Source organism: Maylandia zebra, linkage group LG11 (assembly GCF_041146795.1).
Source record: "Maylandia zebra isolate NMK-2024a linkage group LG11, Mzebra_GT3a, whole genome shotgun sequence".
Lineage (NCBI taxonomy): Eukaryota > Metazoa > Chordata > Actinopteri > Cichliformes > Cichlidae > Maylandia > Maylandia zebra.
Window position 1 is genome coordinate 11513711 of NC_135177.1, and position 121896 is coordinate 11635606.

General features: G+C 39.2%; 3 protein-coding genes, 1 long non-coding RNA gene and 1 other non-coding gene across 5 annotated transcripts; 3 read left to right on the plus strand and 2 right to left on the minus strand.

Annotated features, from left to right (window-relative positions):
- Positions 1-35446: 35446 nt before the first annotated feature.
- On the plus strand, positions 35447-87460 carry adamts16 (ADAM metallopeptidase with thrombospondin type 1 motif, 16). The gene is made up of 24 exons (XM_004565122.4): positions 35447-35780; positions 35889-35979; positions 39012-39370; positions 49584-49941; positions 52988-53190; positions 54608-54691; positions 55347-55506; positions 58340-58445; positions 58641-58778; positions 62564-62717; positions 64987-65082; positions 67499-67647; positions 69099-69271; positions 69374-69504; positions 69843-69966; positions 70186-70430; positions 70529-70670; positions 72804-72930; positions 83831-84035; positions 84990-85184; positions 85285-85341; positions 85551-85757; positions 85871-86018; positions 86101-87460. The coding sequence occupies exons 1-24, from the start codon at positions 35694-35696 to the stop codon at positions 86214-86216; spliced, it is 3855 nt and encodes a 1284-aa protein (XP_004565179.3). The 5' UTR covers positions 35447-35693; the 3' UTR covers positions 86217-87460.
- Positions 85751-90873, minus strand: LOC143421045 (uncharacterized). The gene is made up of 3 exons (XR_013100772.1): positions 90748-90873; positions 86136-86399; positions 85751-86006 (listed from the first exon to the last, which is right to left on the minus strand). It is a non-coding gene; the product is annotated as an uncharacterized LOC143421045 (long non-coding RNA).
- Positions 90874-94785: 3912 nt separating this feature from the next.
- On the minus strand, positions 94786-94857 carry trnae-cuc (transfer RNA glutamic acid (anticodon CUC)). Its single transcript has one exon. It is a non-coding gene; the product is annotated as a tRNA-Glu (tRNA).
- An 822-nt stretch (positions 94858-95679) lies between these two features.
- On the plus strand, positions 95680-107822 carry ice1 (KIAA0947-like (H. sapiens)). The gene is made up of 20 exons (XM_004565121.5): positions 95680-95922; positions 96108-96166; positions 97231-97342; positions 99155-99231; positions 99472-99509; positions 99596-99678; positions 99813-99889; positions 100051-100088; positions 100198-100280; positions 101373-101409; positions 101550-101606; positions 101725-101808; positions 101920-102269; positions 102661-105303; positions 105608-105770; positions 106040-106200; positions 106282-106472; positions 106632-106732; positions 106828-106926; positions 107153-107822. Exons 1-20 carry the CDS (start codon positions 95833-95835, stop codon positions 107332-107334), a joined length of 4725 nt encoding a protein of 1574 aa, XP_004565178.3. The 5' UTR covers positions 95680-95832; the 3' UTR covers positions 107335-107822.
- Positions 107823-108606: 784 nt separating this feature from the next.
- On the plus strand, positions 108607-116625 carry LOC101472871 (terminal nucleotidyltransferase 4B). Its single transcript, XM_004565119.5, has 12 exons — positions 108607-109523; positions 109632-109755; positions 112097-112143; positions 112882-113002; positions 113078-113185; positions 113294-113422; positions 113588-113801; positions 114116-114242; positions 114356-114480; positions 114601-114785; positions 114989-115117; positions 115253-116625. The coding sequence occupies exons 1-12, from the start codon at positions 108829-108831 to the stop codon at positions 115712-115714; spliced, it is 2466 nt and encodes an 821-aa protein (XP_004565176.3). The 5' UTR covers positions 108607-108828; the 3' UTR covers positions 115715-116625.
- Positions 116626-121896: the final 5271 nt, after the last annotated feature.

Genomic DNA, 121896 nt, shown 5'->3' on the forward strand with positions numbered 1-121896 from the left:
CAGAGATAATCTGCTATCAGTGAGCCTCACTGATCCCAGGGAAAAGAAATAGGGCTTAGAGAGCAAAGTGTCAACACCTTAGATGTCTGTACATACTTAGCCCTGGAATCAAAGCTATGGTGGCAGGGGCTGCTCACTACTTAGCCTCATATCTCTGCAATAGTGACATCTCTGCACTACAAACCAAAGTGTCTTTTGACTTTCCGCCCTGCCAAGGCAGTGAATATGATTTATGATTCAGAGGTGTTTTTGAGACAGACTGTATTCCCTTCAGTTCCCCACAAAAATCTGTTCCTTGTTTATGATTTGTTTTTTATTAATGCTTAGTGACTGTGACCACACTGACACTGTTGTACAGATGGACATTTTGCACTTAAATCTCGCTTGTAAAAACATAAATACATTCCATAACTGCTTTTTAATTATGCAGTGTTTGCTGAAGTGCCTCAAAACACCCAGAAAAAATAAATTAAAGCAAAATAGTTTGGCCATTTAACGCAAACATCTTCTGTTATGAAGTCTAGAGAGGTTCAAATTTTCTGCAGATCACATAGCTTTACATTTTATCTGAACATTTTTGGTAATCTGCCCAGAACATAGCATGCCTCTCAAGCTATTACAGCTAGGATAAGCGCTGAATTTTGAAGCCTCAAACTTGGAATTGGAGGGTAGAAGTGACCATACTTTTACAATATACCTTTTATCTGTGACTAAGATCATTAGTGTTGAGTAACATTCAAGTAAAATACCAGAATTTCATTCAACAAAAACTTGAGTACAAATGTTTTGGGCTGTATCGCACATCACTTCAGATCCAAAGGAGTGAGTTCCTACTTCCTCTCAACCATAAACACATTCTCACTATATAGTTACATAGAATACAGAAATAAAGACACTCAAGCCTTCACTTATACAATACATATGCCAAAAAGTTTTTGGTTTATGATTGTAATACACGTAATAACTCATGTACATTTTCCTACTCGCAGACAGCATAAATAAACTGCCACCTCTACACACATCCACCAATTCCAAATCACACCACAGCAGCTTGATCTTTAAAAGTCCTCTTAATCAAAGTGCAGTTGTGAGGCTAATCAAAGGGCTCTAAATAACTCCATCTCCCAACACAGGCCATAGGAGGATTAAAAAATCCACTAGCCAGAACTGGGTTTCTTCGATCTGGGGGCCGCTAACGCCTAATGAGAACTCCCCAAAGCCCCAGATCACAGCTGAGCTGCTGGGCGCTGCAAGTTAGGCCTCTCTTTAAATCCTAAAGAGATCCTATCAGGACAAGATGAAAATAGATACTGCCCTCTCTGGGTGTCAGATGATTAAAAGAATGGCAAAGGATTATAGAGTCCAGTTTGGATGTTAGTTCTGTGAGTGTAAAAAGGAAACTCAGAGTGTTCCTGTACTCGTGTGTGTCTTTTGCATGGCATTAAGGACCTAACAGAGAACAGTAGCGCAAGACCAAAGATGAATGTAAAGGCATCACTTCATTGTGCAGACTTAGAAGACCTACAGTTTCTTTACTTGGATCTTAAAGGGATTAGAGAACTGTTTGTTTTGACTCATTAAACGCCTGGGCATTCTGTCCTTGTATGAGGCTTGTTAACAGCTCAAGTATTCTCATCTTTATAGCACTGCTATCTTTACATGATAACAGTTTGCCCTACACATCTGATAACTGGGTTATCATACTGGTTTGCAATGGACTTTGTTATGATTTGTGGATGATGCTTGATTTTGTTAAATGTGTGCTTAAAAATGTTTAAAAATTGAAAAGTAAGCCAACAGTGGTGGCGATGCCTTTTTCACAAAAATGGTAAAATAATAAAACAGATTCAGATGACCTCTGTTTTCTATTCGTCAGATATAGATGAATCTAAATGATGAACCTCATTCACATTTATTTTCTTATTGATAAATACTGTCAACATCGTATATGTACTTGCATTGTAAATAAATGTTTCAGATCCTTAAAGAAAGATCTTACCTACATGTATCCATGCATGCCCACATTTTGCATTACTAGAAAACACAATTAGTCAGCCTTTTCCTTCTCTGTACAGTGAAACACATACCAGCAATCCATCCACCTGTCTGTCTTTTTAGAGTAGAGGATCTTTATGCTCTAACTAGACAAACACAGATCTGACAAGGTTGTGTGCACCTGTCATGTCCCTCTCTCTTATAACTTTAACATGTTCATGTCTGGGCATGGCAGGTCATTATAATAAATGAGGTGGGCTCAGTGGACAGCCTTGGCTCGTTCCTTTTCCCTAATGGGAGTGGAGAAATCTGCAAACCAGTACTTTACATTGACTGATGCTGAAATCTCAAAGAAATTCGTTAAAGTGGACAATTACGGGGAGGGGAGGGCGGGGGGGTAGGGGTATGTCTCCTTGCCCAATCACATGAAATGTCCCTTGTTATTTTAATAATTCAGACAGCAGCTAATTTCTACAGCCCAACTGTGTCAAGGTAATGTGCAGCTCACATGTCCTAGATGTGTCACTTTGAACTTGGTCACTGCAGCTTCTTAAGTACGCCAGACAGGTTCCTAGTAGGGGGAATGGCGTGTGTTTTCAATTAAATCAAGTATGGGGGACAACATTTAGAGAGAAGCAATGTGAGGGGAAGATCTCAAACCTTTTTTATGGTGTGGTATAACATCTGTGATGGTGCTTTTCTGTCTGCATTGTATATGCAAAGAGGTTTGTATCGCTTTCTCGATTTGACAGCAACCGTATTCTGTGCTCAGCACTGCGGCTGCCATTCACTGACAGTATGTTGAATTGAACACAGAGAAGGCATAACTTGTATGAAAATTTCTCCCCCCTTCTGGGGCACATTCTGCCCTCAGTGCTTACATAGCTCAACAACAGACCTACACACATACCTTGATGCTCAAGTCTAAGGCTGTTAGACCCTCCACTCACATCTGAAGTGGCTTAGCACAAGTGCAAATCTCTCCAAACCAGACCCCGAGGACTCTATTTCATACTCCTAGCCCTTTTCTGCCTCTTCCTCTCCAATATGCCTGACCTAGACGTCTGCGCTCCTTTCATCCACATTCCCATGGAAACTCATTTAGCCTAGCTAGAGGGAGAAGGCAGCCCAGGGTTCAATTGGCTGGATTTACACTTGAGATATTATTCATTACATTAGCTGCCATGCTGATCTCTTGCTCGGTTGTTCTCTCTCTGCCTCTCTCTCACTTTCTATCTCTCTCTCATTGTCTGGTGCCAGGCTCCTCAATATATTCCCTGTCTTAAAATTCATGGACTTCTCCTCAATACATACCTGTATTCAGTTTTCTTCTATTGTTACCCACCCTGTCTCATTGCCACATGGAAATTGCATTCTTGAATGTCAAGAGCAATATTTTCAAGGACAAATTAAAGCGATGGCACCAAACTGCTGCATAACAAAGTAAACTTGTCTTAGATTTATCAGAAACGATGCCAGCGATTGTAACAATATGCAAATGCAGAGATAGCGCCTCCTGTTTCAAAAAAAAAAAAGAAAAGAAAAAAACAAATAAATAATCAAATAAGAATAACTGAATTGTCTATGCTTGTTAAAACAATTCAACATGGTGTCTAGACAATGTAACAGTAAGAGATTTTTTTTATCATCAAAAGCCAGTGTGTGGCTATCAGTACCGAGGGATGTAATGGCTAATTGTCCTTGCTGCTGGAGATTTTATGGTCCTTAAGCTTATTATATAATTGCTTGCCAGAGCCTCTTTCCTGCAGTGAACGGAACGATAATGAGTGTGCATGTGTGTTTGCATATCAAAGGTATGTATGAGTCTTCTAATTCACATTTGTACTTAATCCTTATCTACCATCCTTTCCTCTGTCTCTGTTAGCAGTATATTTAATTATATTCTGAGTCTGTTGTTTGTCACCTGTAAGGATGTGGTGTTGTAGCAAATTAATACACATTTTAAAGCTGGAAGCAAGCCCATTATTTCAAAATAAACATTAATATCTTGAGTTGCAAACAGCATTACTACCAGTGACAAATAATCAGGCTCTGGCTCTTTGAGTTGCAGTTGGCTTCATGTATCTTGGACTACCTGTCTGTCTTTGTTTGTAGATTGTGAATGTGGCTGTACATGGCAATAAGGGAGCATTTGATGCCTAAAAATGAACTGGTCTTTTGTACACATAGGGCACATTTCACTGCATCCTGGGCACAGTAAACATGGTGTTTCCTCAGCTTCATCACTCCTGGCAAAGTAACCCACCAAGTACAATATGTGCAAGCGACACCTACAAGAACACTTTTCTACTTCGTCTTTCTTTTCGGCTTGTGAAAGTCGTAGCGTGCTCACTCAGGTCCTCTTGCAGGACTCTTTTAGGACAAAAACACTTTTACTTGTGTGCTTGAGGATTGGAGAAAGTTCCTTATTATAGAAAGCTTTGTGTCTATTATGTGTACTTTTGTTTACTTGTGCAAATAATTATGTGTATCATTTGTTTGTTATTTTATTCTTTTTGTTAAGTTTTACACTTATTTTTATTGTGTGTGTTGTCTTTTGTTATGATCATCTATAATTTTTTTAAAGTGATGTAATACACAACTATTTGATTTCACTCATTATCTGATTATTTTCTACTTTAATCTATATTTTCAATGTCTGTGTGTAAAACTACACCTTACGTGCGTATACTTCTCTGTGGGTGTGTCAGTGTACTGTATCCATATTTTTGTTTTATCTGAGGTTATTGTGTTGAAAACCCTACTTCGAAACCGACTCTCAAGCATTCAGGTGAACCTGCTTTTGCTGGTTTTATGTGTTTTATATGGGCTCGTGTGTGAGAGTGCACATTCATACACCGTGTACGCACACACACACACGCTCTGTGAAAGAGAGGGGGGTGTATCCATCTTTTCCCAGTCCATCTTTTGGAGATAATGACGACCATTTCTTCTTCTTCAGTGACTGATGACAGGCAGAACTAACCACTAATGGCGTGCCAGTGGTGGAGCGCGCCACTTATGTTATTTTTCCTGACAAGGCTCAGGGGAAGACTTCATTTTTTTGACACTTGACCATGCAAATTCACTCCTGCTACATTATTCCACATTTACATCCATCTCTCACCCCCCCACCTCCTCATCTGTCTACATCCAACCAACCCCACCCATCGCTTTCCTTCAGAATTGGCTAGTGGTTGCAGACAGCAAAAGCAAATAAAGTGCCATGAATAAAACGACTTAAAAAGCTACACAAATGGAATTTTGAATAAAAATGCCAGACTCTCTTCTATTCTGGATATTTCGACTATAGATGTTTTACAAAGCAAATGAAGTGGTCAAATGAGGAAACTGGTAAAGAAATGTGGTAAATATGAGCTGTGCTAAGTGCAGCGAATATGAATACAGGAGCCAACAAATATTTCATTGATATGGGAAATTCTTTGTGTACTTCTTTATTTTGTGAGGGGGGGTCTTAAAGTTATTACAAAGCCCATGTTGTAAAAAACGATTTTACAATCTAGATCTCAGACAATTTCAAAGATTACGCTTAAAGATTTCAGAAAGGGCTTAATGATGAAGACACCTCGCTTGAAGGAACTTGCCATTGGGCAATTAGATTCAAAAGATTACATGTAAGTAAAAATAATCATATGTGTACGTACATATTGACAGGCAGAAGCAGAGAAAACTTATAGAGAATTCTTTTCTTAATTATTTTTTCTTCCCATTTTTCTTTTCTAAAAGTGACTTAAAACCAGTTAAGGTTATTATTAAGATTATTATTTGTTTGTTCACAAACATGAGCTCCGTCCAGACATTCATGAGTAAGCTGCTCCTTGGTTTTAATGATATTAGGCTCCCTGATGAAAACAACAACTTCAGTTCCTTTCAGTTGATTTCAAGAGTTATTTTTTCTCAAAGGCGGTATTAGTTTGTGTGTATGTGTTTGTGTGTGTACAACCATTTCCATATAGGTCCGTTATACGGTATACGGTGAGACATTTTGTGTTTCTTTGTGCTGCCCAAGCTGAAATGTGAGTCTGTGCGTGTGGGTGTGTGTGGGTGCGAGAGAGAGAAAGAGTGTGAGGGATGCAGGGGGTTGATGGTGGGTCAGCACACCTGCTGCGGCTACAAGCACTCTGGGACAGCTAATGTTCTCTGAGCTGACAGGAATCTCCCCCACCACTCCGATGCCCAGCCCTCCTCCTCTCTCCTTCCCCTTTAGCTTAGGCTTAGAGAGATTGCCCTTGTAAAAGAGGCTAATAATGTGCCACAGAAGGCTTTTTAATGGGAGGACTTTGATAGGTTTTCCAGGACACAGGAAAAAGCCACACCAAGGAAGACGTATGCATGGCATGTGCGCGACGGCAAGAATGGACACACACATCGATGCACACGTGCATGCCTGTGAACTCGCAAACTTAAACAAATGTGTATGTGCACACACATCAATGCGCACACCCACACGCTATCTACCTGTCGGCTTGTTCTACCACATTATTATGGCTGGCAGGGGGTCTCTGGCCCTCTGCTGTTCTCCAAAGGCAGCCTGTAATGTGTCAAGAGAGAGAAAATGAGGGAGGAGGGGAAAGAGGAAGGAAAAGAAAGAGGAAAAGGAGGTGGAGGTAGACTGCCAGCTGACAATGAAATAAAGCCCATTAGAAAGAAGTAAAACAACACAGGGAAGGAAGTGACAGCAGGCCTGTTACACATACAGCTTTACTGTCTTTAACTACTGTCAGCCCCACTAGGTGACAGCAGCTGCCATCTCTCACACACATAAAAGAGGCATATACACATGCACAAAGGCATAAAAACACAAGCACACACACAAATATAGGCTTGCAACCACACATTCCCTACTTGTAATCATGGGCATGCAGGCCCAACAAAAAAAGGGGGCGTGGGGGAGGCAAACAAACATATATTTTAGGTATAGGAACAGCATGTACATCAGCGACAGCACAGGAATGCACTCTGCATGTCATGCCATATTTAAAAGACCTGTTTTCAGAATTTTAAAAGTGGAATTTATTTGACTTTTTTTTACATTGTCAGCGTGTCCCCAGCTCAAGAAAATGACATGACTTTCGACATCGTCTATTTGGCTGTTCAATAACCTCCACGGATTCAATCACGGTACATTTTGGGGTCACTGCTTAATGCAGATGCTTAATTTTTTTGGGCGAATTCAAAACAAAGAGGATTGATCCACATAAAATATTTCATTAATATTTTTTAATGAGGTCTACTTAGATTTACTTTACAAGAACCACCTGTTGTCAGCAATCATCCACATTAATGAAGAAAAAAAAGGAAGAACTGGATTACGGGGTAACAAGTGATCCCTTTCTTCCCATTTAATTTAATAGTCTAACTATAATAGCCTGAAAGATTGCTGCTTGTAGACCCGATGACACGTACTGTCATTCTTGTATAGTTGTTATATTAACAGTAAAAGTTAAAATTTTATAAAGGTTTGCCGTAATGCAAACCCAAAATTACAATATTTGCTCTCCACATTTGCACAGCTAACAATTGGATTGGAAAACAAATACTACACCCACTAAAACCATTAGTCTAAGTAGATATTTCCCTTTTGATGTGTTGAATTTCTCTAAATAGAAGCAAAGTAAGTGTCTGGGCTACTATTTAAATCTCTAAAGTAATATTAGGAGGGCATAAAGCAGATGTCATCTAAAGGCAGATTTCAGATCAGTAAAAATGGACTTTAAATGGTATAGACAGGAGACTTGTAAAGCCAGGTCTCACTAATATTTTAAAATATTAATGTGTATCTCCATCAATACATGAATGAGGGATATTCTAATAGATGCTCCATTATTCATATCCATAAATAAAACCTGCTTACCTATTAGGCCTTAAAACCCCTAGCATGACAGTTCATGAGGACAGTCTGATAATGATGAATGTATGCATGGTTTTTTGATGTGCAGCTGTACCTGCACAATAGGTCCATCCCACATTCTGAGACAGATAGCTGTCACCACTAAACCCGTGGCCATCATTAGCTCAGCTACCTTGTAAAATGCCCTATATATACTGAATATAGGGGAAAGGTGACTTGTCAGACTGTTAAATCAAAGGTATAGCATCACGCATGTAGAAGTTTGCAAGCACTGTAATGACAATATTCTCTATCCATTTTTTGTACAGTGAATATTAGTAGTGTTTAATGCAACAGCCAGTAGCAAAGATCATGAAATTAATATTTACTGCTCTAGGTTCAAATGCGCACAATAAGTTAATATAATAATATGTGAAAAGTGCTATGGACAGGTCATATAAGGGTGATATAAACTAAAACTATTCATATCTAAATTCCCTTGATTAAATGAACAATAAAGACCATCTCTTGTAGAAATAACGTTGAACTATGTACATGAGGAAGTGATCCGTGCAGAAAATTATAACCTTGTTTCAACAACCACTTATTTTTCTCTCTTTTTTTTTTATTAATATTATTATTTTTTATTTGTATTTTTGGCTGTGTTATATTCTGCAGATCTCTGAGACCACTTGTGAGAGACAATTAACTGCTAATCAGTTTTAGTTGCAGGCTGTTAATATTTAATTGAATAAATAAACAGACACAAACAACTTAATAGGGAGTGTTATAATAATGTTTTGCATATTGCCTTACTTAAAATTCTGTCATGAAAAAATGTCACAGTTTGATGAGAATCCCATCATAATTATGCAGTGACAGAAGGAACGAGTTGTGGAAGTGGGGTAAACATAACTAAAGTTATTCTATAAGCGTTTGCAGATTTAAGTATATTTAAGGACGCGGTTAAATTGCCGTCTTCAACAACAATGGTCTTTTTTGTTTGTTTGTTTTGGGATTTTTTAACCAGGGAAAAATGTGCAGCAATAAAATGATAATATCTTACAATCGAGATTACAAATGAGTACAGAAACACTGCTGCAGTCTTTTTATTTGCTTCGAAATAAACAGAATGATACGGTTCCCTACCTTTTCTGGATTATGCACGCATGCAGTTTTAAGGCCACATATATATAGAAAACATTAATTTTCTAATGAAGTGTCTTCATGTGACAGCATCAATGCACATGCACTGATGGCAGCACCGGGCAGTCAATTAAACTGGATGCTCTAATGATCCGTGATCACTAAGAAAGAAAACAGCATTATTGAATAAGTGGTGAGTGGTTAAAGACTCCTGATGAGACGAGCCCAGTAAGCCTGTGGAGAGTCTGAGAGGCAGGCTACACAGATAATGAAGTCTTCAGCCGTGAATGTGTGTGTGTGTGTGTGTGTGTGTGTGTGTGTGTGTGTGTGTGTGTGTGTGTGTGTGTGTGTGTGTGTGTGTGCACATATGCGTGCAGACATGTGTGCATCTCTGAATAACAATCCCAAATTGTGTAATTAATTATAAACACATCTAATTGAGGAGAGATTTCAACAAAGGCTTGAGATACATGCTGAATGAGAGGGAGAGAAGGAGAAAAGAGAAAGATATACAGATCATTCCTCCTTTTGAGCCGTTTCCATCTTAATAAAGCAGAAGAGTAGAGATGAGCCTGCTGTGCCCTCCTGTGGCCACTATAGTGAAATATTGCCTGTCCCAGTTCTCTGCCTACGACTAATTGCAGTCACTCTGAATTCTATTATCCTGCCACAGTAGTGCACCATGGAGTGTGGATTTAATTACAATTTGAAAAGAGAAGCTCTTTTTATGTCAGCGTAAAGGTGGATTAAAAACAAGAAGGAGAATCTCCAACAGGTCTGTAGGAAATGAAGCGTTATTTCATCAAGCATTTGGATTATAATGTAACATTTGGCAGGATGAAAAATGACTAATGTATATTGTAACTCTTATTTTATGATGAATGATTGCTTACCAGCTGTTTAAATAACAGGTAAAAGTAAAATAAAGTATATAAGATGCTCAATAGACATTTTGTACTGAAAAAAAATTTATATTTATTTACAGTGCATAATTCAGCTATATTGTATATACTGTATTCTGCAGATACAAGGCAAAAAATCCCACTGGGCATTGCTGAATAAACAGGAACTCATTTAGGAAAGGATATATCCTTGTTTTTTCAAGTTAACCTAATTATTTTACCCATCATTAAAAAGAAATAATGCAGCTGCGGTTTATAAATCATTACCAGTGTTCAGCCTGCCTTTTTAAATGCACTTAAGTAATAACTAGTAACTACTCAGATCATTTGCTGTTGCCTTTCCTGTTTTGTTTGGTTATTAGCAAGCACGCAAGCCACCTACCAAGTCAGTTTTAGAGTTTGAGAGGCAATCAACCACCAGTCTAGCCAGACAGTTGGTCTAAAAGCAAACAAGCATCTCAGCAGTCAGTCAGCCCAGAGTGACAGTCAGTCCACGAACAAGTCAGTCAGACGGTCAGCTAATCCTTTACTCAGTCAGCTATCCAGTCAGTCTGCCACTCATCAGGTTAGCCACTCAAACATGCCGGCACGTCTACCAGTCATTTAATTTGCTCCCACACAGCCACCAAACCGGCAGCCAGCACAAGGTTAAAAAACCTAGTCAGTCACTCAGTCTGCCAGACAGGGAACCAGTTAACCTCTGACAATGAGTCAACTACTCCATCAGTATAACCAATACCCTGCCTTTCAGTTTAGCACTGTATATATTAAGCAGGGCTAGAGAGCACACATGACCTTTCTTGCTTCCTGTTTGAGGAGCCAAATCATTAAAATTACTATGGTAACCACAGGCAAGAGGCACAAAGTTGGGACACATAAAGACTGGACCATTTAAGGATGACCTTCTCGCACAAACATGTGCATATACATAAGGACAAACACACACAGACACACAATACATGACATGTGCCCATCTCCTCTGTTCTGCCCTTGGAGAATCTAAATGCTAAATGTATGTGCATATTTTTTCATAGCAAGAGACATATTAGAATTTTTCCAGCGACCCCACTACCCCCCATCCACATCAGCCATCTCCCATACGGAGGACATGAAAGAGTCTGAAGCGCATAATGCTGGAGGAATTAAGGGATTCCTTGGTGGCCCTGAGTACCAGGGGCCACCATAATGACGAGAAGGCTTAAGCGCTTTGTATCCTCCCTTTTACCCCACTCTGTCTCTGCCTCTATTGCAGGTTTCATTTTTCATATTTTTGAGGGCGTATCATTAAATATTCATCATGAGGTAAAGTAATGATGATCTGCTTTTATTGAAAGAGGCACATATATTAGAGCACAGAGGCGATAGATTTGTTCTCTTGTTTGGAAAAGGAAGAGACAAAGCAAAGAAAGGAGGAGGAAAATGTCCTTGTCTGCGGCCATGCATGTGCTTACTGTATGTGTTTGTACATTTTCAGCTAAAGAACATCCCCTGAAATAGAATGAAAATGAGTTTTGGGTTTGTTTTATATTTAAAATAAAATCAACTGCCATATGCAAAAAAAAAAAAAGGCAACTGTCAAAACACACATTTTCCCCTGTGAGTTGAAATGATCTCACTCTTCTCTTTTATCTCTTTTTTCTCCAAAGATGGCTATTGATCTGGGTCAAAGGGAGCAGAGACAAATTGATTGAGAAATTCTAGCATGGCCAAAGAGGAAAGATTCCCACTAGACCTTCTGATTGCTGCTTTCCTCATATAGATCTCTCTCTCCATGAGGGGCCACTTACTGTCTCACCACCACTGTCAAACATTATATTTGAAACAGACGGATGCTCTTGCTCTCATTTCTGAGCAATGTGAGGCCATCGATTTAGCTATTTAAACTTAAATAAGTAACTGCGACAAAGGAGATGTCATAGATTTTCAAGTGTTTGGGCGTTTGACTGGTGATGTTTGCAAGTTATTTTGTGAAGTTCATGGTAAAAAAAAAAAAAAAGTTGTGAAATTATCTGAAATTCAGTTTGAAATCAGTTCTTTTAATCAGGAACTCTTGTCAGTAAGATCCATGAAAGATGTTCACTGATATTTGTTGCTGATGATCTTTGATAGTCTTTGATGATTTGTAGAAGTTGTTGTTGTAAAGCCATTAATAACAAATATCCACTAGAGGGAGACATTTGGCTCGTTACAGTATACGGCCACAAGTGCACAAGTAGGCTAGTATGGCAAACTCCGTCAGTCAGTTAACTTGATGCAAGAAATGCAGTTTTTATGAGTTTCATTAACTGGTAACAGGGTTTTCACCCTCAAGACACAATTTCACTCACTGGTCATTTAATTAGGTGCATATTTTCAACTTGTCATCTGCGCATTTAGTCATAATATCAAGGTGATTTGTTGAAGTTGAAACTAAGCATTAGAAACGGAAAGAAGGGCAACAGTAAGTCAAATAAAAACTTGTTACAATCAAGGCATGCAGAAAAGCATCTCTGAATGCACAATATATCAAACTTTGAAGTGGATCGGTTAGATGTCCGCTACAAGGAGGAAACTGAGGCTCACCAAAACTGGATGGCAAAAAAATGGAAAAATGTTGACTGGTCTCAATTTCTGCTATGACATTCAGATTCCATCCTATCTTGTATTAATGGTTCAGGCTGGTGGTGGTGATGTAATATTGTATGGGATATTTTTTGGGCACACTTTGAACTCCTTAATACCCAATATACAAGATTTTAAACCCCACAGGCAATCTGAGCGTTGTTGCTGACTATATCTATGACCACAGTGTGCCCATCCATTGATGGCTGCTTTCAGCAGTTAAAGAAACCCCACAAAGCTTAACTCATCATTTCATGGGAGATTTGCATCATGGATGTGCATCTGATAAATCTGCAGCAGGTGTGTGATGCTGTCATGTCAATAGAGACCAAAATCTCAGAGGAATGTTTCCAGCACATTGGTGAATTTGTGCCATGAAGAGTCCTCATAAAGTAATGCATGCAAACCCCATGTAGTTGAACTAGTTTTTTATATGTGGTCTGTTTGAATTTGATTTGAGTAGCACAAAAACAATGTGACAGATTTGATTTTCAGTCATGCGTAAATAAATTCTCAGTATTCTCTGAATCTTTTAATGATATAATTTATAATATAATATATTTTATTTATAATATATTTTAATATATACTAGATATTTTTTTAGATCACTACCGTGGGAAACATTCTGAAATTGTTGGACTATTAGAGAATGCATTGCTACATGTGATTTTAAAGAGCTTCACAGTTTCCAACCATGCACACGACTAGTTACCAGTGATAACAAGTAGACTTACTGCAGTGTAGCCCCACACAGTAAAAGTCGGTGTAAAAACAAGAGTGTATACAAAAAGACAGACACAAACATTATGCAAACTAAGCTATAGACAACACAGTTACCACATGCAAGACAACCACACACTGTTACAGTATCTGCTTCTTAAGCCTGACGTCATTTGCAAAACTCGTTTTCAGTTCCCAAACTCAAACAAACACTATGGCACCACTGAGAGTTAAAACAGTTTGAATTATTATTCATCTTCAATAATGTGTGGCTCCCAGGTTTCACAATGAAAGCTTAACATCGAGGCATCCATGAAAAAAAAGGTTTACAATGTTTAACAGGTTTAGGAATTAGCAGGAAGTTAGCTCGCTAGTTTCCATCTAAAGATGATATACCATGTTTTAATTGAGAGACTGCCAAAAACTAAACTGTACAGTTCACTAACACATAAGTGAAGACAGAAAAGCAATGTTTGTCAGGTTTTTGAATTCAGGCTAGCTGACATATAATTGGTGCTACCCACAGAGCTATGGTTCAGATGACTCACAATGAAAAATTCCTGATGCTAAGTTTCATGTATCCACTGAAATCTTAGTTAGCCTCATATATGTGGTGTCTGACAGTCCTTGGAGAGTAGTTGCATCATAAGGTTTTAAAACCTGAGCTTTAAAATGTGCCGCACATGAATAGTGTTTATAAAAAGCCAGAGAGGCTGACAATGACCACTCAATACTTTTAGGTGCTTGTTCATATTAAAAAGACAAAAAAAGGACGACAGCCTTAATGACCGTAGTAGGAGCTTGGATCCAGAAGAAGGCTTGATGTGTCATCAAGTAACACACACTTGTGAAAATACACATTCATGATTCATGAATATAATTGTAGGTGGGAGTAGGATGGGTGAGAGACCTAAATAAATACCTTTTTGGAGTGGAAAAAAGAAAGGAAAACTGGGGGGAAGCCTCTCCTAAGAATGTTAATCCTTTTTGTTGTTATCAGTGTTAATTGAAAGAAGGCGCTCTATGATACGGTCCCCAGCTGGGCGATTACTAAACAAAGAATATGCACCAACAGAGAGAGTGAGAAAATGGGAGAAAACAGAGAAAAGAGAGGAAACAACGAGACTTACCTCTTTCTAGGATTGACCCGTACTGTTATTGGCTTCAAGGTCAAGTAGAGTTCAGTGAAAGTTCAGTGCCAGGTGACCCTTAAAGTCCTCTCTGTAATTTCTTTAGTCCTAAGATCTTCTCAAGTCTAGTGAGAAACATGGCACTCCATCAAGAGCAATGCAAGCACAGCAGTAAGTCCAACACATGCTTGATTTGCACAAGTGTGTGTGTGTTTGTGTATCTGTGTGTGTGTCTGCATCTTCCTGAGTATTAGTCTAAAGGTTAAAATGCTTCAATCAGAGAAAATAAAACATATTTTGCAGTAAACTTTGGTTTTTAAAGTGCACCAGAAAAATAGAACTTGCAATTTAACAATGTATGGGCCCTCTGGTAAAATTATGATTATTTCCATCAGCACTTACAAGTTTTTGAATTCCAAACCCATTTGCCACATCACAGACTCTCATTCTTCTTTACACGAGTCATCCTAGCATGTGATAATTGCACAAAGATGGCAGCGCAATTGTCTGCATAGTTTAACTTTAATGACCTACACTGATATCCGTACTAAGGCTTGTATTTCTGTGGGTGCAGCTTAATGCACATCCGCATGGATACTTATTTGGCTCTGGGGGGCTCTCAGTGTAAGAGCAGCTCTGACCAGCTGTTCACAGGTTCTGCAGCAGAAATGGAAGGCATCTTCTGCTGCAATTTTCACCTCATGGGCCAACCAAGTGTCACATATAGGGAAACTGGCACAGGGATTTTCCGCCCATTAAGCTTATATTGTTTTCACAATTTCCTGTGTGCGTGTGCATGTGTATCACATGTCAAACTACCCTCAAGTAATATCAAGTTAAATGTTTTTTTTTTATTTGTTTGTGTGGGGTGTTTTTTTGTAAAAAATGTAACAGCAAATGTTAAAGCTTATCGCTTGAATAAACCATTCTCAGCATTATCTGTAGTGTTTACTCCCTCTTGTGGTCAGAGGGTGTACAGTTTGAGGGCTGCAATGATTCTCAAGCCATCACCGATAAACACACATAAACACATGGTATATTACGTGCAGACGGAAACTGCTAATGTATGCCTGATGATCAGCAGTCAGTGGCAGGTCTCGACTTGCCGTTTGGCTCAGATATCAAAACCTCATCAATTTCTGCATGTTCAACATTTAAATGCCAAAGGGGAAATATTTTAAGTGATAAGTTTACACCGAGGACACGTATCATGCATTATCACTAATCGCTAAATTGCACGCGCAAATACTACGCGCACATTGTGCAAGCATGCATAACATCTAAGCAGGTGCCTGTCATTCATCTTGTCAGCCTTTTTTGAGTACAGCAGCTCTAATTATACTACAATCACAGAATAATATTTTCTCCTTTGAAAACAAAATTACAGCCTCTGTTATTCACTCAGTGAGGAATGTGGCCTTAGCTCTAAGTGTGTGTGCATCTACGTGCACGCATGAATATTTGTGCATGGAAGCTGGTATGCATGTATTAGTGCCTTATGCTGTAAAACCAAGCACAGAGAGAAAGCCTGTCAGTCTTCAAACATTTGGCACAGACCCTAGATGTGTTTGCATCCTAATTAGGTTGATTGAAAAGCAGTCTTGGATTATCACGTAAAGGTTTCCACTCATTAGACAGAGGTTGTTTGTCACAGAATAAAAAGAATGAATTCAGTTCTGTTATGTCTAATTATCATTTGAAGCAGGCGAAGTACTTACGTTTTCATGAAAAACAGAGGCACAGGTGTATTTTTACTAGATGATGATCTACTCAAAATACCTGATAATATAATTTATTTATTGTATAGTTCCAAAAGATTTGTTTGAACAATTCGATCAGTGCAATAAGCATGCATTCGTGTAAAACAGAATTTTCTACTTGTTAGAATGAATGTTAGAGTTAGAGTGTAAACAAACTCTCACCACTACATAGAAAACAGATTATAGATTGAAACCACTAAACTCATTTTTAGCCACTGCAAACTGCTGTCAGTTGGCATTACTTTTTTTTTTTTTTATAATTCAAGTATTTATTAGATTTTGCATTTTATAACAGCAAATACAAAGATGCAGCAACCAAAAGCAAGAAGCAAACAAACAAAAACAAACAAACAAAAAACAAAACAAAAACAAAACAAGAAAAAACAAAAACAAAAACAGTGAGGTTTTAACATATGTTGTATTAAGCTCAAATGTCCCAGTCAGGTAGATATGTAGGTACAAAAATTGTCCCACTGTTCCACCGCAGCTTCCGTCACATGATGTATTTTTCCCAGCATCTTTTTCCACGCAACATTCCCAATCATTCTTTCTTTCCACATTTTAAGCGTTGGAATATGGGAGTCCTTCCAGTGTTCCAAAATGACACGGGCACATGTTACCAATGCAGTACTTAACACTCTAAACTGGTGTTTATTTAATTGCGGCACCTCTCCTTTGTCTTCTAGTAGACATAATTTAGGTGATCTGGGTAGGTTACAAAGTGTCCACCCCTGCAAATAATTCAGTACAGTGTTCCAAACAGGAAAAACCAGCGGGCATTCCTAGAGGGCATGTATCAGAGTACCTTTGGCTTGTTGGCATTTCCAACACAAGTCATCTCTACCAATCCCCATTCTATACAGCCTTGAAGGAGTATAATAGTATCTGTTAAGAATTTTGTATTGAATAAATTTCCCCCTGGCTTCCCAAATGTATAATCCATTGTTCGACAATATAGAATCCCATGTACCTTCATCCATTGTATGCCCTAGATCCCTTTCCCATACTTTTTTCAGGCTCTTATTTATATTATTTTAATCCATGGGCAAATATTATACCATTTCGCAGCTGTGCACAAAAATGGGGGTAGCATAAAATTCTCTATTGGGTTACTTTCACGTGTTATTGTAAGTCCTCCTTTTAAACAGTTTCTTATTTGCAAATACTTCCAGAAATGACTGTTACCCTCTAAACGAAACTTATTTTTAATATCCTCATACAACATGAAAACACCCCCTTCAAATAGGTCACTAACAGTTCTGATACCTCTTCTCAGCCATTGTGTCCAGTAAACTGTCTGCTTACCTATTTTAATTTTAGAATTATACCACAAAGGGGGAATATTTCTGTACATATGGCACAAGTTTATATTTCTTATGCACCTCCAACCATACCATTTTCGAAAATTTCAAAATAGGGTTTTGCGTCTTACCGTGATTATTCACTTTTTGTGATAAAATATCAATTGGTGTAAATGGATATGCAAGCTCTTGTTCTATTAAAATCCAATCTATATTGTTTTTCCCTGCCCAATGTTTGCCTAATCTAGCCATTTCAAAAGAGATGCTATAATACTGTATATTGGGCAGGGCTAGCCCCCCTTCTTTCTTAGGTTGGGACAGTCGATTTATGTTAATACGGGGTTTACCACCCTTCCAAAGAAAATCTTTTATCTGGTGAGGAGGATGCAACCTATGAATTCAGACACCCCTTAAAACACACTTACTGTACCTAGCATCTTTTGGTTCCTGCAACTGGTCCGTTGGGTTATTGTCTCCCCAGAAACACTTCCCTTGTGCTTTTGGAAATCTGTTTTTTCCTATTTCAGTTTTCGTTTTTCCTATTTCTGTTTTCTTTTTTCCTATTTCCGTTTGTTTTTCCTATTTCCGTTGTGTTTTGTGTGCTTTTGCAGCGTTTTTCATATTGCTGGTGTCCGTTGCTGTCCGTTTGGCCTCTCAGGGCCGCCCTACTAAACATAATATCAGGAATCATTTTTATATTTTTCCATGTGATCTGACTTCAGATCAGAGGCTTGATGTGACGATGAAGAGGATGAGATTTTATCCATATTATCCACACGATTATGCATTACAGCAATGTCCAACCTGCCCATTGAATTCTAGATAATGGAGCAAAATGGTGGTTCCCACAAACTGGCTTCTGCTACTTTAACTTTTAATGGATTACGTCTAAGTTTGTGATTATGCATCGATTTGCTGGAAAATGTAATTGTAGACAAATCAATTTTTAGGAGAACAATATTTTTTTTCCTCATTAAATAAGAAAATTTTGACTGAACCACTGTGAGTAATCCATTGTGACATTCCTCTGTGCAATAACTGTGCAATAACTATACTGACAACACCTTGAATATAGGATATATTGAGACAAAGGATTTCACCATGGAGAGTGTCTGAGTCTGAAGTAGACTTTTGCTCAATTTTATTCAGACATTCGTTTTAATCATTTGTAATCGGCTTAGTTTAACAATGTTTTCAATCTAACAACTAAAGACATAGCAGCTCTTGATGTCACTGATTGATGTGTCTGAGGGGGTAGCTCTTGAAGAATGTAAGGCTGATTGGCAAGATCTTTGAATAATGTTTGAGTGAAGTTGGCTTTCAGAATGTATTCCCTATTCCCATTCTCTCCCTCTAGGTCATTAAATAACTTTTCATGGGGTTCTCAGCTACTGACTGACAATGCTGACAGCTTTTCAATCCGTGCTTGGTTTTACAACATAAGGCATTAGTTAAAACATGCATAATTTTCACACAACACCCCTTTCTACTCATAAAGGAGCTATTAACACCAAATCACACACACAGTTACACACACACACGCACACATACATATATATATATATATATATATATATATATATATATATATATATATATATATATATATATACATATATATAGTTTTCATATATATATATATATATATATATATATATATATACATTACTTCCAGTCTCATATCCACATGGCATATCCTAGCAACAAAGGTGGACCCAAATGCAGGACTGTAAATAAAGGTTGCCAGGTTCATTTACAACAGATGTGTTTGCAGGTACAGAGCAAAAGGTTGGCTTTGTGAGGTCCAAAGCCAAGCGAACAGGTAATTCCATAGAATTTCCTGTCCACAGAATTCTTTCCCAGCTATCTCTACAGGTTTTCCACCCCACGACTTTTGCACAGAACAAAAAAAAGGTGAGTACAAAGTAAGCAGGCACACACAGAGCACACAAAGTGCATGAAAACTAAGGTGGTTAGTTCAGCGATCAGGCATTAACCAGAGGAATTCCTTAATCTAAAATAGCAAATGGTGACGAATGACTGCAGACGAGTGAGCTCATAATCTCCAGGTGCACAGACCTGGAAAGGTCCCGCCCCTGAAACATAAGAACTGAGGTTAACTTACACCCGCACACACATCAACAGATAAGAGAGGGAGAGAGAATTAACTAGAGGACAAGAAAGATAAAAAATTATTAGCCAGCACAGGAGGACTAAAGGGAGCAAGACAGGGAGAAAGTAATTTGTTACACTACTCGTTACATTACTCTCTTCTCGTTACATTACATTTGCATTATTCTATAGCATGAACTAAAATACACTGTCACATAATTGCTAGATAATAATATAAACTTCAGGCTACAGCCTCACACATGACAGACATTACAATCCTAATGAGGACACACTATAATATAAGTGTTTAAGTATAAACACAAAACCGGCAACACAAAGCAAAGATGAAAAACAGTCCAAAACTATCAACACAGTGATTCTACTACAGAGAATGTACAGGTAGAAATGTTTTATATTTATTTTTCCTTTCTATTCATTTGGCTTGCAGGTAATTCAAGAGCCTGCGTGTAACTTTAATGTGATTACTGAGTTTAGAGCAGTAAGATGTTACATTATTGTGTCACTTAAAAAATGTAATGTGATTACAGTAACACGTTACCTATGTGTTTTTGTGATAAGTGACACACACGTTTCAATAAAGGAACCTAAATCTGAGAGTGAGCACACTACCAGGACTTAGATGTGTTGGCTTTCATCCCATCTAGGACTGAACTGGTAATCTGGCATACTAGGCATCTGACCACTGGGCAATGCACTTTTGGCCCTTTTTTTTTCTTTGTTGATATAATTATACAGGCTACGGGCCAGCTTAAAGGGACCTGCAGACTGGAAATACACGCACTGACAGCAGCCCATTTGTTCATTTTATTTACTGACACAATCAAATCGCTTAACGCCACTGGCCCTTACCCTACCTGCCCTGTGTGATCATACACCTTGTTGAATAGACATTAGCCTGGAAGAAGGGGTTGATAAATGTGGAGCTAAAAAGCTAAGAGGGAAGAAGAAACTAGGATTAGATGCAGCAAAATGTTTAAGTGAACCAACAAGCTAGCTATCGGGGCTGCTGCTGCACTATCGACAATAGTACCAATAACAACTATTACAATTAGTGAAACTATTCCTAATAATGCATGTTTTTAACAGAGAGTAACTATGTGACCAATTATTTTGCATGCACTACTCAGCTTTACAATTGCTTTGGGGAAGTGCACAAATACAGTATCTGCACATGTTTAACTAGACCATCAGTGCTGTTTTGACTGATCCTGGTGAGCCACCTGGACCCAAAATGTCAGGGAAAATTATTGCCCATCTGCCCCAGTCCAGATCCCATCTGCTTCACACACAGCTGGAAACCTACAAACTGTTCCAGTGTAAGCTGAAGGCTGATGAAACCAACAAAACCCCATCATCTGCAAAAAATCTGAGATAAAATCCTACGACCAATCACGCCAACACTGTCCACTACATGGCTGCACCTAGACATTCTGTCCGTTGCTGGCAACATGAACCAAGCTATTGCTACAGTTATACCATAAAGCATGCCACAACAAGCCAGAAGGAACGACGGATACTCTGAACTACCACTCCATGCCTCCTCACCTGGAGGTATGGAGTAACAGCCATCTTGTCAACTGGGAAATACCCCAACATTCAGGCACCAACCTTGTTGTATATAAATATTCCCACCCCAGCCACCCGTCTCTCACTGAGGGCATATCTAGAATGAAATACAGTCCAGCCTCCCTCCAGGAGACTGGTTCCAGAAGCCAAGCTGTGCATTGAGGCAAGCTCAACTACATCTAACCCACATCTCTGGGCCTTACACACCAGCTCAGGCTCATTCCCCACCAGAGAGGTGACATTCCATCGGCAGCTGTTACCAGAGAAGGCTAGTTTCTAAGAGAGGTTAGTAAAAGCCAGCTGTAATTCAAAAGAATGAGAGACATGAAAGCAAAATGACATACGCACACATAAAAATGCAGATACTCATAACATCACGCACGCTGGTACCATGAAACAAGAGCACAGTTTTCCATGAGGCAGCATTCAATAACACTTGGATTTTTTTCCCTCACTACAGAAAAGTGTTGTAGTGTCCAGTGTGAATTAACAGTTTTTGTTCAGTTATTCATTCAAAATCATTCACTGTGGCTAAATTCTGAGATATTATGTGATAAAATTGCAGCAACCAGTCATTTAAATGAACAATGCGCCTATAGAGTCCACAGTGCACTCGAGAATTTTGCCATTTTTCCGATTTAAAGACAAGACACATTTATTCTCAGGGTCTTATTTCCCCTCCCAAAGAGCTCTTTTTATGAACGATGTTAAAGGTCTCATTTTCCCCCGTTCTGAATCTGCATACTTCCTTTTCACAGGATCTGTGGTGAAAGGCTTTTGCCAGGAGACTAATGGTCTGCCATTACAGATAAAGGGCTTTTAGTTTTCTCTGTAATATGGAGAAAGTGACAATGTGGGAATGCCCACACAAAAAATACATTGCTTTTCACACAAGGACAGTTTTGTGGAAGAGCAAAGGGATTAAAAGTGGTTAAAATGACTGGTTCTCTCTGTGTTGTCGCTTTAATTACTGTTATTGATATTTACTCTGTGTTACTGTGTTATAAATAGATTGTAGCAGCAGTAATCTACTGAGCACAGGCCTGATTTTTGAATCTTGATGAAATGATGAAGACTGTTGTTCATACAAGGCTTGACAAGAGTAAAAATGATAATAATACTATTAAGAAGAAGAAGAATGTTTTTGTTTTTGTTAAAGCATAACAAAAAAGACCCCACAACTGAATTAAGGGCTTGAACAGAAAGATTAAAGAAATCAGTGAAAACAGCTTGTTAAACTTAGTTGATTAAAAAAAGATGTCTTACATCACATACGTTGGCCAAGTGGTTAGTAATAGAAAACTTATGCTAAGATAATAATTCAAAAAAGTTCATTTACTTGCTAATTTTACCTCCGTTTCCACAAAAAGCGCAGATGTTCTGAAAGCCCTGAAACACAGCCAGTTGCAGCTTGTCTGACATGCTTATCTCCCATCTTCATCCCATCCAAGACCAGTAGCTTATCCAAAATGCACATTAACAAATAACCAGCAGAAGCTGATGGCGTCACAGCTTGACAAGCTGAAGTCTTTGTAAACAGGACACAGACAAGCCCATCAAAACTGGAGATGTCATAGATTTGAGTGGATTCTGGGGCAATTAGAATTAAACCTGTTCCCAGAGCAGCCACAAGATGGCAGAACGTTTGAATGATGGTGCAAACAGGCAATGAGAGAAGTCTATGAGACAGAAGGCCATTTGAGATGTATAAATTGTTTTCACTTTGGTTTTATTTGATGTCTATTTTCAGATTTCACTGAACAAGCAGTGCTTGCCTTGCTTACTCTGGTGGGACTCCACTGACATACCACCATTATAATAAGTCAGTTTGGGGAATTTCTTTCCTTCTACATAATCCATGATCAACTGTAAGTAATATTACTACAAACTGGTAGCAATAAGGAACTACAAAAACAGAAAGACCACACAAAGTTACAAAGTGGGGTCATGAAGTCGTGTGTCACGTACTGCATAAAAGTTGCTCTCCTGACCCAACAACTGATGGCCCACAGCTTCTCTGGTATTAACATCAGCAGAAAAACTGTGCAGAGGAAGCTTCATGGCTGGTTTCCATGGCTGAGCAGCTCCTGTAGAGGTGATGTGTATCGAGCATAGTTCAGTTCTTGGTCCAGGTCTTGGAGGCACCATTCTAAGCAGAGACACTAAGATCTCCTTCTTCCCTGCTACCAACTCTTGTGACAGAGGTGGCCAAGGCTTTCCTAAAGTACTTAAGAAACATAATCTTTACATCGTGTCCTGGGTCTACCCTGAGGTCTTTTTCCAGTTGGACATGTACAAACCAACTCACCTAGAAGGCCACCAGGAAGCATTTTGTCATCTATATGTATACAGTTTCATTTTTTCAGGCACTACCTCTACAGTAATTCTGCATTATTTTTTAGCATGACTGCTATTTTTAGATCTCTCGGTCAACGTCCCTTTCTGTTTCATTTAATATATACATTTGCACTGAATCAGCTTCTATGTGTCAAAGGAAATCCTTCAGCTTGAATGGACAAATTGGTATGGAGGCAAATCTAATAAGTGGAGCAAATAGTGAGCAAAGACTGTGTTCTGGTAGCTCCAATAGAACACTTCCATGGACCATAGTTCAGATGGCTTCCCTGACTTTTCTCTTAGATGGTTTAGGATGTCACAGTATTTTATTCATTTATTTATTTATAAAGCACATTTAATAACAACAGAGAGTTGACCAAAGTGCTGTACAAAGTAATAATTGAACAATGACATTAAAATCAACAACAGGTAAGAAAATTTAAAAAAAATTTAGGATAAAACTCTCATGCAGTATTGAAAGCCAAAAAAAATATGTTTTAAGATGGGATTTAAAAAGAGTGACAGTTGGGGCCTTTCTAATGTGGAGAGGTAGATCGTTCCACATTTCCGGCGCCACAACCACAAACGCCCGATCCCCTCTATGAACCGTCCTAGACTTGTGTAAGGTAAGGAGTAAATGATCACTTGATCAAAGGGCTCTAGAGGGCTTATAAAGCTGTAAAAAGGTCAGACAAATAGTCTGGTGCCTGGCCATTTAGCACTTTATAAGTCAAAAGTAATCAGAATATCACAATACTAATCCCGAAGGAAATTATACTTATATTATTATATAAGTAAGATTTTAAATTTAATTCTAAAACGCATTGGAAGCCAATGAAGGGAAGCAAGCACCGGAGTAATATGTTGGTGTCTCGTCACACGAGTCAAAAGGCGGGCTGCAGCATTCTGTACAAGTTGGAGCCGTGCCAAGCTGGACTGGCTGACACCAACGTATAGTGAATTACAGTAATCCAGTTGAGTTAAGACGAATGCATGGATTACTCGTTCCAAGTTTTTAAAGGATAAAAATTATCTCACCTTGGATAGGAGCCTTAATTTAAACTTAACCCGATTTATGTTAAAGAGAAAAATCTAATCAAAGTCGAAACCTAATCTAATCAAACTTCTGTTTTCTGCACAAGGTCCAATGTGAAAATGTAGGATGCACAGTGTGAGTGAAAACCACGGAGTGATCCAAAAGTCACACCAGGGCTGAATTCTTGCAGACTGTTTGTTTTAAAATCCAGCGTGGTAATATACAGAAGTAGGTGCAATCATGTCTTTGTCCGACAAATAATGAACCTAACTGTCTGTAGAGAGTTATACAAATATTGTACTGTTTTAAATGCCTATAAAAATTTCAACATTGGCTAATTATGCTGTTGACAAACAGCAACATTGTGGAAACCATATGAAATGTTCCACTTGTATAAAATCGTATACAATCGTAAACATATATACTATACATCCATTTTCTCCCACTCAATCTGGACCCCATCCAGTAGACAGATCGCCAATCTGTCGCAGTGCTAACACAAAGAGACCAACAACCACTAGCCCTCCCATTCACACCCATAGGTAATTTAGATTCACCAATTAACCTAACCTACTAAGTTCATGGGGGAGGAAGCCTGAGTACGCGGAGAGAACCCACACAAAAACAAGGAGAACACGCAAACTCCACACAAAAAAGGGCCCAGCCAGATGGTGAAGTCGGACTCAGAACTTTCTTGCTGTGAGGCAGCAGTGCTAACCACTGCACCACTCTGTTGCCCCATATACATATATATATGGAATATATTTATAAAAGATTCCCTGCCATTGAATATTAGCATTATGATCGTATTGTTTTAAACAAAAAAGGAAATGTTGTATATGTAAGTGTTGTCATCTTTAATCTGTGGATTTTAGTGTGCCTAAAATAGTTGGTGACAGATTCTTACCTTAATTTTCATCAGTTTCAGTGGCTTCACTCCACATGAGGATTTGATGGTGTTATTTTAAAAAAGACGGCACAGCTGTAGTTAACAACACAGGTTAAAACAGTTTCCAACTCTTCTAGTGCCACTGCTTGTCTCCTTTAATCTCCTCCATGCTCTTGAGACTGTACTAGGAAGCACAGTGAACCTTCTGCCAAAGTTATGTATTGATTTGCCTGTGCAACCTCTGAAGGATCCAGGTTTTTGCCTCATGCTCTCTCTTGCTGACACTGAGCCTAGCCAAATGTAAAGCTAAAACAGAAATGAGTTTTGTTTTGTCTTGTTTTTTTTACACAATACATATTTTAAAAAGGCGAGGCTCTTAATTTTGCAAACAGCCACAGCAGATTGTTCTTAGTGCGATCAGATTTACATTGACAGACTAAGAAAGCCATGTATGCAAATGATAACTGTTATCACTCAATGAAATCAACAGCCATCTTTATCAATGTGTTTGGGTGTTCCACGCAGAGACTGTTGGGAAATGAAAAGAATGTTTGATGATTAAAATTGACAAAAAGTTCTAATATTTACAAAGGGCCAGATTAAGTAGGAACAGATCATAAGTCAGTGTGATAGCTTACTTGACATCTGTATGCGATCATGTCTGGTTACATTTTATTGTAATTTTATTTTACTTATTTGTATTTTTGTCTCAGCCTTCCAAAACACAAGAACAAAAAAATTCTCTAAATGTCAGTCTCGCTTGCCAGCATCAAACCTCTGACGTCTTTCATCTTTGACCCAGATCAAAGGTAGGAATGTGGTTTTCACTAGCAAAGACATGGATATGTAAACTCCCTCCACTATGGGGTCAGGGGGCACACCACATTCCAAAGGAGGCCCTTTTTTGAAAGTCACAACAGTGACAGCAGAATTAGACAGTTTATGGACGATGGTTTTATCAGCCATTGTCACAAAACCCAGCAAATCAAACACTTGGAGAAGGAATTGGAGGGGGATTTTTTGTTATTCTTCTTAAAGAGATAGAAACATGCATATGATGAACTGTCGAATCAATGTAGAATGTGGTGTCAAAGACTGAGATCAAGTGTAAATGATTCAGGTGCTTCCATTGTTTCATACATTTTTACGGCCATGGGTCTCTATCAGTGTTTGATGTTTCTAAAAACAGACATTTTCAGGTTCACTGAAGTAGCTACTAAGTCAGCCATGACAGCTTGAGCTTACATCTAAGGACCTTTGAACATAAACACCAACACAGTGCTTTATTTCTGCTATGGACGGTCATCTGTTCACCTAACTGATGATGTGGGACACATGCTAACGAAAGTGATGACCTGACTGTCTGTTCCTTGGAGAGGAGTGCATCTTATTTAGATGTGTATATTTGTAATTTCAGGGAAGATGATTATTATTACTGTTATTTATTAGTAGTAGTATCATCATTACTAGCACTTGTAGCAATAATAATAGACTTGTCAAGCACCAAAACAAAACAAAAGATCCTCAAAATTTCTTTTTTCATGGCCATGTATTCATGGATGTATTAGTTCTTCTCTCTGAGTAAACCATAACTCGAATGGCCATTAGTATGATACATCTTTTTAGCTTGTCTGCACTTTCAACATATTAAGCTAATACTAATGGAACAAAGCAGGCCTTCATAGTGGAAGGTAAAGGGTTTCTGCAACCGCACACGATGTTCTATTCACCATGAGTGAAATCTGTTGTGGATGGGAGTCATGGCAGGAGAGTTCAAAGATACAAGTGTTATTATCCAGGTGGAGAGTAATTTCTTTGTTAAGTTACGCTACTGTGCCACCTGGCAAAACGTTTTTACCTACACAGTGCATCTTAGTAATAGTGAGATGATATTTCAGCGTTGAGCTTTTGCAAATTTCACAGGACTTTGTGGGAAAAAAAACTTCAGTGACTTCTGAACAGCACACATGCACGCGTCTGTGTATTCCTGGGTGGTCTGAACTTTCCACAGTTTGGTTATCATCGGGGGTGGGAGTGTCGGGCTTTGGTTTGGTGACTGGTAGTGAATTGGAATTTGCTGGCACTTTGTGCCAACAAGGGAACTTCTAATCCATACCATCTAATTCACACAATGTGGGTTTGACTAGCACTTTGGTGTAACTGATTTGTTTGAATTTATGGTGCAAAAGCACTTTAATTGAAAGCATGTGACTAACAGGTCTGCATGCAATGATCCATTTAACATTTTAAATGTAACTGACTCATCAAATTCAGAACTAGTATCAGTAAACTAACATCTGCAAGATCCGAGCAGCTACACTTACTCCAACTAATAAAAAAGGCTAAGTATTTTCTTTTGGAGTCTTTCAAACTAATTTTGTGTCTCAAAAAAGAGCATCATTCCAAACATTATCCTGACTAAGCTATTTCATCTAATTCAGTTAAAAACTTCAGTTTGGTTGACTTACACTGGTACCTGGAAACTCCTGAGGTTTAATGAATGGTGCTATGGTAGCAACTAAATAAGCTGACACAGGCTGTATCTCGGTAGGAGCAAGATATTTAGCACGCTCTGTAAAAATGAAGAGTGAAGTAGTCGTGTCTGTCAAGACAGTAAGAATACTTATCTGAAAGTCTATGTTATACCCATTAAAATAGAAACGCTGGACCTCTTCATTGCATGATCTACAACATAAAAACAGCTATATTGGCAGGTTTTGTGAATTCTGCTCCACTCTGTAAGCATTTCACACACATGAAGTTTGAGCTAAATGAAGACATTTGTTCTTTTTCTCATCTTCTTGCCAGCAGGTCAAGTTCCACACCACTCTGGACACTGGCGAGGTTGTGTGGCACAGAAACTCTTGCCCAGACATCAGTTCCCACAGGATGAAACCCCGCCACTAGTTTGCAGACATGCAAATGTTTGAGTGAGAGAGACACTTTCCTTTGGGTCTGGCACTGTAAAATGGAGCTACTGTAGTGCAGTGCCGAAGGTGAGACTCACTGTGTGCTCCTGAAACAGGCATCGCATTTATTTTGCATTTTATGCAAGAATCGAGCAATTCAGAGAATAATGGCTTTCAATGGAAATGGCTAAGGCTAGTATATTACTCCTTTTGTACACATGCATAGCATCACCTCTGATAGAGCCCTGCAAACAGGCTAGCTTTCATCTGCCATTGCTGATAGTAAGTGTAGAAATCTTTTTTTCATCCCAGCATGAAAGCAGTTTCATAGAGCAGGGGTGCTTACACAACACAGAGGTGATGAACCTTAGCAGGCTCTCACCCCTGCAGAGTGTCATAAGACTGGCTACTTTGTTTTTATGTTTCACCCTTCCAGAGATGCTCTTTCTGCCCCACTGATCACATACAGCATACTACCAATAATTAGTGCAATTCATTGGCCCTTCATTTTTATCTTGGACTCTTAATACCAGTGAGAGAAACAGGAGGATGTAGGTGACCGACATGAAGTTTCCCTTTTTTTTTTTTGAAAATATGAACTAAAAAAATATCAGCAAGAGGTAATATAGCTCAAGAAGCACCTTTTAAAAAGAGTTGAGGTCTTTAAAAAAAAGGTCTGTGCATGCTGTAAGTTGCTGCTGTGCACCTCAGATGTTTATCTTGTTTATGCCCAGCAGTTGTCTTCATTACTTACATACTAGAGTGGGAAACTGTGACTCCAACCATTAACTCTGCTAGTGGTGTAATTAAAGTGCTCAGAGCATAACCATTATTTTAATAGGACACTTGTTGCAGATGAAAATGTGCAGCTGATTGGATTAATAACCTACGCTACTCCTTGATAGCAATAGATCAACATGATGATTGCTACTATAAATCTGATTAATCAAGAACATGTCAGCTCCGTCCAGGATCATGATCCGGCGTGAACTGTAGCTGCTCACATGATCAAACATGGTCAGAGCAGGACCTCCCATGCTGCAAAACTTCTAGGGCCAACTGATGTAAAGCAATGACAGCACAATAACTACACTAATCAGTGGTTATTATGAAGACTAATTCCTGAGTCACTCAGCCATGTCCCATACATTATCTAGTTCAGTGGAAGCTTTTGAAGAGGGTAAGAGGTTGGAAAAGTACATTAACATATCCCAAGTGCAACTTTCCACCGGAGTGCTGCTGAGTCTAATAGTGCTGCACGGCACTTTAAACGAATGCTGCTGTTGCAAACATAAAATATGGAGAAATGTGCATGGACTGTTTTTAGTCTATTTTTTATAGTGAGTAATACTGTTGTAAAGAAGTATGGCAAAACATGTTGCTTTCCTAAAATAGTGCAGAGGACGGCACACACTGTATACTGCCGCTGATGTGAAAACAGATATTTTATCATGGTATGATTTTTAAACGGTTTTAAACGGTTTATAAGTAGTTAAATTCAAGAGAAAGCATATGGGGCTATCATTGCAGCTGAATGTTGGAATCTAATGTGTTGATAAATTACATTGCACAGCATTATTTAAAGAACTTGTAAGATTCAGTATGACTGAAACAACCGTAAGACAAAACTGTGGCATGAAAATGTACCTCACATGTCTGCACAACGTAGCCAAACTGGCATTTCGTCTTAATTGAACTCCTCAAAAAAATTAGGGGAACATTTTTCAATCAGAGTACAGCATCTAGTTAGTTAAACTTCTCAGATATTATCTGGTCAGTTAAGTAGCAGAGGGGGGTTCAATCTACTTCAGCTGTTTTGGTGTTCATGAAATTAACAACAGGAGCACTAGAGGGGCAACAATGAGAAACAGGAATGGTTTTACAGGTGGAGGCCACTGACATTTTTTCCCCAACCTCATCTTTTCTGACTGTTTTTTCACTAGGTTTGCATTTGGGTAGGGTGAGTGACACTACTAGCACATACCTGGACTCTCGAGAGGTTACAAAGGTACTCCAACTCTTCCAGGACAGTACATCAATACGTGCCATTGCCGGAAGGTTTGCTGTGTTTGGTCTCTCTTAAGCATGGAGGAGAATCAGAGAGGTGGCAGTTACTCTAGGAGAGCTAGACAGGGTCATAGAAGTTCCTTAATCCATCAGCAGTACCAGCATCTGCTCCTTTTTGCAAGCAGGAACAGGAAAAACACTGCCAGATCTACAAAATAACCTCCAGCAGGCCACTGGTGTGAGTGTCTCTGACCAAGCAATCAGAAAGAGACTTCATAAGAGTGGCCTGAGGAGTCGGCATCCTCTAGTGAGCCAAGTGCTCACTGCCCGGCACCGTGGAGCCCGGGTGGCATTTTCCAGAATTGGCAGGCCCACCACGGGCGCCCTGTGTTTTTCACAGAGGATGGTACGTTCACCCCGAGTGACAAACAGGAAAGGGTCTGGAGAAGCTGTGGAGAACGTTATCAAATCAAATCAAATCAAATCAAATCACTTTTATTGTCACATCACATGTGCAGGCACACTGGCACAGCACGTGCGAGTGAAATTCTTGTGTGCGAGCCCCACAAGCAACAGAGATGTGCAAACACAACAACACAAACGAGCAAAATACAAGAATGGCCAACCTGAAACTAATAAATATATGTACAATATATAATAGTGTATGTTGCCTGTAACATCATTCACTGATCTACCACCAACATTGGTGAATCAGTGATGGTCTGAAGAGGCATATCTATAGAGGGACACCAGACCTCTAGGGGCTAGTCAGCATTTAGACAACCTTTTGCACTCACATTTACACTCATGTGTAATTTAGAATCACCAGTTTACCTTAGCCCTCTAACTGCATGTCTTTGGGAGGAAGCTAGGGTACCCAGAAAGAACCCACGCAAGCACAGGAAGAACACACAGAAAGCCCCCAGCCTGACGGGGGAGTCAAACTCAGGACTGTGCTGCCGAGCTGTTAGTCCAGAACAAAAAAAGTAGCAAACCTATGATTACCAGGCTCGATACAGAATTTTCTTTGTATTTTTGCCCTTGATGGGTTGAACCACAACAAATAGCAATAGCATACATGTGGTGTGTGTATGCTTTTATGACCCCAGTGATTTTCCTGTCAGTTGAAGTCTTGTGTGATCTTGTTTTGTGAGTCGAAGCAACTAACCACTCATGCTAGATTGTATCACGTCATCTCAACAACAATAAATTAACTTGTTGAATTTCATGCATTGATATTGAGAATGACTGTTTTTCTAGGTGAAATCTGATGGGTTTTGTAGTGTTGCTTTATGTTTTTAAGCAGTGTATATTATTCTCACTTCTTATAAAAGGTGTAGTTTAAAAAAAAGAACTATTTTTGCTTTTAAAATATACAAAAAGAAGATCGGTGAGGTTCAGCAGTGAATCCAAAACCAAAAACAGGCTGTAGTATCCATCTGCAAATATTTAGGGGAAACAGTGTTTCACACTGAGGTGATACATCCAAGGTGTTTGGATTGTACTAGACAATGTCAGGACAATAGCAGTAAAGACGTCGGTATTCTTCGACAGCGGTGCAGAGTTTTTGCAAATTCTGACTAACCCTTCAATCATCTACACTGCCTGGCAACCACCGTCTCCCATTGCTCCGCTCCACCTTCATCTCCGTTTCCCACCTCCCTTTACTCTTGCTCCGTGTCAGTTGCCATCAGTCTACCCCTCTGTGATGCGCTGAGAGGAATTCTACAGCTGCTGTCAGCTTATTGTGCACGCAAACACACAAAGACCCAAACACATAAGTACATCCATACATGCGTGAACAGACTCACACTAACGTACAAAGACACATATGCACATAAATCACACGAGAGCATGCACACAAAATCACATATGCTTACCACAAGCGTAGTCTGCTCTCACCAGACACGCACGCAGACCTTGATGACAGCTAATTATAGGCAGCTGCTATCTGCTTTAGCTGTTGAAATGATCGATCCTTAGGAGGAGAGTAGGTGTTTAGTTATTTTGGGGTGTTTTTGGTTTACTTTTGATGATGTGCTAATCCTACCTGGCATGATTGTCTGCCAGTGATATTTTTTCCAAGTAGGAAGTAGACAAACAAATGAGAGGAACTGATGGCTGATGCTCAGTGGTCTCAGACATCTTCTGGAAATTCTATTCATTCTGTGTTGCTGAAGCAGTAAAGATGCTCTTTGGGATTGTTAAAAATTAATTTTCGTACATATTTTAAGCAGTTAATGTCTTCTTTTCGGGCTCTTTCGGTGTCCCTTGTTCACATATAACCTTCAAAGAAGTCTAAAACAAGCTGTGCATCTGGAATGCGGCTGTTGTTTGATCAGCATCTTTCTGCAATTTGACTTTCTTCTGTATTCAGCCTCACCAAGTTCAGAAAACTTTGGAGAAAGTTTGTCCATCTTGCAATTCAAATATTTTTCCTCTTTGTATCTAGATGCACTTACACAGGTAAACAAGTGTGACTAGACCTCAGATACTAAAATTACGTGTCACAACATAAGCACGACATAAAAAAAAGGTTGCCTTTGGTCTCACTGAACAACTTTGATCACAATTTAGATCATCTGTCGAAGGCCAAGGTATTTCAAATGGCCGGGTTTTTGCTACAGGCAAACTTTAGATTTCCTCTAATTTTCTCTTTTGGACAGCAAAGACTTTTTCCTGGCAAACATCCCACACGGGGCAAATTTTTAAAATCTTTTTCTAACTGTACATGCATGCACTTTGATGCTAACACTTGTAAGATTGTTAAAAATCCTGTAATGAAATTTGGGGTGGGGGAGTCTGGAGACTTCTTGTGGGTTCTAAGCCACCTACTGCTAGACTGAAGCTTTAATCACTGGCATTTAATCTGGATTAAATCGTGGATTTGAAGGCATTGTATGTATGTGAAAGTATTCTTATATTTAACCTGTGATTAACCTGTTTTTCTTTACTTCAATAATGTGCAAAATGTTAATTTCCAACAATAACCATGATTGATGTTCTTGTTTTTCACTGCACTGTATATTTTAGACTATGTGCTGGAGTGAGTTCCCTTTATGTGTCAGTTCTCTGCCTTTGTACATCCACAGATGTTATTGAAGACAGACAGTAGGGCTTTAAGCCAAGCTGATTGAGACAGGAAGACAGAAGAACAAGCACTCAGACGTGCAGGCAGACTGAGAGGCCTACAGGAGCTCACAGGTTCGGGGGTCAAAACACTCACAGCACTTGGTGTATGTACAGGAGCTTTCTTTTTTCAGTTCCTTCAAACAATACAAACAACAAACAATTATTTCTCAGTCTACCAGTTTGATCTGCCCACCCGCGCATCCCACAGTGAAGCATCCTGCCGTACATCCCAACAAAAGGCTGTCAGACGCCTTCGGGGGCCAAAGGTGTGGCAACTTTCCAGTCAGCTGTGAAGATCTGCACTTGCTGAACAAATATCAATCATTTGCTCACACAGATGTATAAGAGCAGCACATTTTCCATACATTCACATGATGCCAGACACACAGATGCAGAGTGAGTATTGGATTGCTGCGAGTGCACACATGTGTCTGAGCAAGGGGTCTGTGTAATAATGTAGAAGGGGGAGGAGGAGGACGAGGAGGGGTGCTTGCAGTGTCAGCTGCTGTTGTAAAGCACAGATTTCCTGAACCTCCAAACATATGGTAAGAATTGTATTCATGACGGCATTTTATCACTGATTAAACCCAGGATTGGCAAACAGAGGCAGAAATCTGGAAGTGGGTACTGTATATGTATCGGTTTTATAGGCTTATAACATATTACTCTCAGAATGAAAATGTTCTTGCATTTGCTTATCCTGCTTCCTATCTGTAGGGGACTATGGTTCAGGAGAAAGTTAGTTGTTGGTCACTGATTTCTAACTCACTGATTAACGTTCTGACGTTCAGAACAAATTAATCTGTCATACATGACAGCTATCACTAATGCAACATGACACAGGCCATCTGGAAGATTCATCAAACACTTTGCATTCCAGAGGGAAACAAATCCACAAGACCTGGTGTCATAGAGAGCTGAGTTCACTATTGGGTTAGCTTCTGTTCTTCTCTTCCTACCAATTTACCAAAGTAAACTTTCTAGTGTGCTCTGCACCTGAACATCAAATCTATATGAGCTTTTAGATGCCAGTGTTTCTGTTACGAAAACCCATGCTATATGTAGTTAAATGCTTCTAAATATAAAGTCATCAAAATATGCCACCGTCTGATCTTTCTGCTTTGTAGAAATTAGAAACCATATGCAAAAATACATTTCATCCTCTGTGGACTCTATAAACCCTCTGGCTTGAAGATCACCTTTAATGACTTTCACTCTGATTCAGATGTTTTTTGACTCGGTGCCACAAAGATCACTCTGTAAACACCACACATTTATTTCCCCTGCCGTACAGCAGAGATCTCATCTGTTTTTTCTTTTAGGATGATAAAATACTTCAGAATATGAAACAAGTGCTCCCGATGCGTTGGCTCCCACACTCCTGAGCACTTCTATGAATGACTGCAGGGAGTTCAGAAATGTTGGCACGCTGCCTATCAGTGCAGCTGTGGAATATTGGAGAGATGGGAGAACGGCAAGCGGATTAAACGGGGTCAGTGGTTAAATTTCAGACTGTAAACCATCACAAATTACTGATTACCTGCTCCGGGGTGTAATCTCTGAATCGCGTTTGGACCACTAGATCCACATGACTGGATTCATATATTCGAACCTGACCTTATGGGGGACATAAAGAAAACCATTTTTTTTGTGTGTTTGTTAAATATCATAGCGACCATGTAAGCTGAGAAGTAGAACATCTCTCAAAGCAGGTGCCAAATGTGATTGGCTACAGGCTGTAGCCTGCTTAGGGTAAGCCCCCCTACACCAGAAAACACTCACACAGAGTATTGTGCGCAGAGCTCCCTCGTCGGGCTCCCAAGAGAAACATATTCGGACTCTGTGCGATTTTTACAGGAGTCTGCCATTGCCAAGATGAGATGCGGCCTATTTAAGACAATCACATAATTTCGTTGGGAGTCAAAAGGATCCGTGGTGGTCACTGGGTAGAGAGAGAGGGGGAGAGAGCGGCCGAGTGAGCGTAGCTATGAGGGAGGGAGGGAGAGAGAGGGGGGGGGGGGGAGGTTGTAGGGCTGTCTGAGTGGAAAGAAAGAAAATGACTTGCCGGGAGAGAGGACTGGAGTTCAAGCAGTTTACCGCGATTGGAACTCCGCATGGAAATAAATGGAGACCAAAGTGGTTAAACTGAAGCCTGCATGCGAATCTCTTTGATGCTTCATTCATCTAAAGCAGAAGTGCTGCCTCTGCTGCTGCTGTTGAATTGTTTTATTTAAGATATCGATACTGCTGGGAGGTGTGTTAAAAGTGATCCACGGACATGAATTTCTTGCGTTTGTCTTGCGCAGCGTGCAGAAACTGGAGACCGTCGTTTTTCCACCTGCTGTGGTTTCTCACCCTGGGCAACGTAAGTCTGCGTGCATGCTGCTCATAAAGTTTTCAGGAACTCAAATAAGCAAGTGCTTTCTGCATAATTACTCAAACAAGTTCATTTGCACTTCTTCTTCTCGCGCAGAGCGTTCTTATGAATGCTGGTGCTGACAGTGCCGAATGTGATCAAGGCGCATCTATTCTGCTACGGTCTCTCAATTTACCTCAAAACACAGGTAGGCTTTAAACAAGAAAAACAGAGGGGGGAAGTGTTGATGTGTTTTTGCCACTGTAATGATGTTTTTGTGGGTTGCTGGTCTGTTTTATGCTTTTCAGCTGAATTAAGACAATAAATACTTCTCGCTCGCTCACCCATAAAGCGGTCAGCAGCATCAAACGGCGCTCACCTGCGTTGTGCGTTACCGCCATTCACCGCTGGGGGGCAACCTGTACCCTGACTCGGAGTCACTAGTTGGTGCATGCTGCAGAGGATCTCAAACTGTGGTCTACAGCAAAATAAGGAATTCTTTCATTCTGTAAAAGTCGTTTCACTTATTTCACGTTACATGAAAGGAATTATTTATTAACGTGTCAAGTCAACACACGTGTCAAGAACAAGAAGGGGGGGGTGACAAAAAAACACACACACACAATAAAAATGGCTCCCAGAGCAATCTAGCTGGGACAGTGACCAAACTCTTCCTTGAGGATGCAGTGATGCCTGCTTTGTCAATTATTAGTGCCAGCAGTTAAGAGCGAGGCTTTCATCTGTTCTTGTTTTTGTGGATCTAACCCCATGTGGTGTGATGACTCAGCAACTTCTTTGCAGTTCTCTACCAGATCTTTTGTTGTTGTTGTTGTTGTTACCATGAAAGTGCATAAATATGTCTGCATAAATGAACTCTCTGTGAGCACATGTGCGGATGATCTGAAACAGAAAGGAATGGGAAAGCCCTCGCTTGTGTTTTGAGTTAGTGTCATAGGCAGCGCTTCAACAATTACTTCTCCTTGTTAATGTGTCAACATTCATATGTTAGAACGAGTTCATATGCAGAATTCATATTTTCATTCCTTTATCATCTTTAAGCCAAGGTGCCCACTGGCTGAAGACTTCATCAGTGCTAATGGCACTCAGGAGCCACTAAACCAACAAACCAACAACTGCAGGATCTTGTCTCAGCCTTGTCTGTCTCTCTCTTTCTGTGTGCATGTGTGTGTGTCTGTGCGTGTGTGTGTATGTGTACTCTGTTCTCGCGGACTCTTTGTTTGTATACTGTCAGACATGGGTCGCCGCAGCTGTTTTTTGTGTGAGGGTGGGACAAGCAGTTAACTGGAAGCAACTGTGTGTCTATGCATTCGGGGGATGTGGACAGAGGCAAAGACAGAGAGGACCATTTTCTGGGTTTGCTTAAGAGCTTTGCTTTCCGCATAGAAAATGCTTGAGACTTGGGGCATGTGTTTGCTCTTTGCAGTCCTGTAACTCTGAGATAGATAAGACTGGTGACATGTCAAGGCTTTGCTTCCTGCCTTGGCTGCCCATGCTAAAACTTATGCAGTCGTAGCAAATCAACGTGCTTTAAATAATTCACCCGCTGCTGAGGACAGGGTGCTGTGTGTAGATACACTGAATGACCAAGATGCACCAAAAAGCAGGCATTGGCACAGGCAGGGATGACACACAGTCTGCCACCCTGCATGTTTTTCCCACTGCCAGAACCTGTCTGTCTCAGTGCTATATATACTCATTGTTAGGTCTTGCTAAAGCAGGTCAGCCTGTACGGTAACTGGGACATGCCCTTATTGACTGTCCAATGTTGTTGTTATTTCTGTGCACTTTAACCTGAAAAAAGTGACACCGTATCACTTTTGCATGGCTAAACACATTTACAGTGGCCATTCCAGTACTGTGCCAAAATCAGCCATGATGCTCTTATGTCTGTTTGCTGCCAGATTACTCTTAAAGCATCAACTGTAAAATGTTTTAAGCTGTGTGACTTAAAACACGACAGCATCGAGTGTCCCTTTTAACTAAGTTCCCAGGACAGTAACAAAAGTTATGGTAAAAATGAATAAATAAATAAATAATTTAAAATGAGAGCAATCATGCACATTTAACACAGAGCAGTGCATTGGTTAGTGCAGTCACTTCACAGAAAGCAAGTCCTCTGTTTGAATCCAGTGTGTGTGGAGTTTGCATGTTCTCCTCGTGTCTGCGTAGGTTCCCGTAAGTTCAACTTCCTGCCACAATCCAAAAGTAATCTTAATTGTCCTTTCTTAACTGGTTATATCTGTGAATATCCATGTGAATGGTTGTCTGTCTCTGTGTGTCAGCCCTGTGACAGAGTGGTGACCTGTCCAGGATGTACCCTGTATGGATGGATGGATGGATGGATAGATGGCTGGCCATCATGCACCTTTTCTATATATATTTCAAGTATATGCAAGAGTGAATATGTTCATTTCTTATAAAAGATGTCCCTTAGTCTGTTCTGCCATTCTTACTCCTCAGATGACCTTAAGCAATATTCTCTGTCACATGATTTTTCCTCAAAATGAAACTTGGACCAAGGCAGGGAGTCAGTATAAAATCAGCTACTTTTGATTTGACCTTTTGAGGAAAGCCCGTTAATTCTTATGATCACAGCATGATTAGACTTTTAACTGGACTACAACACAAGGGCTGACAATGACATTCAACCATCTCCCTTTATGACTTGCTGTTATCCAGTTTGAGCTATATAAAAGAAATAAAGTACTTGGTCAAACATGATTCACTCTCTACTAAAAGGCCTGGAATTGTCTAGAAAGCTTCCTTTTCTCGTAATCCTCTTTTGACCCCGTCAGCAAAAGTAAATGAGGCAGGCAGAGGAGAGCTAACAAAGAAAAGCAAAAAGCTGTAGTTTTAGACCGTGTTGTAACCAAGGCAGCAGCTGACACAATGTGCAGCAATTCACAATTAATTATGTTGACACAACAAATTAGTATAGATTTACCATGAGGCTAAACATTTATTTTTTGTATCTGTAAAAATATAGTCTTCTCTCATCACAGTTAAAACCTCTCAGCAGGCTTTCAGTTGCATAGTTCCAAGTTAAGAAATGTCTTTATATTTAATATGTCCACATTAAAAGACTAGATATAGTTGCTTTTTGTGGCTGCCTTTTTTGTGGGTGTTGTGATTGCAATTTTCACTCAGTGTTTCATTTGTCTTTTCACATTTCCTGTCCCTTTCCTTGCCTCTTCTTCCTTCAACATCCTTTATCTCCAGAATATGAGATTGTATCTCCATATGAGGTCGACCACCAAGGCGCTTATGTCTCTCATGAAATTGCCCACCACCAGCGCAAAAGGCGGCGCAGATCCCTCGCTTCAGACGCAGACTCATCTGTCGCTGAAAGCATCAGCGAAACAGTCCACTTCCGACTCAGAGGCTTGGGGCAGGACTTCCACATGGAGCTGAGGGACGCCTCGGAAAGCCTGATTGCACCTGGCTTCACCATCCAGGTCCTGGGAAAGAATGGCACCAAGAGCCTGAGGGCCTACCATCAGGATGACCTCTGCTTTTACCAAGGGTCACTGAGGTCAAGGGTCAACTCCTCTGTGGCACTATCCACATGCATGGGGATGGTGAGTCAAAACAAAGATGGGCTGCAGGATGGGTTCTGAAGATAAGAAAGGAAAGTCAGTAAATAGTTCAGATAAAGGGTGTGTGTGCATCTGTATCAGTCAAAAAGACTTCACGGTAAATTCATCATAAAAGTGCATCTCAGGGACATTTTTATATTGCTTAAGTTTTGGCAGCATGTAGGTTTAGCAGTGAGTTCTCTAATTGCACTCAATGACCGAGAAAAAAAAACGAGCTTGGGAGCCAAAGAAATTTGGCTCATCCTAGGACCGCTGATACTATAAACACTGAGTGTCAGAGTTCTTGTCATGGCAAAACCGGGGAGGCAGAAAGAGAGAGGTTATTGACCTTTTTTGGATTTCAACACAAAGTTTGGAATATAGTAACTTAACACCCCGAGACAAAAGACAGACAGTAAATTCAATTCAATTGCAATTCTTTCATTGTGAGACGCCATACTTTTTGATGAAACATTATGACTCTCGACAGTATGCTTCTATGGCTGTCTTTCACACAGTTCTTGAGTCAGTCCATTGTCTGTCTGATGTGCAGAGAAAATTGACTTAAATTGACTTAAAAACCCACCGAATAAGTTGGCAAAACATACACAGGAGGTTCTCGTTCCAGCGTGTCATGCATTATTAGTTGTAAGTCGGCTAATGAATAACTAATGGATGGAAAAGCTAAGCTTCATGTTCACATCATGTCTGCTACAAGCCAGGAAAATTCTAAAAATACACATGGGCCAAATATGCCATGACAATGTTTTGATGGTATTTTATCTTTACGTTTAGCACATGGCGTTTACTACACGGATATAAAAATATTTTGAATATTCCTCCAACAACGAGAAGCACCTTTGCATCATCTTGAAGGCCGCAACATTTGCAGCTGTCACTGCTTAAAGAGGATTGAAATGGGTGCAAATCCAATCCAGGTGAAATTAAACTCTGAGCACTCTAAAAGCTACACAGACAGTAAGCGGATATCCACATGCGAACCTGAGCAGATTTATTGGTGTTTAAATGATCAGCTGTATTTGTGTGTTTGGTCAGAGTGAAGCTCGGTATCTGCTCTAGCAGTGTTTGGAAGCAATTTTATTTTTCTTTCTACTCGTTAATGTATAATAAGTCCATCTTTTTTAGGCATAAAAGTCATTATTATGCAGTTTGGGCTAAAAATGCTGACTGAATCAATCTGAATTAAATCCTCTGGACTAGTTTACATTCTGTTTAGATTTACTGGCTAAATTCCAGTTCTCGCCTTGGTGGTCCTCCTGTGCTGCATGAACATAAAGAAGAAATTACTGTAATAAGCTCAAGTGAGGTAGTGCCACGCTAAGACCCCAAGTGTTATATTAACCCTCTTAGCAGTCTGGACTAGAGAACAAAGGACTTAATTAATACAAAAACTTACCTACACACTTATTCGTTTTGAAGTCAGCATGTTCTTTACGCTGGCTGCCAGTAGAGTTTAAAATGACCGTATGTACACACACAGAGCACTAAATCACCAGGCTCGAGATTATTTCTTACAAAATACACTGCTGCTTGCAGTCTTCGTTCACAGGCTCAGCATGTGTTAGTTGTTTCACACATTTGACTGTAGACTAGTGGAGACAGAGCCTTTCAGCCTGTGGCACTTGTGGCACAAGGCATTGGAACGGTCTACCACTACAGCTATGTTTAGTTGACTCAAACCTTTTTTGTTCAACCAGACTTTCTGTTGAGAATTTTATTGATTTGTTTGGTCTTATTGTTTCTTTTTATTTGCTATTATGCCACTTAATTTCATTATACATTCTACTCTTTTTCTGTTGTACAGCTGAAGCTTGGTAAAAAGAAGAGAAGTTCTCAAGTGTTCCTCATTTTGTTCTTCAACATCAGCTTCATTTGTCAGTTGACATCCGTTAGTGAATGCATTCAGGCCAGTGGGATATAAGCTTTCATCTGAAAAAGAAATATTGTTTGAACTTGTTTCTTTTCACAGTTTTACCAAAAGCAAATTCCCCTAAAAACCAGTTTGACCACATTTCACTTAAGCATGGCTTTTAGTGTTTTTAATTAGGCTAAAATAAATTCCATGTTGGTTTGCTGTTTATATTTCATTGTAAGGGACCACTGCTGTGTCTGAGAATTGCCCTCTAAAACTACAGGCAGAGAATGGCACATCTCCAGGGATGCTTCTCTTCTTCTGTGTGTGTGTGTGTTTGTGTGTGTGTGTGTGTGTGTGTGTGTCTACATTTCAGAGCAGATCCCAATAAAAGATCCAGCCAAAAGGTCCAGGGTTGCAGAGACTGTAAATGTTGTTCTCACGGCTGAGGCGGGCTAGGACAGACTGGGTCAGGGCATCATTGGGAATTTGGCTTTTTCTGATGTGAAGTTGGGAAGTGCAAAGCAATATCAGCAGGCAAAAGTATTTAGATTCTAGGGAAAAGATCAAGCTGGTTACTGATTTTCAAAAAAAGGGAAGAATGCATTTTATTAAGCGCTAAACTGCATATAAGAATTTTTCTGCATACGTTTTAATATTTAACTTCACCACTGTCACACAGTCAGTGTTGATACATAAGATGAGTTTTTGCACTAAAGACCTACATACCTATAGGGTTAAACTGGCTGTGCATAGTGCCAGTCTTTTAGGGACTTAAGCCATTTACATTGTTACGTTGTGGTGTCAACATACATGATACCTCAACGGATTTTAAAATGAAGATGTTTAGATTGATTTAACGTTAATATAAGCTTTGGTTAAGGTTCAAAGTTCTTGGACAAGTGTTCAAGTCCAGCCAGTTAATCTAAGTGTGTGTGCGTGCTACAGATGTTGCATACAACTGGTCAAAACGTCATAACAGAGTTCACTGTACTTGAAAGCATATGGGAGACCTTGCACTTTGGCCAGTTTGCTTTAGCAAGGAACAGGTAAATACTGACCGGAGCAGCACTGCATCTGGACTCCAAATGCGCAGTGATACAACTTAGATTAGACTCTTTCATCACATTTGTTTGCGCTGTCATTCTTAAAAAAAAAAAAAAAAATTAACACCATCCATCTGTGTTTAGAGTAAGCTGCAGGGTTAGGGTTTCTCACGCTGGCTAATCGACGCCAACAGAAGGATAATGAAAGATCAGAGTGAAAAGGAGTGACATTGACGAAGAATATAAGGGTCGTTGCTCCCTCCCTGGAAGTTTGAAGTGCTAAAATTCTTCTTGCAGGCAGTGTAACATTGTTAAAGCCTATTTATAATTTGCCTTTTTAACTCTCATCTTCTGGCAGCCCATGCAGTTGATGACAGGAGGGTGATCAGCCGTAAAAATCTCTGACTTACAAGCAATGAATTGATGGAATAAAAGTTTCAGGCCAATCCCACTGATCACCTGCCAAAGGGTTTCTTACACCAGCACACACACATGGAACAGCCCATCATAAAACAGTTCCTTCTCTGTGTCGACTTTATGCTGCAGCATGATATGCTTTAGTCCTGCTTTTATGGATATGAGGCTATTGAGGAGTGATATGCAGAAATTGTTCCAATCTGGTAACTTTCTTTTCATCCCTATGCCTACATATGGCATCTTGTGCAATTTTTGGTCCAAACAAAGGGGAAAAAAGATGTTATTCCTGAGATCTTGAAACAGAAGACAACTGGAGTTCTTTAGGTTTGTGATGACATTTTACCTCTCATCCAAGGTTTCACAGGGATTTCATCCTTAACCCACAGGTGATGGTAATGACCCATGCCTTATTTCACACCTTGAGATAACTCACATGATCAATAGTAGGTCAGTGACCTCAAGACCACTTTCAAAGGGGACAACCCCTTACTAGGGGTAAATAGCCATTTTAGACCTGTAAAAGCATCCTGGATAAGAGGTGAAACATCTTCATACACCTAAAGAACTCCAGTTGCCTTCTTTTTCAAGCTTTGTTGAAAAACCTACTCAGACACAAGATGTTTAGCATGCCGAACTAATATGTTGAACATCGTTATTGTCATCCAGCCTACCTAACAGCAGCTAGTTGACATTGTGAACTCACCAGCATGGTGGCAAAACGTAAAAGAATGTTGTAAGCCTCACAGAGCTGCAAGCATGATTTTTATCTGTAAATATGTTAACTTTGAGACCTGGCTGTCTGCAAACCCCATGCTGGAACCTGCTAGCTTAAATTATTGAGTTATTATGATTCATTTTCTCAAATATTTTTCTGTATGCAGCATAGCAGCAGCACTGTACTACCAAAGTAACAATTTGGTCTTATTGTGCCTTTTTGTATGCTATTTAATCTCCTGCTAATTTGCATCCATGAACATTACACAAAGGTATGCATAATAACCTTTTTTCAACTAGTAACTACTAATAAGCAACTGCTTACTCTCTATACAGTATGTCCTTTTTTCACATCTGTACTTTAGCCCTGTGCTTCACCTACATCTGTATCAGTTTGGCTAATTTTACTCAGACTTGTAAAGCACACCTTCCTTTTGTATCAAAGGGAAATTCTTAATGTCCTGCCACTACAAATCACTTGGAAGGTATGTGTTTTCCACTTGTAAAAGGATGGGTGTGTTTCTTGCCTCGGGGCACGCAATCATGGTAATAATAGAATGCTGCACATTTCTTCCACCTCTGGGATTTCCAAGCGAATATGAGGGATGGGTCTACTGATGTTAGTGAAGCTTTGAAAAGCACATAGTGTGGTCTTGGCAGGTTGCTATCACCATTTCTCAGTAGATACTGTGCACCCAATGATGTGAGAACAGTTTTATCAAGGCTTCATCATTCATGGTTTCCTCCACCATACCACGGAGATTAAGTAATGAGGACCTCCAGTTTGTGTAATCCGTGCTGGATATTTTGGATACAGTGGTAATCTCTAATTCGTAAAGAAATGCGCATTAAACTAAAATATGACCCGAGAGAGCAATTCACAGTTGTTCAGTTAACTCTGTCAACGCAAAGCTCACAATCTGAATCCTTGTCTTCGGCTGCTGGAAGTGTAGCCATCGTGGAATCAGTGTGGATGACAAATAAAGCATTGCAGCATCATCTCTTGAAGCACTTTGTTCTGTCAAAAGACGGATTGTTTGGAAATGTGAAGCCTTGTGTTTGAGATGCCAAAGTTGCCACGTATTTTTGTCGAGGACAGCGAGGAGGGGTAGAGATAAATAACGACAGAAACATATACAGCCTACAGTCAGGTGCATCTTGTAATGCACTGAGCGCTTCCCCGCCTCATTTCCGCTTTCCTTCTGTTTCTTGCCCGCCTACTCCCCCCCCCCGTTCTTGTTGCTGCTTGTCTGGATGAGTCTGACACAGAGTCCAGCTGTCTGCGCCCTCCCAAGTAGTATTTCAGCATTTTATGACTGCTATTTGCACTTCATACTGTGTACTGTGTAATCCGATGACTTTGGCTATTTAGGAAAGGGACCAGTGTGACCTAATCTCTTAACATAGCAGCCTGCACACACACGCTCACGTACGTATTAAATTAAAGAAAGTGCATGTATGTTGTTTGTGCTCAACTCAAAAACTGCATAAAAAAGATAATCTGTTTTTGTCTGTTGGCTGTTAGCTGAGTAACGACATCCTTTAGCTTTGTTTAAATTCATTGCACACACAGTACAACACCTCTGCGTGTCTAGTTTTCTGTCACTGAAACTTGATGTATTCAGTAATAGAACACTTAAAATGAAATCAGCATATTTTAGAAGAGCTCACAGCCAACAGTTAAATACTGTGGTATCAACATCTGGATTGGATATCTGAAGCACAGGACAAAATACATTGACAGCATTTGTAAAACAATTAGATGCATTGATCTATCCTTCCAGAGAAACAGTCCTTTCAGTCTATGTGACAAAATGCAGATGAGAGGAAACAGGATAATATGTGGAGGAGTGACTCATGGTCCTTTTTATGATGGAGCTCCAGACACAAGCATATTAGCTGCTCATCCCTAACTTGGCTTTGCGATGCTTTTGAAAGAGCTTTTCATGCGCTCATTTAAAATATTAAAGCGACACTGATGATTTGACCCAAGGAAAAAAGTGAAGTTGCATAGAAAAAATATTGAAATGCCATGACATGGCAGTAAGCTACCATGGTCAGCTCCAAAAATCACTTCGTATATGTGTAGACAGATATCTGGGAACTGCTGTGTTACAGCAATGCTGAAAAGACAAAGCAGCCAGTATACACAAACTGTAAGATACTTTAGTAAAAGAGTAAAAGAGTGAACACTGTCACTTTGAAATGTGGCCATAGCTATCTTGTTGTTCATGCTTGCTGACATGTCTCCAGTGGAAAGCCTTTGGCTTCGGTTGAAATGGCGAACCACTTGCTCTTGAACTGTTTGCTTCATGTATTGTACTGTAAATGCTGTTACAGCAAAGTATCATATGCAAATGTAAACAAAAGTGGAAATTAAAGGTTTTTTCTAACCACATGACTTATAAAGTTGGCAACATACAGCTGCAAATAAGTCAAATTTAAATAGTGCAGCTCTGAAAATATCTTCTCTGTAGATACAGTTCTTTTTGAGACTGAATGTCAGCCAGATTTCCCTGCACTGTCTAAACTACTGCTATTAGCTATCAAAAGATGTCTGTTTCTATAACAACCGCAAGCTAAACAGTCAGTACACATGCTGCAGGTTTAAATCCTATGGTTGATGTTCTCTCACTCAATAGGTTTCCTTTCTTGACTGTCTTGTTCATTGCAATGGATTGACTAAAAATAACCACATACAACAACAAAAAAAATGATGAAAAGGGATTTTTTTTAAATGTTCTTGGCAGTCTTTCCCCTGTAGAGCTGCTTTACCATATCACCACACTAATGCCCCAGTGTTCAATCCCTGAACCACCCACACAGAAAAAATAAATACTTAGCATGTGAAGTTCTGATGGTTGGCGGCAGCACAGTTCAGGTCAGAGGCCTCATCGTGACTTGGAACCAATTGTTGACAATTGTCTGTGATTACACAGCGCCGGGGCGGGTGCCATGTGGAATCACGCACCGGTTGTCACATGTGATATAAGCAACAATCCTGGCTGGGGTATTTCTTGACCGTTGGCGGGCCAGCAATGGTGGAAGGTGGTAACGTTTTAGTAAGCCTCTTTCTCACTTCTTTCTTTCCCTCAATAACTGATCACGCACCCTCATCTTTCTGGCATGGAATGTTTTGCTGATGTTAATGCCAGAGAAGGTTTGCAACTTTGCAGTTATTGAGTCACCAGAGCGTTGGCGACCGTTGCGCATTTTCCGCTTCAGCATTCGACAACTTTACGTGGTCTGGCTCTTTGCGGCTGTTGCTGTGGTTCCTAAACGCTTCCACTTTGCAAAAATACCACTTAAAGTTGATTGTGGAATATCTAGAAAGGAAGACGTTTTACAGACTGACTTTTTGCAATGGTGGCTTCCTATTATAGTACCATGCTCGAATTCAGTGAGCTCTTTAAAACGAGCCACAATTTTTTTGCAAAAGCAGATTGCATGGTTAAGTGCTTGACTTTTACACTCGTGGCAATGGGACTGAAAACAGCTGAATTCAAAGACTAAGCAGTCTAGGCCTACATTTGTGTCCATATAGTGTTGCTGTTTGTAGGTAGCTTTCATCTGTGAAACACCAGTTACTGTATAGTGGGAAATGATCATTATCTGAATATGGGACATCTGTAAATAACAACTGCTCTCCTCTGGCTTGAGCATACAACTTGACAGTAGGATTTGAAAAGTACCCCAGCAGCCTGCCCCTCCACCCCATTTTACCATTAATGTCACACTCTAGGAATCATGTGGTCAGTTGGATATATAATTCTTTCATTTACCTGTGTTAATATTCATAATTTGATAATATTGCAAGGAATACGCCATTCTGACAGCTGTAGAACCAATCATGCTAATTACTTCATAAATGCACAGTACTGACAATAACTTTTTTTACTACAGTATGTGATTAAAGCTGTAAACTGCATGGTCATTGTGGTCATAGCTGACACATCTGTATCGACCTCATAGTTTTCACATGCAAAGCTCAACGCGGTACTTTCCATAGACTCTGCTTCGCTAGTTCTCTGACCTGTATGAAGGGTAAACGGCCCAGGTTGATGAGTGATGATGAAAAAATTGGTTCTGAAGACCTTGTCAGCATGAAAGACATCACTGTTTGAAATTTGCTCCTGCGAGTCTAACTTATTGCTACCAGAGATTCCCCTACTTAGAGATATGGAAACATCTGCAGACATCCACACATGCAGACTTTTGAGTTTCACATTTATGAGCCCTGATTTTCCAGCTGTCTCTCCCACTGTTTTGTCTCACACACAAACTTCCACTTTGTACTGTGTAAGGACTGACTTATGCACATACACACACAAAGACACATTAATACACACTCACTACCTCACCACTGCAACTGTGTCACTGTGTCTCTGTTAGCCAGCATCTGACTGCAGGGATGAAGGGCCTCATACTCCACTCACAGTGAAACAAAATGAAAGAAAAAAAGCAGTGGCGACTGTAGTTATTTAAACATATTTTAGGGAAATGGTTGTAACTGCCAAGTGCAGTTAAAGTACAAACACTACATGCCAACTGACTGTCATCACAAATGTGGTGCATGTTTAGAGAGACTGAGAGTGAAAAAGAGAAGAAGAGAGCAAGGGAAACCATCTCCAACTGTCTGAATCTGTTGTGTTGATAGAAGTTTATTGAAAAGCTGAATATGAAAGCTGAAATGTCTCTTTGACACAGACAGGGATAGAGGGAAAAATAAAGCGAGAATAACGTCAGCTTAAAAAAATATTGTGAATAATTGTCACTGTAAAATGTAGAGATTCAAAAAGGCTTTTGACTCAGTTTATCCACTGAGATTAATAACAACATGCCACTGCTACAATTCAGACTGACCCAGTTAGAACATTTATAAATGAAAATTGCTGTGTCCTTAAATATGTGCAGATATATTGACAGTCATGTGAAAAATAAGCATTTCACAAGATTCTATGCAATTCTTGAAGAACTAAGTACACCCCATTATTAAGTAGCGTGCATAATGACCTTTGGCAGCGTTAACCTGAAGTAATTCTTTAAGACTTTTGTGGAGGAAATTTGGCCCTCTTCTTTACAACTTTATGGGCATTCATTTATCCGCAGCTTTCTTAAGGTCCTGCCAAAGGATTTAAAACCTTGTTGGGGTCTGGACTTTAACTGTACAACTGCAACACCTTGATTCTTTTCTTTTTTAACCACTCTGTTGCAGATTTCCTGCTATGCTTGGGATCTTTACCCTGTTGCATCACCCATTTTGACCTGACCTCCAGGTCAGGAAAGTGCCAGCAATTCAGATTAATTAATTTAATTAGTAGCCCCTAACAGCTGGTACTGTACTTACTTTGTACCCACACTTTCTTTCAAAACTTTCTTTTTCAAGTGGCCATATTAATTGGCCTTTTACAAAAGCAACCTGTAACTGAATGTCTAAGTTATGCTGTGGCACCAAAAAAGCACACATTGATCTTCATATATAGTAAAAGGAAATTGTTGCTGCTGAAGATGTTCATGTCGCCCATTCTCGTATTCCATGTTGTATTAAAGATATCACAGGATAAACAGAGCTGGAAATGGGCTCTTAAGAGCTTCTCTTACATACATGCTATACAGCATATATCATGTTTATGCCACCAGCCCATTGGGTTTAAAATCATTCTGTCTGACCAAGTTTGGTTTAAATTTAGGTGAGATAACGGTTGACCCTGAACAGTAAAACAGATGTTAAACATGATGAAACGTGGCCAGTGACCTAAAGAGGTTTAAGGGAGGCGGGTTCAGAGCGACTAAGGGTCAAACCTTGACTAATTGCTAAAAGAGGCAGACTGGGTAGCTAAATGAAAAGCTGGCGAGAGTAATTATCGTAACGTTATCATTAAAATATATGACTGCAGCCCTTTGGGCCTTTTTCAGTGGAAAAGAATTTGTGAACTTTTGAGGTTTTAGCAAACAATATTTCATTATTGGGTCACGTTTAAATATTTTTTCACAAAAAAGTTGGGAAGAGACCCTCTTTTTTCAAGATTGTTTGGCCTGAGAAAGATTTTTTTGAGGGTTTTCCACATGGCTTGAGTGTAGACAACATGGGTGCAACAGTAGATTAGTGCAGCCTAGGTAACAGGTTGTGCTGTAAAGCTAATCAAACTCTCTATTTTGCCTCTAGTCAGGTTTGATCCAAACACAGGATGCAGAATATTTCTTGAGACCCGTGTCACACGGCTTGGCGCAGATGGAGAACTTCACAGCGCCCTTCGGTCATCAGCCACACATCCTCTATAAGAGAGAAAGGGACTCCCAAACACAGCGGCAACATGTGCTTCAAAAGAGATCCGCTGACAACACAGTGTTTGAACATCAATACAAGGGACTGCAAAAACAGCATGACAACAATAACAGCAACACTCAAGCTGACCTGATAAAACATCATGGAAGTGGCCAACAGCACAATGACCATCGCCATGACAGCGACTACAGACATGGGGAGAAGCAGAAGCAACACTTCTGTGGGAGAAGGAAGAAATGTATGTAAGGGCAATTTCTCCTTCTAATGCTAATGTAACATTGTAGTATTCCTCTTAAGATTTACATACATTATTGATTCCTGCACCTTCCTATTTGCTTGTTATAATACTTTTAAACCTCTAATAATTTGGTTTACATAGTGTTTATTAAAATCAATTTCACCTTAACCCGGAAACTTGCAAAAGAATTTGCAAGCACTGCTAACCTAACAATGTCTCTTGACTATAGGGGTCATAGATCATTATGTGTCAACTAGCCAAATCTCACTGGTATTTGGGTTTTCACGGTCAAACAGAAAGTAACAGCACCACTAAACTTTCATTTTAAGTGCTTAATCTGGCCGGCTAGGTAAAGTTTTTAACAACGAGGTGGCTCTTATTGCCAACTAAAGTCAGCCTCATAAATCCTCTTCTTCATGGATGGCTAGGCACTGCTAGATTGTAATAGATAGAGTAACAGCTGTACCAAACAAACTACTGAAGGGGTTTTTTGTTTGGTTCGGGTTATTTTTAACTCTCCTTTGTTGCTTTGTCTTAGTTTTTTGGCAAGAAGAAGAATTTGGACTGGAAATATCAAGAATTTGAATTGGTAATTCAAGATTCTGCTTTTAAAGCAATTATCAATCTTGGTAATTGCTTTAAAAGCAGTATTAAATAACGAAGAATGCAAAGAACATTTAGATTAGTAAAATGGGAAAAAATAATATACAAAATTTTTCTGGATTGGTGACATCCTAAGTGTTTAAGAACCAAACAATGTTATTTTATTTTGAGGTCAGCCTTACTCACATATTCTCCGATTTAGGGTGGATTTGATATTGGATCACTTTTTACTAATTTAATTATAAAAAAAAAGCCATGAAGTCATTTTTGCCCTTTTCAGATTTTCATATGAAAACACTTAACACTTACTAAATAACCTTCTTATCCTTCGATAATATTACATGTGTTTACATTTGTGGTTTACTCTGTTTGTAACAGCTTCACGAGGGTGGCTGGTGGAAGCATCAAATTGCTATTTAATGATGGTAATATCATCATATTTGTGCAGCAAACATTCACAAATACTTGTGAAAATTGGACAGCAGCTGTGTCTCATTTTAAATTGTAACACAAGATTAAAGACAACACATTCTATGTTGACTTGGGTTTCACATATTGTTAAGACATTAGCTCCTTTTTATGTAAAGGAGACAATCAGCAGTGTGTTGTCACTTACACAACATGGGGATTGTAAATGTTGTAAAGCAGATTGTCTTAGACTGAAAATCTTTAAACACAATAACACTCATTCATGATTAGCTGATTCCTCGAACAATCATCATTTTCATGTATTTATTTAGACATTTGTGGTTGATTTTATAAGTAAAGGTTAATTCTTATAATTTCTGTTTACTTTGCACTATGACAAATGTTTGCTCTCAAGAAATTACCACAAGATCCGTTAACATTGCTTGCATCACGGGGGTCTTTCAAACGAGAGCAGCTGTATGTCCCTATGAAAACACAATGATGTTTGCATTTTTATAAGATGATATCACCGAACACCTGCGTTGTGTGTTCGTCGAAGGGCACTTTGGTCATTCACCTGCTTTCCGCCTGTATAAGCAAACTTTCTAGCCTTTATAGATTATCTAATCTAATTATCCCATGCAGCAGACTGTGACAGCACTGAGCAGCTCCTTCAGTGGGAGACTGCGGCACCCACGGTGTGGGACGGAGAGATTTCGCAGGTCTTTCCTCCCCACTGCTGTCAGACTCCACAACAAAGACTTTAACTGAACAAACACACACATCCACACATGTGCAATAACACTAAGTGCAATAATCTTTTCTGGCATCGTTGTATTTTTACTCAGTTGTATATAGCATTCGTATTCTATTTTTATCTTATTGTATATTTTTATTCTATTTTATTCTACTGTATATAGTATATTATTTTATTCTATTCTGTACAGCTGTGTACTGTATTTATTCTTATTGTATTCTAATTTTTGCGTCATAACTTTTGCACTGTCCACTTCCTGCTGTGACAAAACAAATTTCCCACGTGTGGGACTAATAAAGGTTATCTTATCTTATCTTATCTTATCTAAGCCAGCGATGAGCAGGTCAAAATTTTGATAACCTATCAAAACACTGAAAATAAGACTTAAGAAGATAACGTTACAAGATACTATGGTTGCATGCTGTGCTTTTGCACTAACAGGTGTTCTACTTTATGTCATAGTTCAAATCTGAATGTTCGAAGGTGCTTTTACTCCCAGATTCACATAGCAAGCTTCAATTCATCAAAAGTTACAAAATATTTTTCATAATACAGCCTTTCATTAGTACTAAATAAACAAATAAACAAAAAAAACATCATTTTGGGACAAAAATACACTATATTTATGTTACATGTCTATAGAATATGAAACAGCTCTGGAAGCACATACATTTCAGATGAATGTGTGTGCTTTCCACATGTAAATATTTCATATAGTTGATTGTTTTAAATATTGTTACTTTATGTAACTGTAGCTACTGCAAGGCAGAACACATACTAGGATTTCACACTTAATGGTAGCATAACATTGAGACTGCCAGAGTCAACAACAGTAAAAAAAAAAAAAAAAAAGCACAGTTGGCAGTTTATCCATGACATCAGGTCACAAAAGTAAGAGCACGGTTAATCATCCAGAGCTGTTGCCAGCTATTTGCCAGAATCGCTGGTTAGCACACATAAGCAAAGGTAAACATTTGGCCAGTGGCTACAAATGTATTTCAAATCACTTGCAAATGTAATCAGCAATGGAAAGGAAGGCTTGCATTTGTCATGGACATTATGGCTGCAATTAAGGCGCTATTATATGCGCTATTGTTTGGGCTTTCATCAGTCACTCGGAAGCTTCCATACAGTAGTTCATCATGTTAACTGTGCAGCCATAGATCACTGAGTAATGCTCCATTCAGGTTGTTCAGCTGTTACTACATCATTTTGCTTCAGACCAGTTTATTACTTAATGAATTCTTACTCTATATCTTTTTCCATCTGTTTTCACAGACATGCCGAAACCTCCAGAAGAGGATATTTTTATCCTTCCAGATGAATACAAGTTTATCCCCAGGAATAAAAGGGCAGTGCTGATGAAGAACAAGGCCAACCAGGGACTCAATGTGGAGACACTTGTGGTGGTGGACAGAAAGATGATGGACAACCATGGCCATGAGAACATAACTACATATGTTCTTACTGTGCTTAACATGGTGAGACAAATTTAGTCTTTACCACTGTGTTTGATGTGCACTCTGCCTATAGGCTAGCATGGGCGCAGCACACATTCAAGACAGGAGTTACATAAATCAACCTTAAGGCTGACTCGTTTTTTTAAGAATACCAAATATGATGTCTTGTAACTTTATGGGAAAGTTGTCTTGTATTTTTACAAGTGGCTTTAACAGCAGAACCACAAAGCCTGGTGTAACTTTGCAGTCACATCATCAAATGAAGTTTTAGGATGCTGTGCTTTTTTTGCTATTATACACCATAACATCAGCTGATGAAAGAGGAAGCCATGCAATTTATTTGAAGTAAGGATTTAGTTACTTGACAATCCTGTCTGCTAGACTAACTTATCAGAGATCTTAAAACAGGAAACTGATATCTGGGTGAGATCATCTCCACAACGCTTGCAGTGTCCCCCTCCATTCCTCTCAGCTTATCTGTAAGCGAATACCGTCACACTTGTTTTGCTACTTAATGACTGACTGACAAATCCAAAGATAATCCATCTATTTTGAAAACATAGTTCCCTGTAGTAAAAACAAAGTCAGAGCAGTCACCGGCCTCATAGGAGTCACCTAAATACTATATGGGGTTTCACAGAAAATACCCAACGCTTCACACCACCTGCCAGCCCTCATGGGGCTTACAAAAGTCATTTAATATTTGTTGGAAAGGAAATCTAATAAGCTCTTTAGCTTTGTATAGAATTATGCTTTCACAGTGACAGTGGAAAGACAAAAAAAATCATAGTTACTTATTTAAAAAAACATGCAGTGCACTATGCATCACAAAACACTACAGATCTGTGGAAACAGGTGTGATACATTATTCCTATATGTAAAAACATATAGGGATTCATTGCTCTAATCAATTCAGAAATCTGACAGCCTGCCAAACACTCAGCTTTCAGCATAGCTTAGTTTAAGTGAGCTCTTTGATGACCTCCCTGACCTTTCTGCAACAAACCACGGCCATGTGTCTTCCTGTGAGTCAGCGCAAAGCAGGACGAAAAGAGGGAAATGAATGAGTTTTCCTAAAGATGTATTCGCGAGGTCTTAGAGAAAGGCATACAGCGAACCCTCATAGTCATATTATGGGAGTGGTGCATAAATATAAGTTAAGGACATTTTAACACATCAGCCTAGATTGTACTAATCAGATCCTCTTCGAGTACCAGTAACAGTTTTTAATGACAGATCCTGCATTTGTATAAACAGGCGAGTACTTCAGATGTCACTTTGATGGTCACGTTCAAGCCACTTTAAACTTTGTAAAATTACTCATGCACATGTAGTTTATGTCTCAAATTACATGAGTTTGAAACATTACTTGAGATGGATTAGACAAATGCCAGATGCTCTAGTAATACGTCATAATGATTGTCTGTTTGCCTTTTAGGTCTCAAGTCTGTTCAAAGATGGCACAATAGGGGGAAATATCAACATAGTGATTGTGGGTCTCGTCCTCCTGGATGAAGAACAGGTGAGCGTGTCAGTTTTTAGTCAGAATCATCATTCACCCAGACAACTCAACCCTATACACTAACAATATGTTACCATGTTCTTTAGCTGTACATACCAAGGGGCAAAAAAAAAATGCAAAAAAGGATCATTTGTATGTTTATTTGTTTGTTTTGCCTGAGGTTCCAGATCTTTTTGGTCCTTCCAAAATCTTCCTGGGGCTGTTGTAACAACTAGGGGCTTTTACAGTTTAAATAGAGCATGTATTTCCCTGGATCTGTGCCACAGGGGAAATTCTCATGGAGTCTAGGAGTAAATGAGCGACACAGACAGAGAGAGACAAACTGTTGGGGTACAGTTGGGAAAAGTAAAGCAGCTTGAGAACAATGGCTTAGACTTGCCAGCCACTTCATAGATTTTAAAATTAAGTATTTATAAGCAGGAGGAATGGTGAAAATACAAAAATGTTCACAGACGTTTTCCTTTGTACACAAAAGAAAATCTGTAAGCCTTTATGTTGTTATCAACATGCATGCTATCTGTCTAAGGGATCTTGGTTATTGATTATAAAGACCCAGAGAGAATCTGTAAGTTGGCAGTAAATATATGGATAATAATGCTTTACCTCAATGAAGTTAATACTGTCATCATATCTTTTTATGTGTTTTATGTCACAGAATGGCTTAGTAATCAACCACCATGCAGACCACACACTGAACAGCTTTTGCCACTGGCAGTCCACCCTGGGAGGTAGAGAGGGCCGGCACCATGACCACGCCATCCTCCTCACGGGACTCGACATCTGCTCTTGGAAGAATGAACCCTGTGATACTCTTGGTATGACTTTAAAAACCTCTTTGTTGCTCTATTGCTTGTAAATCACAAAAGAGCAGATTCTGCAACAACCAAATGCCAGAAGGCCTCATTTGAGGCAATAAACAATCCTGTCAATACACCGATCCATCATATTTGCTCAGCGTACCTTAACCTGGAAAGAAAAATCTATCATCTTCTTTATTTTTATGTTTAGTTTTTAACTTTATGTTGAATCCAGATTTATTATAAATGTATTACCAGTTATCAGTATCCGATCAAAAAACAATAACAACAATTTTAGGCTGTTTGGGGTACTTTGTATTTCTGGTGATTTGGTACCATGTTTTCATTACTGATCAAATATTGTTGGTAAGGTACGCTGCCATTGTTTCTGTCTACTTTTAGACTTCTCACAGCTTTAATTAGGGACTTTACAAGAAACAAATAATTGCGAAATCCTCTTAAATTAATAAATAAACACTGTTATACAGGCACAAGTGATTTTGCCGCCTAGCTCCAATAATAGCCATAGCTGCTAGCTGCTACCTTAATGATCATTAAGAGACAGCTAATGCGGCTATAAGTTAAATGTGTGTGCTGGCCAGGCTGACATTTGTGCTACCTGTTTAGAGCTTAATTATTGTTGAAAAAAGGGGCTTTACTCACCTCTTGAAATTGTTCATAAAGTGTTGTTCACTGCTGTGGCGCTATTTTTGTGCCACTATTCTGAGCGCAGGTGCAGGTGCAAGTGTTGCATTTTGAGGAGAAATTTATTTTGAGCGAAGAAAAGCTAAATTTGAGTGAACAAAATTCATGCAAATATGTGATGTCTTGATAAATCGAGCAGATATTTGAAGTTCACACAGCACCATTCTCGCATGAAAATATCTTAAAAGTTTATTTTGTGACCCAGAGTAATATTTCAAACTCCGCCACTCTGTGTTCCTCCGCCACTGCCTCGTTTGAGTTCTGGACGAAATGGATTCTGGGATATTGCATTTCGTCATTTCGAGCTGATTGGAGACCAAAACAGCCAGTCAGATTTTTTTGCATCCAAGTCTGTGATTGGCTGGTTTTGTGGCACAAATATAACGGTGTAGAGAAAGAGTTGAGTGCGCACGGGTAGAAATGTTGAGAGCGCAGCAACACATTGCGTGCAAGCGCAAATGCAAAAACTGAGCGAGAGGGGCTGCTATTGTGTGTGTGTGTGTGTGTGTGTATGGATAATAACAAACACTGAAATACATTTTTTGCACGCAGCAACGAATTTTGTTCACTCAAATTTAGCTTTTCTTCGCTCAAAATAAATTTCTCCTCAAAATGCAACACTTGCACCTGCATTTTTTTTTACGTGCGCTCAGAATAGTGGCACAAAAATAACGCCATATTCAGCTGCTAGTAAAGCAGCAACATGCCTTCAGCATGTTGTGTGAAGTTGTGTGTTAGCTAGGTGAAACAAAGATAACACTGTTGATATCAGTGCTATATCATGCCGCAGTTCATCTGATGCAATAGTAATTAAGTATTTAGTGATAATTAGTATCCGAATATTTATTTTTTTTACTTTTTTTTTTTTTTGCCAACCGTATTTAACAGAGATAAGAGAAAAACCAGATAGAAATTCAGAAAGTGGACACATTATCAGGTTTTCATTTAGTTTAGAGTGCTTAGTGTTTTTCTACATAGACTAAGCTGGCTTGAGCATTCAGACACACGCTGTCTCTGTGAGTGTGCATCACCTAGCACAATAACAGAAGCTTATTTGGGGTAATGACCGTGCAAACACATTCTTATCTTCCACACTGTGAGAAAAAAACTCCCCTTTTTTGCACCAGAAAAACACAAGAGTGTAACTTCCCCAGACCTAAGATTTTACAATAAAGTGTCGAAACAGGCACTAACCTCATCCATACAGCTGTGCAAGCTTAGATAAAAGGTGTGTGTGTGTGTGTGTGTGTGTGTGTGTGTGTGTGTGTGTGTGTGTGTGTGTGTGTGTTTGTGTGTGTGTGTGTGTGTGTGTGTGTTTGTGTGTCTGTCCAGTCAAAATAAGAATCAGTGCTTTCTAATTCCCAGAAGTACGATGTAAAATAGGCATTAGCACAACCATTCACTGTTTATTTGGATTACTATTAGAGCCCTATTCTTCAATGTTTTTATTCATATTTCAAAACTGTCATATAATATCAATGACCTACCTCTTTCCTAACACAAAAAAGAAATAAATGGTAGTTCTCACAGTTAATCTCCCTTGTTATATTTAATATCATTGCTCACATTAGTTATATACATGAGCCACTCTGTGGCAAAGACTTAGAGATGTAAATCAAACAACATTTAAGGCCAAATTCGCCATGAAACTCTAAGGAAAAAACGTTAAGGGAGGCTCTCGTGTGGATTAGCCTTTTTGATTCAGAGCCAGAGGTTGCTGTAAATGTGAGAGACAGGAGGAGAGAGGACAGAGAGAGGCATAAAGGGAGCTGAATACTATAAAAGAGTTTAACTGAGAATGAGAGATATGAGAAATATGTGAAGATAGGGAAAGAATGTTTTAAAGTGAAGTAAAAGGTAGCATATGTGACTATATAGAGCACCATATGTTATCATATGGAAGGATTTGAATTCACTGATGTTGTTTGATATTTCCGACATGTGCCCTCCACAAATTCACACCAGTGCGTATCGTTTGAGAAATTTCTCTTGCAATGTAGAGTTAAAAAGCTGAGAAGAAGCAACTTGACAGCAGTTATTTTAACTAACCAATTACAGTTATTTTTGGAATGGCTTTTTTAAACTAATAAAGAATAAAACTTGTATTAAAGATTGCAAAAACAAAAATCTATCACTGCTTTTGCAGGGTTTGCGCCAATTAGCGGGATGTGTAGCAAATACCGCAGCTGTACCATTAATGAGGACACTGGCCTGGGTTTGGCATTCACCATCGCCCATGAATCAGGACACAAGTAAGGGTTTCCAAAGTACATTCAGCCTCGTTCAACCTTGTTCGACAATGAAATGAAAAATGTACCAAAATTTGTTTTAATTCATGTAAAAATAAATAATCTATTAGAATGACAACTTCTGCATTTGTTACATGTGAAGTAGATGATTATGTCACCTGAATTTGTAGATAAAAATCTCTTTTTTTAACTCTCCAGTTTTGGAATGGTCCATGATGGTGAAGGGAATGTTTGTAAAAAGTCAGAAGGCAACATCATGTCTCCCACATTAGCTGGTCACAACGGTGTCTTCTCCTGGTCTGCTTGCAGCCGTCAGTACCTCAGCCGCTTCCTCAAGTAAGCAATTGGGGTTTTTTTTTTACTTTCATTGTGTTGACTAAAAGAAATTAAACTAGTGTTTTTAAGAATTTTCATGTCTGCCTTTTTGTTAGAGTTCACACAACAAACACAACAACTACGTTTTTCAAACTGGCCACTTAATTAATTCATGCATTCATTGTGTTTTTTATTTTTAATGTGTCAAGTGAAAAATTGTACTTTTACCTATATAAAACCTGTAAAAGATTTTATATTTCAAAAGCAATTTTAAAGCTTTGAATGAACAAGAGGCTACATGCAATTAAGTAAAGAATGTAGTTACCATAGCAGCTAATTTAAGTGAAATATGGTCCTACATTTCTCTTAGTGCTCTTTTACAAAATGCACTTTTATTGTGCATCAAGATGCATGCTTGTAAAAGCCGTAAGTTTGCATGGCAGTTGGTTTGTGCACTGTTCTGCTTATAGCCTGCTCTCCCAAGCGGGAAAACAGCCATCACAGACAACGCGCCCATGTGTCTGGACATGTTTCTATTTGTCTGTGGATGTAGGTGTGTGTGTCTGTGTGCGTGTATACTTGAAACTAGATAGCTCAGAGTCAGTGCCCACCACTAAATTTACCCGTGTGTTAGCTGAACTGTCAGGTCTCCCCTCTCAGAGTGGCGGAGACAGACAGTGTATTTCCTCGCTGAGTTATTAGAGCTGGGATGACCTCAACCTCGTTAGAGCTGTCAGTTTTATATTAAACTCCCATCACCTCTTGAGGTCACATGGAGGAGAGCGCTGAAACATTAAACCATCAAGGAGTCGTCATCTTGCATTATTACTGAATGATATTATTGCTGAAATGTTGTATGTTTTCCTAGCTGCAATCATGAGACTCCACAGTGTCTCCTTCATCTGCTATGGAGAGAAGCGTTATGTCAGCCAGCAGAGTTTATATTACACTCACTCTAGATCTACTTCTCTTCAGTCAGCCATGACAGACAGGCCGGACTGTACGCATGGTCAGATGCTTTATCCCTCCATGCCTAACATGGATGGATAATCTTCACGTCAGTGAAAGCAAATTCCTTAAAAGCCAGTTGAAGTTGTTTTTGTTGTTGAAGCTGGTGAAACCAACCAGAAAGCTTCAAGATCCCCTTCTCTCTCAGACTCCTCTGAGAAATGTGCTTATTTAGCTCCTTGCTGAGAGTTTAAGGAAGGAGTGAAGCATTTGTAGCAACTGATTAGGCAGAGAAATCAAGCTGGAAAGGATGTGTAGCAGGTCTAAAGAGTACTTTGAGGAGCTGAGGAGTGAAGAAAATGAGAGGGCAGGAATGGATGGATGGAGCACAGGTGCAGTAGGGACTAAGTGAGGGAAGCTATGAAGAGGATGAAGAGCACAAGGAGAGGTAGTCCAAATGGCATACCTGTTGAGGTATAGAGATGTTTAGGAGAAAGGGCTTTGGAGTTTTTAACCACATTGTTTAGCACAAGCCTGGGGAGTGAGAGGATGTGTAAGGAATCGAGAAGAAGTGTACTGTGCCAGTTTGCAGGAACAAGGGTGATGTGCAAAGCTGTAGTAGGTCCAGTGGGATAAAGCTGATAAGGCATACCATGAAGCTCTAGGAAAGAGTTGTTGAAGCTAGGCTGAGAAGAGAGGTGATGATTAGTGAGCAGCAGCATGGCAGAGAAGTGCACTACAGATGTGATGTTTGCTTTGAGAGTGTTGATGGAAAAGTTGAGTTGCACTGTCTTTGTAGATCTAGAGAAACCATATGATACAATGCCAAGAGAGGAGTTGTGGTATTATACGAGGATGTTGGGAGTAGCAGTGAAGTATGTGAGGGTGATGCAGGACATGTACTGAAGGTGGACGAGTCAGCCATCTAAAGCATCGGACAGTGCACAAGAGAGGTGAAGAATAGAGTGCAGGCAGGGTGTAGTGGCTGGAGTATCAGGGGTGATTTTCGACAGAAGGATAATAGCAAAAGTGTAAGGACAAGTTTATAAGACGGTAGTGAGACCTGCTATGATGTCTGGTTTGGAGACAGTAGCACAAAAAAAGACGAGAAGCCAACCAGAAGTGGTAGAGTTGAACATGCTAATATTTTCACTAGGAGTGACGAGGATGGACCAGATTAGAAATGAGTATATTAGATGGACTGCTCAGGATTTGCAGTTTGGAAAGAAAGTTTTAGAGTGGAAGGCTGAAATGGTTTGGGCATGTGCAAAGAAGAGAAACTTGGTACATTAAACAGGGGGAGCTGAATATGGACTTGCCATGCAGGAGGGAAAGAGGAAGAGCACAGGAAAGATTTCTGGACAAAGAGAGGACATGCAGAGGAGACAGAGGACAGAGGAGGATACTAAAGATAGGGTGAGATGCAAGCCACTGCAGCAACCCCTAATGGGAGCAGCTGAATGAAGAAGAAGCTCCATCAGAGTTGCAGAAAAAGTCTCTACATGGTTTGCAGATTGTGACCATTTCTAGTTAGCTTATCTTAATTTAGCATAGCATATCTCAGCCTAAAAACTAGGACAGGGAAACTGCTTGGCCGGCTATGCTAAAGTAATAAAACCAATCATTTCCATCTGTAAAACAGATATACTACATTATATCTTGTCAGTCATAATAATCAAATGACAAACAGCATGCAAAATGTTTCCGTTTTAGAAATGCAGTTAGTGAGACTTTGTTACTTACGGACTTAATTTAAAATTAAGCTAATAGGAAGTTTGCAAGCAGCGAACATACTGTAAACATAAAATGTGTTTACAGTATGTTTGTTGGACGCTGGTTTGTTTGATATGTTTGGTTGACACTCAGCAATGTTAATCAAAAAGTCTTGCAGATAAATGTTCTTCAGCTATGAGTCTGCTTGTGACCAGTCTTATCTAAACCTTTTATGATTTTTTTTTCAGCAGTTTGCTGTCTGTGTTTTATGTGCCAACAAAAAAATAGATAGATATAAATAGCCCTCGGTCTGGATGGGGTGAGCCTGTAGATCCTGAGGGAATCATGGAAAAGAAAGGATGCTTTTTTATCTTTAGCTGATGAGAATCTTGTGTACATTTTTTAGGGAGGGGGTAAATTTTGTCTTAAGCCTCTTGCCCTCAAGAGATCCTACAAATCATTTTGTAATTTTACTTGTGAATTACATTAAGTCCTCCCAATCTTTACTTGAGTCCTTGCTGATATGTGTGATTACACAGTACTGTAAATGTAATGTATTTTTCAGAAACCATATTATGTGAATAATGTAGAATACCAGAATATTGCACTTGTAGAACAGACATTGTTCTCTTTAGACACACAGGGCCCATAAAGCAATGGAAGATCTCACATATACACACACAGACACTCATACACTCTGCTAAAGCAATCAGGACCACTCACTAACACAATGAACCATTCCAGCATATTTTGCCTTTTCATGCTCTTTCCACCATATTCTTGTAATATATTCCCCGACTGCAGCGTTTAAGCTGTAAAACATCGCTGTATAGTAACCAGTGATATCAGTTAACATTGGAAACCCCCTGCTGGTGTTAGGATATGAGCGATATGGGCAAGGACTTTTTATGTCTGTCATAATTGAGTGTCTGATGCATTAAAACATTACCCACAGGTTTTGAGTTTGCCAACTTGTTATGTTACCATAGCTACACTTTACAGTTGTCACTGTGCTGGGAACAATGGAACACGTGGAGTGATGCTCGCTTTTGGAATTTCTATGTGCACAGCAGGCAGTCTCATATGCCAGCTACTTAACTCTTTTTTGTGCTTTTCCTTTGCTATCTCCCTATCAAATTCCCCAGTTCTGCCCAGGCTTTGTGCCTATCAGATGAACCAAGAGCAATCACAGAGTATCAATACCCTGAGAAGCTGCCTGGCGAGCTGTACGATGCAGACACACAATGCAAATGGCAGTTTGGGGAGAAGGCCAAACTCTGCACCCTTGATTTTAAGAAGGTAATAAAACTGATTTGGACTCTCTTATGCCATCTAATGCTAATTTAAAAACAGGTTTATAATCCCAGTCAGGGATTTTATCACCACATCTACTGGAACGTGAGCATTTGATACGTTTTTTTAACAATCATGTGTTGCTAGTTAGGGGGAAAAAAGTCAAAGAATGCAAGAGTGGGATGGGATGAATGAGGTAGAGGAAAAATCAAATAAAAAGAGGAAGGAAAAGAGAAACTGATCCGGGTTACATGCCCTTGTGCATGTACACACATATGCATCCACACACAAAGACTGAGACTCGAAGACTGCCCATGATATACTGTACTCACTGGGATAGATGACTAAATATATACTGGAGCATTGCCAGTGGGAATCTCTGCTCGTTGCTCTCCCATTGTCTCATTGCTGCTGATCTTACTGTTAGAAATACTCTCCCAGATAATCCGAATAGGGCTTTAAATACTTGTTAAATGTAATCAGTCTTAAAATATAGTATCCCACCTGAACCTCAGTTGAGCCAAAGCTGCACCTGTATTGTTTGAACCATTCAGGCAAGGATGTTCTCAGTGTTTAGATGAAATACAAAGCTCTCTGAAGAAACAAACAAGGTTAAACCATCCATCTACCCCACAGACCCTTAGCAGCCAATAGTTCATTTTTGTCACAGACCCTCTAACAGATTATTGTGACCTTTTTTGTATACTACAATGGCGCACATATTTGCAGCACCATAGCATTTAGTCACACACAGGATAAAGGTTTCTATTTGTTGCAGTCAAGTGGACCAGTATAAAAATCTGATAATATATGTACTGCAATTTTGTGCTTTGTATTCATTTATTTTAACATTTTATTTTAACCTGTCTTGTTCCTTTATCATTTTCTGTGTAGCAAATTTTCTTCATCTGGAAGATATCATTACCAAAAATGATCAACGATAAAGCAAGATGGATATTTAATGCTTTGTAATAAAGTTACTGCAGTATGTATCAAATATGTTATGTCTGGAGTATGGGACTTGAAGCAAGTGACTTTTTTAATTTATGCTCTAAGAAATGCCAGTGCCAGTAGTAGCTGGCTTTGAATCCTAGGTCTTCTGCACATGCTGTCCTTCTTTGTGTGCTTATATAAACGTCTGAATATCCGTGGATTATTACATTTATAACATACGCTTGTGCACCTGGTAGCAGCAAGGTGCTCTGGACTGATAAATCTCCAAGCAGCCATTACACTCACTGTCTTTCTGAGCACTTGTTACTCATAAAAAATAAAACAGCCCACAAGAATCGGCCTCAGCGGCGCAGTTCATGGTGTAATGAATTCTTTTTTCACTAAACTTTTTGGCAGCTGTTGTCAAGATAAGGTACCACTGGAGGGAACAAATGATACTCTCTGCGGTTAGATAGGGATGGGCTATTCTATAGGAAAAATTGAATAATGTTAATGGGCGTTTTTCTTTCTTTCTCAGCCTCTGACACACTGTCCATCATTTCTCTCTGTCTCTCCTCCCATCGCTAACCGCTCTCTGCCATTATTTTACTGCTACAAACGGCCCGAGCAAGCGAAACAGATGGACAAATAGTCCTTGGGATGAATTCCATGGTGGCTTTTGGCAGCAGCAAGCTGAGGCTGAGGTGTCTGTCAGCATCTGCACTGAGTTGTCAAAATCTGATATAGTCATTCAAATAGCAACAGAGTAGACATGTTAAAAAGCAGCAGGCTGTGTTTCTCAGGCAATGCGAGCAGGGAAACAGGCCGGTGCTCCCAGCTGAATCTTTAATGACTGAGTAACACAGCCATTACATCATGTAAGTTTGGTAAAACAGTTGTGCCCTGTTAATACTTTGTCCTAATCTTCATGTTCTGTGTTACTTCTTCACTTTGGTGTTTCACTTCCTCAAAGCTGAAGATCGCTACGTCGATCCGCAACAGAGATGATGTTGGAACCACTTAGACCAGATTTTATGTATCGATGCTGATGTCTTTACCGTAGCTACTGAAGCATAAATATTTTGGAGATTCACATTTGCTGCACACGGGAAGCTCTCCAGAAAATAATTATTCAGACAGTTGCAGATTCAGCAAGATTCCTTCAACATGTTTTATTAGCTCTCAAGAGGCAAAATCAAAATGCTATTACAAGTGATCATTTTTCCCCACTGCAAGCTTTGTTTACAGCTATTGTGAGGAGGATCGTGATGATCCAGTTTCTGGAATCTGGAGCAAGAAGTAAGTTAAGGTTTCCATGTTTCTCTCTCTTATGTTGTTCCAGGATATCTGCAAGGCTCTGTGGTGCCACCGTGTTGGGAGGAAGTGTGAGACCAAATTCATGCCAGCTGCTGAGGGCTCTGCTTGCGGCCCCGATATGGTGACTTAACACATGATGTAGTGCGTGTGTGCGCATGTGTGGGTATGGCGATGTGTTTGGTTAAAGGGGTTGACACTCACAGGCTTTTTTACCTCAAGAGTGGCATCACATGAGTGGCATGGGAGCCGCTGACTTCTACTGGAATCTTTTATCCATTTCCTTAGAGGCATTTGAAGCGGAAGACAGTTCCAACCGCTAGCAGGAAAATGAAGATACCTTCTTCAAAATGTCATTTGTACACTGGAAAAAAAGTCCACAATCTATTCAGGGCATAGAGTTAGCTTTTAGTCATATCACCAATAAGATAACCTTTGTTTCTTGATAGCCAAAGGAGCCAAAATGTTCCTCCAATTGATATGGCATTTAGCAAACATTGCCTTTATTCTTTAGGACAGCCTAAACAAGAGCCCCACACACATTTCCTCTCAGTTTTGGTGAGAAAAATACCATCCAACAGAGTAACACAACTCAGTAAGAGAGTTTTACTCTGTTATGTGTGCTAACTTAAGAAAAGTGGATTTAAACACGTCTATTGAAAAATGACTTCACTCTCAGGGCAAATTCTCCTTCCTGCATATCAGTTGCCCTAGCAGTGTTTTGGCAGTGTGCTTCTTTACATTACCAAGCGTGTAAAAGTATAAGCGGGGGAAAGCTTGTAAAAATGGGAAACACATTCTTTGACTTAGGGATACCACAGACCTTTAAGTCAGTAAGCTGCAAAGGACAATAAGCCATAGCTATGAATACACTGAAAAGGCAACAATGATGTGCATAGCCTTATAAAAGTAACATTTATTGAGTGTTTTATTGTTATGTAGTGTTAAGTCCAGCTATTTGAAAGCAAATGGCTTGAACTGAGTGATACTACACTTCTTTTAACTGCTTTTTGCTTACATAGCAATGGCCTCATATCCCAGCACAGACTATTTAAGTTATTTTCAAGCCAAATCAGCAACTTTACTTTGATTTAGTACATTTGAGGGTAGTGTAAATGAAAACTCCTTTTTTTTCTTTTGCTCTAGGTACCACTCTGTCCTTCCTTCTTTTACCTCAGGGAGCAGCTGCAGTTCGTTTGTTGCTGATGTGGCAGAAATATGCAATTGGCTTGGATCCAAAAAGCAATCTGCGCTCTTTATTTATTCTTTGTTTTCTTTTTCATTCTTCTTTTCAAGATGATTCCCCCCCGAGGCTTGCTCTTTCTCTTACCCTCACTCCCCTGACAGCTTCTCATCAACGTTTGCATCTCAATATATTAAACTTGATGGTTTAATCTCGCGCTCCCCCTCCACGGGAAAATTAACCGAGCACAAACACTGACTGCCTCACATAGGAATCTGCGGCACTCAGCCGCAGGGGGAAAACTGAGGGGAAATCAGCTGTTCTAGTTCTTAGTCAAGGACCATGAGATTAGTTGGTAAGGTGTGCATGAGTCTGCATATGCTGGCGTGTGGGTCTGTGGTCTCTTGTGTAGTTATTGTTCACATAGTGAGAACAAGAACAGTTGCATATGTTCGATGTATGGACATAGCACAGCTTATGCAATACCAGTGTGTGTGGAATTCTGGGAGAAGAAGTACACTGAAGCTGATTAATGATTCGGCCTTTGATGTATGTACTCGATTGTGGCTTTGAGTTTTCCCTGTACGATAACCATCATTGCATGCAGTCCAAAGAAGTGCAGAAACATATTTAAAGATTTTTATTTTTTTTTATCCACTATCGTGTAATCTTCGGTTTTGCCTGCTGCCTTAAGGGACACATTTGGCAGTGTTCACTGCTCGAAAGCTGCTTGGTCAGAAGCAGCTAGTAACACTATATGCACATGGCTTTTCAGTCCACCAGAGATCAGAATGAAAGAGAAATTGGTCTTTGAAAATTGAAAGAGCATGAGATGACCTTGAAAAGGTTTTACTGGTAGACTGTGAACATGTAACCAGGACTGGGCCACAGTTAAAAAAAAACACAAAACAAAACAGTACAGTAAGCACAGTAAGTCATGTCTTGACGTGGCAGAGGTGAACATAATAAGGCACATTTGCAGTGCAATCAAATCAAGTATTAAACAGATTTTAACCTCACTGCTCTTCTCTACAAAATCTCTGTTAAGTCCAGTCCCACAGACTTGCACGGATGTTAGAATAGCACTTGCCAGTGAGTTTGCAGCCAGCATGTTCAGTGATCCTATTAATGACCACAGCACACTCTACCTAGAACAGAGCGTTCCCCATAATGAGAAATGCATGCCACATGCTACATATGAGAAACGGTAAAGATGGACGATGCTGCAGTCTGATTGTGTGTGAGTTCACTCGTGATTAAGATAAAAACGGGTCTAGTTTTGACAGTTTCTATTTGAACACCCATTCTGCTGCATCTTTCTCTTTCCCATATATCAATGCTCTTTTGTTCCCTTCAGTGGTGTCGTCGGGGCCAGTGTGTGAAACAGGGTGATGAGGGTCCAAGGCCTCAGCATGGCCACTGGTCAGAGTGGTCCACCTGGTCTACATGCTCTAGAAGCTGTGAGAGCGGCGTTACATATCGTGAGAGGCAATGCAACAACCCCAGGTAGGGAAAGACAAAGCAATGGCCTCTGACATTATATTTACATAGAATCTTACATAGCATTAGAAAAACATAAATGTACAAGTGACTACAAACTTTACTCAAAACCTCTTCTGTCTGTATTGCTAGCTGACAGTTAACACAAAAACTGAAGCGGCACCTAGTTTTCTCTATATTTAAAAGTCCTCACATCCACTTGTCCTTAGTATCCTTTTAAAAACTTTTAATGATTTTTAAGCCAGACTAAAATAATTTTTGGATTTTAAATTAACTTAGGAGCGTCCTGGAATGGGAGTCTTATCATTGATATTGTTTTAAGTATCACAAATAAGTGTTTGTGTTCTAATTAAACAATTAAGATAAGAATTAAGAATAATGATATACTGAATGATTATTGAGCTTTAGATGTGTTTCTAGACCGACTCAGGACAAACCTTGTTAGCTGTTAATCCTCGTATCCAGTCTTTATGCTAAGCTATATGCTAACTATCATACTGCTGCCAGATAATACCACACTAACACATGTCCTCACAGCAAGTGTTACTTTGAACTACTACTGAATACACTACGAACAGTTCTACTAAATGGTGTTAAAAGTCTACTAAAAGTCATCATCTGTCAAAGTATAGTTTTCTAGTTGTATAATTTCTTACTATAACATGCAGAAGACTTGGATGGCCTGTGGTACCTCTGATTGTTTGACTAAGGGCCAACAGTATATTAAGAATTGTGATTAAGTCACACAAGTCTGTCACTTATCTGCTAATTTAGCCCCCAACTCATCAGTCACTCATGATTATTGCCACTGTCAGTCAGTCAGGGGCCCCTATTCCAAATGCTGGGACTTCCTTTTTATCATGTCATGCCAAGATCCTGACAAGTGGTGGGCTAAATTAGACAGAGAGTGAGGAGGAGAAAGAAAGACAAGGAAAGGAAAGCTGGTGGTGAAGGGTTAGAAGGACAAAGACAGGCAAGTGGAATAAAGTGGGAGGAGGAGGGGGGGATGACAGAAAAGGGATTAAAAAGGTGAAAGATGAAATGCAGAGATATCAAACGAAAGAACACAACACAGAGAGAGTGGTTGGAGAGTTTGCAGCTGTTTTTGTCCCATCCAAGAGATTTTTAGGAACATAACCCGAGGATATACACCTGTGATTTCACAAGCCTTCACAAAGGCACACTTATACACACATATGGAGTGAAACATGCTCATGGATCAACACAATCAGAATTTCACAGACTCTACAGATAAAAACTATCTTAAATGTTTTATTACCATTAACATTATTTCAATACTTTGCACTCTACTGTCACCCATGTTTGGGGTTTCAACACGAACATACAGTCACAGATAGAAGATGAAGAAAGAAGATCCATAAAATACTGGAAGCATGTTATTATGTGTTTCGTGCAGAAAAACCTTGAATTCTACACGTTTAAATCCATCTCTTTAGACCGGCATACGGAGGGAAGTTCTGCGAGGGTTCCTCCAGGTCATACAAACTTTGCAATACTGAAGACTGTCCCAGGAACACCATTGACTATAGAGCACAACAGTGTGCTGAGTTCAACGGCAAACAGTTCAGAGGCTGGTACTACACTTGGAGACCATACACTAGAGTGGATGGTGAGAAAGCTTTCCTCTTAAATTTAAAAAAAAACTCGTAACTAAAGATTATTTGAAATGATAAAAGAGGCCTTTTTTATGGCCATTTTCTTTTTCTTCCAGATCAAGATCTATGCAAGCTCTACTGCTTTGCTGAAGGTTATGATTTCTTTTTTGCCTTGGCCAGCAAAGTTAAGGATGGGACACTCTGCTCACCAGACAGCTCTAATGTCTGCATTGATGGACTGTGTGAGGTAATGTTAAATGTTAAGTTGGAAAGTAACATGATGTGACCAAACATTGATGTCAAAGTGCTACATTTATGTATATGGCGTGTGAGGTCTTTCAAAGTGGCTTCATGAAGTTTGACAATGGATGTAAGCAGTAAAGAACATCAACAGACTCTTTTATTTCTCCTGCTGTCTGCTACTTTAGATGTAATGAATAGTAAAATATTGACCTGTCACCACGTACATAATAAATGTTGGAATTTTGTAAATGTTGTAATCGAATGCGTACTGTGACGCAGTCTTGTGTTTTTATGTGTGTGAGCTACACTGTCATCAAAAGCGCTGATGGTTTTCTTCCACAGAGAGTTGGCTGTGACCGTGTTTTAGGCTCCACAGCTGTGCCCGATGCTTGTGGGGTGTGTAAAGGAGACAACTCCACCTGCAAGATTTACAAAGGACAGTACACAAAACAGCATTTTACTAACCGTACGTCACAAATGAATTATTCACTTCATTGGTTTTTAGCGATTTTATTGGAAATGTTTTAAAACCTCATATTTGTTTTCATGTCCCACAAACTTTGTATGGTGCAGTCCTCACCATAAAATCTGTGTAGCCTAATATCATATTATTAACATTTTGTTTTGTTTGCTGGAGTTTTATGTCACTTTTAATGCTTATTTAAGATCTTCTAATATTTCTCAGAGTACTATGCAGTGATAACCGTCCCAGCTGGAGCTCGGAGCATCCGTGTGATTGAACTGAATTCCTCCACCTCCTACTTGGCTGTCAGGGACACACATAGACGCTACTACCTTAATGGCCACTGGACCGTGGACTGGCCTGGCCGACACCCCGTTGCTGGAGCAATTTTCGAGTACAAAAGACCATATAACAGACCAGAGAGTCTCATATCAGCCGGTCCCACCAATGAGACTCTAGTAATAGAGGTAGTAGGTCATTGGTCTCAGTAAAATGATTAAGACCTACTTTCCTTCTCCTTTTTCTTTGTGACTTACTTGCCTGTTTATTACCTTTTTTCCTTTAGGTGCTGTTGCAGGGCTGGAATCCTGGTGTGCATTGGGAATATACTCTAAAGAAAGCTGATGAGAAACTGATGAAGAACCGCATCAAGCACAATTATACATGGGCTATCATACGCTCCCAGTGCTCAGCCACTTGTGCTGGAGGTACGAGCAAACATTTAAAAAATGCAATGTCTTTGTTTTTAATTTTTATTTTTTTGGATTTATGTTTGTTTTTTCATAGATGCAACTTTTTAAGAAGCAATTTAAAATCTGTTGCACTGATGAAAAAGCACGCATCACCTCCAGAGATGGGCAGTAACGCGTTACTTGTAACGCGTTACTGTAATCTGATTACTTTTTTCAAGTAACGAGTAAAGTAAGGGATTACTATTGCAAAATCGGTAATTAGATTACCGTTACTTTCCCGTAGGAACGCTGCGTTACTGCGTTACTAAAACCGTGATTTTTTTTGTGAGAATGTCTCATGACAGTGACGTAAACAAGTGCGACGTTGGTGACAGCAGCTGTGTGCAGATCAACAATGGATAATATATCGAGTGCGGGAGAGAGTATGAGCGTGCAGCGTTTAAAGTGTGGAAGTACTGACCTTACTTTGAGTTTGATTCCATAAAAAGTGACAAAAACATTAGCGTCCATCGTGCGTGGGAAGAAAACTTCTTTTTACAGCGAAAAAACCCCTAAACTTCCGAGCAAGCACCGAGTAGCTACGACGTGATGGGAAACTCACAGAGACACTCGCGCGGATTCTTCCACTGACCGCAGCACACCTTCACCAGGGTAACCCTCCGCCTACCCTGCTCCTGCTTTACAGGTGAAAATAGAGCAAAAGGACCGCTGAGTCTTTGACTTTATTTATTTTCTGCTGTGTTTTACTTGCATCTGTTTGAAAGAGTGAGTGAAAACACAAAAAATATTTTATTTTATGTGCTGGAATGTGTAGAAAATAGGTTTAAATGTTAAACTAATTTATTCAAGTCAGAGAATGTTGCATATAATTAAATGTTTTGCTTGATGCATAAAGTTAAAAGATTAAAACTGATAAAACAAGTTAAAAAAAGAGACTTTTCCATTTGATTACATTTTGTATGATGGATTATGTAGAAAAAGTAGAATTGGGCTGAAAGATCTATCACTTTATCACCAATTCAGGTTGTAAATCGTGTTTTTAAAAAGTAACTAAGTAACTAAGTAACTAAGTAATTAATTACTTTTGAAAATAAGTAATCAGTAAAGTAACGGGATTACTTTTTTGGGGGAGTAATCAGTAATTAGTTACTGATTACTTTTTTCAAGTAACTTGACCAACACTGATCACCTCTAATCTTGATCTAAAACCGTAAATGGGGAGGACAATTTGTAGATCAGTAGACTAAGCCTAAAGCTTAGTTCTTGCCTCTCTGACCTTTAATCAGTCTTTTAGCTCCAGGTTAAATGGAGACGAGCGTGTTCCCATCATTACTGAGGGGACATTAGAGGCTCTTGGTTCAAACTGGTGGGACCTCTCCTTATTCAGCTGGAGACTTGCTATTACAAACACACACACACATTGCAAGCACACACATGCCTGCCTGCGACCAGTGGCCTTTGTCCCCTGGGCAGGTAATTTGTGGCCAGAGGTTGAGGAACAAGGGTGCATTGTGTAGGCATGGCTATATTTGTGCATGTGCGCTTGCTTAGCGTCATCACTGTGAACAAAGCTCTTAGTGTAGAATTCCTATTGATTGACCCTTGAGGTTAAAGTTGTCCACCCCGGTCTGCTGCAGTACCCCCTAGCCACCTCCACCTCAGTGAATACTGATTGCAGGTTGTGATGAGTTGAGAGTCTTTTGCTTTATTAAAGAGTGTGACTGACTAAGTGACCTATATTAGCTCAGATGTACTGACTGACTCTGCCTAAGTTAAAATAATAATCAAAGTAGTCTTAAAACCTGATTTAAGGTTTACTTAGATTAATCAACACAATATGCAATTGTGCAAGAAGTCACTGATGCTAAAGCCACTTCAGTCAAACATGAATATTAGTTTAAGTTTATTAAAGATGAAAGGACAATCTGGTGATAAACTAGTAAAGTTAATTGAATCAAATTAAGTTTTTTGCACACATGTGAGACAAAAACATTTATTTGAATAACATATGTAGAAGTGGTGAGCGTGTGGTTCCATCTCCCATCATGCAGTTTTGTTGATTTTATAGTAGTTAAATAGCAGATTGACGCAAAATGACAACTGTATTCTTTAAACATTTCTATGTTTACTGATCTATACCCTATGCAGGCCAAATGAACACCAAGTCAGCATGCTACAAAGACTTGAAAGTGCAGGTGAATGTGTCGTACTGCAATCCCAGATCAAGACCAGCTACTGGATTGATGCCCTGCAACACCCAACCGTGTCCTCCCAGGTCAGACCCTCAGCATTTTCATGTGTATTTGTTATGTTTGCTGATCATCCCCACTAGTCATCATGTATTATAAATTGTGTTAATTAATTTGAGTAGGTTTTCTAACATGTATAGTTTTTTTTTTCTCGTTTGGCTAACTGCATATCTGTTGGTCTACCGGTCCAACGTTGATTGATTGATTGATTGATTGATTGATTGATTGATTGATTGATTGAATCTTTATTTTGAACATGTTGAAAAAGTATAAAAAAAATAGAATTAAAAGAGACAAATGAACAAAGCAAACAAAAGGAAAACGAGCAACCACAACTCCAAATAACGTCCATGTTCAAAAAGGAGCAGGAAGAAGCATAAGCTTATTTAATCCCACCCCTTTTCCACTATCTAGTATCAATAGACTACAGAAATACCTCCTTGCAATTACATTATATGTTATGTGTAAAAAAAAATTTTTTTAATATATACACATATATGTTTCTATCTATCCATACATACGTATATACACACATACGCACATATACACATTTTCAATAACCCCATTAACACCTCAAGGATACACAACCTACAATTATATATATATATATATATATATATATATATATATATATATATATATATATACCCATACCAACAAACCCGTGCATGCGCACACACATGAAAATATTAGACAAGAACACCCTATCAAATCTCTACCTTTTCCCTGTACCCTGTAAAAACCATATCCTTAAACCGCTTTTTAAACTGTGCCATGCTCGGTTTTCATCTAAAATAAAAAATCTGTGTTACGACTGGATGGGGCGGTTAAATGGTCCATTGGTCGTCACTGTCATGTCACAGCAAGAAGGGTGTGGTTGTACTGGTGTGACTGGGGCATAAATTTTAAGTTAACTGGCAAAATATTCTAAATTGGACATAAGTGTGAGTGTGATTGACCGTTTTTTTTCTCTGTTTTAGCTCATATCTCGTAGAAATCAGCTTGGTTCATCTCCTTTCTGATTTCATGTTCACCCATATATCACAGGTAGCCATGCAACTCTGTACAGACAGTCACTGCATCCAGGAAATAAATCCCAGTGACTTCTGATTGTCATTAAATGGGTTACAGACATTCATGTTTAAATGCAGTCGCTTTCTTATTTTCCTAACTTTCCATCTGGCACCACCATTAGATTGAGACAAAACTATGGTCATATGCAGACTTCTGTTGTTAAGATGACTTTATGTAGTTACAACATCACAACTCATGCAAGTCAAACGAAATAATTTGTGACTTTTAAAAAAAATTGTGAATGACCTCATCAATATATCGGCGCTCTGGTTTTAGATGGCTCTCAGTCTGGACATTATTAAAAATGGTATTTGAATTGTGCAGACCTTTCCTCATATTTTCCAGATACATATTTTGGATGGAAAACAGCACAATGTTTGGCCCTTCAAGACTTCAGGCTTTGTCAATTATTCAGTTGTTCAGTTGACATATCCTGGAAGGGCCAGCGTCTACTTCTGGCTACGGGACAAAATGTGTTCAGTTGTAAATGGTGAACATTTTCTACATGCGTGCAATTCATGTTTGCACCTTAGGTAGCTAGAGGATCAGCTTTAGGGCCTCCAGCCAAGTATACTCACATCTAGTTATTGAAGGTAAAAACATGGCAGCGAATAGTATTCTGTCTACTTTGTTCTGGTGTTCTTACTCTCTCCCATCCTGCTATCTTCCTAGCTTCTCTCCTTTTCACCTTCTCTCTCCTTCACTCTTTCTCACTGCCACGTGTTGCTGGTCTGCAACACCTACACATCTGTTCTGCAATTTCTGTCAGAAGAGCTGTTTATTACTTGAGTAATTTCTTCCAAAGTTCCCACACTATCTCCTCATAGTAAAGCCAATGAAGAGTGTCAGGCAGGACTGACTATATGTTTTACCCTTTTCCAACCCGTTAAAGCACCTGCTTTGTGATGATGACATTATCCTCACTTCAAAATGAAAAATAACTTACATTTTGGCCAGAACATGCGTGTGAGACACAGGGAAGAAGGAGAAGTTCCACTGGATATTCTGTTCATGTCTTTATCCAATTCAGCATGAAAACCCCACCAACTGTCAGGAATGGTTAGCTTCTGTGTTTGTTTAATGCAGCAGGCCAAGAACTTGTAAACCTATTCACATGGATCATCACTTTGGGACCTAAGCTCTTTGGCCATATCAGGATCCACCTAGAACTTTTTTTCTTTTAGATGTCCAGCGCATTGGGGTATGCAAAATGCACTGCCAGTTTCTTTGGTGGGACATGCTGGTTCACTTCCAAACTCTGCTGATCAGAGCATATTTTTCCCACAAGGCTATACCAGGATGCTGGCCCAAGACTAATTGGGAAGTAGGAAATGTTATCATAAGCTGAGATGCACTTCCAGATTGCTGTGGTTAAGCAGGCTTTCCCAGTTGTTGTAAAATGTCAGCGGGGTCACCTTGAGTGGCACAAACATATTGAGGGAAAGTGGGAGTGAGACCCACTCCTGATTTTGTGGTTTTAGGGTGTAGTTCTGTAGGATCTTGGCTACGTTTAGGTGGTTTGGTCACTGTCTGTATCCCTGATGCTAAGAGCCAACAAAGAGGAACAAAGATCAGTCAACATGGCCTGATGCTGTGGACATCATCGGAAGTGGTTCACCCGTTGACAGGCAAGATATATATGAACACACACAGGGGAAATGTCCCTCCCTTGTCTGCACTGCTCTGGTCAGTGTCATGTTGTGTAAAGTCCTGGCCAGAAGATGTGTGAGTGTAAGGCATTCTTAGGACAGCAGTGGTTTCAAATAACAGGAGAATTTGCGATTGCGTTGATGGTTTAAAATGGTTTCGAATATATAGATGTGTTTTTTTAAGACTGGATATTTACATACAGGGTGGGGCAAAGCATTTAAATATCACTAAATATCACCAAATGTCACTAAAACTGCAGGGACCAACTGATTATATTATTTCCAGTGCTCATTGTGAAAAGCATTGTCAGACTTTAATGAGGTCTGCAAAAAATAAATAAATAAGATAGTAAAAACTTTATTTTCGATTAAAAGCAGACAGGCTTTCCGTGCCTAAATGTTGTTTCTATTAAGGCAGAATGCTGAACTTTGTTACACTGTATCATGCAAACTGAAAACTGGCACTCAAACCTTTTGTGAATGAAAAGATCATTTTAGCTAGCAGAGATAAAAGCATGTCTGTCTTAAAATCAATACCGAAAGAATTTACCTAGAGGCTTTGTTAGGCTTTTGCTGAGGCATCCATTTCTCTGTGCCCCTATTGTGAGCATTTCCATGAACACTCTTAGCTCTTGAAATATCAGCCAAGTTCTTGCAAACGAAGGGGACGCTGCTGACAAGCTGTGCATTGATTCATGAGCAGAGAGGGATTTAGCTGGGACACTGACCTCATCTTGGTCAGGGTTGCATGTGCACGTGCAGCAAAATTCTCTTGTTGTATGTGCAATTGTGACTTTGTCCGCCACATTTATAAAAATGTCATGCAGTAGCCAAACCAAACCATCAAAAAAAACCTTACGAGAACTCTCCATAAAGTTCTTGAACTAGAAGAACTAGAAGGTCAGTTGGGCACAATAAGGCCTTGTTGCAGTCATGCTTGCTTTCTGTAATAATATTTAGTATTTCTATGAAATGTAATATAATGTGACAGGAGCCTCAAAGTTAATACATTTCATAGAAAGTTTTAAAAGCAAAGTCAACAAAATTGTCGTGGTGCTGCCGCTAATGCATTGCCTGCAATGTGTTTCTCAAGGGGCGGTGTGTCTGCGCTTGTGTGCCTAAAATGTGATGCAACATATACAGCAACATCTTGCATGCAATCATGCTGCATGATGCTGTTGTTGTTTTTGCCAAAAGCAGAATGAGTGGCCATCAGCTGCTGCCTGGCTTGCTTGCACAGAAGACATGGCAGGGCAGCAGAAGGTGGTGACTTCAGTTACTTCTGAAGCTCTTTTCCACCCACACTTTCTCACCCTCTCATTAAGACAAATTTCAGTGTCCCTACTCCAACCCCACCTCAAAATCAGAGCCGCCAGCAGTCTTAAACTGCAGCAGTCTGTTAGCTCATATTCTTTCTACTAGCCCCATCTCCCGTCTTCTCAGTGCTTTTCACTGGAACCCGTCTTGCTTGTGAAGTCATCACTCTCATTCTGCATTTTCACGGGCGTTTACCAAGTATGCTTAAAAAATTATCAAGGCAGAAGAAAATGTGGATACAGTATTAAACAGCGCATCGATATTATGTAATCCACTCTGAAATCATGGAATCCCAATTATGTTAGCGTTTATCTCGTGTTTTATAGTAACCAGCAGCTGTTCAAAAGGGGATTTTTCCTCTGCATAGCTCTGTCATTGCCTGAATATTTTCCTCTCGCTCAGCTTGTATTTGTCTCCATTTTGGAACAGGTAACCTGGGAAAATGCTACAAGATGACCACAAAACTGTCTCATATTCACTCGCATAAAGCAGTGATGGCGCTGACAATATGTATAAGTCTTCAGAAAAGGAACACATGTCCCCCCAGAGCTTTGTTATTTCAGCCTTTTTTAGTATCTTTGTGGTTTATTGTATCATCGTGTGTAGTAATGTGCTGTATTTTATTTAGTCATTTTTACTTTGTTTTCACTATTCAAGGGAAAAAATGGTGCTATGATGACAGCACACCGCTGCCAGCTGTGCAGACGATTCCCAGCCAGGATAAAAAATGTCTTTACTCATAGACACGCGGGGCGTTTTAAATAAAGGTTTACCAAAATTTAAGATAGGAGGGCCACCTCTGTACTCCACCTGGAGTTTTCTGTCATTACTGTTACCGAGTATTTTTTTAATGCCTGACAAATGTGTTTTTGTTATTTAATTATGTGCATTTTAAGCTCAGCATGGTAAGAAAAACAGTCTCAACGAGGTCAAGCTTGGTTAGTCTTTAAAGCATTTAACCACATCTTACGGCCTCCATTAAAGAGGGAGAGCCACATTTTCGTGGGGATGGTTTATTCGTTGTTGTGTGAAAGCAGTCAAAATCTTAAAACTGTGACATGCTTGACAATTTAAATGCAACACAGATGGCGGTACCAAAACTGTCTTTATGCTTTTGCGCTGTTTATAAATGATTCACTTCATATGCATTGAACAGGCCTAGCTGACAACAGACACGATGACCTCTCAGTTAGGTGGAACCAATAACATTTTTAATGCTGCATTGAATTGCATTACATAGTAGGTTGAAGCCATTATTAATGTTCCTCAGCTCCAGCTCATGTCTGCTCGGAAAGAAAGGTCTGTGAAGTGCATTCATGGCTTTACTGTTCGTGGAGGGTTTGAATCCACGTGGGACCATAGTAATGTCTAAAGCCACTTTCCTATGCTACACGGCTTTGACTCTTTGATCTTGTCACCTCATTGCTGTCTGCCAGAGCCTTCAACATCCTTCATCTCTTAGATTTGTCATTGTTTAGCACCGACACTAGTATCTGAAAGCCATGTGCCACCAATCATTTCTTTTGATTATTCTTCCAAGGAGCCAAACATTGTTGTAATTTTTTAAAGTAGTCTTGAGCCATAGTTCTCCCTGCTTTTTGTTGGTCTTTCACATTTTTTTAGCTGCTTTTTCACTTATTTTTCTTGCAGGCCTCAAGTCACTTAACACTGACCTGTGAACGACTCAAGCATAAAAAAGGCCCCTAACTCAAAGGATAAAGTGGTGTTGTATCTACACATAACAGACAACATAGCAAAGAACAATTTTAAATTGTATCTTTAGATACTTGGTTAGTAGCAGCCTGTCACAAAAACACATAATCATTTAGTTGATTCTATTAGAAAATGTCAAAGATAACACAGATTGACAGGAATAAGGTAGTTCTTGCACCAACAAGGCGATTCCCAAAGAGCAATCAGCCAACAACTGGCATATCTCAGCATGGTGAGCAGTGTGTCCTCATAAAATCTGAGGAAACTGGACAAGTAGAGGACAAAAGAAGGAAGTATCAGGTCTAAAAAGCATCTACACCAGATGAACAGCATCTCAAAGTTATGTCTTTAAGAAACAGGGGGGAAAAATCCATCAAAGAAAAGAGCGATGCATCTTGCGCTTCAGATGATCCATTGCTGTTTACTGAAGCCTCATAAGAAATGGTCTCAGTGGAGGGATGGCTGTCAAGAAGCCATTTTTAGGGAAGGCTGAGATATGCCAAATTACACAAGAACTGGACTGAAAATCAGTGGCAACATGTCTTGCAGAGTATTAATCCAAACTTTGAAATTTGGATGTGAAAATGATAGGTATCAGCATGCGATACCATCTGGAAAGCGTCTCGTTGGCAACAGCTTCATTTTTCAGCATAACAATGATCACACATTGTCAAAAATGATACCTGCACAGAAACACACAAAGGAACACTATCAGTCATGGAAACGACTCCTTTTTGTGAAGTAGCTTAAACATAAGACCTTGCAAGTTGTTCTGGGTCACCTTTCCAAATGCATCCCGCTGTGTCTGCGAGCTCATTGTATATCAGATTGCAGACACACAACACTACAGCAAGCTTTCAAACAGTACTTTAAGCAGTTTTTTTTAAAGGAAAAAGGAAACAAAAAGTACTTCAACATTAATTTGTTAGGTTTATATTTAGTACACACAACTGAAACCAATAACAAACGTGCTAAAAAGAAACATGCCTCTTTTTCAATACAAAATTTTCAATCAAAGTGGACGTGTTGGTTTGATAAATATACAATCAATTTACAACCCAAAGCACAACATATGTGGAATCCACTGTGAAATGGCAACAATCTATGTAAAACTTTGGGGACTGTAGAAATTGATGAATATATGGAATATTTGCTATAACAATGTTATGCCAAGCTTGACTAATTCATTTATTTCTAGTTTATATTGATACAATAATCACTGAGTGGTCTAAATTACGTTCCCCAATGATTTCCTGTATTCCCTTTGCACAGAAATAACACAACTGAAATGGAAGTATTTCTGATAACTGTATAGACATGATGGAAATCCAGGTAGGGTATTATGTTTCTATACCATACTTAAAGTGGAAAATCTAATTATATTTCTCTTGGTAAATAGGTCATAATGGCATCACGAAACTAGATGTTTCTGGAAAGAGGGGGAAATAAATCCCTTTTGAGACCTCTCTTCCACTTCTAATGCATCCACATACAAAGACTGCTTTAAGACGCTGTCTGCAGTGTCCATCACTTATGTTTCTTCAGGCTTGGCCATAACCGTAAATCTAATAGGTTGGATACGTTAATATGGATACCTTTTTTCCCTTTCTCCATCACCTTTCCCATCCTATCCGAGCAATCGCCCACACATACACACCAAAAAAAAAAAAAAATAACCCCACACTGGTACAACCAAGCAGTCAGCCAAGGATAGCTGTCATTCAGTCAAAGTTGTGCTCAGGCCACAGCACTTCCAATCTCTCATCGGGGATTTGTGAGACTGTGACTGCATGACAACCACTCTCCATGCTGTCTGTCTGCTCCTCTGTCTCTCTGCCGTCTGTATCTTTTAAAAGTCGTTTATAAATATGTTCAGATTCACATTTGCCCTCTCTCTCTCGCACTTCTTTACTCACTCGTGGTAGATGTGCATGCTGCTCTGACATAATCTATTTCTCCTTTGCTTGCTTTGTACTGTTTAGCCACTAATGGACCTGCCTGTGTACACTGAGCTGAGGAAGCAGTGATAATAAAGGCTGTAAAGTAATCTCACAACAGTTTACACCCGTCTCTTAGGATTATCTCGTTCATTATCTAAAGCTGGAGCTTCTGGTCTGCATGTGTATGCGTGTTTATATGTGTGTGCATGGGAACCATGTGTTGGTAAGACACATACAGCAACATCTGACAGATTTTCACTGTTCTGAGCAAAACCCAACATTTCTTGATGTATAAACGACTTCAGATAACAATAAGGACTCTAAAAATGAGAGCTCTCTTGTGGCTGCAAAATATTTTCAACTTAATAAGATTAGATAGGCTTTACAGTATTTTTCCTGTTGGTTACGGTGTAACCTGCTCTGCATTCCTGTGCATTTACATCCTCCATAGACCTTCTTATGCCATTGCCGTCCATACAATGCTCAGATTTCCTGTTAAACATCCATAACATGTATAGGATATAGTTGCCTGATTAATGTGTTGTACTATATCAAAGTTCTGTTTCATGCTTTATTCAAGCTAAACTAGTTTCAGTTATACTTTTGTCAAATATCCAGTCTAGTATTAAGCATTTTTGTTAAAAATTGTAAATGTGCGTGTGCTTCTTTTATTCAAGTTATCAAAGTGCATAGGTCTTTTACAGTTTGTGGGCCCTCGCCATGCATGAACTGAATCTGAAGCAGAACACATGCTGGACCGACCGAAACACGCACAACTTGGATGCAAGTGTAGACCAGCAGGCTGTGGTCACCAGTCTATCTCTACATGTCATCCTATTCTAAGGCCGTGCAGTTATTTAATTTTGCTGTGTCTGCAACCAGTGATTTGGACCGAACAAGCATTACATCATGGAAAAAGGTTTCCGATGCCCACTCACATTTAGAGCATGATATCACTCTGTCTCACACTGCTGGTGTACACTGAAAAAAAAAACCCACACAGTGATATATACATGTAAAAGTCCAAGCAGACACGCACAGTGGCAAAGCTATAAACACTGGTCAGAGGTTATTTAATGCACTAGTGTGTATTTAGACAGCGTCATTTAGACCTCAAAGGCTATCTGACACACCACAGGACACCTGAGCTCTTGTGCTTCTGTCCAGGGAGCATGATGCTTACTCATCCTTCAACCACAGTTACTCATACCAGCCGAGGCAAAGATCACAAGGTGTTCTATAACTTGATCCAGCATTAAACAGTATATTATTTCGATGGCCGTTCCTGTGAAGTGATTGTGTTGATATTTACATGGTAAAAGTAAATACCCTGGAGTATGAAATAAAGTTTTAATTTGCACTTTATCATATATATACATTCAAATATTTTGCCAACTGTATGCCAGATGGCTATATTTTACTTTCCTGTGCAGGAAGGGATATCTAAGAAGGGGTAAGAGAGCCAAGATAATATGTCATAATAAGTGATTTTATGTCATCATAACTTTTCTTAAATGTTAAATGAGTGACATCAGCTACTATACTACAAATTAGCATGCTGTGACATAGGAATCTTGTGCATATTAGGAATTGAAGTATTTATGGAAATATATTTATAAAAAATACAATATTCTGAATTTTGTACCTTGTGAAACTAAAAATAAAAATGAAACAAACCCCAAAAAAGTCCCTGCTCTTGAAGGGTGTGTTGCACTTAGGCTTCGGTTGGCGTTCCGCTTGCATTTATTTATGTGTTTAATGACGCCATCAAAGTTCAGCTCACATTTCTTTGCCAAAGGTTAATAAATATTATGTCAACATGTTAAATGTATTACATATATGTGTTGATTACTTGGTCGGTTTTTTAAAATAAACAAGCGAATTGAAACTTTCATCTCTACATGCCGCTTTCGCTCCCCCTGAACCACCATTTGCTATTACCGCAGTGTGTATCTTCCTCATGACATGTCAAAACACCAGATAGATTTTCTACTTCTGCCTTTATTTACATTTGATAGTGCACATATGATGCCCTTTGGAGCTTTTCTCACTGACCTTCTGCAGCATTCCAAGCAAGTGATGCACCAAATTACTGCAAATAAAGTTTAGACTGTTAATATACACAGCTCAGTGTGCTGACAGCAATGTTTTGGGTTGTTTGGGGTAAATCGTAGGAGGCTGGGTGGGTATACTGGGGTGAAGTTAGAGAAAGGATAACAGAGTGTGTGTTGAGCGATTGAGCTGCCTGTGCCCTTAGTTTGGGGTCATTTGGAAGCGATGCAACAAAACTTTAAGAAAGTGCGAAGGCTTGAGGATTAGGCAACTTAACACATTTTACTGAGGCGCAGTCTTGGAAGAAAAATGCACTAAAATAGTATAAACTGAACTGTGTTATGTACAAAAGAAATAGGTGGTGATGTTTAGTTTTAGTCATGATTCAGCTTAGCCAGGCGAGGGGGGTTAAAATATTGCAGAGGTTTAACTTACAGCTTAAAGCCCCCGGCCGTTCTGGTTGTACATGATATTTAGAATATTGACAAATAAGCCATATTAACCATAATGACGTGCACAATATAAAATTTATATCAGATTTAGTTTAAATTTAGTTTAGATTTATTTTGAAACATTGCATGTCTGCAATGTCTTAGATTCGACAATCTTCTGCAGACGCTATTATATGAATGGATGATCTTTATTGTCATTATACATAGCACAGTGAAATTCTGTGTGGCTTTCTCTTAAGCTAAAAATTATTTTAAAAATAAAATAATAAAAAAAAAAGGTAAGTTATTAAAGATAAAAATACACTTAGCACTGACAGAGCAGGAAAACAGCAGCATTATACACAATTTAGCCAGTTTCAGTATCGTTAGCTAATTAAAATGTCCTCCCTGCCATATGTATGTGTTTGTGTTGAAACGCGTGAATATTTCTGTGCCGTGTTTACACTCTAGTGTGGACTATGGTGGAAATTAGGGTGGTGGAAATCACCACTCAAGGGTAAATCTGTTCCTGTTCCTGAGCCTGTTCTTGTGTTTTTTTGCCCAACTGCTTTTTTGCTGGCAAACACACAGATTGTATACTGGTAACATAGATGGATTCCATAATACACCAGTGATTATCACAATAACAATACCACAATAACAATAATTATCATTAATTCCTGTACACTTGTCTAACTGATCGAGAAACTGTGCGTATTGACTCTATGGGTTTGCGTTGTGTTGTCCCAGCTGGTCTGTAGGAGAGTGGGGGGTGTGCAGCCGAAGCTGTGGAGGAGGGGAGCAGACTCGGCAGGTCCAGTGTGTCCAGAGAACCAGCCAGACTGACGTGGACACCCTGGCTGACTCTCGTTGTGCCCAGCCGTCCCCGGTCAGGAAGCAGACCTGCAACACACACAGCTGTCCACCGGTTTGGACAACTGGGTCGTGGTCGCAGGTGAGAGTGTGAAACTTTAATGCTGTTTGTTTACGTTGCTGGCACGTTGCTGCTGAAGAACACAGCTTGAAAAACCCCTTTGAAGTCATACGCTCGCCCAGTAAGCCCTAAAGAGCTCTGCACATTGTGTTGTGAAGTTCGCCCTGGCTTTAATGGCTTCACCACATTTTATGACAGTGATCTCAGTGGCTTTAAACTATGAATGTGCCCGCTGAGACCTCCAGTGTTTTGTTCTCTGTCCAAATCCTATACATTCTGTGTGGTGACTTGTCTCAGTGTAACATTTTAACTGCCGTTTTACACCAAATATCGTCAACGACATGGCACAAGTGGTGTCCAGTTCGCTCTCCCCCTGGTAGCTTGTGGCACAGTGTAGTGCGTCACAGCCCCGTGTTTATTGGCTGTAGTGAATCACTTCAAGATTTAGATTGTCCCATTAGCTGTTTCTAGAATAAAAAAAGGATATTGAGGGAATTGCTGGAGTACCTCAAAGGAATTATTAAGGCAGTAAAGCACAGTAATCCATTGTGTGGTGACTATGCTGTATAGCAGCTTTTCTGAAATGCTATTTGTGCATAGCTGGCCTGTTAAGATGTTTAGCATGTGACATTTCCAGCCAGGTAATAGCTAAATTAAATATGTCAAACCCTCAATTAATTTTGATAAATTTGTTCCTTCTGCTTGAAAGAAGGTGGGAAAAAAATGGAAAGAAATTCTCAAAAAACCAGTTTAGTCTACATTTTTATGTCTTTGTTAATGGATGATAAAAATGTGTGTAACACATAACAAGGCTTTGACAATGCTGGAATATAACATGACAGTTTGGACCTAACTATGATAACAAAGATTGTTAATACTGTAGCATTTAAACCAACTGATCAGCCATTAATTAAGAGAAAGCTTTGCTCCAATACCTAAATGCAATCAGATATCATGTTTGTTTTTATTTGGCAGTGTTCGCGTAAGTGTGGCAATGGTTTGAAGAAGAGGACTGTGCTGTGTGTGAGCTCTAACCCGGGTGCCCAGGCACACACGCTGCCCAACAGCAAGTGCGCAGGCCTGCCAAAACCTGCTGGTCAGGATTCCTGCTTCATCAGACGCTGCCAGAAACAACGCAAGGTCCAGTGGTTTGTCTCCACATGGCAAGAGGTATGAAATTAAAATGAATAAAACAGCACTTATGCAGTATTTAAATGTATTTTTAGCTAATGTGAATAAGCTCTCTGTCTCTGCTCTGTTCCACATCCAGTGTTCAGTAACATGTGGTCGTGGCTATCAGGCACGCTTCATCAAGTGTGCAGAGAAGGTGTGTATTGTGTGTGTGTTTGATCAGACACAGCAAAAGGTCATTTTTCAGTGTCATAATAATTCGCTGCATTTAAATTCTCTTTAAATTCCAATTTGTTAATATTATTTTAATTATTTGCTTTTGTGTTTCTAAATTGATTTTTTGGAGGTTCTTTATTATATAATGGCATCTATAGCTTTAGTGAATTTCTCTATTTCATAATAAAGGACACTGCAGGAAAATACAGAGAGCTTGCTCCCAAGAAGTGCCACCATGTTCCCAAACCCATAGTAGAGCTTCAGAAGCCCTGCATCCTGGCTGAATGCCCTGTCCGCACAACACAATCAGTGCACTACCAATGGAAGACGCATTATCGGAGCTATCCAGCCCACCCTCCACCTCGGCCAGAATGGCGCTCGTCTCCTTGGTCTCAGGTATCAGCAGAATTTCCACTTTGGTAATATAAACAAGAGGAGGGAGCGAATGTGTCGCACAAAGGAGATTCACAGTATCTATAATTCGTTCCTTGTTGCTTCGCTCTCCGCAGTGCACGGTGACATGTGGAGGAGGAGTGCAGGCCAGGGCGGTCCAGTGTCTGGCGGAAGAGAAACCTTCCACCGGCTGTGCCGTCCATCTCAAACCTGCAGTGTCCCAGGCCTGCAATACCAACTTCTGTCCACAACCTGAGAAGAAAGGTACCAGTGCTCTTATTCTCTCAAAAGATCTCCCAAAAAAGAAAAAGAATTTCACTTTTTTTTTTCTCTTCTTTTTACACAGAACTTGCATGTAAGGATTACTTCAGCTGGTGTTACCTGGTGCCCCAACATGGAGTCTGCAACCACAAGTTCTATGGCAAGCAGTGCTGCCAGTCATGTTCAAATTCAAACCTATAATCCTAGGACGTGACTCAGTCCGCTGTACAGGCAGATAGGTAGTTAGTCAAAAGACTGCAAAACATGGTTGTGGTTTTAAGCATGTGGCGAGCACTGAAATACAAAGCCTTTTCTTTGGAAGTGCTCTTCATTTTCTCTCTGCGATGCCGGACATCTGGATACAAGAACTTGATGTTGACAGCACTACACAGGAATGTGATCGGGAAAAAACAAATAAAGACAAGAATTATGTGGAGGAACTAACAAAATAGTAATCGTGATTAAAGCAAATAGGATGGACATGTCTAAAAGAAACTGAAAAATCCCAGCTTTGTTTATATACTGTAACTGAAAAGATCTGTACTCAGGACACTCAGCATCTCTCAGTCAACCAAAGGTCAACGATGGCAAACCAACAAAGAAAGACGTCTTCAAGCGCTGCCACGCAACATGTGATATGCCCTGGTCTGCGCTGCAGACCCTGATGAATTGACAATCTGTGGTTTCTTAATGAAAAGGGACGTTTCAAAGAGACGATAAAGGTATAAATAAATTTTGCCTTGAGCTTAATTTTTTTTAATTAAAAAAAAAGAGAACAAAAATGACATGCTAATCAATGTGTATTTCTTTAATAGCTGGGCAGTTGCCATGGAAGTTGTCATGTAAAAGTAAAAAAAGAACAGAGCACAAATCAACTGCATCATCAGATGCATATGTTTTCTGTGACAGGATAAGTCTGCGCGATGTGGCTTTCCTTCCAAGTGGTGCTACAACTTTGTCACATTGAATTCATGAAATCAGTGTGAAATGTTCAAGCTTCAGGAAATAACAAATGAATTGTGTGACCCGTGTACAGTATTATTTGTTTTATTTATTGGCTTTGCAATGCAGTGTTTCTGGAAAACTGTATGATTAAGCATTATAAATGTGTCCTTGTATTACTCTACCCTAAGCCCATTACCTTAATATGTGTTATTAATTTTCATTACATGCTGTCAAACTGCACCTTTTTATGCAAAACCTTTATTTTATTTTTTAAAAGAAAGCAGCTGTCAAGTGAAATCACTAACAAGCCATATCAGTGTGTTGTTTAATGTGTCCTACATTATTATACATGACATTAGCATGCATTTATATGGCACAAAAATGCGTTACATATCAATTACATTTTAAAAGCACTGATGGATGATAGGTAATACTATTACAATATGATTTTTTTAACCGTGGTAATGAAATAAGATAAACAAAATGTGTAACTACAGGAACATGAGCCCCGATTTCATCATTTTTAGCTTTAAGTTGGACAGAGTATCTTTCAGGGGGGGGATAAACTTGAAACTCTAAAAGGACTCCTGGAGAAAAGCAGAAAAACAAATATTCAGGATGGAAACTTGATCGCTTGACTCATACAACTTTGGCTACAGTCTTCAACTGGGCATGGCGCTGTCATCATGCCTTTACAGAGGATTAGGATTGCACCAAATCACTGACATCACTGTCACCATTGTTCCACTCTGCCATAGCGGGGGCTAGTACGTCTTTTGCATTTCTCTGGCTTCAAAATACAGATTTATAACTTTTACTTGTAACAGCTGTAATGTATATATGTACATTTAAACATCTTAACTCCAGTCTTTGCTTCTATTTATTATTTTCCTTCCAACATAAGTAAGATTACATGGTAGTTCACTGCTTTACCTACCTACTCAACTTTGATGGAATGTCTTTTCAGTACAGTTAGTTCAGTTCAATGCACTAAGCTACTAAATTACTTTTTGGACAAAGCAATTGTATTGCTTTTGCTTTACTCCACAAAATGACCTGAAACACATTGTCACTTAATTATCAGTCAGAAATAAAAACTTTAGGCTACAGACCCGCACAATGACTCAAATTCCTATCCTAATTTTTATCCATATCCCGATGTCATCTTTGTTTTAGTTTTTATTTATGAACACAAAGCCGGCAACACAAAGCAAAGATGAAACCTGGCCCAAAGTATGGTGGCCCTGAGAAGTCAAACACACTGTGACTCAAGAAAACATCAGCAAATATAAAAATGCTGTAAGAGCTCGCAATACCCAATGGAAGTTGAATAAAACAAGTAAGAAAAACAAAACAAAAAAACTCAAATAATACAAAACACAACTCAAGTGTTTTTTGGAGATAATAACTTGACGGAACAGCTGTGGAAGAGATAGAAACCACAAAGGTTTGCACTGAGACGCTTAAAAGAAGAGATGGTTTCATCTGTGTTGTGAGTGAGGAAAAACATGCAGGTAATGTGTGTTTTAGTTGCATTTTTCATATAACAATGTGGATACATGTTTGCTATAAGCTGTTCGGTTTCGTATCTGGTCCGTCACATTATTGTCTCCCCCCAAAAACACTTCTGCAGTTTTTTTGTGAAGGTTTTGGACAAAATATTTTTCTATTTGCTGGTGTTTTCTAAATTTACGGTGCATTTGACCTCCTTCTAAAGAGACTTTAAAGCGAACGCCAGGGTGATATGTACGTGTAGAAATGGAGGTTTCATTGCTACAAGTCTAAGTGCCTTTTTTTCTGCTGAAAATCTGCCCCTGGCTGCTGGGCTGGAAGGCTTAGCCTTGACATGTTTCTGGTTTCTTGCCTAGCTATGTGTTAGCATACTGTCTGTGCAGATGCTTTTGCACAATATTAATAAAAATCATTTTCACAAGCACACAAAGTGAAATCAGCTGATTGCAGGACTGTGTGTAACTTTTACTGAAAATGTAACGCCATTACAGTAACACATTAATTTGCACCCAAAACGTTTTTAATGTTTGGTTTCATATTTTCTTTAAATACATTTTTTTTAATAATTTTTAATATTACTTTGTTCTACTCAATTGATCCGATCTGACTTATGTTTGGTCAGACTCTCCCATAATGAAGTAGATCTTGAAACAGAGCCAAGGGGAGGTTCAGGACAAAGGGGAGGTCCTTCCCCAAGCTACCGGTATATAGGAGATATAGCTGGATATATAGCTATATAGGATGGCCTAATCCGGCTTAAGTTACATTGTCAATAGCACAAATATGGCTCCGCTCCAGAGTGTTATGTGTATTCATCCTGTTTCACATGCACTGTTTGAAAATGTAGCTATTACCATAATAGCAGTGAGTCTTCATTTGTAGCTTTACTATCTATTAGGGGTGCAACGATACACAAAATTCACGGTTCGGTTCGGTTCGATACTTTGGTGTCACGGTTCGATATTTTTTCGATACAAAAAAATGTTCATGCCTTTTTAATTTGTCATTTATTCAAATTATAAATATATATTTTAACTCAAAAGTACAGTTTTTAAATTTAACCCTAACCCTTGTGCGTGTTTTTTATTTTGACAGCGAATGCGCACCTGCGGACCACTTATGTGCAGCCCTGGTTATTTAGCTCGTCATATTGCAGCCACAGAAATTCTTTTGTCCATGAAACCATAAAGCTGCACTTTCTTTTTGCCTTATAGTCTGATTTGTCATAACTTCTCCGTTTTGTGGTAAGTTTTTCTTTGGCTGTCACTTCTTCACCCTGACCTGTCTTATTTGGCTCAGCAGAACTAAAATATATATCTGTCTGTGAAGGTTCTCAGTCATCCAGGTCATCGTAGTCAAATATAAATCCTGCTGCTTTTACACACGCACTCACATAAGCTCAGCGATTCTCTGCGCGATCAACCTCTCACATGTTTAAGCTGCGGGAGATTTCACTTGTCATGTTTGCATAGTAAGCTAACAATTAATAAGACGATGTCAGAGGAATTGGTGCACAAATTATCATCACTCACAGATCAGTGCTGTCGCTCTCTATACACAGTTCGCACGATTGCAAAGTGAAAGCAAAAAAACAAGCGCAAATTCAAACGCGATTTCAATATGTCACATATTGACAGTGGCTCACCGATGCCAATGACATAATTACCCAGCTACATTTCCGAAAGAATGCAAAAGCATTGACATATATTTTTCCTTCCTACAATAGCCCGACGGGCAGGGAAGAGATAGATTTTGGTAGCCCGACTGAAAAAAATCGCTAGCTCCGGGACGTCGGGCTAGCGAGATTGCGAGCCCTGTATCTGATTGAGGAATCACTCATCTTTGGAAAAGAGAGTTTATTACAGAGAAATGGCTCTTTCCAAAATAAAAGCTATACTATCCGCTTCTTCTGGGCTATATTCTCAGCAGCATATTAAACAGCTATCTAAATGACTCGGCTAAAGTTAGTAGCATGCTTGCTTTTTTTTTGGTCTGCTTCCACTTGTCTTTGCACTAGGATGATGTCGGCGTAAATGTGCAGTCATATTCGTTGTGTTCCCACTAGTGCTTTCAGGTTAATCTCGTTGAAATGACCTTAACGCCACAACACGGCAAATCTCCGTTAACGAGCTACCGCCGATCGCCCTGTGCATGGGGCTAGACAGCCAACACGTTAACGAGCTAACTGCGCTAACACACTAGTTCCCACCCATGTAATTGAGCATTGCATGGCACATCCAACATACTGTTTTACTTTAGTCCATGACTCGCTTACCTTCAGGGTCATACGTCACATGAAAACCAAAGTAATTCCAAACGCCAGATCTGAATGAGAGTGGGGGAGGTCCATGTTGTAAGGAGAGCTTAACTTCTGTCTCGCTAGCTTGCCCTACGCTCTTCCTTCTGACGATGCTGTCTGTGTTGAGCGCTCAGTGAATCTGCGTTCGACTACTCCGCCTAGGCTGCACTGTCGACCCTAGGCGGAGTAGTCGAACGCAGATTCACTGAGCGCTCAACACAGACAGCATCGTCAGAAGGAAAGTTGATAAAATAAATTACAAATTTTGTATTGTTCGATACATATGCGTACCGAACCGAAAGCACTGTATCGAACGGTTCAATATCGATACGAATATCGTTGCACCCCTACTATCTATGTCTGTCCCTTTAAATATAGTTGGTGGACTCAATATTGTAATCTGAAGTTTTGCTAACACAATTTGAAGCAGATAAGAGCTAGCCTTGTATTTCATATCCCATATGTAACTAGTATGTCTAATATGCTGTTATGTTCCTTCAGTGTGTACAGCTGACATCATATTATATCATTAAAGTTGTATGGTTGAAACTGTGGCGGTAACCCTAGGAAGTTGATTGTGTTCATCTGGACGTTGGGTTTTCGGTGGTTGCTGATCCAAGTGACGTCTTCAGTCTCAGAGGTAATTGTGTAGAGGTATCTTTTTTCCTTAGTCATAATGCAACTCTTCATGTAATTTACCTGTGCTGACCAATGACTGTAGAAAACAGGTGTGACGTTCATAACACAAGGAACAACTCACTGAACTAATACGAACTAAAATAGTTCATATTATGTTCTGTTATTTTAGGCACATAAGTGCCCCATTATAATAGGCCTGATGGCATTATTGTATGAACCTAGATCCCATATATCATTTTTGTTTGTTTGTTTATTTATATTTCTAGGTAACAAGTATAATTTGTAGTTAGGCAATGGTGTGAAGTTTAAAAAACAGATTTGATTTTATTACTAAACATGCTGAAGTGAGAGGTCTGACCTGCTCAGCATGCTTCATGCTTTTGAACCAATGTCTAAACCACTTATGTGACAGACTAACACATCAGAACCTCTGGCTGTGCAGCTGGTGAAGACCAACTATAATTTCTAAATCAAAATGTAGTGATTCCTTGTTCTTCTGAGGTCACTCTTGCAGTTATGTGCAGGTCTTCCTTGAGCCTTTATTACAGCATTATTTTGATACAAAATAGATTTATTGAGCTGTTCATTGGTAGCCCAAAAAGTTGATTCTATTCAAGTACAGTTTTGTTGTTGTTGTTGTTGTTGTTGTTGTTGTTTTACGTGCTTTGAATGTGTACTTGTGTCTGTGTAGTCATAGCTGAGGCCACTTCAGCTGCTAGTACTTGTATCTTCACTTACTACATTAAAGAAAGTGAATGGAAAAATATCCTGTACCTTTTTAATACCTCCTCTCTTTAGCCTAAAAAGATTTACTTATTACTGCATGTACTACAATATAGCTTACACCTTCAGTCTGTATTACCATCAAGCTGTAATTCCATGCAGAGTCAAGAAATGTTAAGTATAAAAAACTGCAATTCAATATCGGACTATCTTTGCATCGTTTATTTTAAAATACCTAAAAATCTGATTTTTTTTCTAGCTCCTGGAGGTTGTAGATATCTAGGATAATTGGCTCATAGGAGGATTGCTGCTATAGACAAGAATTCAATTCATGTTTATCTATTACATCACAACACAGATCACCTCTTTTGCTGTGTCACACTGCAGGTATTTATTAAAGTCAAAGGACTCCATTTGAAACAGCCAGGTGTGGACATTAAACTATAGGAAAATTATGTGTATTATCCTTAAGATTGTTCATTTCTCTGCTGATTACAGACACCAAAAAATAGACTTAAACACTGGAACACTTAAACTAAAAAGTAATAATCCAGCCTTCATCTTTGGATGGCTCTAGCTATGGTGAAGGTGGGACTCTACAAAATAATAATGCAGTAAAAAAAAAAGATTAGCTTGATATGCACAAAGCACATCAAACTGATTTTAATAGAACTTTAATGAACTATATTTAATTATTTACAACTATTTACTTTACTTTTACTTTTACATGCCAGTAAGTTCAAATTCAATGGACTGGCTACAGAAAACATTTTAATTTTCAGTTACTGGATATTCTTTTAATGCTAATGCTATCTGTAACTATCCTTCCTGGGCTTATTAAAATCATCTAGAAATAAATGAAAGTATTACTCTTGTCAGTACAGTATTGCTAATTTACAGTTTATTCATATAATACTCCAAGATAAGGTCTTGCTAACGCCCTACCTTGCATTTCCTAACAGCAGGCGATGAGGGTATAACTGGGCATCCATCTGTTGACTCTGTGACTGCTTGATATTTAGGAGTTCTTTTGAACCCTTTTCAACAGATTATGTACTATAACAACGCTCAAAAGAAATATTGCATGATTAGATTTATAGAACAGCAAGCAGAGAGCTAATCCTGAGATCTAGTTCTCAGGATTCAACAGAGTGCTGCATGTAAGCCAGAACACAGGCTAACAGTAATGCCAATGTGGTATTAGCCATTTCAACACCTATGACATACTGTATCTGGGCTTTGCTCTTTTCTCATTTCTCAACAAGTCAAGGAGACACAGATGCCCAAAACAAAATAACCATTGTCATAATCCCTGGGGCACCGTTACAAGGACCTTCAGCTGGACAGTGAAGAAGGAAATATGAAGAGTGTTAAAAGTAGGAAGAAATCATGTAGAAAGTAAAGAGTCATTTTTTAAAGTCATTGGCTCACTCCAGGCAAAGAAAATGTGTGCCTAGACACTGAAATACTAAATAAATATAGACCATAGTTTCAGTGGGCCTTTTTTTCACAGGCAAATGTCTGCAAGGTTTTATGTGATGCAGAACCGTTTTATTGGTGCATGCCAATGTGAAGAAAAGAGACACAAGTGAGATCGGATCTTTAACTCACATAACTGCTTTACTGTTGAAGGACCTTTAACTTAACTTAGTAATTAGGTTACCAAAAATATTTGTGACCTCAGTGCAAAAATATGTATTTCCATTTACATCAACCGCAGCAACTTCAGAGGAAAAAAAGATAAAAGGACAAAATTCAACCTCACAAGTAGGAAGGGATTAAGACGATGGAGCAGTTTTGTTTTGTTTTGTGTATTCAAGATAGGGTTCAGACAGCTTCCTGTGGATTTAAACAAGAGTTGACTGAGACAAATTTATTAACAGCAGAGATTGTATGTCATAGACAGTCACTGTCTCTGTTTGACTGCATCTGTTTGAAGAGTGTGGCTCCTTTGCCTTGAGGCAACTCAGAAGGTTCAGTCAGAGGGTCTTTCCATCATGATGGCATTTACAACGGTGTCTTCAGGTGTTTCTTCTTATGTTGAAATTGATAGAACTTTCAAGAAGGAGAACACCAACTAGAAATCTTCATTTATTAAAAAATATGACATTAACACTGAACTCCAAAGTGGTATTTTTTTAAAAAAAACTTGAAATTATGATACCTAACAAAAGTACTGGTTTAGTGTGTGGGTTTGAGAAGGAGCGAGAGCAGTGCGACAACTGTTATTAGTACAATAGCACCCTCTGCTGACTATATCTGCTAACTAATAATAATATAATGTCAAAATATGTGATATATGGTGCTTGAGATTGGTGGGTAACATGCATTTTTTATGTTGCAACTTTGTATTTGTAAATGAAAATGGAGTGAGTGCAACGTTCTGTGTCAGTAAATGGGTTTGGGGTATTGATTAATATTTTAATATGACGCTAAATATTCTTTATATTAGATTTTTGAAGAATAGGCAACTATTTAGCTGAATAGCAGAGTAACAGTGCTCTTGGACTTGGTAGGAAATGGGAAATGGAGTAAATCCCAGCTTCTCTGTGTTATAACTTGACAACCAGTCAACTCCTTGTTCTTTACTGTGTAGTTTAATGTGTTGCAACGATTTTGGGAAGCTATACAGGGACGAAAGAAAAAGCTGAGTTCCCTGACCGGGAATCGAACCCGGGCCGCGGCGGTGAGAGCGCCGAATCCTAACCACTAGACCACCAGGGAGTGATATCAACGTTGAGAACCTGAATGATCAAATAGCTTTACATCCCCCCTCAATTGTTATAAAGGTTTACTGTTATTTGTGTTTTGTAGGACTTTGAAGACAAAACGGTCTGACTACCTAACAAATTACAGTTCTTCCACCTTAATAACATTCAGAGTCAACACGTGGACATTACGCAGGAAAAAAAAATCACGTGACCAATATTCCGTGACATTATTATCATGAAAACGGAATTCAATACGCAGGCTGTGAACTATATTTTAAGTAGCTCAGTAGTTACACGGATAATTCATGGAAAAATATACACATAATACACATACACGTAAATATTGAGTGTTAACTTCTTTTTCAAATTTAAACACACGAAGCCAATATGTAGAATTTGTCCAGCAGATGTCGCCACTTTATTGACAGTGGGTTTGACAGAGTGAAAATAGTTTTTTCGGGCTTCGCAAATCTTGGCAAACACTACAACAACAAAAAACATTTAAAACAGACTATATCATGTTATATAACTATATCATGTTAAAACTACAGGAAACGGTTACTCTGGCCTCGTTCGTTCCTGATACTTACACAAACAAATTTATTTTGACGAAAACGAGACTGAAATGCCTGAAGAAAAAACTTGAACAACAGGAGGCATCACGGTAAGGAAGCGGTAAAAATTATTTTAATTTCGTACGTACGCGTTACCGATATTCAATTCAATACGTAACTTATGAATATAATATGATTATGCTCTGAACTTATTAGTTAGAAATCTTATATTTCACGGCGACAGGCATTTTGCAAAGCTACCGCTAAAGGGGTCCTTCGCTTGGGTCCTTGGTCAACGTGGGAGACGCGAAAATGTGAAGTTGTTTTGAATATAGAGGAGCCTTCGTGGAATTTGTGACACTAAGATATGAAAGTTTTCCGTTTTCAGAATAAAACGTAAAGGCTGCCTGGGTATCGGTGGGATTTTTCTTACTATGATGCCAGGGGAGAATCAGTCCAAAGCGTTGGCAATCGCCGCGGACGCGACGACTGGAAACTGTCAAAACTGCTCTGTTTTGCAGCAGGTCGGTGATGTTTTGGGGGGCTTTTTTGTTACCGAGAAATCAGTTACAGTGCTTTACATCATCTTTTCGATCCAGATCTTAAACATTATGGAGCGATTTAATGTGTTTTTATCTTGTGGAGTTAACGTGTTGATAAGTATTTACTAACTGTGATGTCCCCTGTTTGTTTTGTTGTCTTTCGTCAGAGTCTGGCTGAATATGTGTCTTCATTCCTGGCACTAAAACAGAAGATAGCGGTTTCAGAGTAAGTACCAACGGACGGTTATTGCCTTGGTAATATGTCTTACGTTGAGACGTGAACAGGTCGTAGTTGCGGTATTCAGCATACAAGCAAAACTCGTGTGTTTTGATTTGCTCTGAAACATGGCGGCTGTCATCAGCTACAAGCAAACTAGCTGAAATTACAATAATTTGTCCAAAGTTTCTCCCTATGTGCTTTCTAATGGAACTGATGTTCGTAAGTGACTATACATTTACTTGATTTTTTTAAAATAAGTTTTAAAGCCATTTCGCAAAGCATTGTTTGTTTGTGAATATAGGATGGAGAGAAGAGGAATGAAAGTCTGTACAAATAAAGTAGAATACATTTGTGTGAATGAGAGACATTGAGAGAAACTGCAAGGAGTAGACTAGGAAAAAGGATGAGTTTTAATGTTTGATGTCAATCATCCAAAGCAACAGATAATGAAGAAGAGAATGCAGGCAGGATTGAGTGGGTGGAGATGACAGAATGATCGCAGCTAGAATGAAAGGAGGTATTTGCAATATGGTAGTGAGATCTGCTATAAGGTATGACTGGCACTGCTGATGATGCAAAGACATGGAAAAGAGAGAGAGTGGATATATTAGACAAAGAATGTTGAAGATGAAGTTTCCAGGCAGGTGGAAAAGAGCAAGACCGCAACAAAGTTTGCTGGATGTAGTGATCGAGGACATGAAGTGGTTTGGTGTGACAGAGGAGGATGCTATGGAAGCAGGTGATCATCTGTGGCAACTGCTAAAGAGAGAAGCCAAAAAAAGATGAAGTCTCGGTTTAAGTAAAACTTTCTATGCCCGTGTTACTCAGATAATTAAGACGGTGATCCTCTCACTTAGACACCTTGATAAATGGTGTGACTGTATATAAAAACTTCTTATCTTTGAACTAAGCTTTCATGAACAATATCCATTCACTTTCAGGACATTGTTACTTTATGAAAATTTGTAGACTTAATAAAACATAAAATGTTTTTGGGGTTGTTTTTTGTTCTTTTGCTACATTCAATTGGTTTAACACATGGATCCATGTTCTCAACTTGTTATGTGCAGTGACACAATCAGGCTTCAGCAGCAGCTGGAAGAGCTTCAGATCCGACTGGTTACTCTGGAGAAAAAGACGGCTGATTATGAATCGGTGCAAGCAGAACTGGAAGAAAAGAAAGTAAGCGGTTACACTTTACAATCTTATGAAATGTCCTAACCTGTAATCATATGTCTGACTCTTAATACTGTTTTCACACCAATAGGGCTGCTCGATTATGGCAAAAATGATAATCACAATTATTTTCACTGAAATTGAGATCTCGATTATTTGACGATATTTATTTAACCCTTTAAGACCTACTATAGAACCAAGTCCGCCAGAGCTTATATTATTTTTTTACATGTTGTAGTGCCATTTGTGGGAGCATTTCAAGTTGCTATACAACTGTTATAGCCCATATTTTAATAATATGTATGTATTAAGTCCATAGTAACTACATTAATTGCAAAAAAAGTGCAATAAACTACAAAAAAATTGAAAATCATTTTTGTTTTTTTTACATATATTTCTACTTGGAGAAGTTTAAGAGGTTTATCCCTCAAAACTTTAAATACAAAAAAATTGCAAAAAATAGTTTACAACAACAGGAAATTTATTTTGAGTGTCTTCATAGTTTTATTTTGGAGATACACCAATTTTTATATACTGCAGGAAAAACAAAAAAACAATCCTATGATGCAAATTTGCAAAGAAAACAGCATGTGCATCAAAATAAACTATTTCCAGCAGTGCAATTAGAGTTCTAAGCATCCCAGAAACTATTCAGAAAAGTCAAACATGACTTATAAAAACACTTGTATAGGCTTTTAAGGCCTACAAGTAAAAAACTACATTTTCCGCGAAAATGACGTCACTTCCGGTTTCGGGCAGGAAATGGCGGACATGCGATAGTTCACGCTGACGTCTGTTTCACTGTGGGAAGTGGTATGAACAGGTAATCGGATCAGCAAAGCGTGTTTCTGGAATATTATGTTTTTGTTGCTGCAAGCGCTTTTTATGCAGTTTTTGCAAAGCTTTATGTGGAAGGAAACCGTGACCGAGGACAAGCTGATGGCATAAGATGTAAGTACAACTCCTCTGGTTTCATATGCAAAAAAAAATATTGCGCTAGCTTACACGGTTCAGGTTCTACAGGGATTTAAAAATAGTTACACAAAACGGAACGTGCGGCTCTGACCGGCTTTAAAGGGTTAACAATAACAATGTATTGAATAATGACTTTAAAAAATAATATAAAATAGTGTGCAACACCACTGAAGTTTTTTTTTTTACCTCTCTTTTCAACCAACGGCAGTCAGTCTCCTCTCCAAATAACTTCTGCTTAGCTTTCTGAGCTTCCCTCGGGTCCTCTTAATCAGCGGTCTCCAACCTTTTTTGCGCCACAGACTGGTTTATGCCCGACAATATTTTCACGGACCGGCCTTTAAGGTGTCGCGGATAAATGCAACAAAATAAAACTAGTACCGGTACCGAAAAAAAGATTTATTCATAACACACGTGAAAAGACCCAGGAAAACCGAGTTAACAATCAAAACGATAACAAAATAACGCTGAAAACCGATAAAAACCCTGAAAACCATACATTTCACACCTGAGCCTCAACTCTCGCGGCCCGGTACCAAACGACTCACGGACCGGTACCGGTCCGAGGCCCGGGGGTTGGGGACCGCTGCTCTTAATTGTTGTGACGCGTGTTCGAAATCAGAGAGGTGCGCTGGATTTGCCACACGGAGCAGCGCGAGAGTAAAGCATGAGGGAGGGGCTAATAATCGGCTCAGTCATTTTTAATGATGGTTGAAAGCCCAGATCGTAATCGTGATTAAAATTCGATTAATTGAACAGCCCTACACACCAAATAATTCACACTCATAATATTTCATTAGTTTCTGGCCTTTGCTGATTATTCACAAATTATTTATTTTTTTACAGAGTGCTCTTAAGGTGTATGAACAACTATCTGAAGAGGTGGAAAAACTGAAGGTGGAAAAAAGCGAGACAATAGCAGAGTATGTACTGGATCCAGTCTTGGTCATAACAGTACAAATAATGTTTTTTGCTTTGGAATTGTTAGTTTTTATTAATCTTCTTTCATTTTGAAGGGATTTTTTTTCTTTGTTTATTTTTGTTTTGTTTTTTGGTAAAGCACTTTGTGACACTGGATTTGATAAGCACTACAACAGTATTATCATTATTATTAATGTTGTTATCATTCTAAAATGCTAACTGGCATTTTCCATTTTCATCAGGAACAAAAAGCTTGAAGACCAGCTAAAAAATGTTAAAGGTACTTTGCATTTGCATGGTGTGATTTGTACCAGGGAAGACTTGTAATTGTAATTGATTGAATTTGTCCTAAATTGTCTTTCTTAGATTTGGCAGACAAACAAACACTTGAAAATGCACAGCTGAAAAGAGAAAAGGCTGTGGTGGAAAACAATTTGCTGATATCTCAGGTAAACTAAAGGAATGCTCTCCAAATGAATTGTTTGACCTTAGTTTAATATCATAATTTACAAAAATGCAGCTAGCATTCACAGTAGCTTTACATAAATCTGCTAAAACTCATAAAAAAATGTCACTTGTTTAGACATCCTTGCAGAAGTCTCAGGCACAAGCAGAGCAAGCTGAAAAACTCATGGATGAAAACGCCAAGATGACAAGCACGTAAGAATTTGCACGAGCTGTTGAAATATATGATTAGTCACAGTTTGAGGTTCATCTTCTTCTTCTTCTTCTTCTTCTTTTTTTTTTTCTTTTTTTTTTGAGCAAAGCTTTTAAAATGAATTGCACTGAAAAAAGGTTCCATGTTGTTTTCTCATCAACAGAAAGGACAGCCTTGAAAGTAAAATCAGAATTCTTGAAGGTATTTAAAATCAAATTTTACTAAATATTTTGTTGCTGTTAATAAGTTCTGAGTCTTTTATGTGTTTGTTTGCTATCTAAGCTGTGATTTCTTTGATATTTTTTTTTAGATTCAGTTTGCCAACAGAAGCATAAAATTTCCCAACTGACCAAAGAGAAGACCATACTAGAGAAAAGTATCAACGATCTACAGGTGCAGTAAAGCCCTTTACAAATGTTATGGAGTAAAATATTTTCTAGTATGATAGACCAGAGTACAGGTTCGACAGCTCTGAGTTTTCAATTTTCATGAACATATACAATACAATACGATACAATACAATTTTATTTATATAGCACATTTAAAAAACCACAGGTATGCCAAAGTGCTTCACAGAATGAGTTAAGAGCAATAATAAATACAAATATAAAGCACAAAATACAAATAAAATATACTAACAGGCGGGTGACATAACTAACCAATAATACACCAGGCATAGTAGGCACCAGGAAAGTCCACACACAATGCTGAAGGTTAAAACATTATAAACATTAACAAAGTGATAAAGATAAGTTCCAGTACAGTAAAAATGTGGGCTCTAGGAGACGGGGAAAGCAAGGCTAAACAAATAAGTTTTTAATTGAGATTTAAAAGATTGAATTGAATCAGACGCCCGAATAGCTAAGGGGAGGTTATTCCAGAGGTAGGGTGCGACAGCGGCGAATGCGCTCTGGTCTTGGTCTTGGTCTCTGCGGTCACCTCTGGTCTTGAGCCGAGATCTAGGTCGCACCAGGAGCATATGTCAATGCCGACCATGATGGTTATCCACATAGCCAAAACTCTGGAGCAGACACAGCTGCATTACTGCATTAGATTACGGCAATATGTCTCTGAAGGTTCTCTGTCATTCAGGTCATCCTGCTGCATTAGAGCCACACAGTGGATGGAGACTACATTTTATTCTGAGCTGATTATAAATCAGTGATATAATTGCTGTCTCCATCCTTGTATATGGAAGACTGGATGATTGTAAAAGCGCTCATATTAAGTACAGTGTTCTGTGCTTTGAAATGAATCAGGGTGTTAGTCAGCTGGTTCAGACGCAGCAGGAAAAGGAGAGTCAAAGAGAAATCAGAGTTTGCTATAGAAAACCTGCCAGCAGCAGGTTAAGTTCAGTCTGTTACCCTGGTAAGAGTTGAAGTTCACTGGCTTTCTGGATCAGAATACTCAAGTTTGCTAGCTAAGCCTGCTTTCTGGAATAGGATCCGACCATTATCTGTGTATAATTTCGTTTCTGTTTTGTAGGTGAGACTGATGAAACTGGAAAGGGAAAGGAACAAAGGTAAAAATCAACAATGAAAATTATTAACGATAATATTTTCAGCATTAAAGGAAACAATAATATTGTCTGTTTAATTTTTAACAGCATCCATTTCCTGACTTAAAATCTGTTTTTAAACAATATCTGAATTATCTCTCAAGAATACAGGAGCACAACAACTCAAGCAAGTGCGCCTGCAGAGCCTAAAATTGACAAAGGTATGCAGCTGTTTACAGATTTTGTGATTTCATTTGAAAAGCTGCGTGCATACACCAACCCCCAAAGCGGCCTGATTTTTACATTGTAATTGCAATTATGTTTTATCGTGTGTTGCAGAAAAGTTCTGGATGTTGCTAGAGAACTTGTGGGCATGTGTAGACCCAGAGCAGGAGTCGTCTGTAAACCAGTTGCACTTTCACGGTATTGTTTGTAACATAACAGCATATACTGTCTTTTCAGTTTGTTTTTCTTTTATTTAACAATTCTACACCTCTACATACACAATATCTTCTTTTATTCTTTTAATTTCAGAGTCCAGAGTTCCTCCTTCCTCTCCACAAGCCACACTGCACTCTCATTTGAGTAAAATGTCCCCGTTTGGTTCTCCGAAGATCAGTGAACCCCACAGTTTCCACATTCCAGCGAAAGCAACTTGTACGCCATTAAACCAGTCTCCTCGCGCACAGGATGCCATCAAGCACAAAGCATCTCTTCAGTGCTCTGGTGAAAGAAAGCAGGCAGGCACTCCAAAAATGAGCAAGCGATCACCTAAGGCACGCAAAACTGCTGAGTCATCTACGGAGATGGACACATTATCTGTTGAAGAGATTATCAGATTGTTTAAGCCCATGCCTCCCAGTATTTCACCACTTCCAGATTTGGTGAGAATTTGGTTAGATCTAATATGAACGGCTTTTGTTGTTGCTTGTTGATCAAAGTGCTGATTTTCCTGTTTATGGCTTTACACAGTGTTCTGTTTACTGCAGTAGTTTAAAGGAAAGTCTTTAATATAATGTGAAAGTTTGTTTTTGAGAAACGTGTGTATGGTCAGACACTAGTTGAAGTCCTTCTTGGTATCTTAAAAGGTTTCAAAGCTGTAGTGGCTGCACATACCTTTTAATTAGAATTGTCATCAGCTGATAAAACCTGTAAGATTAACTATTTAAAATCAAATACCTTAGAAAGATTACTCTTTGATAAACCTTGTTATTCTTAGGTCATGATAAATATAATATCTTTTAAATTACATTCTTGCTTTCTTGTTTCCTTCAGAACACTGAGGTGGAATCCATGAAAATGGAGGTTCGAGAAAATGAAAGTCATTCTAAACCCTGTGAGGACCGGCCTGCTCTTAAACAAGAGCAGACCTTACACATTGCAACCTCACCATCAAGTCAAAGGAATCCAAAATCAGCTGCACTTCAAATGGAGGAGAATGCAGATTTGTCGGTAGTCGCAGACGAGCGAGAGGGGGAAATTTCCAATGAAAAGGACTTTGAACCAACCAAGTTTGGTGACATTCCTAAAGTTATTGACAAAATCGCTACAGATGTGAGAGGAATACGTCCTCAAAACGACATGCTGATTGAACAGGAGCCATCATCTGCACAGTTATCACCACCATCATCGTCGTTTTCCACATCAAGTTTTACAGGATTGATTGAGGCTGTGCCATTACCTACTGAAAGTACACTTCTATCCTGTAATCCTGGCATCAGTAGAATCTCTAAAAATGAAAATGCCTTAGAAGATGCAAATAGTGATCTCTCAGAGACTGTAACAAGCATGGATGTTGACATGAGCCCTAGTGACATTACTGATAACAAAACAGTTGCTCCTGATGGTGGAGAGTCAGCCCTAATAAGTGACTCTATGGAAGGCATCGTGGCTGCAGCTACACAAAATAGTTCAGACATTGAAAAAAATACTCTGGATTCTTTTAAACTTCAGGACAGTACACGGTCTGGCTGCAAGGACTCTGATATACCTGAACATACTCAAAGTTCATCAGGCAGCAGTGACAGCATCACTGCTGTCTCTAATGAACATCTTGAAGAGAAATTGGAAGTTGATGAAAGCATCAAACTTCTTGGGAAGGAGGATGGGAATGCACAGAGGACTGCAGAAGATGATGTGGCAGCTTTGCCTGCATCATCAACCTGTAATAATATACCTCCACCCCCTACATCTGCGTTGTTAAAGAAGGAAAACGACCAGTCCGGTGCTGATCAGGAATCTGGCCACGCAAATGTTGAACCTTTTAGAAAAAAGGATGCTGACATAGAAATAGTTACCAGCTTCCAAGAAACAAATACTATAAACTGTGAATCTTTGAAAGAAAGTGCACATTCTCTTTGCAAGCGAGTGAGTCCTTCCTGCCTTTTAGCCTCTATAAAGCTGCAGGCTTTGGATAGTCATCCTGGAAAATTGAACGTTGATGTTAACATAGACCATGTCTCAACAAACAAACCAATTCCTTTTCCATATTTAGAGAAAGAATGTGACATTGAAAAAGCTACTGTTGAAGATCTTCCTCAGCACAAAGTACACACCAGTAGTAGTACGTCATTGGAGACGATGCCTGATTCCCCAGAGACAAATACTGTAAACTGTAAAGCTTCAAAAGAAGATGGACATTCTCTTTGCAGGCAGTTGAGTCCCTCATGTCTTTTGCCCACTGTAAAGCTGGCATCTTTGGACACTCAGCCAAACCCAGGAATATTGGATGCTGATGTTCAGACAGAAATTATTTCAACAAACATACAATCGCCTTCTTTCAGTTTAGAGGAACAAGGTGTCACCAAAAGTGCTACTAATGAAGACCAGGCTCAGGATGAAATGAATGGAGGTGATACTACTCCATTAATTCAGAATCCTGCCACAGAAGGAAAAGATAAATCTTTGGACTTGCAAACGGTAGAGCCTGAAAATCTAATAAGAGAGGAAAAAACTACCTCAGGAGAAAGTTCAGCTGAAGCTCAGGCTCCAGAGTGCATAAGCAATGTTCGCGGCGAAATGGGTCCTCCACTTCCTCGTCTCCTTACCCCTTTGAAGACTCCTCCGAAGGCGAACAGATCTATCAACCCAAGGCAGGCTATTGGGAAACTATTATTTCCTTCACCCATGGATGGAATTGAATCTCCTACTTCACCTACTCAGACTAACAGAACACCGAACCGTCATCAGCTGAGTTCTTTATCCACAAACAGCCCACTCCCTCTAAATGGAGTCCCCTCATCACCACTTCAGTTCGGCTCTGCCACGCCTAAACATGCTGTGCCAGTCCCTGGTCGCCTGCCTTTGACAGCAGTGAGTTCTTCTCCTTCATCATCCTCAACGACGCCATCTCAGGAGAATTCCATGAGATTTCTCGACACCATGTATCCAGAGCTCTCTGCCCGGGCTCGTACTCTGAGCATTCTTAGAGGCAATGTCAATCTCAACATTTGCTCATCCGAGGGCAGAACATTACCGACAACCGACAGTCAGAAGTCTAGCTTTAAAACTATAAACTCCACTTCAACGGCCTTCACAAAGACTGAAGTGAGGGGAGAAAAAAGGCCTGCCATCGGTATGCTGCAGCCTAAAAGCAGTAAATGTCTCAGGCTTGATCAGGCTGCTGGTGTGACTCGCAATCAGGTGCTTGCCTCCTCTTCAAAAAGTGGAGACGACACCTCATCAGCCCAGAATCCGACACTAGAACAGCCGAAAACTGAGACAACCTCTTCACCCCTGAAATCTGTAGAACATCCACAGAAAAATCTTATAGTTAACTCTTTAAGGAAAATTGAAGACCAGTGCTTTGATCTGCTGCCTGTGATCCGGAGCCATCTGCATGTTGGTAACCTTCCCAAAAAGCCTGTCTTAAGAGATGAGGAGAAGGAGGTCATCGCTGAAGTTTGCCAGAGCAACTCAGTTAGTAGACTGTTTATTGTTCTTACATTTTTTTATCTTTTAATTTCTGGTTGGAGGATCTACTGGGCTGAAAATAAAACAATCGCACTCTACTGCTACAATGCTTTTTAATAACCCTTTTGTCAGTAAATGTATTACCTCCTTCCTGTTTGTAAATTTTGCCACATACGAGTATGAAGGTAGTTTCATGTCAGCAAAATTAAGCAATTAGTTCACATCTGCCTCTCATCAAAATGTCTGACTAGTAAGAAGGTTCTTTGTGTGTAATTTGACATTTTTCTGTCTCTCTTGGTTTACACTTTAGGCAGATGACATGATTGTGGCCATCCTGAACAAACTGAAAGCTGGGAAAATGGACCTGAGTCGAAACTATGTGCAGGCCCTCTGCAGAGTCTACACTGGGCTCTGTAGGCAGAGGAGAGATGTGGAAAAGGCTCGTGTCCTGGCCTACAGCCTCCTAATAGAAAGTGAGCATTTTATGTTGTTCCATATTTATAAAAGCTTTACACAGCTTTTCTACACTAACATGGTTTTATTTAAAAATAATTCTAATGACAGTTTAAGAGAACTTGTATACGTGATAGCTAATTTGATTTTTGGTGTTGTTTAACTGGAAAACATAGTGACGGCATGGAAAGCTAAAGTTAAAGAACTACCTCTACTCGTTGTGATGTATTACTTAAGCTTATTTGTAGTCAATATTGCTATTATTTTCTTTATTTCATCCTTTTTGCAGATTTTCCAGATTCTGCGAAGCTGATTTTATTTATGGTGACAACATGGCCCAACCTTCTCACACACACCAGTTCTCTGTCCCAGGCCATTCATGCCGTCACCAAACTAAGAGCATCAGAAGAGCTTCTCAGCTGCCTTTTAGCATTTCTTGGCTGGAGCAAGGTATTTTTTGATTACGAGTATGCATTCTTTAAATCAAGTAGTGTGTGCCCTCTTAAACTTATTCTTCCCATATCGCTACAGACTCCTCCCTGTGACATTGACGAGCTGATCTCCAGAACACTTTCTGAGATCAGATCGGGATCAAATTTGTCCTTCACAAAACACAGTCGGTACGGGGAGGACCTTGGAGCCGAGGCTTGGGAACACGTCTATGCACTGCACCTGCTTTGTACAAACAAGAAGTGGAAGTGGACCTATGATAATTTACTAGGGTATGTTATTTTGTTTTTCTGTCTTGTAGTAATAATAATAATGTGAGGGTTTTGTTTTTTGTTTTTTATGTGACTTGCAAATAAGATGTAAAAAGCCATGTCCAACATGGCTCCTGAAGGCACATAGCTTCTGCTTAACTTGTTCATTTTCTTTGACAGCAAGGAGTTGTGGCCACTGATGAACAGTTGGGTAACACAGCCAAGACAGCAACAACAGCCCATCTCTGATGTGGCTGTTGCTACTGTGCTCAGACTCATAGGTCAGATGTTTCCTAAATTTATTTGGTTATCAAGCTTTAAGCTGGAGGGATTTGTTGGAAATTACATTAAATGAATTAAATTGTTTTTGTAATAGGATGCCTTGGTCAGCTGGGGCTGAAGGAGAAGTGTAATTCTACTGTGGTCACTATTGCCAATGTCATCAATACATTTGGTAGGCACGGACCAACTGAAGGTAGGACATAATTGCATACTGAAGGGAATACAATGTTTTTGTTAACATGGTATCTCTTTAATTTGTGTAGTGTTGATTTAAGCAAGATTTATATTTCTCTGTCTCAGACATGTTAAAGCACATTTGCCTATCTGTATTTTCTGTGCCATTAAGCACATGCTGATTTGCCGCTAAAAGGAAGGGTTTCATGTAACAGTTCTAATTATATTATGTCACATGTGTGCAGGTGTGCCATGGGAGGTGCAATTAGCAGCCATCTACTGCATCTATGACCTGTCTCCATGCAACCCCAAACAAGCCCTGGAAGCTCTTGCAGAATGGAGAGGAGAAACATCTCAAAGTGTCCCTCCTGCTATCACTAGCTGCATTAACCAGCTAGCCTCTATTTGCAGACAAGCCAACAGCTAAAGTGCACAAATCCACAGACATGACAGTCTGTCCCCTTTTTTTTGGAAACAGACGCATAAATTGGCGCTGATTTAAACTTACTGGGTGACTCACAAGCAGTTATAAATTGGTGGTTCTAAAATTTTAAAACGTCCAGCAGACTGCTTTTTTGTTTTAATTTTTTTATGTGCACTTCTACTCTAAAATTATATAAAAATGTTTATATTTCTGAATTTTGTAGCAGTTTTTGTTTTTTAAATTGAAACTTTGCCTGTAGCAAATGTACTGGTATAACTTCTGTTATACTCAGATTAATGCTGTAAAGTACTGTACAGTGTGTATATGTGTGGTGTTGCTGTGTATGTTTTTCTGCTGAAGTTTACAGTTGTAGCATCAGTGTCTGTATTCATGAAAAATAGGATTGCCAAAGTAAATATGTTGTACAGTTAAATGCTTGAGAGATTATTTAATTGTTTTTTTTGGGGGGGGGGCGGTTTTCAAATTAAAATGTCCGAATTTGGATCCAAGTTGTGTTCATTTGCTGCAGTCTCTGTTAACCTAGGTCTTCTCAGTGATGTGTACATACTTCAAAACTATTGGGAATGCTGCATACTATCGGATCAGCTTGTTATTTTTATAAAAAATTATCTTGAAACTAAAAAAGTAAAACGTTCACAGTTTGATGAACAGTGAGGTTTATTTTGCAAACGTCAGGACTCATTAAAATAGAGTAATACCCGAGGACTACTAAACCACTACAACAATCATGTTTTATCTTACCCGGTGTTCAGATTTATCAAATATGGAAATTTTGTAAGAGCTGCCATTTCCGGGGCTGCCTATCAAAATAAAATCTACAATCGCTCGATAGCTACATTCATCATAACGTTCAAGCTCATACGAATTAGGACTTCTTTTTTTAACCTCCATACAATTTGTTATGATAGGAGCAGATAATCGTAGAAGTTTTATAAATCAAAACTATTTTAGTCGTTGATAGTGGGAAATATTTTAATAGAAACAAAAGCATGCTTTGTGCCAAATCTAAGAATAGCAACAACAGAAAGAACGCCTTAACTGGAAATAATAATAATAATGAAAATAATAATTAGCTCATATTATTTTCTTTCTTTTTCATTTACTTTTAGTGCGTCAAAATAAAATAATTAAATTTAGTAAAATTTCAAGGGACCAGCTTCCGTTCTGTGAGGCTTGTATATTGTTAGCTTTACCGCTCTCTCGGGGCTGAGGGGTGTGTTCAAAGATTTAAATCCCTCAGACATGCGTAGATGCTGAATGCTACTGGGTGCGCCATATTGCTGTTTTACTAGGGTAGTGGAGTTAGCGAAGCCGCTTGGAAAACCAAACCCGTTTCCGGACATGAAACCCTGAGAGGATAATAAGTGAATAAGCGCGGTAGGATTTATTAGTTTGCTTGACTGCAGTGTGTTTCATTTGTTACATTGCTTGCCATTTTAAGAAGAGAAGAGGGGTTCCCGTTAAACTCTGAGTCCAATGGATCCCAGGACCGCTTGGATCCAGCCGGAGCAGAAGGTACCTGCCAGTACCCTGTGGATGCACATTTGGCGAACCCCTCAGGAATTCGGAGCAGGCTCCGGTATCGACAGCCGCCTTCAACACCAACGTAACTTTGCAGCGCAGAGCGCAAACTCCACGGACTCACGCGGTGAGTATTGCAGAAATGTAGCACCGCCACCGATGGTAGTGTTGGGGAACCTGTCGAAGCGAGACGGCAGCGGGGAGAGGGGAAGTGTCCGGAGGAAGGGCTCGTTGTCGCCGTCCTCCTCCTCTTTGGACTCGGAGGCCGAGAGTTCCTCGCCCTCTGGTTCCTGCCTGCACATCGACAATTTGAGCGTTACAGAAGAGGCTAACCAGTTCTTGCACTACGGCAAGCAGGAGTTGAAGGAGAACAGTCTCCGACAGCAATACCCTCTAACCCCTTTTCACACTGTTCAGCAACACTGGCGCAGCATGCCACAATCTACCGACCACACCCCCCCTGGGATAAGAAATCAGCATGGGAACAAGCACCACTATCAGACACATTCATCCAGCCGCAGGAAGCACCTGAACAGGGCCAACACTTTCCACGGCATCAACCCCCTCCTGTGCTTCGACTCCAATGGACATCATCCAGACTCTGATTGTAGCCCGTGGAAAACCAGGCGCTACAGCCAGGGCATCAATGGGTAAGGAAAAGGAGGGAGGAGGGGGTATGGACAAACTTTTCTTTTATCCAAATGCAGTGTTTCACCATAGATGTGCTTCTGGTTTACACTTTATTTCCGTCTTTTTAGTCTTCACGAAGAGATTATGGACTTCTTCAGCTTCATGTCACCAAAACCAGAAGAAGAGTCAATGAGAAGGGATGTAGTGAACAGAATAGAGGGGATTATCAAAGATTTGTGGCCCACAGTACAGGTGAGTGTCACCAGCATAGATGTTTACCTGTGCACACCTTTTGGACAGGTAACTATGGGGTGGGGGTTTGGATGCTCAGTTTTACATACTTTTGTTTTTGTGATGTGCTGCCAACCCTCTCATAAGCCAAGTATGTTGACTTATGAGTATCAGAGTAGCTTCTTAAAGTTAATCAAGAGACAAGCTGATGTTAGATTCTTGTTAAATTCAGGAGTACTCCTCCCTGCTTCCAGAGTAACACTGAACACACGAGTCAGATATATTTGGAAAAAACTAACCTTTACTCCCACTCTTTGTCTGGCATCCAAATGTTCGGACACATGCTAGAACAGAAGGGATATTTCAAACGTAGGTACTTGTAAGCCTGAGGAAATACAGTGATGACCCCAATCAAGCGTTTTTTACTGCCTTGGTCACAAAGGGCATCTTTTTGCCCTGCACTTAACTTTATGAGAATCCAATTTCTTTTTTCTTTGCTGTTGGTGTATTCAGTAATTTTATTTTATTTTTTTTATGGTTATAATTATGCAGCTTGTTTTTGTTTGTGATGCCCTGCATAAATCAGGCCTATGATTTTCATGGTTTCAGCAGTCATTACGTTTGGCACTTTACTACATTTGTGTGTCCTGCTTTATGCAGAAGGCAGTCAGCAGCATCGTTTACGCTATATGTCCAAACAGACTTGGCCAGATGTAATCATTCATTCATATTGCCTGCATTCCCAAAGTAACATTAGTAAATTATTTTCCGTTGTATACTGCCAACAGAGTGCACTCTGTAACAAATGGCTCTTTTTTTTGAGGGGGTGGGGTTCACATTATAAACATTTTGAACTAATCCTGGCCCACAGAAATCCCACTGGGCCTCACTGTGAATTGGATTCTTTTCCTTTCTTTTCTCTGAAGATCATTCTGTGTTACTCCTCCTATCCCTGGTGGTGATTTTATTTTATTTTTTTCTTTTCTAGAAACCAGACATTTACAGAGGCAATAGTTTTATTGCACATCTTGACTAATACATAAAATTAGTGTATTTTGACCATACACTGTATGTAGAACAGTAGAAAGCCTGGTCAACAAGCTGGATACATAAACTGTGGATGCAGCACAGATACAGATATCTGCGAATCAGTGCTATGTAAAAGACTCAGAAATATTAGAGTTCTGCTCAAGTAAGACTGGAGTTAAACCTTCTTGGATGTGCTGCCCCACATAGCAGTGCAGCTGGCTTGGCCTTTACTTTTTTACTGAGTTTTATTGTTTTTACTAAGTCAAGAATTGGCCATATTTGCAGAATGGTAGAGCACAAAGTTGTCACCTAATGCTAGCAGGCTTGGATGGCAAGCTGTGTCCAGACTGTATTGTTGCACACTCAGAGACACCTGCTAAGTAATGAATATTTATTTATCCAAATGGCTTAAAACTACACACAAAGATTGCAAGGTCAAATTTAGTTTGCAAATCTTTTTTTTTTTTTTTTTTTTTTTTTTTTTTTTCTCCAAAATTATAAATAACAGCTTGCTAAACGGGAACTTCTGCTACTTCTGTCAGCAGTTAAATCATCCGTAAACACTAGTGACAGTTCCATTGGCAGCCATACATGCTGGTGCCATGATGATGCTTCCACCATGCTTGTGAGCTGATGTGTTATGCTTCAGTTTGCCCTTCTGCATACGGTACTTTTCTCTTCCTATCTTTCTATACAAGTTAATCGTGAATTAATTTTTCCTGAAGTGAGCAGCCTTTTTTTTTTTTTTTCTTTAGATATTGTCTGGTCAAGTCTAATTTTGCCATGTTATCGAGTGTATGATTTGAGCCTTGTTCCATACCCTCTGTATTCATGAAGGTCTCTCTTGATTGTTGACCTTGTCAGTTGATAGACTTGCCTCCTCGAGAGGACTCAGATGTTGTGAAGTTGTTTTTTTTATTTTATTTTTTTATCTTAACCATCAAACTCTGTCATCCCCAGCCTGCGCTGGTCTTTCTTTTTGAATGACGTGCTTGACTGTCGATTCGGCCTCTTCTAAACTTTTTGCCATCTCTCTGATGTGTTGATTTTGGTTTGTCAGTTTAATGATGTTCACATTCAATGACCAGCTACCAATTAAGTTCAGCACTTGAAATAAATAAACTAAACAAAAATTACTTTTTTATTTTTAATAACCCACTGTGGTGGTGTATAAAGGGAAAAACAGCCATGTATGGCCTTAATTGTAACTACACTGAAGTCTTTATTTTATTTTTTAAGGTTCCACATTGTCAGCTCAAAATCAAGGTCAAGCTAGCAAATACCTCAGATATGCTTATGGCTCTTGAAACCAAACCTATGTTGTCCTCTGCAGGTGGAGATATTTGGCAGCTTCAGCACTGGAGTTTATCTTCCAACAAGGTAACATTTGTTGCATTACCGTTGCCGTACACTCTCACCTTACACGGGCTACTTGTAAAATGCGCTGCTTTTTAGGAAGTAGGAGCACCATTTTTTTTTTGTCAGTATTAAAATGCCACACTGCATTCAGTGTTCATTCTGCTAGAATTTACACTGAACTAGATGCTGTTTATTATAGTTTTTTATGTATGCATTGTATTTCTCAAGGTCTTGTCCTGAGAGTTGAGTTACAGAAATGAAGAGTGTTGAGGGGGAGTGACATTTCAGCAAATATGCAGGAGTTTAAAATATTCAGCAGCCTTATTTGGAAACATTGTATCGCATTAGCAAATGAAGTGATTTTTGGAGTGAGTACATACAGCATCTGTTTTGTGCAATGGTTGTTTTCATTGGATTCACATAATACTCGCTCAGCAATGAAAATTAAACTGCCTGAACAATTAAATATTGGTTATGAAATAAAACTGTCTTTCTAACATGTGTACACAAACCAACAGGCAGAGATCACTGCTGCTTTCTTTATTATTTGTACATATGTTATGTAGTCAAAAGCCTTTTTGTTGTGCAGATAAGATTGAAGTTTTATGACTAGAACATGGTTACAGTAACTTCTCTTTTGTCTTGTTGTAGCTATTATTTTTTTTTTTTTTTATTTATTTTTACCATTTGGTGTGTGTCTGAGAGACGTGTAAAGAAACCGTTTGAAATTGTGTTGCTTTCATTCTGCTGCGTCCTTAGTGACATTGACCTGGTGGTGTTCGGAAAGTGGGACCGTCCTCCACTGCAAGAACTGGAGCAAGCCTTGAAAAAACACAATGTGTCCGGCTCACATCCCATCAAACTCCTTGACAAAGCTACAGTAAGTCGAGAGAGAATCCTGGCTTTTTAATTTTGGCATTGCCAAATTGTGAACTAATTCTTGACATTTCCTTAGGTGCCAATCATCAAGCTTACAGACTGTGAAACACAGGTCAGAGTGGACATCAGCTTTAATGTAGAGACTGCAGTCAAAGCAGCACAGTTCATCAAAAGCTACCTTAAAGTAAGCCTTTAACGACGGACTTTTTTCCCTTTTTAAAAAAATGAGTTTGTGTAAATGATCGTTTTGTTTTTCTGCTAATTTGTTTTATTTTTATTTTTTTTCTTGTAGAAGTACCCCGTTCTGCCACCCTTAATCTTCGTTTTGAAGCAGTTCCTGTTGCAGAGAGAATTGAATGAAGTCTTCACTGGAGGCATTAGCTCATACAGTCTTATACTAATGGCCATCAGCTTCCTGCAGGTACACAGTGATGCTCATCAGCAAAGTGATTAGTTCCAGAGTTGATAATAACTACACTCTGGTTTATTTAAAATAAAAACATTTTGTAAAAGTTGACCAAAAAGTTGTTAAAATGTAACGTGTTACACAGCAAAGGTAATAAGTTCTTTATGTCCTGCTAATCAGCTACACCCTCGGATAGACACGAGCCGTCCCAACATTAACCTGGGCATCCTGCTGATTGAATTTTTTGCACTGTACGGCCGTGATTTCGACTACATTAAGACCGCCATCAGAGTGAAAAATGGAGGAGCCTACCTGTGCAAGGAGGAAATGCTCAAAGAAATGGAGAATGGAAACAGACCATCATTGCTCTGCATAGAAGATCCAGTCCAACCAGGTCAGACTAAAATAAAGAAAATGTTCAAATGTGTATAGAATTTGTACAAGACATTACTGCAAAAGCAAAAAAACACAGGTATTTATTGGCTGCTGGAAGGGCAATCCAAAGTGAAGGGAAATAAAAATGTTAAAGAGCTTCAGTATAATCACCTGTGGGTTCAGTAACAATAAAAGTTGTGCAGAGGAGGCAAATGATTGCTGTACATCCCAAAACATTTGATATATGAACGCCAAAATGTGTCATGCTGTCAGAGTCCGTCTTGTAATGCTCAACTAATCGAGTGTGTGCGTGTGTGTCTGTGATCTTCACAGGCAACGACGTGGGCAGAAGTTCATATGGGGTTCTGCAAGTCAAGCAGGTTTTTGACTTTGCCTACATGGTACTAAACCATAGTGTTTCTCCACTTTCACGTGCATACCCTAACAAAGACTGTGACAGGTTTGTGCCAACCCACCCCCTCCTAATCATAAGGAAAGTGTAACCTTTCCTTATGAGTTTAATCTTTACAGTGTTTCTCTAAGTAGTCATATTTTACTTTCTCTATGTTGCAGTACTCTGGGAAGACTCATCATAGTCAGCCAAGAGGTCCTGAAATACAGGGACTGGACAATCCAGAAGTGGGGTGCCAAGCAGTATGCCAAGCTAGGAAACCACAGAATGTTGTCTTCAACTTCTGGTTAGTGCCTGCTTCGCGTAACATGAACTGGAGTTCAGTTTCAATAACTGATGTTGCTGAAAAGAGGAAAATGTGTCAAATATACCCAATGCAGTCTAACCGTAATCTGTTTGGTCCTAGATGTTGAGGCTTGTGAACAGGATCTGGCCAGGCTGATGCTGGGTGGAGATCAAAGAGACTCATCCTCCCCGCTCAGTGCCGACTCCCCGTCACCATCTCCAGTTTTCGTTAACAGCCCCCATCACCGTTTGTCGTCATCCTCTGCTTGCTCGCTCTCCTCTTCTTCCTCTTCGGGAAGTGACATAGTAAGGGCAAATATTCTTTTCTTCATTTTACCAAATTATTTGACAACCACTTTGGCACACAAGGTGGCAATTCAAAATATGTAAAGATAAAGCACATAGACAAAGCAGCTATAATGTTCCATCACAACTTGATCATAGTCCAAATGTTTAAGGTTTTTCTCTTGTCAGTCTGGCTTTCTTAACTTGTATATGGACATTCCTAGGAATCTGAATCCCCTCACGGCACCAATACTACTGTCCAATTCCATCCCCTGACCTTCCAGTCAATGTTTCAGATGACTACTAACCTGAGGACTGCGCATCCAGCAGGCTTTATTCACACAATGCATCAGGTCGGTCTGTTTCTTCATACTGACATTTATATTTCAAAAGGCAAAGTCCAATTTTTTTTTTTTTCCAAATGCCCTTTAATGCTTTAAAAGAATCCCAAATTCAATCTTTTTCTTTTTTTCCCCACAATTTTTCAGATCCAGATGTCCCTCCCAGAAAACATAGCCATCCCCCATCTCTCCGATTGCCGCTTCTACCACGAGACTCCTCCTTCCATCGGCGTTGTGCACCGTCATTCGCCACAAGTCGCACCACAAACCCCTCAAATCTCACAATACATGAACTCTACCAGCCCTCTCCTAAGTCACCACCACCACCAACAACAACTTCACCACCCTCAGGTAGGAGGACTGCAAAGCCGCTCTTATGCCATGGGATCCAATTCCCACGGTTCACTGGAGCATCCCAAACTTGTCTTCAAGCACAATCAGTGCAGTAACCTCCAAGGCCAAAGTCACGTTAACTTCAGTCCTCAGCGCAGATTTGTTCCCCAAGTTCATAACGCTACATCGGGTTTCAGGAACCAGCAGCAGTACGGCCGTAACACCTGTCGACGCAAAAAGAAGGACAATTTTCCTGCCTTGAACCAAATCAGATGAAAGAATACACCTACAGTATTTGTCCCAACTGGTTTCTGAAGGCCTCTCTACAACCATCAAAGTGATCATGTGATGATACTTTTCTTTTTTTGAAATCTTGATATGGGAGGCTGTCAAAAATGCACCTTATCGTGCTAGCATTCCCAAGTCAGTTTACTATGCCACACACTTCCTGTCCGAAAACTGAATTTAAATCCATGACTGAACTCATTTTGTTACATCTGTCTGAAGTCAGAAGCCCCTCTCTCAATGTGACGCACACCAGCACAGACTTGATTGAGGATTTTCCAGACTTCACCTTCTCATCAGTGTTACTTCCTAGTTTATTGAGCAGCTCAAGTCAAGTAGAGTTTCCATGGAACTCGGACCTTTTTGAACATCGTGTGCCATTTTACTGAACTGGTTCATCGAGCCTGGCATCTCTTGAACTTTTGACTCTTGTCGGGGCCCATCTCATCAGGTTTGGGGGCTCATTTGATCTTGTGAATGCAACACCCTATTAGCTGAACTCTTCATGAAGAGCCCCTACAGCTAGGGCTATTACTACAACTTGTACTCTGGATCAAAGCACTACCTTTCTACCTATGCAGCTCAACGCTGACAGTGTTTTTGGTGTGACGGCACAAAAATGGACCTTATCGCAAGTGCTCAAACTGTGATGACTTGTTTGAATGTACGAAGTGTTTTGTGTGTGTGTTGGGCATCATCCGTTGTCTGCTTCCCTTTTTTTTTTAAATTGGGTGGTTGTTGTGTTTTAAAAACTTTTCCCCTCACTAATGTCTCCTCCCCCCACACACATTAGCACCTCTGTTTTGTTCTGTACTGTAAACATTGCCACCTTATATTATGTCTGTTGCATTTCTGTGCAATATTGACCAGTTTTTAATTTATTCCACTTTTTTTTTTTTTTTTTTTAAATAAGGGAGTTCTCGCCACTATAAGGTTGCTTTTTATATTAACCTACATTGATCTGTGCAATAGGATTTGAGGGCCTAGGACTGTCTGTTTACAGCTTTCCAACACAAGAGGGAGCTATGGTGTAATGTGAGAAATGTGCCAAAAATCCCATGATGCCAACACATAACTATTGTCATTTACCATTGATTTATGATCACTTGAAATTTTCCCAACTGTCCAAATATAGCTCCTCCCACCACTGGTTCTCATTTTAAACATATCACTTAATTTGGGGGTTTGTTTTTGCTTTCTTCATTAGTATTTCCTCTTGATGGGCTGTGTTGGGGAAATGCACCTTTTTAGCAGTGTTATATCTTGTTAGTTCAAGAAAAGTTGGTGCTATTTATTACCAGCAAAGTGCTTGTTTTCTTGCCTTATATCTTTTTTGATTCTGTTAAAGCAACAATGTAACTGCCTTTCTAAATGACCAAATCTGACCCTCCTCCGTTACATAGTCAGAGCCTTTTGTGTTTTGTCAGTGGCAACAAAACTGTTGGACTTTTATTTTTGCCATACAGCTTGTAGATGTAAGCTCTGAGAGCAGACTCCGATCGCAGTCAGTGATTGTTAGCATGAGCAGCATGTGCGTGAGGTGTGTGTGGGTTTTGTTTTTTTTTTTTTCCCCCTAAATTGATAAGAATAGTTGATTTGTGCAAGAGGGCCTTGTATTTTTTCCAGAGGTTTTCCTCTGCCATCTTTAAAGTCAGTATTTCAAAGACAGTTTCACAGCTAAAGTTTACATAGCGACTTGTTCTTGGCAAACCAGAGATTTATTGTTACAAGACTTTTGGCTGAGGCAAGAGTAAAAATCACTTAAAGTCTCGTGTTTCGAAAGTCAGATTATTGTAACATGCCGTGTACCAAACTGATGGACACATGATGCTGTCAGCTTTTTTTTTTTTTTTTTTTCTCTCCTCCCCCCCAGTGCAGCTTTTTAGCAATATGTTTAAACGATAATCTAGGTTGTTACATGAACCAAATCTCCCCCCAGCTCATTCCTTCCTGTACATTTAATGGCTGGTTGTATTGTGTAAACAACTGACTTTTTTTTTTTTTTTTTTTTTTTTTTTTTTTTTTTTTTTTTAAATACAATTTTTCTATTTTTTTAATAAACATTTTAAAATTCCAAAAGTCATTTGTGTGTGAGAGAGAGAATTTGTGGACTATACTCAAAAAGTGACTGTGTCCAAGGAAACACACTAATTTAGTTTTTCTCTCAATTGCTTTGATGCAATTTTTCCTGCAGAAGTAATTCTCACTACTCTTCATGTAGTTGAGGCATTTTTCATAACACAGTCACCTGTGCAAAAGATACTACAACAATCAAAACCTTTTTCATAGTTTCAATATCATGTAAGTATATTGTAATCCCACGAAGTCTCTCATGGGGGCACTGCTGGATCATTTGCTTGGTGTAGCTGCTCCAGAGTCATTAGCTTTCAGATTGTCAGCAGGGAAATGGGAAGAAGGGGCTTCAATGAAGTGGTTCATCTAAAGGTTTAATCACTAGAGGGTTAGTGGCTGAAACTGTCATTTTATTTCAATTAAAGCAATGGAAAAGGGGGCAACGAGGATGCCCCCTTTTAGTCTTTCATTTAAAAAAGCTGACTAAGACACTAGGAAATTAGACTTTAAATCTACGGCTTGTAATGATTACTTTGGCACAGCTACAGTTCATAATATTGTTAAAAGTTGGTTCTTTGTTCCTGATAGATCTATTTACTAGATTAGATCATAGGGCTCATGGGATCTGGCCTATGCACTGATGAGAAATTCAGCTGCCTTTCCACACAGTGGTTGTTCACACAGTTTGTGCTGCTACATGGTTTGCCTAAAAGCATGTCAGCCCTTAGGGGAAACAGAAGGCGCCTCCAGTTAGCATTCACCTGTTGAGATCTGCATGCAGTAAAGGGGGCACTTGTCTTTATGTAATGCTCGCAAAGAGTGAATATCTTTCTCTAGATAAGAGCGCATTTCAAAAAAATAAATACATTTATACTACGTTAAGAATGACAACTTTGCTGTGCTCAACATGTCAAGAAAATAGCTTTCCAGTGGGAATAAACAAGCCTTTTTCACGTATAAATCAGTACAATCTCATTGTGTGCTAACCAGTCAAACTGAAATGGCTAAAGAAGGTTCTTTAAAAGAGCTTCCTTTCAACCTCTACTGGAATTAAATATAGCTTATGCCTCCAGGCTGTCTGAAAGCACCGTGACTGTAGTTTAAAATTTGGTGTCGATACATAGTATCAGGGTATAAGGGACATTTTGGTCCAGAGAACAATTATTACAATATTATTTTCGCTTGTAATGGTTGTTGGTCTGACTCATAAAATAACACCCAGGTAAAGTAGGTAAAATATGGAGACATAAATCATATATACATCAGATTTTTGCCATACACATTTTCAAATGATATAGCTGTTATCTCCTCAATGCCACCCAATAGTGCTCAGGCCAGTTTTTTGTTTGTGGGTTTTTTTTTAAGAAGTGTTAGAAGTGACATTGACAAGTCTTTTTTTCTGTTTTTCTGCCAATTATTCTTCCTTTGTGTCTTTCTGAAATACAGAGAAAATGTGATCAAAGGCTCAGCCTTAACTACTGACTGGTTCTTTTTGTCATGCTTTCAAGATATATGGAAGAGACTTTTCTACCATTATGCTATTTACAGCATGGAGCCATGTAGACACAGATGATGCGAGCACAGAGTGTGCATAACAGAGACGAAAATGACAGTGATGGTGTTGTTTTAGTGCAATGGAAAAGGAAGTCAAGAAATAAAAAGTCTCACGGACTTTTTACTTTTGCACCTGTAAATGGATCTCTAAGTGAAAGATGATGTCCATCTGAAGTTCTGTACGACTGTAAAATCGTAAATGTACTGACATCGGTCTCACTTCACTTTTCACTTTCTATTATGCCTTTCTTAGTTCAGCCTCTTAGAGGAGAAAAAACCTTTAAACATGGTGGTCTTCGAATTCTACACACTCTTATTTTTATGTATTTATATATTTATTGTAAATTTGTTTTAGAATAATGTATTATAACAATAATAATGGTCTAAATGTCGACCATCAAAGCCCCCTGAATATGCCACTGATAGCTAAAACTAAACATTCAGATTGAGTTTCCACACTATAGCTATATAAAATGTGTCTAAAATCAGATCCCATTAATTTTGGCCTATGTGCACCCACCATGTTCATTCATCTTTCGTTTACGTAGGACCTGTTAAATAGCTTATCTCCCTTTTGTGTTTCCAAAGTCAAAGTATAATACTCTTAGCTAACAAGCATAGCCTCTTGGCCTAGATATCTCCACTTACCTTGATTTCATGCTCATTCGTGGTTAGTCCAATGTGCTCACTTGAGATATCTTTTCTTCTTTGGCTCAAAGAGGCCTGATGGATTCTGTATTCTGCCTGATAAAATGGCTCCATTCAGCCTCTCTCTAGTCTAAAGCTCACTAATGACCCATACACACCAGTATTCATTTTCTTCCCACAAAACCAATTTTTCTCTGAATAATGGAGCTTTTTTGGCAGTTTTAAGAAACATACTTCTCTAAAGACCCTGACAGAGGAATGGAACAGACCCTAGTTACATCTATATCTTTCAGATCATTAGTTCCATTTTTTGGAGATTTCTTTAGAAGGCAGTGTTAATTTTTCATATTCAACAGGCGGCTGTCAACAAACATTGCATAACAAAACTGAGGTACAAATCTCATCAACCAGCACAGCTGCTGACGGATGTTGGTCCGAAATTTTCTAAAGGTGTAGAAACTCAAAAGGTTTCATTTATCTAAATCAAACCATACATTCAGTTCAGATTTGATTTCATTTCAAAACATTTATGGTTACACACCCAGAATTTCAATAATAAAAGACTAACTTCGCATAATGCAAATAAATTTGTCACAGATAAAAATGGCTAGCACCTCATTTGATAAATGCTCCATATTCTCCTCCAGCTAGTTGCTTACTTTGCCTGTTTGTTGCTTGTTCTTGGCAAAGTTTCCACAGTGAGTTTTTTTTTTTAAATCAGAGTACAGGAGAGCTGTGAGACTGAATCAAAATGTCTAATTGTAAAACTAAAACAATGAGCTGAATGCCATTATAATCTTCAACAGAGCCAACAGCAACTGCAGAATATAGATAAGTTGATGTCAGTTTATCATTTCAAGCCTTCCACATTATCATGCCAATTCCATCTGGTGTTAAATATTTGACTAATCCAAATTACTTTGGGTGTAGATTATGAATAGCAAATAGCAAATAACAAATAAAATTACGGTGCATAACATACATAAAATGAAACCTACAAATCATAAAAATATACGATGTAGGTTCTTTGAAAGTTAACACCAAGAATAAACTTAGAGAGCGAATGCATGTTTCCATGATTAAATGATGACTGCATTATTTTTATATTCAGCATGCTCGGTTTTGAGGTTGTATTTATACAGAAAAACACATTTACAAACCGGGTGCCTTCCATCACTTTATCTTTTCTCTGTAGCTTGCACCCTGCTGAAGAGTTATTTAGATGACTCAGCCTATTACTGCGTACTGTATGTATCTCTTCAGATGTTGATAGCTAGCTTGCTTGATGATTTGGGTTTATGCAACACAACACACCGCAGAATGCAGCATGACCCCATTTATGCACTGTGTTTTTGTTGCGCTTGTGTGTTTGAACTCGAAGGGAGAAAAAGAAAATAGAAAATTACTTTTATTCATCTTCGTCTCGGGCTCCTTTGTTTACTCTTGTTCTCTCAGGGTATATGAAAATGTAAAGGAAAGTGACTGGTTCCACTTATTGCATTAGGCTTATATGTTGGAGTATCATGATACTGCAGCTTTCTGAATACTGTGTTTGCACTTCTAAGAATTTAAGGGATCAACATATCATCATATCAGTGTTGCAGCCATTATTTGCAGTTTCTGCCACAAGAAAGATAGCACACTGTCCCTGATTTTAACGCTGTCAAACACAATCAGACAAGCTTGATTATGGATAAATCTATATAAAAATATCTTTCTGAGATGTTGCAGCAAGCATTTGTTGCAGAGTTGCGATGAAAATGGATACATCTGCAGTATTTATGCAAAATTTAGGCTGTCTGTGTGAGGGTTGGGGTTCTGTGGACTCTGAACCTGGAATCTTCGTTGCCTTGGTATATATCATCTATTTGTCAATGAGAGCTTAGTAATAGGGTCAT

Excerpts from the sequence above, each read along its gene's own strand:
- adamts16 (XM_004565122.4), top strand. The coding sequence starts at position 35,694 with ATGAATTTCTTGCGTTTGTCTTGCGCAGCGTGCAGAAACTGGAGACCG. Across the intron at positions 58,446-58,640 it reads GCCCATGAATCAGGACACAA|TTTTGGAATGGTCCATGATG; the intron begins GTAAGGGTTTCC and ends TTAACTCTCCAG. Across the intron at positions 58,779-62,563 it reads TACCTCAGCCGCTTCCTCAA|TTCTGCCCAGGCTTTGTGCC; the intron begins GTAAGCAATTGG and ends CAAATTCCCCAG.
- ice1 (XM_004565121.5), top strand. The coding sequence starts at position 95,833 with ATGATGCCAGGGGAGAATCAGTCCAAAGCGTTGGCAATCGCCGCGGAC. Across the intron at positions 95,923-96,107 it reads ACTGCTCTGTTTTGCAGCAG|AGTCTGGCTGAATATGTGTC; the intron begins GTCGGTGATGTT and ends GTCTTTCGTCAG. Across the intron at positions 99,890-100,050 it reads AACGCCAAGATGACAAGCAC|AAAGGACAGCCTTGAAAGTA; the intron begins GTAAGAATTTGC and ends TCTCATCAACAG.
- LOC101472871 (XM_004565119.5), top strand. The coding sequence starts at position 108,829 with ATGGATCCCAGGACCGCTTGGATCCAGCCGGAGCAGAAGGTACCTGCC. Across the intron at positions 113,003-113,077 it reads AACTCCTTGACAAAGCTACA|GTGCCAATCATCAAGCTTAC; the intron begins GTAAGTCGAGAG and ends ACATTTCCTTAG. Across the intron at positions 113,802-114,115 it reads AGAAGATCCAGTCCAACCAG|GCAACGACGTGGGCAGAAGT; the intron begins GTCAGACTAAAA and ends TGATCTTCACAG.